The 144,179-nt window shown below is 39.9% G+C and overlaps 1 protein-coding gene across 1 annotated transcript; it reads right to left on the bottom strand.

Annotated features, from left to right (window-relative positions):
* Positions 1–32,380: 32,380 nt before the first annotated feature.
* Positions 32,381–85,683, bottom strand: HTR4 (5-hydroxytryptamine receptor 4). The gene is made up of 7 exons (XM_057718491.1): positions 85,637–85,683; positions 74,966–75,091; positions 73,498–73,698; positions 53,622–53,775; positions 52,650–52,691; positions 49,774–50,342; positions 32,381–32,471 (listed from the first exon to the last, which is right to left on the bottom strand). The coding sequence occupies exons 1-7, from the start codon at positions 85,681–85,683 to the stop codon at positions 32,381–32,383; spliced, it is 1,230 nt and encodes a 409-aa protein (XP_057574474.1).
* Between the last annotated feature and the right edge of the window lie 58,496 nt (positions 85,684–144,179).

Here is a 144,179-nt window from a genome sequence, read left to right as displayed (position 1 = left end):
TGCTGATCATGAGCTGGATGGGGAGTTTCAGGGCTTCCACCTGGACAGCCCTGTACACTGGAGAATCAAGGTGCAAAGCAGCACAGATGAACCCCCTTTGTCCCAGGCATGGGGCGGTCTAATTGCAGCATCCAGCACCCCAGTGGTTGTCAGAGCCAATCTGGCAGATTTGCTGGGGCCATGTGCTCTCCCTGGGAGCATCTCTTCATGACACTGCAGGCTTTCTGGAAGAGGATGGCCTCAGAGAAGGCAGCAAAATACCTCCTTCCTTAACAAGCTCCAAGTCTCCTCCTTCTGAGTCTTCCACACACATGCCACATTACCTAGATCCCTGGGAGCCAGAGATTTAAGTAATGCCAGGCTAGCAGCTGTCCAGATAGAGCAAGTCTGCTTCTGTTCTGTGAAGCTCCAATGTGAGCATCTGGTGCATCACCCATATCATCCCAGCTCTGCTCCCAAGAGATAGCAAAATTTGCTTGTGAGGCCTTCTCTGCAAACGGGACCTTCTTCTTGACAATGGCAAGCGCTCCTATTCCCGCAACTGCTGTCCTTTCCCTGACCCAGGGTGCACGTGACCTCTCAGACACCATTCATGGGCTGGCCCACGAAAACGTGACCAGAGAGTCCAGAAGTTATGGACCTGTGACATGGTAAGGTCTCATTTTCCTGTCTATGTTGTCATCTATAGATCCCTGTTGAGTTCAGGTTGCCATTTAATATGGGAGACTGCCGCTAAGAAATAATATTTTGCATAAGCAGATATGCATGCTAAGCTCCTGGGGAGAGAAACATTTCATAGGGAAGAAATCCTACTGTATTTATGGATGTGTGTATGCATGTATGTATTAAATAGTAGAAATTACTGACTTTGGGAGGTATTAAAGTTTACTAGCTTCCTCAAAGCACTAAATGTTTTCTTCCTCACTGTGAGCTGGTTCTATGACTGTCTTAGTCTCTCCCTAAGAAGTTCTTTGTCCTTCGAGAAGAATAGAGACCACATTCACAGAGCACATGGAAAACTCTGGACCCCAGTTCACTCATCCATGAAAAAGTGAAAAAAAAAAAGGAAATGCGACTCTGAGGAGGCTTCTTAACTCTTGGCACAGGGAGGGTCCCATCAATGAGGTGACCAACCAGCCTAGTTTGTCTCAGATTGAGAGGCTTCCTAGAATGTGAGACTTTCGGTGCTAAAAGCAGGGTGTTGGTCGCCCTAGTCCTACATGGAGTCGGACCATCCTTCTCACCGTATCTGGGGAGAGAGAAAATAGGGAGGGCTAATGGGTTCTTACCTCATGGATGAAATGGGTGATAAGGAGGCAACTGTGGCTTCTGAGATCACTTAGGAAGGAAGGCGGGGCCAGCACACCAAGCAGAAAGGCAAGGAGAGCTGGTGAGGTTAGAAACGGACAGCACATCTTTATCTTGTAGTTCATGGCACGCATGATCCCAGCCACCCCCACATTGCCTGTTTCCTAGGCTTCCCGGTGAAGACCAGCAATGAACACCGTCAGAGGGCTTTTATCAGTAGCCAAAAGAGAAGCAACTGACAGACTTCAGTGTCTCAACCTGAGGGGATAATTCACTCCAACACAAAGTCATTTTGTGGTAGCTTTGACATCAGGGAAGCATCTCCTAAGGAGCTTGGAGGAAATGAGATACGGCGAAAGGCGTAGAAAAATGGTAGCCCAGGAGCTTCACAGGCAGGAGGACAGTGAAATTTCCCAAGAAAGTAAGCCCCTAAAAGGTGTGTTACAGGAGCAACAGTTTCCCTCCCAAAATCTGAGAATTGTAGGACAATTCTCCATCAACATTCTCGGTAAAGGTGTAGGTCCTTTTCCCATTGTCATGGAAGGGGAGTGAATCAAGATTTACTTCAAATGACCTCACAGCCAGTATGCCAATGAGAAAATGTCATCTTTACACACACACACACACACACACACACACACACACACACACCAGACCTGCTGTAAAGATGCCTTTTGCTAATGGATCCAAACCAAACCCTAGGCAGAGTTTCCAAAGTCTATCCCCAAGAAAAGAAGAAAAATGTTTATGTCTATGAACCAAAAAACACTGATGCTTCACTTGTCATAATTCAGTGCTTCTGGGCAGACATCTTGGCACTGATATCAACCTAATTTCATTATAAGAGCCTTGATTAATTCACCCACCAATGCAAGTCCAGAGGAAGATGGCCAGAATGGAGAGGAAATTGGAGCTGTTGAGTTCGGAGAAAAGACTTAAAAGGGTGGGTACATGGCAGATCATTGTCTTCCAATATTAAAGGGCTTTCAGTGCAAGAAGGGGCCAACTGCTTGGTCCCAGATGCAAACTAGAACAGAGACAAATTTGTGTTCCACCAAAGGAAAGAGCTTCCTTATAACTAAAGCTTCTCCACAATAGAAGGAACTGCATTAGAAGGTAGTGAGCTCCTATCTCTGGAGGTGTACAAGCAGAGACTGACCAACTTCCAGGGACGCTATGGAGGTTGCTGCTTCTGTGTTGGCTGGGAGCCTCCATCTGATGGTGCCTGAAGTCCCTTCTCAACTCGGAGATCCTCCATGCTCTGGCCTTGGGCCCTGTCCAACCCTGTCGTCCATGTACCTGCCCTGGGCCCTTGGCCCCACTGCCCCGTGCCTCACTGGTGGTGATGAGGGTCAGGAGAGATGCCAGGGTGTCCTATTCATGCAGACATGAATGGGAATGAATGGCTTAGTCATGAGCCATGTTCTCAATCAGAAGCATGATTCCAGGGATTCTGGGTCATTGTGTATGGGCAGTTTCTCGAGTTCCTGGTGAGGTCCACTGTGCAGAACTGTGTACCTAGGGAGGAAAGAAAGCAAGCTTGAGAATTTGAGAGGCATCCTTCAAATGCACCAAAGAGAGCACTCCCACCACTCTTGACTTCCTTTCTACTGCATGCTTCTGAGAGCATGGAGAGGTGGGGCTGGGCATGAGATGGCACTTCATTGAGAAGGAAGCCCAGGAACTTCCCTGGTGGCGCAATGGTTAAGAACCAGCCTGCCAATGCAGGGGACACGGGTTCAATCCCTGGTGCAGGAAGATCCCATATGCCACGGAGCAACTAAGTCCATGCACCACAACTACTGAGCCTGCACTGTAGAGCCCGAGAGCCACAACTACTGAAGCCCGCAAACATAGAGCCTGTGCTCTGCAATAAGAGAAGCCACCGCAATGAGAAGCTCATGCACTGCAATGAAGAGTAGCCCCTGCTCGCCACAACTAGAGAAAGCCTGTGTGCAGCAACGAAGACCCAACACAGCCAAAAAATAAATAAATAAATTTTAAGAAAAAAGAAAAGAAAAAAAAGAAGAAGAAAGCCCAAAGAACAGCATTTGAACTGCTTATTTTAAAGGAGAGGAACTGAAGTCCTGGAGGAAAGGATAGGCCCAGGGGTACATGGAGAGTGAGAGGCAGAGCTGGGATTGGTACCCAGATTTATTTCCCCACAACAAAGCCTGGGGCTCTTGTCTTATTCATCAAAATGGACCCTAGGTACCACTTCAAGCAGTATCTAAATACGCTAAGTTCCCTAGCAGGGATGGTTCTGGGTTCAACAATACCCAAACTCTGACTGAGATTAGTAAACCACTCAGAGCCTGAGAGACAATGTAGCTCTATTTGTTAGCTGGATTCCTTTTGGTGACATTTAGGACAGTAAATCAATTAGACGAATCCAACAGCAGGTTGACGCTAAGCATCAGAGTGAAATTTACTACTTGACAAGTGTTTATTATTATTCTGCAGTATCACTCATTGTGTTAACTGCATTTAAATCAACCTCAGTTGCAGGTGGGTCTTGTTATCAGTAAACCAGTTTCCAGCATCTGGCAGTTATTCTTATGACATTTCTACAGTTTAGGAGCACTATTACCTCTCATTCCCAAGGCCAGAGTCAAGCCCATTCAGTAAAACAAATAAAAAAACACATACCAGTTACTTGGCATCATATGGTGACAACCAACTTGGTGGTGGTTTCTCAAGAATTATCTTGATGCTTTCCTTTGAATTAGAGTAACTTATTGCTGACTTGTCTTGGCTGGTTCATGTATACCAGGTACTGTACTAAACTTTCTCTAGGTATTACCTTATGTAATCTGCACAATAGCCCCATGAGATAGCATTATGTTTACTTTTCATTGAACCAAAATGACACTTAGCTTCAGTGACTTGCCCTAAGGAGTAGAGCTAATATGTGAAGATACAGTCAATCAAACCTGGTCTATCTGATGCCAATACCCACTTACTTAACTGGTTCACACACAAACCATGCACCAGGTATAAATTTAGAACAGTGAGTTCCCACAGGAACAATTTGGAGGCACTTTTGGTTGCCATGGCAGGGGCGATGCTACTGGCATCTAGTGGCTAGAGACCAAGGATGCTGTTAAACATTGCTCAATACACAGTACACAACAAAGAATTATCTGGCCCCAGATGTCCATAGTACCCTGATCTAGAATAAAAAGTCCTCCTAGCTAGATAGAAGCAGGTGTCAGCTGAGGAACAGGGCAGAGTCTGCTCTCACAGAACTGTCACTGCAGGTGCTGCTGAGACAGAGGTGAGCAGAGTGGATATGATCTGAAGAACCACAAGCACCTGCTAGGTGAGTGTTGAAGAGAAGAATGAAGTGGGGAGGGTTATAGAAAGGGTCAGATTGCACAGTCTTCATGAGGGCGGCCAGGGCGGGTCCCAGTGAGATACATGAGTAAAGGCTTTAGGGAGGTCAGTATTCCAGCTACTGAGTCATAATCTCTCAGCCTCCACACCACCCTTCTGAGCTTGGCTTTGTTGTTCTGTAAACCAAATGTCGGCTTGTAGCCTGGCTCCTATCAGGCTCCTCCAATAGGAGGACTGGAAGCCTGGAAGGAGGAGAAGGACCTTGCTCCTCCTGCGAGCTTCCTAGCTGCTCCTGCTTCTGCTGCGTATCACCCCAGCCATGCTCCCTCAGCCCAGCAGCAGCGATGCCTCGCGGTGGCAGCAGAAAGTCTCATTCACAGTATTTCCACCTCTTGCAAAACCAGCTTCCTGGCAGCCCCTCAGAGATAGTGCCTCCTCCTCAGAGGTCCCAGTTTCTGCTCTGTGGGATTCCCTCTAGAAGTTTTTTTGGTTATTCCCTTTGTTTCCTGGGCCCTAGAGAGAGCAGCTGCTTCCTGCAGTTGCTACCTCCATAGACGATAGTAAAATATTGTTTAAATAGCTGGTGTGGTTCCTGTCTTCTGCCAGAATGAGATATAATGAAGAATGGAGGCATGTGCCTATCTGGGAGAAGAACATTCTAGGCAGAGGGAACAGCAGGCGCAAGGGTCTTGAGGCTAGATCCTGTCTGGGTGTCTGAAGGAAAGCCAGGGTGCTGGGCACCAGGGCAGAGTGAGTGAGGGCAGGGGTGGGAGGAGTGGAGAGCTGAGGCCAGTGAGGTAGCCAGGGCCGGGCGGGGTGGAGGGGCCGTGGCTTGCAGAGCCCTGCGAGACCTTGGCTTTGACTGTATGTGAAAGGTTTGAGCAGCACCCTGGCATGATCTGAAGTGACTTCCTGGCAGGCTCTCTCTGGCTGCTCTGCTGAGAGTAGATGGAATGGAGGTGGGGTGAGCACAGGGAGACCAGTTAGAAGGTTACAGCAATCATGTGGCTGAGAAGGTAGTTTGCTATTATACTTAATTCTACCAGAAGGTTTAGCCTTTACAACCGGTTCTCAGACTCTGTCACGTGCGTCGGTGTTTCCCTTGCCTTGTCTCACCCACTAGAGGCCATGCTACGCAGCGTAGTGATAGAAACTATGACCTGAGCCAGACAGACCTAGTTCCCAAACCAGGCTCCACCACGTACCTGCTTTGTGATATTTGACAGGTTACTCAATCTCCCTATGCCTCATTTTCCTCCAGGGTAACTGAGTGATGATACCTACCTCACAAAACTGGTCTATGGACTAAATTACATCATGTATGAAAAGCGCTAGCGTAGGGTCTGGCACAGAGCAGAATCTCAAAATATTGAAACTGAAATTATTCTATTTACTTCTTTCCCTCAATACCTCATTTAGTTATGAGTACATAATAATGACAATAATCATATATGTACAGCAGTTCACTGTATAAAAATATTTTCTTCCTTTATTCCCTTTACAGGTAAAACTTAAAAGAACTCAAGATATAGAAGGCTCCCAGATCTTGTCTTTTTCCCTTATCAGAATCACAAGCTCTCTTTTGGCAAGCATGTGTACCAAAACAGCATGAATTGATTTTCCCACCCATGACTTTATTTATAAGTAGCTCTTCAGGCCAGGCAAAGTAGGCAATAAGACCAAAATTACACAGAGGAGGAAAGTGAGACTCCGTGCAGTTGAGTGAGTACTGGGCATCATGGCAAGTGAGTGGCAGAGCCTGCCAGGACCACAGTCAGATACTTGCCTGCTGCTTTTGCCCCAGAATGGCACTGATTAATGACTTCAACATGGGTCTTCAAAAAAGGGCTCAGAACCAAACACCCCTGTGAAATGGGGCTGTACTCCAGTATCTGAAAATCACACATAGCTCATTTTATGGAGGAATTAGGATGATGTATGCCAGGCATGATTTTTGGTAATTACATACATGACTTCATGTATGTCATTTATTTTTCTTAACCCTAAGTGGTAGTAACTATACTGGGACCTACCTTACAGGTGAGAAAACTAAGGCTCAGAGAAGTCAGAAACTTATGTGAGGCCACAGTGTCCATGATACCCACACTATTAACCTTAAAACACACTCCCGAACCTTTGCCCTGTTCATGGCCAATAAGCCACATTCACTGGCAATCAATCAAGTTCACATGAAGAGGGCATCCTGGTTGAGGTACATTTTGATATTTCTGATCATATAAGAAGATATACTGCCATGGAATCAGGCACACATCTACAGAAGCCTTTAACACATCTCTCCTGAGTATCTCTCTCTTTTGTTTTTTCAGGTCTTTATTAGAGTATAATTGCTTTACACTGTTGTGCCAGTTTCTGCTGTACAACAAAGTGAATCAGCTGTATTTACACACATATCCCCATGTCCCCTCCCTCTTGAGCCTCCTCCTACCCTCCCTATCCCATCCCTCTAGGTCATCACCAAGCATAGAGTTGATCTCCCTGTGCTATGCAGCAGCTTCCCACTAGCTATCTATTTTACATTTGGTAGTTTATATATGTCAATGCTACTCTGTCAATTCGTCCCACCCACCTCTTCCTTGTGTCCATAGGTCTGTTCTCTATGTGTGTGTCTCTATTCCTGCCCTGCAAATAGGTTCATCTGTACCATTTTTCTAAATTCCACACATAAGTGTTAATATACGATATTTGTTTCTCTTTCTGACTTACTTCACTCTGTATGACAAGATTGCAAGTAAGATCTTACACCAAACAGAACTGGGAGAATTTTGCCACTTGAAACAGATGACCATCTCTCTCTGAGGCTGTTTCTTTATCTGTAGGTCTAGGTTCATCCATGTCTCTACAAATGATCCAATTTTGTTCCTTTTTATGGCTGAGTAGTATTCCATTGTATATATGTACCACATCTTTTTTATCCATTCATCCGTTGATGGACATTTAGGTTGCTTCCATGTCCTGGCTATTGTAAATAGTGCTGCAATGAACATTAGAGAGCAAGGGCTGAACAAGTAGTGGGTGCAGAAATGTTCACTAGTAAGGAAACCAAGGTGTGAAAAATGTGACTTTTCCAGGGTCAGAGAAGTAGTTATGTATGGAACGGTTAAGAATACAGGCTCTTCACGGAGCAACTAAGCCTATGCACCACAACTGCTTGGCCTATGCTCTAGAGCCCATGAGCCACAACTACTGAGCCTATGCACCATAACTACTGAGGCCCACACGCCTAGAGCCCATGCTCCGAAACAAGAGAAGCCACCGCAATGAGAAGCCCATGCACTACAAAGAAGAGTAGCCCCCACTCTCCGCAACTACAGAAAGACTGTGCAGTGATGAAGACCCAGCACAGCCAATAAATAAATAAATAAATAAAATTTATATATATATATAAAAAAGAATACAGGCTCTTGATTCAGAATGCCAGGTTTAACCCTGCCTCTGGCACTGACTAGCTCTGGTCTGGGTTGTTGTGGGCATTCAGTGAAATAACACACATAAATGCTCATTAGGACTGTGCCAGCCAGCTAGTAAGCACTCCATAAATGTTGCTATTTGATGATAGAGGTAAGACTTGAACCCAGTACTTGATTGCTGATTCAGTGAAGAAATCCATTCTTTAATAATTAATCAAATGTTTGTTCACTTAGCCATTGATTATAGGGCTGAAAGAAACCTTTGAGATGACTTTACAGATAAAGAAACAACCCCAGAGAGAGACAGTCATCTGTTCCAGTGGCAAAGGTCTCCGGGCTCTGTTTGGTGTAAGATCTTACTTGCAATCTTGCAGCTGAGCTGTGGAAAGCAGACCCCAGACGTGTGGGTGTACCTGGGCAGTTCCAAGTCCAGATGAAAAAACCCAACTGCTGTTTCCCAAGCAACAGCAAGGCAGGAGGCAGCTCCCTTCAAGCTGGGTTGCTTTCCCTCTTTGCATTAATTTACTCAAACATGACTGAAGCCACATTAGGTTTGGTAATTACCTGAGTCTACAATTCATTCACTGAGCAATTAGCATCGCACTTAGAGCAGCCTGGATGTGGTAATTAGTCGTATAATAATAGCCCCCTCTGCCTGCCCAGCCTAGTATTATAAGGAAACGATTAGACTTTATTACACATCACCCCGGCCCTCCCCTGCATGGCAGTGCTCACATGGGGATGCTTGCAAGAAGATGTTTTAATTATTAAAATGCAAGGTGCATGAGTTTAAAGAGATTCAACCCTACGGCAGTTTCACAAAAGCTGGAGACCCATCACCTGGAAACAAAGATCTCATATTAGGTGTCTTTTGATGTTCAGGGAGAAATGAGACTTTCAAATCCTAGGCATTTATTCATTCAGCCACTTATTTGTTTAAAAATATATTTTGACTGCCTACCACTGTGTCTGCCCTGGAGGTAAAAGGGCGGTGAGGAAAATCTACAGTCCCTGTCCTTGAGGAGCTCACGATATAGTGCAGGACACCCACAGTGAGATGGAAAATTGTTGGCCTGAAAAGTGTTGGGGATGAGAGGTATTTGGCGGTGCTGTGAGAACATGTCATAGGGGATGTGGCTGAAGTTAGTGTGTCAGGGTAGCATGACTGAGGAAGGGAGAGAGATGAGGACTGAAAGATGAGTAGGGGTTAAACAAGTAAAGAGGAGGAATATGTCAGCAAAAGGGCCTGCAAGAGTAAAGGACCATGGTCCTGAGGGCAGGTGTGCCCTGCACGAGTAGAACAAAGCGAGCAGCCATCTAAAGGGAGGGTGAAGACTCAGAGACTTATCCTGCTAAGGGCTGGTATGCTCATCTTTTTTTTGTTTTAATTTATTTATTTACTGCATTGGGTCTTTGGTGCTGCACATGGGCTTTCTCTAGCTGCAGCGAACAGGAGCTATTTTTGTTGTGGTCTGCAGACTTCTTATTGTAGTGGCTTTTCTTGTTGAGGAGCACAGGCTCTAGGCGCACGGCCTTCAGTAGTTGCGGCACATGGGCTCAGTAGTTGTGGCTAACGGGCTCCAGGGCACAGGCTCAGTAGTTGTGGTGCATGGGCTTAGTTGCTCCACAGCATGTGGGACCTTCCCGGACCAGGACTCGAACCCATGTCACCTGCATTGGCAGGTGGATTCTTAACCACTGCGCCACCTAGGAAGTCCTCTCATGCTCATCTTAAGAGCAGTGGGAAGCTGGCCAAAGTAATGAGAGTAGGTTCAAGAAGACTTCATGTTTTGGAAGAACATTCTAGCTGTGGTGTGTAGAATGGGTAGAGGTGAGGTTGGAGTGGGAGCCCAGAGGCAAATCAGGAGCTACCTTAGCTTCCTATTGCTTCTATAAGAAATTACCACAAACTTATTAGCTTAAAAGAATGCAAATTTATTATCTTATAGTTTTGGAGGTCATAGGTTCAAAATGGTTCTCAATGTGCTAAAATCAAGGTGTTGGGCAGAGCTGTATCCTTTCTGCAAGTTCTAGGGGAGAAGGCCATCTTTTGCCTTTTCCGGCTTCTGGAGGCTGCCCACAATCCTTGGTTCCTGGCCTCACTGCTCTAACCTCCGCTTCCACCATCACATCTCCTCCTCTGACTCTGACCCTCCTGCCTCTCTATTATAAGGATGCTTGTGATTACAGTGGGCCCACCCAGATAATCCAGGAAAATTTCCCCATCTCAATACATGTAGCTTAATCACATCTACAAAGTCCCTCTGCCACCTAAGATAATACATTCATAGGTTTTGGGGATTAGGATGTGGATCTTTGGACATTATTTTGCCTGACACAGTTGACTTTCTGATTTTCTTTTTTTTTAAGATGGAATATGCTAATTTTAATTTAACATCGTTATGATGCTTAGAGTGATTTTTTTTTTTGGCAGTATGGACCGTCTCTCTTTATTTTTATTTTATTTTAAAAAATTTTTATTGCAGTATAGTTAATTTATAATGTTGTGTTAGTTTCAAGTGTACAGTAAAGTGAATCAGTTATACATACACATCACAGGTGATTTTCAAGGTGTCTGGAGATGTTAGTGACTCAGAGATGTGGGATGGTAGCTGTGGAGGTGTTGAGTAGTCAGATTCAGGATATATCTTGAAGATAGAGCTGGCAGGACCCAGGGTCACACTAGACATGGCGGCAATGAGGGCTTTCAAGGTACAGCATAGGCTAGGCAAGGTGCAGAAGCAGGAAAGAGTTTGGAGTGGCATGCTTTGTTTGCAGAATGGTGAATGTTCTAAGAGTATATTCTACATGGTGGGGATGGTGGTTCAAGAGATGGGGCTCAAAGGAGGTTGAGGCTGCATGACTGAGGGTCTTAAAAGCTAGGCTAAAGAGGTTGGGCTGAGTCTTTAGGTAATGGAGAGTGAAATGAACACTGGCTTCACTGTGGGGAACAACTGGGACGATTGGAACCCTGAGACCAGTGTGGAGGCTCATTCCTCCAGAAGAGAAAAGGCAGGTCTTAAGCACAAGTAGGAGCAGTGGGTAGGAGGAGAGAGAAGGACCTTGCAGAGAGTGATGGGCAGGACACCCTTGCTCATTCCACTGACTGAGAAGGCTGTCCGTCTGAGTTTAGCCTGCAGACCTAAGTGGACGCTGATGTCACTAATGATGGAGCCCTCAACCCCCCTGAGACTCTTCTTCTCTAGAAGAAACACCTCCAGTCCTTCAGAATTCCTCATACACCAGGGTTCCTTTTCTCCCTTGGCTCCCTGGTTGTTCTGCTCTGGACTAGCTTTTTTCTGTCATTAGAAAACAGATATTCTTGTTAAGAGTTAAAGGATCCTGGCATCATGTCCTCTTTTTGATTATCAGCAGAGCTAGAATCAAAATCCACACCTATGATTCAGCTGTTAGTTTTTTACACAGGCATTTACAACCATTCCAAAACAGGAACTGTTTCCTTTAACTGTGCTCCTCTCTTGGTCTCCCCATCCCAAATCATCATGGGCTCCTAACCTCTTATACGTGCTTCTTCACCATAGGACACAGCTGTGGCAGTGCTCTCCAGCCTTTGTCTTCCATAAGCTAAGGACTAGTCCCCATCCCTGCAGGAGGCTCTTCCTCCTGGCCATAGCAGAGTCCAAAGTTTCTCTACTTCTATCTCCAGGAAATATGTGACTAGGGACTTGGAGATATTATCAGGGCCTTAGTGCTTGAACTGAGAATGGGAAGGGCTGCCTGGGGAAGCCAGGTCTGACCCATGTGTTCATAGAAGCAGAGAAAGGTGATTCAGAAAGAGAAAAGAATGAAGTTGATGTGCAGTGAAAAATAGACAAGAGATTATGGTCTCAGAGAGATGGAAAAAGAAACACTAATCCTTAAAAGCACCCATATTCCTTATTTGTTACCATAAAGGCCAATAAATTTCCTGCTCTGGGGATCCATGAGATATCTCAGTATCTTTCCAATAAATCTCCCTTTGTTTTTCTTCAGGAAGCATGAATGGGCTTATGGCCTGTGGTAGACATTGTGAGTTATTTACTTTAAAGCATGTGCCCACACACTCTTATTTCTTTCTAACAGAGCCTGTCTCCTAGTACAGGCAAAAACACCAGATGCATTAGAGCTAAGGGATTGGCCTGTGATCTTCTGATCGATAAGACTTGAAGGTCTGCTAGGGGAATCTGACAGAAACTGTTTTCCTCCTGAATCAAAGACAAGTACAATAAAAGTCTGCTTTACCTTTTAGCATTTGGTTATGGTTATGTGAGGAGGATGCAATGTTTGGAGCTGTGGCAGCTAGTTTGTGACCATGAGAGTATCATCCTGTTAGTATTCATTCAGCCTGTTAGTTTTCATTCCGATAACTAACAGGCTGAATAGAGCAGAGGAAAAAGCATCTGGATCCTTCACAGTGTTGTTGAATTGCTGAATTAACCAATGTTAAAACTACCAAACTCTACCAAACTCTTTCTACCTTGTAAATGGATAAATAATCTCTTTAAAGTTAATTTTAGTTAGGCATTCTAGTGCTTATAGGCCAAAGTATTCTAATGACATAATGCCCACGATCCCTGTCTTCCATGTCTACAATGTCTTCCCACATTCCGCCACATCCAAATCCTGCCCACCCTTTAAGACCCATTCAATGCCACCTCCTTCCAGAAGCCTTCTACGTAATCCATGAGAATTTATTGTCCGTAGGAACACAAATTATCTGCTAATGTCAGGTGTCTGATTGGACATATGTCTGACCTCCTGACACTCTTGGAAGGCAGAGCCCATATCTTATTATATTATAAGAAGAAACAATTTTTCAGCCCTCTATACTACATCCTGCATTAAGTACTAAAATGTTATTGCATTTAATACTTACAATGAGTCTATGATGTCAGCACTATTATTTTAAATATCTCCATTTCACAGATGAGGAAACTGAAGCCCAGAGAGGTTAAGATTTGCCAGAGGTCATTCAGTTAGCAATAGCAAAGCCAGGATTCAAACCCAGGTATGCTAGAATCCCAAACCCTTTTTGCTATTAGTACCTCCCAGCTTTATTCTTTTTAATATTTACTACATGGCTCACAACACCTCACACATAGTGCAAAGTGTCATAGAGTCCATAGAAATATTTACTGAATGGATTACAGAATAAGACAATCCTCCCCCACACTGCCTGGGATTTATATTGATTACAAAGTATGTTGGCAACTATTCTCCCATTGATCTTCACAGCAGCCCTGTGTCTCACCACTCAGATTATCTCTGCATTTGTGATGTCGCCTTCCATTCTTCTATGTTCAATGACGTATCTTCTGGGGGATGGGATTGGGGGAGATGTAATCCGCTCCACACATCCCTCTTTTGGAAAAAGCCCTGCCATGAGTATTGCTGGTTCTCAGTCTTTCCATGAGAAGGAGACTGAGAAAGCCATCCTAGCACAAAACTTACATCATAGGTTGGGTCATTTCCATGGAAACCCCATGACAAAGAAACTAGGAATCTGGGGATAAAAAAGGGATATTTTCCAGCTGGCATAGGATGGGAAGGTGTTATAAACTGAATTTTTTCTCTCTCTCCAAATTCCTATGTTAAAGTTCTAAGCCCAAACACGATGGTGTTTGGAGATGGGGCCTTTGGGAGGTAATTAGGTTTAGATGAGGTCATGAGGGTGGGGCATTCATGATGGGATTAGTGCCCTTATAAGAACAGGAAGAAAGAACTGAGTCCTCTCTCTCCACCCCCTACCCCCATGCTCTCTCTGTCTCTGTCTCTGTCTCTGCCATGTGAGGACAGTGACAAGGCAACTGTCTGCAAGATAGGAAGAGGATTCCCACTGGGAACCAAATTTGCTTCCAAGTCAATCCTGGACTCTCCAGCCTCCAAACGTCTGAGAAATAAACATCTGATGTTTAAGCTACCTGGTCTATGGTATTTTGTTACAGCAGACTGAGCAGACTAATAGAGGAGGTCTCAAGGAATCAAAGAAAGAATGTGGATGGAGAGAGAAGGAAACAACAGTATAGGTTGTGGAAATGGGACTTTTTGCTGTTGGACATTAATTAAGGAAAACCTAAGGCATCAAGAGAAAATGAACTATCAGAGGGACATGTGTTTCTGTAAATCTTTTACTAGCAATACTTCATTTATCCAAAGGTCAGGGATCCAGTGACTTTTCTATCCAGAGACCTGCACCGAGGTGCTTTTGTTTGTTTGCCTGTTGTTCTTTTTAAAGGTCTCTGAGCAATCAAATTTGTTGTCCCAAAGGTGTGGACTTTCCTTGTTGTCTTCCTCATTTTTCACTCAGGAAATGAGTTAAATATTTAAACTTAGTTTGCATACAACTCTAGAAAGCTTGGTTCTTCCACACAGAGCAGAGCAGAGGCCAGAAACTAGGATGGGAAGGGAAATATGTAATATTAGTGGTAAACTGATTACAGGAAAAAAATGATAGTGGACGTGCAGAGAGAATAAAAACATAAGAACGTCAACAAAAATCAACATAGCAAAACCAACTGGGGCCATATAGGGCAGAGGACAATATTTCAAACATCCCTCAAGGGCATTACTGTAGTGTAAAATAGCTTAATGATGGGAATTCAGAATAACGACTTTGAATAAAGTTATTCAAAATCTGATTTGATACTAGGGGAATCCAAATAAAGTCTGTAGTTCACTTAATATAGTATTGGGTAAATGCTAATTTTCTAGTTTTTGATAAATGTTCCATGGCTGTGTAAAATGTTAGCATTAGGCGAAGCTGTGTGAAAGGTATATGGGTTTGCTATGCGCTCTCTCTGTACTAGTCTTCTATAGATACAAAAATGTTTCAAAATCAAAGGTTTTTAAAAAACTGGGAAAAAAATCGGTTTAGTCACAATCATTTGTTTGAGAAAGATGGATTTCACCACTTATAGCTAAGAAGATACAGGATGCATTGGGGCCTGGGATAACCCAGATGAGCCTCTGAGGACCACGATTACCCTGGCTGAATTCAGCTCAGTCAAGGGCTCATCTCCCAGAGGGCTTGGGAATACTGTGCTCCCAGAACAGGAAAGAAGCCCAAAACAAAATTTAGAATTAAGGCATAGAAAATAAAATAAAGCTCTCAAACTGTAAGAATCTTTGGCCTTCAGATCGATAGCAATCAAGGTCCAGAAGGAACTCTGGGCCTGGGGGGCCTCTGCCAACAAGCGTGATGTTGTCAGGATATGTGATGTGTCCACTGGACTCAACCTGGTCCAGGGAAGACAGAAGCATAAGCAGAAACCAAGACCATTTTGTGGGAAGAAGCGGATGGACAGATGCAGGCAGACTCACCACATAGACAGTGACAGACTTACAGAGCACGTTCAGAGCTACACAGGAACCGGTCTATTGCAGAAGAACAGGAGGAAGCTGGAGACAGAGGAACAGCCACTTTTAGTTGAAACAGAAAACAGCCACAGATGAGGAAGAGCCAAGCATAAGTTGGGAAAGAAAAAAAGAAAATGCAGAGGTTAGTGGACAGGTGATTTTAGCCCAAGCAACCATTCTACCAGGCTCAAAGTGCCTTGAGGGAGGATAAGGAGGGGAGCATAATTATTACACAACATGGTTATGCCACACTGTACCTCTAAAAAGCACTTTTATAGCTAGAATCTCATTTGAATCATGCAAACACCTGGGAGGTTTACAGTGCAGTTTACTACCTTAACTTACCAAGTCAGAAAACAGGCACAGAGAGGAAAGTTACCTGTCCAAGGGCACCCAGGAGTCAGCATCTAAGCCAGAACAAAAGCCAAGTGTTCTGAATTACCTTTCATGGTATTATGGCCAAAATATGTACAGAAAGCCACCCTCTTTCTTTCCCCTTCCTCTTCCTCATCACTAGCCAGGCCCCATCCTGTATTTCTTACATGAATCAATCCATATAATATTCCAATATACAGTATTTCCATATATAGTATTCCACATAACACTCAAGCCAACCTTGTGAGGTAGGTACTATCAACCCTCATTTCCTAATGTGGAACCTGAGGCTTAGATGCAGTGTGACCAAAATAATGGAATTAATAAGAAGGAAAACCGTGATTTGACCTCAAGGTCCTCTGACCCAGAAGCACACACCTTTAAATGGGGTGTCGTGACCTTGGAGCCTCCCTTCTACAGGCTAGAGCAACCTATTCCCCACCCCCATCCTCCCCAGACCCCAGTCAGATTCTGGACCAGGCAAGCAACGAAGCTCCTCTCGAGCTCTGAGTCCCATTCCAAGAAGGAAAAGCCATGCATTTAAATAGCATGTTTCCAGATAAATTACAGAGATACCCCAGCCCCTGTACTAGGAAATCCCACCCAAATATACCCTCCATACCTTCAGGGCCCCAAGTTCTAAAAGGCTGCCCAACTCTTCCCATTTCTTCCCTCATCAAAACATCTCATTCCACTTCAGATGAGGCAAGAGGCCAGACAGAAAACCAAGATCCTGGAGTTAGAATTGTTAAGGGCAATCTGATTGAAATAATTCACCATAAACATTAAAAAGCCCAGACCATACCCTCTTTGCCCTTCTTCCCTCTTCTTTAGCTAACCTCCTATGATACGTCCATGCTGAGGAATCTTTGAGAATGTAGTTGAGCATGGCCACTTCCTCCTTACAGCTATCTCTGGCCATCTCGATATGATATTCCCTTTCCCTCTTTTAAACATAGCACTTTCTGCTTCTATAATTTATTTGATGAGATCAACTGCCTTGTGACAGCCCTTACTGTGGCTTGTTAAATACAACTGTACATGCATTTAAATAGCATGTTTCCAGATAAATTACAAGCCTCTTGTGGGGAAGAACCATGACTTATTTATCTAGTGCAGTTATTATTTTATCGACCACTAGCCAAGCAGTGGCGGTTGAGAATTAAACGTCCAGAATTCTTATCTCAGCTCCATTACTTAGAAACCTCACAACCTTGGACCTCCACATGCCCCAATTTTCTCATCTGACATAGAGATAAAAACGTACCTCCCTCAGCCAGCTATGGTGAGGCATGATCACATGTGCTCATCGTGCCTGGCACGGTGCTCATGAAATATTAGCCAGTTCTGCGCTAGTCAAACATTGTTAACTACATGATTATATAGTGATGTTGTTACAGCGAAGAGATAAATGGACTCCATGTTACATCTGCTTGTTTTATGTTAACCTTCGTATTCTATTGCTTTTGCTACAAATTTAGAATGTTGCTTTATAGCTTGAAATATACAGGATAGCCCATTCTCAAACCTCTGACTTTTAAAGGTAGAACACTTTTCCATTCATCAAAATTGCCGAAAAAAAGGAAAACATTTGCCTTGTTGGAGGTTTACAGGAACATTGTGACCTGACCTATGGGACAGCTGCAAGAACAAAGGATTCTGGCACCAGGAAGTCTGCAATAATCAACAACACCCCCTTCCCTTTTTAGTATAAAAGAAGCTGAATTCTAACTCAGGCAAGGTGGTTTTTTGACAGACACTAGTTTGCCATCTTCTCCGTCTGCCGGCTTTCCGAATAAAGTCGTATTCCTTGCCTCAACACCTCGTCCCCGATTCATTGGCCTGTCGTGCGGCAAGCAGAGTGAGCTTGGACTTGGTAACAATATGGACCCACAAGTTTTTCTTCCTTCAGCTGGTTCTCTCTAGCCCTTCGTTAGCATGGTGACATGCCTTAATATCTTTCACGAACAAGGCTCTCTAAACACTCATCCAAACACTATGTCTATTCTATGAAAAGTTTCAATTTCAGTAACTCATGCTGGCGTGAAAATTTTAAAAAGAAACTCAGAAACTTTCAGTTGGCTATAAATAATCAGAAGATTTAAATATCTGAGTGTCTGTCTGCATGCTATGCTTTCCTGGAAATCAGACGATCGGTATCTGGCCACTCAAACACGAGGAGCCGTGATGTATTCTAGTGCAAGAGGAGCTGGGACCGCTGCTTGGCTCTGGGTCTTCCATAGTTCGGTGGTTTCCAGTATTTGTGTGGGGCTGGGATCACATGTAAGATAATACAAACTATTACAAATAACTAATACTTGGCACATATGTGTTAGACCTTAATAATAACTTAATTAAAAATCGAACTACTCACATATTTATATATTTCCTTTTAAATGCAAGTAACAACATTGTTTTTCTTGTATATAACCCTTAATGAGTCTAATGAGTGAAATTTTTAAAGTGCAGTGTGTAGGTAGGTTATAGACATGTCTGAAAATAGTGAGCAATTCTGGCAAAAAAAAACCTTATGAAAATCTCAGAAGAAGATATAATTCTCACAAACCCTTTTTTTGCACTTCATTACACTTAAACATGGGGGATGTGATTAAAGTTACACATTAAAGAAATGTTAAGATGAAATTTAAAATATTAGTATAAAATAAAAATTTAGAATTTCATAAATTTTATAATATGTATTAAAGACCTTACTGTCAGTCCCCTGTCCATGTCAACCCTGCAGAATAGTTTTCCTGTGACCTTTGGCTGTTCGAATTTTTACTGGCTGGAGCGATCATATACGACCTCACCCAGCTGAATCTATGTTTTTATATACAGAGATTGTTCCTTATATTTGTACTGCAGACCATGATTTTACAAAGCCTTTGACATCCATCATTTTATTTTTTACCCACCACAAACTCAGGAGGTTGGTATTGTGAAAGTTTGAACACAAAACAAATCACACAGCCCGTCCCCTGCCCAGACGATGTAGAAGACCATGCCAACTGATCAGTTTTACCTTTCTTAAGTTCAAACGTGTTCAGTCCAGGCAGAGCCTTGGCCTGGCAGCTTGGGACGGAGCTGGGGTAGGTCACAGACCCAGGAAACAGCACCATGAAGGCTGCCTTGGCTGTTGTTTGGATGGGGATGTGACAGGCTGGGGATTGGCTGGTGGTTAGCCAACTGCCTGGCAGCAGGTGCTAGGAAACTCAAAGCCAAAAAAAACAAGGCTTGGCGGCAGATAGAGGGAAGAGATCAGACAGAGAGCTGGGATCCCAGGTCACGGCTCAGAGTGCTTCAAACACCTGGACAGCTCCTGCCATCTGCTTTGACTAAGAACCCTGGCTTTCCTGATTAGCTCAACCCCTGTTACTCTTGGAGGAACTCTTTGCTACTAGAAAGGGTCTTATCCACAAATATTGAGTTAATACCTTAAAATCATTTGCCATATGCTCAGAAGAGAAGCCTACATCTGGCCCAAGGTAAGGACCCACAGTGGTGCCTTCCCCGGGTGGGGAGATCATATCAACCTCTTCCTCAGACTGAGGGCTCTATGTCTCCTGGACAACAGTTGAGGACCAAGTCTGAGAGCTGTGTCTAAGCAAAGCTTACTGCCCATAACCAAAGGCAGCTTCCCCTCGCGTGGAAAATCCCTATCTACAAAGTATACTTCCCTTTATTCTGCCCTATACAACAGGGGCAATGATGAAGCTTCTTAACGGTAATTTTCATCATTTTTGCAGCAATGATATCAGGAAACACAACGTTACATACTGCCCAACAACAGCGTCTATTTGAAACTACTGCCTTAAAAAATATCTATCCTAAAGTTGTTCTAAGCTAAAGTTGATTGGAAATGACTGGGACTACTTCCATGAGCTAACTTTGAAATATCACCTATTTTTACAGTCATTAACTCACTCTAAGGCTGTATGACTAACGATCTTAATAACTTGATTTAACATCGCTCTAAGGGCACACTTTGTTCAAATGTGCTTTAGCTTTTGGCCAAAACCAAGTAAAATACAGTTCTGGTCTGACCACATCAACTCTGCTGTCAAAAATGTCCTGGCTCCTCACCTCAAACTTCCCTACTCCAGGTGCCTCTGCTTGTCCCTAGTGGCAGGCTAAGGTCTGGCACGTTCTGAAGCCATCTCTGCCCTGGATAGGAACTACTAGAAGGGATCTGGATGCTGTTGATGAATTTCACTCTCTGCAGCATTAACAATGAGGTCCTGTGGGGGAGGAGGGGTGTTTGTTTGGTCAGGGCTTTTTCCATTAGGCTTGGTCATCAGCAGTTGGCTGGTTACATATGCAGTCCTAAGATCGAATGGCTGGAATCCAATTATTCCAGCTTCCTGTCTGCAAAGCCCTGCCAGGGAAGAACACAGTCGTGTTTGCCTGCCTTGTCAGGACTCAAAGTATATCATTTGGAGAAAACTAACAAACAACAGATCCTCAGATGTTTTCATGGAGAGGAAACATGGTGAGGAAAGAGGATGCACTGGTCCAGAACACAAAATCTAACACTATTCCATATTCTGCCTCTTTCTGGCTCAGTGTCTATCCCTTCACTTCTTTGAGCTTCTGTTTCTCGTTTGTTAGAGGGAGATCATAACACCAAGCACTGGGCTGTTGGGAGCTTCTTCGTGAGATGATGTATGTGAAAAAGCTTTGAAAATTATAATGATAATGGTGATGATGATAAGGTTAACTGACATTTACTGAGTGCCTATCATGAGAAGGGCACCCTAGTGGGTGTTTAATAGACATCATCTCATTTAAAACCCACAAACATCTTTTGAAAAATTGGCAATGCTGGTAATAATGATATTAATAACAACGGTTAACATTTCTTACATATTTACCATACACCAGCCTCCTGTGTCAGCATTTTATGCATGTTAACATAAGTAATCCTCACACCATGTTAAATACGTACTATCATCTCTAATTGACATACGAGAAAACCTGGATACAGCAAATGGATAATCTGCTCAAGATCAAGCTGGTGGTAAGAGGCCACAAGGATTCAAACACAGGCATTCTGATTCTAGAACAGGAGTTGGCAAACTTTTCCTATAAAAGGCTAGATGTAAGAATTTTAGGTTTGGGAGCCACATGCCATTTCTGTTCCATATTCTTCTTTTTTGTTTTTTGGGGTTTTTTTTGGGGGGAGGGGTCTGTTTATTTCTAGTTGTTGTTGATTTTTTTACATCCCTTTACAAATATAAAAACCATTCTTATCTCAAGGACTACACAGAAATAGGCTGATGGCTGAACGTGGCCTGCTGTAGTTTGATGACCCTTGCTCTAGAGATAATTTCAATTTTACAGAGACGGAAACTAATGCACAAGTATTTACTTACGTAACTGAAATCAGGATTCTAATCCGGTTTTGCCTGCTTCCAGAAAGTGTCAACCCACACTCTATTGCTTTCACGTATGCTGTTAAAATTTAAGATGTTACCACTGAGTTAGGAATGCTATACTCATCCCAGTCTATTTCCAAAGAGAATAGGCTCTTTCCTATTCGAACAGACTAGGAGACAAGATAACAGTCTGAGATTTAGCAGACCAAGGCCTAGTATACTGCCTGACACATAGTACGCATGCCAAAAATCTCTACTGAGTGAAAGAATTCTGATTTCTGATTAGATTCAGTGACTAACCAAGATCTCAGCCATTTGCTCAAACTCTCGACACCTTGTGTTTGAGTCTGTAAATGAAGGCAATGACATATTCCTTTATCTAGCTCATAGGGAATCTATAACAATTTATTAGATTAATTTCCATAGAACTATTTGGAGGAAAGATATTATGTAAAGAAATATGATCTTCACAATGAATTGTTCTATTGACAACAATGGCACTTGGAGACTCTATTTATGAGTTTGAAATAAATACATCACTAGCCAGAAACAGGACAATAGGGATGAGTCTGTGACTTCATCAACTTAATATTGTTGTATCCACCAATACAGTCTCATAATAAAGCAGGGATTTTTATTTTAACCTTGGGTTTTTCCTTCAGGGAATAAGTGAACTTCTTGGAAATGTATTCAAAATTCTGTCCAGATTCCTAGCGGAAAGTTCATAGATTTTAGCAGACTCTCAGTTTTATTATATCCTAAATGCTAGAACTACAATAAAATTGCTACAGAGTAGTCTGCACCTGATGAGGAAATGGGAAAGATAAAACTTGCCGGTATGGGTTTTCCAGATGCCCCTGTCAGTATGATGTTTTGTTATATTCTCAAGATACCCACTTAGGATCCTAAAGCAGCTCACCAATTTCCCACTGGCACAGGTGTCTGAGTCTGTAATCCAACCAGAAGACTGATCACCTGTCCGGGCTGGGTACAGTGACTAACACTCAGGGAAACCAGCAGGGTAAAAGCTGCTACAAAATGCAGCAACAGGGTCTCTTCTATTTTTATCTTTACCCCTCAAGATCAGGCCCACAAAGACTGTCATAACAAGGCTTATTTTTTTTTTTTTTTTTTATTACTAGCACCTAGCACAATGCCTGGCACATAGTGGGTGTTTAATAAAAATTTGTCCAAATGAAGATCAGGATAATGATGATATTGATAAAAATTATTCTTTACATTCCTGGGATGATTAATAGGATTGTGTCATTCTCTTATCTCTTGAGATACTATCTCAAATATACTGTCTATATGAACTCATTTGTCTTTGTCAATTAGAGGGTGTTTTTTACTTTGTACTGTTTATTGCTGGTGGTGATTTTATGCTGAGATAGCTAGTTTGGATGCTTCTCTTTTGTTTGTGAGCCTGAGAGCACCCTTCCTTGGAGATTATGGTTGTTGCCACAGGGAATTAGGTTCTGTGTGTCTAGACCAGGGTGGGCTGGATTAGGCTTCACAGACAAGGCAGTCCATGAACTAGGCCTTGGCTTTAAATGGCAAGTGGTGGGAGAGAAGCATAGTGGCTGCTGCTGCAGAGAAGGAGAAATCACACATGGACCTAACAACTGGAAAAAGAAGTGGTACTTGGCCCATTTTCACTCATTCCACTCTGAGCTTGGCATTGTGCAATGGGTGTGGACAATATGTGGGTGAGCAACTGGGATCCACTTTAAGTTTTTGAGTAGAGCTGTTGAATATGGAAAATTTTTGGCACATAGACCCTTTTAGGGGGGTGTTATTTAGTTTTTCTTTCCGCTAGTTATTTTGTGTATATATCTGATTTTACTAGCTTAACCTACACAGATGTAAAAAGAAAAGAATTAGAAGATAAAGGTAGTTATCTAATGTAAGGTGATGGGGAACAAGCTCTAAGAGGCAGCAATGAAACTGGGGAGATAAGACTAGATTTAAGTCTTTTCAAAGGAAGAGAATTTGGAGACTAAATTTAAGAGGCATAAAAGGTAAAGAAATCAGAGAGGACTTCCCACCTAGAGTACTGGAATAATAATAATAATAATAATAATAATAATAATAGTTTGTATTTATTGCCCAGTCCTTACATTTTAGAATACTGTGTCTTAATTAACCTCACTTTTTGCCTAGCTTTCTAGTTTTCGTGACTACATCTTTTCCTGACTACTAACGTGGAAGCCATCAAAGGCCAATGAAAAAAGTTTGATTTATTTCTCTCTCCTCTAGCAGTACAAAAACCTTTGCCAAGTGAGTAAGTAAAGATTGGTATCTGTGAAGTGGGCTAGGGCATTTGTTTCGTGAGAAATTTGAGACCCAGAAGGGAAGTGGCTTGCCAAAAGTCACCCAGCTGGTGAGGGACGCAAGGTGGAATCAGAACACATGCTTTATTTTCCATCATACAGGCTATCACAAGTGAAACTATCAGTTGCAAAGGAAGGTTTAAATAGCAAATAAATGCCAGGAAATTAGAAAATAAATAGAGACTGCTCTCCACTGAGAGGGCTACTATTAGATGAGACAGAATTCTGGAATGACCTTGGCTTTTACTTTTATAAGCTCAATGTTTCCAGAAGGCTCTGCATTGAGGAGAGGAGATGCAATAATAAGGGTAGCCCTGATAAGACCACTCTTTCCTGGTTCCTTCCATTGACTCATATCCTCTTGACCAACTGCCCACTCTCTGGCCGGCTAGTACAAGAGGTCCACCAGAAATGGTGCCTTGGTTCAGCCAGCCAGGGGCTTTTCACTAGAGATTATGAATCCCTGGCTTGACTTCCCTTTCACAAAGCCTTAGTAACGGATGACTCACAGTCTCCCCATGGAAAATTCCTGAGGATGATAAAGAGAGATTGCTATAAGGCTTTGGAGAAAGAATGTGGGGAAAGAACATGGGGTCTATGTTCTGGCCAAGAATTTCATCATTAAGCAGTGGCACATGGACTCCCATGTAGACCCTGTTGACAAGAAACCATACACTAATGATTACCACGCTAACTCAGGGCACCAAGGCTAGAGGGAAATGGCATAATTCCCCAATGGCACTCAATACTGAAAAAGACTCAACTGAAATTAAATTATCTGATCTCAACCAAGTTTTTTAAAAACACAGATAATGTCTGACCTTTCATCCAAGGCTCCAGACCAATTTAAAGGACTATCTATCCAGGCTACCAGGATACTCACAACATGTTATAAAATGTCTTCTAATTTTGGAGGGAGTGTCTCTTCAAAGTTTGATGACATTGTTTCTGTCTCCTACCTTCTATACAGGCAGAAAAATAAGAGTATGAACTCGCGAGATAGGCAAATCTAAGCTTGTACTTGGCTTTGCTCATTATTACTTGTTAAACCTGGGTTCAGAAACTGTCCCCTTGAGCCTCATTTTACTTATCCATAAAATGGGGGTTATTATATACAATAACAATGAAAATAATGATAAAATACCAATTATCTGCCTGGTGGTGTTGTAATAGCTATCATATGCCAAAAGTTTATTTAAATTATATAACCTCATAAGTGAGGTAGCATTAACACCTCTATTTTACTCATGAAGAAACAGAGGCTCAGAGAAGTTAATTAACTTGCCCAAGGAAACACAGCTGGCAACTGAGGAAGCTAGGATTCAATACAGTCAATTCTTTTTTTTTTTTTTTTTTTTTTGAGAATTAAATGTTATATGTCAAGTGTCAAAGTAATACTGACATATCAGGTGCTCAATGAAGTTGTGTCCCTTTACCATCTTAGAAGGTAAAATGAGACTACTGCTTAGGCAACTCATGAATTGGAGGAAATAAACAGGCATTTTAGGGTTCCACAGCAAGAAATTAATCAGCTAAACTCCATTTCGTGCCCACACTCATCATATAAATCTTCTCTAACTTTGTAACCAAATGCCTTATCATCTCCAGCATCTCCTGAATAGTGTTCATAGCCTGCCCTTTTCTGGATTAGACAACTGACGTAGAAACAACCACTGCCTGCCACCTTTACCACTGCCCCACCCCTGGTTTCTCAACACTCTTTCCATATGTCTCTAAGTGCAGCTTCAGTATTTCAAATGTCATGGAATCCAGAGTAATAATAGTAACAGCTACGCTTCAGTGAATGCGTACACCAGGGACTATGCTCCACGGTTTATGAGCTTTAACCCACTGAATCTTCATAGCAACACTCTACAGGATGGGCTATCATTATCCCTTGCTAAGAAGAAACTGAGGCTCAGATATTCACGAACTTTCCCAAAGTCACACAAAATTAGTAACTGGAAAAGCCTGAATCTAAACCCATGTCTATCTAATGATAAAGCCCAAGCTCTTAACCACAAAAAGCTTCTCAATTTATAGATGCAAAACTTAAGCCAGAGAGGGGCAGGGACATGTGCAGAGTCATACAGCAAATTAGGACGCTGGGGAGAAAGGACGCATTTCCTGACATCTCTTGAGCATGCTCTGTCAGACTCTAGCCTGAGCAACTCCCACTGTGTCCATTCCACATCCATGGCCTGGACTCCCATCATTCACTCCATGCTCTGTGCTATGTCAATAAATGCCATTATTGGTGAAATGGTAGTCAATGTTCTCTAGGATTGTACAATGTCAAGTAACTCCCACTTCACTACCACATTCTATAAATACAAAACTTGAAGCTTAAGTTCTTTTTCGATAGACAGTCATGAACCAAAAAAGGGGGAAAAAATCTTGCCATAAATTGCAGAAATAATGGTACTTTAAAACTTTAATCCTTTTCTCCTTGCAAGAAATATGATAAACATCTTGATTTTATTCAAAACTGTCACAGAAAGATTTTCTTCTTATCAAAAGGCTGCAGCTTTTGCAGTGTATAGAGTATTAAACAGCAGAGCAGCAGTGAGATTTGAGGGCTGAAAGAGCTAAGCAGGATAGTGCAGTGCAGATGTTATAAACAAAAACTCCAAATTCTTCCAAAGAAGTAAATTCAGTGAACTTATTGGATAGCTTCAGTGTATAAAAACCCGTGTTGGACACAAGAAAAAAGGAAGAAAAGATGACTGGTAACAACCGGCTCCTGTCCTCAAGGAGCTCACATTCCAGGAACCAGGAGGGAAGTTCAGATTAGGCATCGTTAATGAACCTCACTGAAAAGCACAGGAAAATGTCATAGGATGAGAACACAGTGCTTTGGGGATTGGAATAGATAAAAAACCTCATGCTGTCTTGGAAGCTGGAAAAGACTTCAAATAGAAGGTGGCATTTGAGATAGACTACGTAAGAGATGCTGGGAGACGTATGCCTGATGGAAAGAATAGAAGGACCAATAAAGTGAGGGTGAAAATGCAAAGAGGAAGCACGGAGCAGATTGCCTGCTTTGAAGGGATAAAGAGGAATAACCGGAGGCAAAATCTAAATGGTAGACTTAGAAAACTATGGCCAGCCCAGATTCGGTTGGCAATGAGGAGTCCTTTGGAGGTTTGGATCCGGGAAACGGCATGCTCAAAGTTGAATTTTAGAGCCTAACTCCCCAATCCAGATGAAGATACCATCAGCTGTAGCAGGATGATGTCAAGAAGGATAGAGATGAAAAAAAAAATGCACAAGAAAAATCTACTGATATGAATAATTTTATAGGAAATCACTTTCTGGCTAGTCAAGAATTGTTTTTTACTTCCAAGTAGGTGCTATTTGGAATTAGCATATGTAAAATCAATGAAGAACCACTGTATACATGCATCTTCATTTGTTTACAGACAGCCAACAATCCATGGAGTAAGAAGGGAGGCAAAAGGAAAGAGACAAGAAGAGAATTCATCTGCTTCAAGGATGGTTCTTGCTGCTAAAGGGAACAGGCCTCAGGTGGATCAAGTCCCCTCAGCAAGTGACACTGGGGTGAAAGGCTGGACTTGGCAGGGCCTGGGTTCCATTTCCCCATTTCTGGCTCCAAGTAATCTCTTTGTTCTTAGGGTAATTGCAGGTTAACTTCTATGTGATGGGAAAATGATACTTACATTGCAGCGTTTCATTTAAAATGCTTCCCATCAAGCTTGGCCTGTAGTAAGGAACTGATGAATGGTAACTAAAGCTACTGCATTATCGTTAGTTCTTATCTGCTTCTCTGATCCCACCTCCTACCACTTTCCCCACATTCACGGAGTGCCATGCACACACGCCAAGCTCATTTCTGCCTGAGATTCTTTGCATTTGCTGCTCCCTTTGCCTGACATAATATTCCTTCAGATTAACACAGGACTGACTCCTCTTCAACATTCTTGTCCCAGGTCACAGGGGGCTGACCTCCTTAAAGCTTTTTTTGACTACGCCAAATAACATCCACACCGCTGCCTCACCTCAGTTTTTTGTTGTTGTTCTTTATAGCACTTGTGCGTATCTCAGCTTGTCTAATTCATGCATGTATGGCTCTTTGTTTATTTTCTGGCTCCCAAAGAGGGAGCAGAGATCTTATCAGTATTATTTATTAATGGACCTCTGACAACAGACCCTGGCACATAGTGGGTGTTTTAAAAAATATCTTTCTCTGAACATGGACAGAATTAAATTCTGTAACACACAGAATTCACCTAGCACGTGGTGAGTACTAAATCAATGTTTGTTCCTCCCCCTTGCTAGGGTCCAGAGAATGACTGCTCCAAAGTGAAGAAAGACAATTTGGAAGGAAAACAAAAAATGGTATAGTTGTCCAAGGCTAGGCTAGTCACGTTTCTGAGGTCTAGTCCTCTGCCTTGACAACAGCGGATGCTTCACAGGAGCTGAAGGCTCAGGTTGTCGTTCTAGATAGATGTTCCCAGAGATGAGGCAGTTTCGGTATGCAGGAAGAGGTTCTATAAATAAGTGGATAGGTGTGATTCTGAGGAAAGTCATCAGGAGAAATAGCTCCCAGGAGCCTTATGAATGCTTTCGAAAAATTAAGGAGGGAAAGCCAAGCACCATCACAGACCTTCCGTGGAGAGTGCCTGGTCCAGCTGCCTAGGGTTTCTGGGTGGATTATAATGAGCAGAGATGAGAGACCCAGATCTAGCTGTTCCTACTTCTACTCTGACCTATTGCAGTGGAGTTCCAGGTAAATTTGTGTGTGAAGAAAGGGTTTTGATTTGAAAACCTAATTCTTACCTACCCTCTACACTGCATATGTGAGATGATGGTGGCCCCAAGGATTAAACAGAAGAACTGGGGTGAGTACCCTGCCCCTGACTACTGATGGGGGTCTTTCCATTGTTCCATACTCAGAATAGTTGGGACCTGGATTTCATTGACATGTACTCTAGGTCTAAAATCCCAGGAGCTCCAGGGCAAGGCAGCTGGACTCCAGAATCCTGGCTTGTTCATGACACCAAAAAAGGAGGTACGTACTTAATAACCTCAATTTAAGACCTCTGAATATACAACACAACGGTCATGCTGACGTGAATGGCTCCTACGGCATATGCTCTGGGAGTGGCTGGGCTGAATCCTTCCCCATCCCCGGCTCTTGGGATGACCCATGTAAGAGAGATCTGTCCTGGCACTTGAGGCTGACAGAGGTGGCAGAGAGACAGACAGACAGGTAGAATTACATTACCTAGGAGTCCTGGGCTTCTGTCTTTACCTCGAGGAGAACCTGATACTGGAGAGAGAAAATTCTCCAGCTTCAAATGCCCAAAGCTTCTGAGGGATGAGTTGGGTTATGGGGATTACAGAGAAGTTGCATAGAACTGAGGCATCGAATTGACTTTGGTATTTTATTGTGTACTCAAAATTCCCTTAATAGTTTTAAGACATTAGATTTCCCTCCATATATAATTTCTATAAACATGTACAGAATGCACAAATATAAACATGTGTAATTTATTAATGCTTATCAATAAATAGAGAGAATTTATCAATTAAAAAAAAACAAGTCTATGTAGGCTCCTGTTTTCCCTAGAGTACATTCATGGGAAATGCATCAAAAAGTGGATTATTATAAAGCCAAGGGTGCTTTCCATAGAAACAAATTAGAATCAGGGGTCCTAGTACTTCAAAGCTTTAGCTTCAAATAAATCAGAAACATTAACTAACAATTTCACAAAACCAAAAATACAACCATCATTAAAACTTGTAAGCCTTTAAAGTTATATAATTAAGTTCCATGTTCTGCATAATGGGCACACATATACTTTATATGTTGACTACACAAAGGGACTCAGTTTGCTAGAAACTGTAGGAGTGGCTCCACTTATTCTGCTTTATGAAAAATGTAAACAAAATGAAGGTGTTAGCTAAATAACACTAATGATAATTAACAATAATTTACAAAGACTATCAAATTAGGAAAAAACCTCAAAATTTTCTGGTTCAGTATCTTAGTAGACTCTTTATGTAACATTCTTGTCAACTGGTCATTCCTGATCCGATTCATGTTGGAGGGTTCTTTTCACAGGGGGTACTCTCTCCATATACATATATAGTGGGGATAATTTCGATGACCCAAGTCTTTTTTTCTCTAAATAAATGTTTTCATGGCAAAAAGGCATTTGAATTTATTCCATGACTTTGAAGTTACATGAAAAATTAGGCTCATTCTCACCCGAGTTAGTCTATAGTCCCCATCTCTCTCCACTCACCTCTTTATTTTGAGAACAACAAAATCCCCTCAGATGAGAGTGTTTGTGATATATGTTTGCAATCTTGGTGTGTTTTCAGTAACCAAGAATAACCAAACGCAGAGGGATGCATTTGGAAGAGTGGACCCCCAAAAAGATGATCCCTTGGTATTGTTTTTCAACATAGAAAGCTTGCTCTCTAAATTGGTCCACCTCTTGGTGAAGAAATTCTTAGTCCTCGAGTGCCTAGCAGCATCCAAAGTAATGCAAAGTAATAATAAACAGAATGGCATTTTATGATTTACAGAACATCTTCACAAAAATTATCTTATTTATCTCCACAACAACTTCATGAAGTAGGCAGGAGAGACTGTTTCTGAGGCCAGAGACGTCCAGTTATTAGTGCAGGGTCACACAGTAAGTCAGCAACTGATTTATGCCCGTGCTGCTTCTCTGCTGTACCCATCCTTACTGCATGATCAGAGAGGTTGTGAACAGTGTGTGCAGCAGCCAGACAGATAGTGTGGGTCTCAGTGCCAGGTTCAGGGCCTTGGGGCTCAAAATCCTGCTGCTCCTTCATGTTAGAGAAGGATCATCATCAAAAAGGTGGTTGCCTCCTAAGCCCCAATCTCATTAACGTCAGAGGAACAGTGACTTAAAAAAAGCACAGGGGATTGGTCCATCCAGAGTCAATGTGCAAATCAAGACTTAAATAAACTTTCTTCATATATGACGAGAATAGGTCCCCAGATAAATCTGCTCCACTGTTCCGTAAGAGCCCCAGCCTACACTCATTTCAGCGTGGTACAGTCTTTCTCAACAGCATTCAGGAGTTCCAAGTTACATTCCTCATTAGAGGCTTTTCCCCTTCCCCTTCCCTCAGGAATGACTTCCTCCACAATAAAACTGTAAGCCTTTGCAGGGCATAGAATTTTTTTTTTTTTTTTTGCATTAGGATGGTTTGGGGGCAATCTTCTCTTCCTCATTCCAAAGTCTCTTTCCAGTCTGGTGCAATTCCAGAACTAAAGTAAACATCAATGGAAATGATACCAAACTTCTTAAGGAGCAGGAACAAGGACAGTATGATAAAGTCCTGAGATGCTATCAAATCACAGCCAAGACCAAAGCTGAAACCTCACAGGGCTCTGGGATGTGGCGGCATTTACCTCTCTGGAAACTTCACTCTGGGACAGGTGGCAAGAGCTATGAACTTAGCTTTGAATGAAAGACATCCAGGTTTATCTAAAGGGCAAAGCTGGCAAGGTCAAGAGTCCAGGAGGCCCAAATTAGGTGGCTAGTTCCTTTGAAACAAAGTCAAAAGGCAGGCAGGCCACGCCTTTTCGAGGTAGCTGACGGCTATAGCAGCATCCTGTTGTCATAGAAACAGAAAGGAATCTTAAAGATCCCCGGGACCAAACTTCAGTTGACAGGTGCAGAAAGTGAGGTCCAGAGATGGAAGGGCAGGGGTCACGATCTCACACATGTCAGGAGTAGAGCCAGGGCTGGAACTTGGGTCCTCTGCCTTCGAGTCAAGCACTGTTTTTCCACCCCAAGCACTGCTTGGTCCTGCCTCCTCCACCTGGGGAAACTGCAGTGAGTGACAAGTCTTGGCAGTGTTAGCCTCCAAAAGTTCTCTCCTTTGGGTGTAGCAAGGCCAGATTCAAGGGCTACAAGTTGGTATGATGGGCTTTGCCACAAGCTCATGGGAAAGATTCCAAAGTCTTTCAATAAACGCTATGATGCCGCCAACCCTTCCCAAGGCTCTTCAGGAGAAGATTTGTTCTAGGAAAGGAGCATCTCAGAGCAGAAGGGCCTGAGACCACGGCACTGGCGAGGAGCTGTTTGTCTTCAGCTTCCCTCCAAGGTTGCTGCAGAGACTGTTTTCCCCTGAAGGATCTTTGCCCTGTTTCTTCCATGGTGAATAAATGGAGCATGTCCTGAAGAGAAGGACTGACACGAACATAAGGAAGAGCAAGTAGAAGTCCGTGACTGACACGGTGGGGCGGGCGGCTGGTGGCTGGCCAGGAAGTCGTACATTTGGACCCGGACTTCGGGAGGAAAATGTATTAGTGTCTGGCACAGAGCAGGACAGAGGTGAGCCAGTGAGTAGGATAAACATGGCTGTGACAGATGCGAACAAGCAAGAGATATGTGCTTTTGGAACACAACTCTGACCAAGGTAGGCACAGGGAGGATGTGTTTTGACAGTATACGTGAGCAGGCACAGCCAGGAAGGAATACTTGGAGACATCCGTGACTGAGATAGCACACAGTGACACAGCGTTTGGAACATGAGCGGGACAGACTGGGCGCGGTAAGGGGTATACTGGGGACAACGGAGACTATGAGGCAGGGGCGTCTGTGAAGCCAGGGAGAGGGAGCGCTGGGAAGTAAAAACGGGGCTCTCTGGAGGACAGCCCCCAGCGAACAGGGAGCCCTCCTGTCGCCCGCCACCCGCTGGAGTCCTGGTGGAAGAGCCCCATGGGCGTGGGGGGCCTGCACCAATGGATGCAATGCTGGGCGAAGAGAATACCAGGTGCAGTCCTGCACAAGCAGCAGCTTATGACCTGGTCCTCTCTCGGAGGGATGGCTGTCTTCCGGGTCACTGCCCCAGGGGCCTAAGAGTCACTGGGCTGAGCAGCCACCAAAGGAGAAGTTGCTGGGGGCTGGGACTGACTCTCCCATTGGCCACCACACTCCACTGCATCCCTAGAGAGGGAAGAAGATCACAGAACCTCAGAGTTGGAATGGACATACTCCGGTGAAAGAGCCCACCCACTGCAGAAAAGCCCCTTGTGCCATGCAGATGCGTGGATGTTTAGCCCCTGCTTAGGAATCTTCACTGACCGGCCAGGCCATATTAGTTTTGAGCAACTTCAGTTACTGGAAAGAGCTTATGGATGCTCTGCCAAAATCAGCCTTCCTACAGCTTCTACCCAGTGGAACTACTGTGCCCTCCAGGCCCACTAAAAATTCTTCCCTCTGCTAATTATATCCTGCAAGTTTTCTCTTCTCCAGGCTACACATTTCCATTTTCTTTAATAGTTCATTATATATTATGGTTTCCAGATTATTGCCCATAATGGGCACTGTCCTCTAAACAAAATCCTTATTATAATTATCTCTCTTGAAATATAGTGCCAGGAAAAAGCCCAAATCTACACAGTGAGCTTGATTTATGTCACATACTTTTCTTCATTAATTGAACTGACTTATATGAACGTGGTGAACACTAAGTAATGGTAATATGCTATTCGCTTCTATGTTAAGTTCACTGCCAACTTTTATCTTCTTGATACAAACAGCTGTCAATTCCTGTGGTACTTTATTACATTGGTGCAGTTTATTTAACTAATTAATTTATTTATTCACTCATTCATTTATTTAGCCAAAATATAGGACATTACATTTGTCTCAGTTTAATTTCATTTTATTGGTTTGGTATCATTTTAGCCAATTGAGATCATTCTGAATCATAACAATTTCAATATTCAAGATAGGTTTATTTAGCACTGACTCAAGCTAGACTTTAAGGATTCTACAAGCACAGAAGAAGATCAGATAATCTATTGCTACCTAGATCTTCCAGTTTAGTATCATTTGCCTTTTAGACCTTCAATTTTCAGTCAAGAGAAAAAACTATTGATCAAACAGGGCTAAACCAGAGAACTGTGGTACCCCACCACAGGCTGCCTTCCCAGCAAACAGGTAACTCAGTGTGCCTGAGAATGGACCCATCCATTGAAGGCTTTATGCAATGCCCTACTGAAACGTCTCTGTCAAGCAGTAAATCTGTTCCAATAGATAATGAAATTAGTTGGTGTGAATTATTTTTTTAATGAAACAACACTGACTCTTGCATACAAATCATTTGTGTAATAACTGTCTTCGAATTTGGTAAGGTCTATTTCAAGCTATGAGTCTATAGTTTCTGAAATCTAGCTTTAGTTTTTAAGAACTGGGGTAATATTTACTGGTCTCCAGGCTGCCATCACACCCTGAGTCCACAAAAGAGCACCAGTCAGAGGGCTTATCAACCAGTTTTTTTAATCCCCTGAGATATAATACCTCTTGGCTCAGAGACAGTTAAAAGTTTTCCGTCAATCCCAGGCAGCAACTTTCTCCCTGTGATGTTCTCCTCTTTCCAGTTCGAAGACTATTCTTGCTGAAGCAGAATATGCAAGATTTCTTCCCTATATAATAAGAGCTGACTATTTCTGGGTTTTCTACTTGCTCTGAACATAGCTTTTGATTCATCCACCGTTATGCATTCCTTCTTCCAGATTTTCCACATGCCATTTATATTAGTTCAGCCTCAGTTTATACTACTGTGCTAATCGAATTGCTCACAGTTAACGGTTTAATGTTATCTGCCTTTTAGGTCTTCATTCAAGTCATGGTGCAATATGCTGTACCCCAAGAGACCTCATTCCCATACAATGGATCACACTCATGGTACAGAGCTTTAACACTCAGTGAGCTCCTTTCACTTTCAACTGCAAGGCCACCCTACTAACTCAGCACTGTGAACAGCACACCAGAAGACAGGAACCCGGATTCTAATGCCTTTTTAGCCTCCATCCCTGCATGCCTCTGATGACTTACTCCCTTTCCTGTGCCTCATTTTCCCCATTTGTTACACAAGGAGGATTATCTATAAGAGCCTTTGTAACTTTGACATTCTGGTTCTATGAGCAGCAGAGATGGTGGGTGACAAATACAGACCTTCTGATTGGGCACCAGCTGTGTGTGGGACTGTTCTCCAAAGCTGTGGGTAATTGCTTCGAATTTGGCTTTTAATGTTCTATTGTTAGTATCTGATACTTCATAATCTGTGTGGAGGGAAGAGGTTTTGCTGGAAACATAGGGAGGACAATTTTTGGATTTGTATTAAAGAATCTGAAAGACCTCAATTTCTGAATCTGTGAAGTTATGCTGCAAAGCTGTTAAATGTATCTGGTTAGGATAGGATAGGGAGGGGCTGAGATGCCACAACTTAAAATGCAGTGAGATCACAACTGTCTTTCCTCAAACATATGCTTGATCAGAAACATTGGCAGAGCCGCTCAAAATCCCTGATGCAAAACATCATTAAAAAAGAATCTCTGATATTTTAACAGATGAACTTTTTTTTTTTTAATTTTTTTAAAAGTTTTTTTTTTAAATTTTTTATTTTTTATTTTTTTGGGGGTACACCAGGTTCAATCATCTGTTTTTATACACATATCCCCGTATTCCCTCCCTTCCTTGACTCCCCCCCCCTCGAGTCCCCCCCACCCTCCCTGCCCCAGTCCTCTAAGGCATCTTCCATCCTCGAGTTGGACTCCCTTTGTAAAGTGCAGTTTCTTATTCAGTAAAATCCTCTACAATTTATGAAGCATTTTTGTGTCATTTTCCACATTTAATCTTCAACACAAATCCGTAAGGACGGAGGGTAGGTACAATGTAGGGGCATGGATTGATTGATGGTTAACAGTGGATCTAGTGCTATAAATCAGGCGTTCTGCCTCCCAAATCAGGAATTCTGTCCATTTGGAAACATGGAAATCATCTGCTCTGTGGGAAGAGTTTTGTGATGACGTTTAATATTAATGGCTGATGAAACAGAGTTACAATTATCTTTGTTCCAGAAGATGAGGGAGGAAAAGGAGGAGGAAAAGGAAAAAGAGGAAAAGATCACTAATGAAGTCATCTTTCACAAAATTGTCCAGAGACTATGTGCCTCAGAGTTATCTTGGGTACCTATGACAAATACAGATTCCCAGGATCCACATCAGACCCCTGACAACACAGCAGGAGTGGGGAGAGGGCAGGGGTGGCATGGGGAGGGCATAAATCTGCATTTTAAAAAAGTGCTCTCACATGATTCTTAGGCACACAGGAGTATAAGATTCCCTGAGGAGGTGAATGTCCAGTTACTCTACTCACACCCGAGGCAGAGCCTAGCACTAGAGACAGGTGGCAGTAAGAGAAAGAACAAGTGGGTGGGAAGGGCCAAGCTAGCAGTATGAGGCATTCAGTGATTCTGCACAAGAGATCAGAAAGGAAGCATTGAAATGCATGCAAGTGTCAATTTTAGCAAAGTGGACAAGGGGTATTTGTTGGCTTTTATGACACTGATGATGAAACAGAAGAGACGTGGTGATGAATAATGAGGAGGAGATGGCAAAACACATAAAGAGATGCACAAAGCAATATTTTTTAAGGTGTTTCTCATGTGATGAAAAGAAGAAAAGAACGCTTAGGTACAATTAGCTGATAGAAACTAATGGAACTGTTTATAAACAGTGAGCACATAAACTTGTACTAAGTTATCAGTAAGTTCAATGACTCAAAAGGTGACGGCCTAAGCCAATTTCTTCATTTAGATCACTTCTTTAGATCATTATGAACCAGAACAGAATACTGACTCTGGAAGATCCAGTACTTCCCAAACATGGGATGTTTTCCACAGGTGATATACCAAACAGAGAGGCCCAGCATTAAACAATCTGAATCACAGTAAGGAGATTTAATCCTTCTTTCACTCATTCTGCTTATTTTAAAGAAAAATACTTAGTTTGGCCCCACTATGGCTTTAACAAGTCTCTAATACCTTATAAAGTGGAGAGCAGGCCTTTGACTTAGAGTCTTTGGCAAGCAATATTAGTAAATTTTAATAATAAAAATTTATGCAAATAATAATAATTTGTTTTGTATTCATTATATTTATCTTTAAAATCATCTCTATATGATTTTGCATTTAAGGTCATGACATACAGTTTCCTTTACAAGCAGATTTATTTAAATTAAATATGTATTTAAAGATAAATAGTAAATAAATAAGGGCATGGGCAGAATGCTGATATGGGTAAAAACTGTGAAAATAGCAGGCAGATGACAAAAAAACCCTATCAGACAGATAAGAAAACTTAATTGCAGGGAGCACAGTGTCTTGACAAAGACATAAAGCAATGCATCCTCAGGGCGGAAACTCTGGGATGTTAGGCCAGTGCTCTTTCTGTTATTTTGTGGTACTTGCAGAAAGGACCCCAGATAGCTGAATTTGCACAGTTTGGAATGCCTAACCTTGTAGCTTTGGACAAAACACATTCTCAGGGGCTCTTTAATTCCATCACCAGCCTCAGATATGTCCATGTTTCAACATGCCAAAGTACAAGATCAAGTCAGTATGCATGGCTTATTCTAGTCTGTATGTGCCTCTATTTCTTGATATGCACATATAATTAAGGTCAAACCAATTTCCTTGTGAGATTTTTTTCCTTTGTTTACCACAGTTCCTAAAGGACAAATAAAAGACTGGAACTTTGAGTCTTTGGGAGATCAGACTGTCTGTCCGCTTCTTCTGCTGAACTATTTTGATATAACAGAACCTAAAATATGTAAGAGAAAATGCCTTACAAGTATGGATCCATGATAAAATCAGCCAATATTGTTTGTTATGTGTCAGTGATTGTGCTAAGCTAATCATGGATTATCTCATATAATTTTCACAACAATCCTATCATATAAATTTTATTATTTACAGGCTTAGTTGTGTGGAATGAGGCCTAGTAACTTGCCCAAGTCAAACATCTAGACAGAGCTGGAGCCACCATCTGAACCAGGCAAATCCAACTCAGAGTCTTATTGTACCAGCATCACTGAATGCGCACCTTCACTGAACAGGCACCCTCGACTCTTAGACACTGCAGGTGGGAAATGTCCTGCTCTCGAGAAGCTGCCCAGGTGAGCAGAGGGTGTTTTAAGTGCATAAAAGCACTTAAGATCCCACAGGATGAGCTGAGCCTCCAAGAAGAAGAGAAGCAGGTAGTATGAGAGCCCAGAGGAGGAAGTGATTAGCTCACTTGAGGGGCTGGGGATCGGGAAAGTTTAGAGAGCTCATATTGCAACTGTGCCTCAAGGAATCAGTAGGCTTGTGCCAGGCAGGAAGGTGAGAAAGAGCATTTGAGGCAGCAGAAGTAATCCAGAGGCTGGAGAATTCACTATTTATCTAAGGAAAACTGATCAACCTTGCATGCTTACTGCACAGGAAGTTAGGTCAGGGGAGAGTTGAGGGAAATGAGTTGGAAAACCAGATTGGGTCAGGCAAGAAGGGCTTTGTATGTCCTTCACTATCTCCCCACTGCAAGTCACACTATATTGCTCAAGGTTATTCTATTACAGCTCAATCCAGCTGGCATTTACAGTTTAAAATCCCACATGCCTGAATGGCCTTAACATCCTCTTAAACAACACACATGAAATAGCTTCTCTCTCTATGGTTATATTATACACATAGTCCCAAAAGAAAACCATAGGCAAAAAATTCTAATTTGCAACCCTGTCAATGTCTCGCTTGGTATAATAATCATAAGTTACCCCTCACTGGAAGGAGAGACAGACAACTACCTACCAGATAAGCTGTAGAAGAGATCACTGCATTGGTTGGGATATTTGACCAGATCATTTCTGAAGCCCTTCCCATGTCTAGAAATCAAAAGTTCTGCATTATTTCAAGAGTTTTCAATTAACTAGCAAGGAGCATAGCTTAGTAGTTAACAGCAAGGGCTCTGAAATCAGATGACCATGTGTTAGAATCCTGGCCCGCCACTCACCAGCTGTAGGACACTAGCCAAGTTATTTAATCTCTCTGAGTCTCAATCTCCCCATCAGCAAAATGCGGATAATAATACCTGCTCCATGGATTATATTAAGGATTCCATGAGATGACATATGCAATGCGCTTAGCTCAATGCCTGGCATACAAAACCAGCACTCAGTAAAAGGTAGATGCTAAGGTAATGATAATAAAGATGGTGATGTCTGGACCAGGAAACCGAATTATTCATAGGCAATTAGCTTTTATACATGACAGTCATACACGCACACACGTGCACACACTCCTTTCCCCAAAGTCAGAAACTCAAAGCAGGCAATGAAAATTCACAAATAGAAGAAAAATTCCATTCTATCAGCCAGCAAAGGAAATGAAAGTCTGAAAAGAATAAAAGGGACATGAGTAGATCCCAAATATATTTGTTTGTCAGGTTTATCAAAATATAGATTCACCCATTTCTTAGAGAACAAAAAGCCCTCCAAGAACAATTCTAACTGTGAAATTTTTCAAAGAATCTTGTAAAAAAATGAGAATGAGAAAATCATTCAGAAATCACTCTGTGCAAAGCAGGTTCTTGGCTTTTTGGTTGAATATAACCCAGAGCACACTCAGATGTTTGTTTATATAACAAGAAGCCATCCACCAGGTTTTCTCACTCAAGGGTTGGAGATGATTTCACAGTATTTCTTGGAGGACAGAACCTAGAACTTTCTGCTCACTCCCTTCCCTGCAGTTCCCCTATCCTTGCAGTTGAAGTAATTTTCCTCCTCCTTCTGAATTTCTTGTTCAGGAACTATCTTGTACCTTATGAGGAGGATATTATGGTGACTTTTGACCCCAAAACATTTCCCCTCAGACCAAGTTCTGAAAATGAACCAGTGTTCCAGAAACAAGAGCCTTGTCTTCCCAATCTAGTATTCCTGCTTCTTGTCTACTAAGATGATGATTATGGTAAGAAGGACACGATATATCAATAACTTACTTATTCCAGGTTCTATGTGTATAGTATCTCACACCAGCCTTCTAACAGTGTTAGAAGGCAAGAACCATCTTTACTCCCACTTTTGCACAGGAAGAAACTGAGGCACCAAGAGGTCAAGTAACCTGCCCAGGATCATGCATGTTCAAAGTGGCAGGACCTGAATTCAGACTGAGGTCCGTCAAATGCCGAGTCCTATGCTTTTGGCCATAACACTAAACTGCTTCACCAGTACTCTGATTTCCTCTAGATTCAGACCAGAGAAGTCCTGGTCTTAACTGTCCTCATGTGAAAAAGGAAGAACATGAAAACCAGATTGAGGGGATATTTCTTTAATCTCAGTCCTTCTCCTTACAAATCTTTAGACAGCAATTCCTTTCATACCAAAGCCTCAAACGATAGAAATTTATCTTGATGGGTGGATATGACAATGTTTTTCCCAAACAGAACCTCAGGAATAAAATCAGCTGCTGAACCACTGAGCATATACAGAGCTCAGGAATGGATTCCTTCCTTAGATGTGTCTAAATCTCCTATTAGCCAGATTGCTGGAAGAAACATAAAAGAAAAGAGAATGGCCCCCGAAACTGACCATATCACCTCTGGCACATCTCTTCCCACTGGTAACCTTTCCAGAAGGTCTCCAGCTTCAACCAAACAAAACGCTATGCTGGCTAAAGTAGGTTTTTTTCTCTTGTATGTTTAACTGCACTGTGGGAGGGTTTGTGTGGTTCTGTAACTCACACAATCACAGAGGAAGGGTCTCAGAACATCTCCTTCCACCTCTCCCCCGCCGCCCCTTCCTCGGCCATGCTGACTAATGATCAGTCAATGCTTCCTGTGACCGAGGGTCCATCAACACTTCTCAGTGGCTGGTGATCATCCTGTCTTCTCCTTCTACTTTATTAGGAACATCTTAATAAGGGGCTTCGTTCCACTTTGTGCTAAAATATGTACTCCTAAAACGTCAATCCTTTGTACCTACCTCTTTCCCTTGAGACCATGTAGGACAAATTGGATCCCTCCTTCCCCCAAACAGCCCTAAGATGTATTAAAAACGATGCGTATGACCTGAGTCTTCTTTGAGCCCTAAGCTCATCATCCCCTATTTCTTACATTGTTCTTCACACGCCATGAATTCTGCAAAGAAAATCATGATGCTTATCCTCTCCTGGAGACACTGCAGTTTGTTGACACCCAGAGCAAGATGAAGCTTTACCACATCTATGGGCCAGGGTCAGGTACCATTGCAGTGTGCACTAAGCACACATTTACATAGGGGTATGGTTTTCTAGTGGGTCTCTTAGGGTGCTTTGGAGACTAATCCTTCCCGAACAGCTGCTCTGACTAAATCGGGAGGGCTGTATCTCTGCCAAGTACATGCTGTAAGGGAACAAGCTCACAGAGCCCGCCTCCTAGGAAGGGCTTATCTGCAAGGTTACTGCTGGCACTCTAACCACGGACATTCAGGGCCCTCTGTCTCAGAAACAATTGCCTTTTACAGGGTTTTTTTTTCCCCTTCGTCGTGTCTTGGGAGTGGATGTGGATTAAGAGGACCCAAAGGATGCATGGGCTGCACTGTAGTAGGCAGATAAAAGCACACACAACTCCTGGCATTGTTCAAAGATCTCTCCTGCTGTCCCCTGGCAGAGGTAAGGAGGTTCTTTGTTGAAAATCCCAGAGGATTAGTTTAAAGCAGGGTTTTTCAACCTCACATTTATTTTGAAATTTGGGACCAGACAATTCTTTGAGGGATAGTGTCCCATGCATTCTTAGATGTTTAGTAGCATCTCTGGCCTCTTTCTACTGGATGCCAGTAGCATCCACCCGTTGTGAAAACCAAAAGTGCCTTCAGACATTGCTAAATGTCCCCTGATAAACAAAACTGTCCCCAGTTGAGAACTACCAGTTTAAATCCAGACTATCTCAGTAGTTTAAGACATGGAGCTAGACCTAAACTTGAAGCATTATCTACTTCAACTTTTTCATTTTATTGGTGCTGAGAGAAACGATAGCAATCAGTAAGGGGTTAGAAGACAGGCCTACTGCTCTTTCCAGTACACTAATGGTTCTCAGTCCTGCTGTACATCCTGCTCCTAAAATATGTGCATTTCTGGTCCTCCACCAGACCAATTAAAATAGAATCTCTACATGTGGAACCCAGGAGCTCCCAGTTGACTCTACTGTGCAGCCAGGGTCAAGGGTCAGAGCCCCACATCACACTGCCTCCGTTCCTGACCTCTAATAAACCACCTTGAGTACCTCTGGAGCTGGGTGTGGTTTGGGGTTTGCCCTGAAGAGTGACATGCACAGTGGGCACCAATCTCAGGGGGCTGGTACACAGAACCCTAACATCCAAGCAACAAGAGCACCTGCAGAGCAAAAGGGGGAAAGCAAATACACATAGAGTATAGCCAACTTGTTCAACAAGTTAGCATATTTTATGTTGGGTCAAAGAAATGCCTACAGGTAATTTAAAAGCCATAAGGCATATTCAAAATAACAGTCCCAACTGTTCAGCACAGGGCAGGATGTACCCAGGAAACAAATCTAGTCTCATGTTGTTTAAACAATTATTTATAAACAGTGTGATTAATTTCACTTCATTCATTTCTGGCTTTTCTTCTAACAGACGGAAGGAACAGTGTTTAGAACATAGAGATTTCTATTGACTCATTTGTTAAGAAATGCTCATCAGGAGGCTGAGAAAATAACTGGAGAAGTTGTTTGTTTTAACCAAGATATGAACAATGTTATATCTACAATTATAGTAACAACAGTTATAGCGGCTTCTGTCATTGGAGCACTTTCTGTGTAACAGGAGCTGGGCTCAGCTCTGCACAGACATTATCATCTTTAACCTTAACAAAAGCCCTAGGAGATGGGTTCTAATATTATCTCCATTCTACAGGTGAGGAAACAGAGGCCTAGAGATGTCTGGTCACATGCTAAAGATTATATAGATAGTAAATGACAGATCTCAGACAGGACTGACTCCAGCCCCTACAGCCATTATGCTACATTGGATCTGATGCCCTTTTGGTTACAAACCAAAGTTCACCTTCCTCTGAGTCAGAGACGGTGAAGGGATAATGTTTAGGCCTCAGCACTTTAGCCCAGCAGTGGGCATCCTGGAGGGCAGCTTAAGCCACTTGATTACCAAACTTTTGCAGGTACACTCTGCAAACAGCACTAACTTTTCTAACCCTGAATATCTGATGAGGCAAGTGGAGCTCCTCTGATGTTATTCTCACTGTTTTCCTGGTGTGATCTCAACAAGAACAATGTTTTGTGAGAGCTCCTTCAGGCTGGGATTGCGGCAGGACTGAGGACAGGGCCAGCTTCATGGTTGTGTGACCAGAGCAGTCACACAGGAACCCAGAGCTTGGTGTAATGTTCTGCTTGTCCTCATCTTGAAATTCTCAGTAACTTTATCTTTGAACTTGCGAACTCTGAGGGACAATGAAGCGTGCACATGAGCAGAGATGACATGTGCAATATGTGTGTACACCGTAGTTCCTTGCTGCCTATCACAACAGCGATGCCCCGTGAGCACAGAATTCTCGTAGACCCACCATATGTAAAGAGTTTAGTAAGACTCAAAGCAAACACAGCATGAATACATAATGTTCATGAAGCATCTTCCTTTTGCCCATCGTCTTTCTGTCAGCAGCTTCTGTAACATGCTTACTTTGTATTTGCTGAGTCTTGCTGAATTCCCACAGATCATGGGTCCACTACAATTCTGCACTCATGTTTAATATCAACACATCTATGAGTGAGTAAGCAGATGGCTAGTGGCCCTGACAGCCCATGTTTTCCATATGAACCAGAACTTGCCAGATGCAGAAAGAAGGCAGTGATTAAGAAAAAGGAACCATCAAGGAACCCTACCATGTCTTTTCCACATGTGTTGCTTTCCTGTATCAGCCAAGCACTTATGTTGAAAATACTGACATAGAAAGGATATGATAGAGCAAATCATGGTTCTTTTCTCTTCAGTCCATCTTTATTCCTCAGTAAACTGAAGGGAGAATATTAGTAGAATGCGTGTGTATCAAGAAGTGAAATAAAAACAGCTGCATTAGTTTTGTGCGCAGTCTGGTAAAAATAAAATACGTAAGCATGTCTGAACTACAAAATACAATTGTGTAATCTGTATAATTTTGGTGATTCCACATACAAGTTAAATACTCTTATTTTTGCACTTAAAACTGTCATTGCACAATATAAAGATAGATGGTAAATTTTCTGCTAATAATTTAAAATTGCATTTTGTTTTTCTACTAGAGAAAAGGTAAATAGCAAATAAAAGACACATGACAAGTTGAAAGAAAGACTGAGGAGGAAAGAAAAAGGCTTCACATCTTAATACTTTTAATAGAAATTTGTTCCTGCCTTTTGAACCAGGGCCCCCACATTTTCATTTTGCATTGAGGCTGCAAAGCCTGTAGCCAATCCTGGAGGAGAATGAGGAAGAGAAGGCAAGGTCATCCTCACCCATCCTTAATTTACCCAGATTAAGTCTGCTTTGGCTCAAAACAATGAGGTAAATGTTGAATCCAATTGTAGCCTCCAAAGTTCAAGCTAAAGGCCAAAAAATGCCTTTTAAATGTCAAACAGCTTTCCAACATTAGCAGAAACCTCTAAGGATCCAAAGTAAATCAAAGCAAAATTATTTTCTCATCCACGGGTAATCTTCCAATCTACTATGTGAAAACCTTTATTTAAATGAGGAATTCTGATGGGGTGAAACTAAAAGTTGGCAAGTGGCTTCACACTGAGGAAAGAAAAAAACCAAACAACTATTCCAGCTAAGGAATTAACAAAAAAAATTTTTTCAGTGGTGAAAATTTGAGTATACACTTTCCAGGTGCACGATAGGGTCTAGACAGGGTCTGATAAGGGCATCCATCCATTCATTCAGCAAATGTATTAACTGAGCAATCTGCTACACCCTGGGGGAGCTTTCAGGAATAAAATAGACATTATTTGCCCTTAAGGACTGACAGTCCGACTGGGAGATAGGTTATAAAGAAGTAAACAAGACACAAATACAATTATAAATTCTGATAACAAGAGGCAATAATGACCTGATAGAATTTTTTTTCTTCTACTGTTTTTTCGGGGAACCTCATTCACTTTGCCTCTTTCTTACTTTCACTTTTCCCCTATCTTTATATTCTTCTTTATTGACTCCACATATAAATCTGGTCTTAAGCATGGAAATGTCAAAGACCTATACAGCCCATCCACTAGAATCAGTTTATTTATTATTAAGCTCTGGTAGATAACAAGAGTTAGTAAGTATGAGGGAAAACATATATTCCTTCCTTCCAGAGAGAAGGCTCAAATTGATTTAGAGCTGTTTTGTCCACTGGAACTTTTTACAATAAATGAGACATTCTACATTTGCACTGTCTAATCCGGTAGCCACTTACAACATATAACCCCCGAGCTCTTGGAATGTGGCTAGTGGTTACCCTATTGGACAGGGCAGGTCTAGAGAACTCCAGGTCAATGGAAAACCGTCCATCAGGGTGATTGAGGGAGGAAAACAGAGGATGACAGCCAAGAGCCAAGTTAGATAGGTAAGAAGTTCTTTGGGAAGTGCTTGCAGAAATGTTCAGCCTTCTTAGGAATCAGGTGAGTGACCTAAGTTTGAGTAAGATCTAAACTTAGAGAACCAGGGAAGATACTGAAGCTTGGCATGAGCAGAGAAACCCACCCCCAAAGCTAAACTTTGCATGCAAACTCTGCTTGTGTTACCTAACTTATAAATAGTCTGCTCCTATAACATAATTATCTCTCCCATGAGGACACAGCTTTGCAGTTAGCAAAGCAATTTCACATCCATTATCTTGTTTGATTTTCACAGTGAGGTAGTGAGATAGGCAGGATAGAAATTATTTACCCAAGAAGCCAAAACTGGAATCCTCAGTGGATTTCATGTAGAGAAAAATCTCTGTCTAAAGTTACTGTCAGCAGCCCAAGTCCCTACTCTGCCGTGGATCATATGAACTAATCAGCATAGAGGCAGCTAAATGGAAGAGAAGCCAGGCCAGGGGAGAAGGAACAGAAGCATTCCTTTATTCCCATGTGACATCTCACGATGTTCCAGGCACTTCACTAGGTTCAGAGGATACATCAGTGAACAAGATTGGCAAAATCCCTGGCATTTATCCAATGAACAGAGAACTCCAGACTCACATCCCTATATAACCCCAAATCAAATCAATAAGGCTTATTCCTATCACCTGTCACCCATGTGACTGTGTGTGGTCACAGTCTATTTTTTCACACTACGCCACCCAAGTGGGGAAAAGAATGACCGAGTTGAGGCAAGCTTCCAAAGGAATATTCTCCCATATTTTACTGGTTAACATCAGATACAATTATCATGTTTCTTCCTTCTGTCATTTGGATTTTGTATACACAATGTTGAACAGCAGAGGTGACAAGTGCATCTTTGTCTTATTCCTGACTTGAGTAGGAAAGCGGCCAAAGTTTTCTCGTTAGGTTATTTCTTCCTTTCTCTGACATTATGTTTGATGTGAGTTTCCAAGGGTGGCAAAAGTGACTTCTATAAGACTACGAGAGATATTGGCAGATGGGAAAAACATAGCTATGGAATCGGGTTAAAGATGTGACAAGGAGAGAGACGCTGGCTCCAAAGTCATGAAGAATCAGTTCACATACAGGATGGACCTGTGAGAATCCACTGCCCACATGCTGGCAGTATGTCTCTTTCTTATATATGTGTGCATGCAAATTAAAACTGCCCCAAGAAACATTTATATGACAATAATTCATGTTTGGAAACCATTTCTTTTAAAGACTATGTAACCTACATATCTGGACAAACTATTTCATCAGCCAACCAAATGACATCTTCATTTCTATTTTGATTGTGGGCTGCATGTTCCCAAAGAAGTGCTTGTTCAAATCCAGGCAAGGGTGCAAGATATAGAAGAATTCTGTTTTGGATGCATGAAATTTGATATTCCACAGACGCACTTAAATGGGGCTGTCAAGGAAGTAAATTGGACCTTGTGGTCTGGAGTTCTGAGGGCAGCTATGACCAGGAGATATTAATTAAAGAGAGGGCTGACAGCATGACAATTGTATTTAAAGCTATGGATGGTTAAATTACATAAAGTGAGAATGTAGTTTGAGGAGAGTAACAGGAATCAAGCCCTGAAGAACTCCAAAATTTAGAGGCCAAATAGAGAAGGAAGGACCTTTCTAAGAAAGAGTTGATAGTGAGTTCGGAGGAAGGCCAGCCAAGTATGGTGTTTAGGAAAATTAATGTGGAAAATTTTTCAAAAAGGAAGGTGAGCCAACTGCAAGATGTCAAATAAGAATAGCTTTTTTTCAAAATTTAAAACTTGCATAAGACAAAAGTTAACCAAATTTCAAAACCAAGCAGAAGATGGGAGGATATATTTATAAATTATATAACAAAGGATTAATCTCTGGAATATAATAAAGAACATCCAGAAACTAATCAGAAAAATAGAACAAAGTTGTCAAAGTACCAAACATATGAAGGTGCAGTCAATAACTAATTTAAAAGAGGTTCAATCTATCAAATCATCTGGGAAATGCAAATTAAATGAAAGAGCATATTTAAAATTAGTATATTAATAAAAGATGCATAGTAGTATCCAGTGTTGGTGAGGGGAAGGAGTATCAGATACTCTCACACCCTGCTGATGAAAATGCAAAGCACTATGGTGCTCTGGGAGGTCAATTTTATGGTAAGCATAATATTTATAAATGCACATACATGTCAATAGTGCTATTTCACTTTTGGCAGTTATCTGAAAGAAATAACGGCATATGCACAAAGAAATGTGTTCCAGGGCATTAAAAATAGTACAGTTTGTAATAACAAAAGACTGGTGACACCTACATATCCACTAATGGGAAATAATTAAATAAAATTTAATATGTATTTTTAGTATAGACGATTATGGAACAGTTAAAAAGAGTGAGTTAGATCTATATGTCTGAGGCGAGATGATCTCTAAAATGCATTGTTAAGGGATAAAAAGCAAGGTGCAGAAAAGTACACACAGAATGGCTCAGTTTATGTAAAATGAAGGGGAAAAAATTTATGGATTTGTATGTTTTTATGAATGTTTGTAAATGCACTGAAAAGATTACCAGACTGGTGGAAATTGTTGTCTCTGAGGCTAGGGGTAGGGTAAGCAGGGTAAAATCTGCTTTTACTTTTCATTGTTTTGGTTTTATATTTCATGAATTCATCTGAATTTGTTGATGTCCTGCTTGCCGGATTTTTAAGAAAAACACACAATTTTCTTAGATTGTGTAAATTAAAACAGTTGATCTGGAGAATTAATTTTATGGTTTGTTAATTTATCCATCAAGCAACATACTGGGTATTTGCTATGTAGCAGGAAATAAAACAGGTAGGATTCCTGTCCTCACAAGGCTTACACTCTAGTGGATTTAAGTTTCAAATCGTTTTCTCTGTATAGGCTATCCCCACTCATAGAAGATTCCTCACCCCCACAGAAAAATACCTCAGACGAACTTCCTGTACTTCTCATGACCTCAGGAAGAAATAAATATAAGGAATAAAGTGTGAAGAACATACACATAAGCCCTGTCTAAACTGCTATCTCTGCTTAACAATCATGCTGCAGATTTCCAAAAGCAGCAGGGATAAAATAACACAGTGTTAGTAAAACAGGTTTCTTGGGCTGCCCTAGAAACCCCAAGTTCTTTCTACGATTGTTGGACTGTTTCTGCGGGAAGAGGCAGCAGTTCTGAACAACTGATTGGAGCATACTCTATAAGTAGTTGGCAGGCTGTACTCAGGCAACTGCTAAGCTTAAATAGCTAAAAACTCTCTGGCATGCACACAGAAGTTCTTGTACACATGCTTTACTTTACTGTTGGATCCTTTCTATGACACTCATGAAGGCACAAAAATTAAGAAAGAATGCCAGCCTATAGCAGTATCCTTTGAGGCCTTTCCACCAGCTGGAATCTCAAAATCATACTAGGCTTTAGCTACAAGTCTGCTCACACTGGTAGCAGAAAATTGAATTCATGCTTCTGAGCAGTCTCTGAGGCAAAGTGTTGATATTTCAAAGCAATTCCTATTTTTTTCTTCTTTTTCTTACACATGCAAATGAAAAGTCCCCAATTTTCAGCTGCCAGAATAGCTAAGTACTGTCATCATCAGAAAAATTAAATGCTTGTCTCAAAAAAGGAACTGCTCTTTGGAAACTCCTGTGCATCTCAGGGCAAAGGAAAAAAATGTCATTGACAATTCGTCTTTGCTACAGGACGAATGTATTTATCACACATGGCTTTTCACAGCTGAGAAAAACTCTAAGGCAAGGTAGCAAGATAATTCTCAAGTTTGGAAAGAGGCATCGTGCCTAGACACTGAAATCCGACTCCGAAGTTACTCCCACCTCCATCAACCTACGTGACCTTGGGTAAACCACCTGACTTGTCCATACTCTTTCATGTTCTGTTTTCTTCCTCATGCTGTTCTCTCTGTCTGGAATGCCTTCCTTGTCGTTTCCTCCAAATCTGAAATTCTTATAAAATACTGTTCTGTGAAGTTTTTCCTGATTCCCTTAACCAAATCAGCTTCTTTCCTACTCACATCCCCACTCTACAAATGTCCATACTTCCATTATGTCATTTATCACACAGTATTACTATTGCATGTTTATCATTCTATTTATTTTAGTTTAGTTTATCATGTTATTTTATGGCCATCGTAGGGTAGCAGGTTATACGCTATTACTTCGACTAACATTCACAGCATTATTAGTAGTAGTATGAGCACTTACTCTGCATCAGGCCCTATATGAATACATTATCCATAATGGTCACAAAAGCCCTATAAGATGGATATCATTATTTTTACCATTTTTTACAGTTGAAGAAAATAAAAATCAAGAGAGATTATACAAATGATTACGAGTGGCACTGAGGGTCAAAATAAAGATTATTTTACCATGCTTGTAGTCACTACCCTAAAATACTACCTATAAGTAGGAATAGATAATATTTACTAAGTTCTTAGTAGGTGTCAGACTCTGTACTATGTGCTCTACATATATTAGCTAATCTGATCCTCAAAAAAGCCCTGTGATGTAGAAATTGTGATTATGATTTTCATTTTTTTAAATGAAATTAGGCTCAGAATAGTTAAATGACTTGCCTCAAATCAAAGAACTATGGAGGCTGGATTTGAATGTAGGCCATTCTCCTCCAGTGCCTGAGCCCTTACCCACTACTCTATTCCATTAACAGATGGTAAAATTTTTTTTAATCTTTGAAAATACTGGACACGTTTTCAAGAATTACCCACCTGGAAACAGAAGGTTTCCTCTTCTCAGTCATGCAAGTGACCAAAATCTAACAAGCCCCGAAGCACTCACCTTAGCACATGTGTGGATCCATTAATGGTTGTGGTTGAACAGGGGACAGTCTGGCCCAGAATGGAAGGTCTTCGGTAGCGTTCATCATCACAGCAGAGGATGATGAGGAAGGCACGTCTAAAAGACTTATTCAAGAAGGCGTAGAGAAAGGGGTTCAACCCAGAATTGATGTAGCCGAGCCAGAGGAAAGCGGTCCACACCTGCCCAGGGACAGTGTAGTCTATGAAGGGATCCACAATATTGGTGACAAAAAATGGAGCCCAGCAGAGGCAGAAGCAACCCATGATGATGCACAGGGTCTTGGCTGCTTTGGTCTCTGTCCTCATGCGATGAGTGCTGTGCTGGTCTGCTGGCTGGGGCCTGCCCTCTGAGGGGGCTCCTGCCCGTTGTAACATCTGGATCTGGTGGGCATGCTCCTTAGCTGTGACATAGATGCGATAATAGGCCAGCACCATGAGGAGAAACGGGATGTAGAAGGCCACCACAGAGCAGGTGATGGCGTAGGGCTTGTTGACCATGAAGATACAGTACGTAGAGTTAGAGTTCTGGTTGAACTTCCTTTTTTCTATCTGAGAGTCAGAGGGAGAGAGGAAATGAGGAAGGGAGGGAGAAAGGGAAGGAAAAAGTGAAGAGGAAGAAGTAGGAGGGAATGAGAATAATTGTAAGAAAAGAAAAAGGAGAAAAAAGAAAAAGAGAAAAGGCGGGTTTGGAAGGTAGAAAGAAGGGGAGAGGAATAGAGAAGGAAAGATAAGCATATACAAGAGGGTGAAGGGAAAGGAAATAAAAAAGGTTTATTAGCAAAACTTTTCTTTTTCTTCTATTAAGCCTACAGCACATAGAACCATAACTGCAGAAAAGGAATATGCTTTTGGCTGCTTTGGGTATTCTTATATCTCAGTATTTTCTATATAAAATTTAGAATCAGCTTATCAATTTCTGTAAAAATCTTCTAGAATTTTGATTGGAGTTAGAATAGAATGACTGAGGAAAAATGACTTTTTTTCAACATTAAGTCTTCCAGTTCACAAACATGATAATTATTTCCCTTTATGTAAGACTTTTCGAATTTATTTCAGTAAAATTTTGTTTTTGTGTAAATATCTTACACATCTTTTATCAGATTTATCCTAAGTATTTATGTTTTTATTCTATTACAAGTAGTACTACATTAAAATTCTTATTCCTACTTGTGTTGCTAACACACAGAACTCAGTGAAAATTTTTTGTATATTGGCTACGTATCCAGCATCCTTGTTTAATTAGTAACTAATATTTCCTCTTTAGATTCTTCTGGATTTTTCCATGAATACTCATGTGATCTGCAAATAATGACAATTTCATTTCTTCCTTTCCAGTCTTAATACCATTTTCCTTGCATATTGAATTTGATAAGACCTCGGTACAATATTGAGTAAAAGTGGTAATAGTGGGCACCATTGTTACAGTCCCAGTTTTAGGAGGGGAGCTTTCAATATTTTGGTATTAAGTATGACACTTGCTGTAAGTTTTTTGTCAATGACCTCTATTTGAGAAAGTTCCCTTCTATTCTTAGTTTAAAGAAAATTTTTAAAAATTATGATTCTATATTGAATTTTGTCAATGCATTTTTGGTAGTAATGAGATGATCGTGTGGGTTTTCCCTTCCTTCTTTCATTCATACAGTGAATTGCATTGATTGTGTTATGTTCCTGGCATAAACCTCACTTGCATTGGATACTGTGATATACTAGATCCCGCTTAAGAACTGAAAAATTTTTTTTCCTCCTATAAACTCTGCCTGCTGACAGCTCTTAGTTATCAGCCTTCTCTAGGAATAGTCCTTGGCTGAAGAGAGCTGTGTAACCCAATGACATTTCCCTCCCTGAAGTTAGCCTGCAACCAGTGTGAATATACACATGAACAGAGATATGAATAAAAATATATAGGATACATAATATACTATTTCATTCATTGTGTATACATTTAGTATATTGTAAGTTTATATTATCTTCTCCTATTGAATTGACATTTTTATCATTATAAAATCTCTTTTTTTATCTCAGTATTACTTGTCTTAAGTCACAGAAACCTAACCCTAGATTTCTCCTAGGAACAAAGATTCATGATTTGCTAATCCAGTATTTGTAGCAACTTTATAGGATCAACTGTACATGTATTGTGAACATCTGAGTTATGTTAGTTTCTCTCTAGGCAGATTCAGTGTACAAATGAGTGAAAAGATCTGAAATGCAATTACAATATCATGGACCAAATACTAGGTATGTTAACAGTAAGCAGATGTCCCATTCCCCAGTTGTATGAAGTAAACAGGGGATGCTTCTATCTCTCACAAGTGAACAAAATTCCCTAGGTTATTCCCCTTGGAAATTCTATGTCTATAGAATGTTGTGCCCTTGTTACAAGTTCTGATGCACAGAAGCTTACAGTTCCAAAGGTTTTCTCCATTAGGTATTAAGTTTAGCACAAACATAAGAACACAGACTCTGGTGTCCAGTAAGCCTGGGCTTAGATATAGTCACCACCACTCCCCACCAACATGGTTTAACCTTTCTGACTCTCAGTTTCCTAAGGACAATAACAGGATTGACTTCACACTACTGTTGGGAGGCCTGAGTGATTGATGATTAAATTAACATGGGGCTCAGCACACAGTAAGTGTTGAACATTTGTTGGCCATTATTATTATTATTCTAATGGTTATTGGAAATTTGAATTTCAGTTCCCCCAAGAATGATAAAACTGAAAGTTTGAAAGAAGAGTGATAGGATTTAAGAAAGCATCCATACAGTCTCCTTTGTACTGATCCCCTTTCACTTCTCCACTCCTCTGTCCCCAGCATTTCTTTCAGAAGCCCAAGGAACTCTCGTCTGACATACCACATGCAAATCCTGGCCCAGTCTTGGTTTGGATATCCTTTCCTGGACAAAGAATAAGGCAAGATTAGGGCTAGGAATGGAATGGAGAGAAGAAGGGGCAGCTCCTACTCTGACTGGTCCTCTTGGGCCAGAGCTCACTCTCAATCTCTCCTCCCCATTCCCCTCCCTACCATGACAGGGTCCTGGGATCCATTCTAAAGTGACTGCCTGACAACTTCCTTAGGGAATACGTATCCTTGCTAATGGATCCAGACCACAGCTTTTGATCTTCATTACAAGTATGATATTAAAAACATAGTATGTCAGAGCTGGAGACTCTTCAAGGGCTTCTAGACAGGGCTTGGCAGAGGCCTGACACCTGTGCCACATGCTGTTCTCCTGCACTGCTGGAAGACACTGTTCCCACTGAGAGCCCGTGGATCTTCTCATCACAGCCCTTCAGGAAGTGGGTCAGTGACAGAGCTGGGCTCAGGGTCCAGTTATCTTGACTCCTGGCCCATACATTCTCCGGAAGCCCCCACCCCCATGACAGGATTGCTATGGGTCACTATAAGCCTCATAGCGTCTCAGCATGCAATGAGATGAAGGTTGGGGCAAATCACATCCCTTAAGTTCTGCAGTCTATCTGCTAAACTTTGAATACCTGTTCTGCTATTCACTAGCTGTGTGACATTGGGCGTGTTACTTCACCTTTTCTGAGCCTGAGTTTTCGCATCTGTGAAATAGGGGAAAATTATTATAATTTTCCCAAAGGGATGCTGTCAGGATTATATGTATTTAGTGTACTTTCTGGCATACAGTAAGCTTTCAAAAATTTTCATCTGTACTTTTTGTTGTTATTGTTGTTACTCAGACCACTATCAGGATTTTTCTTAGAATATCCACCTAACCTGACATTGTTTGTTTATTTAGAATGCCAAGCAAACACAGTTAGTCAGACAGTAAACCTGTGGAGTCTGCATGAGTACTCACCAAATCAATTATGCCAATGTTATTCCAGCCTTGCATTATAGGGAGAAAAGAGATAAACATGGGGATGACCCAGCAGCCTCCCAGCATTAATGCGATGCGCAGAGGGGTCATCTTGTTCCTATAGACCAAAGGCTGGCAGCAGATGGCATAATACCTAGAGAGAACGGGGAGAGGATGGATGAGAGGAGGAAGGAGGGGGCATAATTGATGAGACAGAATAGGGGAGAAGTAAAGAGGAGAAGGGCAATAAGAAGAGGAAATATTGGGAAAGAGGAAAATTAGAGGGGGAAGTAGAGAATAAAAATAAGGAAGGAAGAGAAAATAATGGGGGAAATGCGGTGAGTGGGTAGTAGAGGAAGGGAAGGAGAAGGGAGAGAGAAGTGGGAAAAGAATAGAGGAAAGAAAAAAGCAATTGTACAATAAAATATTACATTGGCCAATGAGTTTCTGCTACTATAAATACAAACTTTAGATCACACATATGAGAACCATTACCAGGCTCTCATGTCCCTCTTCCTCTCCCAAAACCTGAGAGCTTGACATTAACCTGAGGGTCTTTGTCTCAGGCACAGATCCAACACTACCCCCATGCCTGAGCATTTTAAGAGCTTCTGTCCAGCTCTCTGAGGCTCTATGTCCAGACATACGCAGTCCTCTTTGATAACAACTTGAGGTGCCCCAGGGTTGGCCCGAAGAACAGTATTTGAGCCCTAAGAACAGTATCTAAGACTTTTCCCTTCCTCTTGATCACCTACCTATATACTAAGATGATGCTCTAAGTCAGTGTTCTTTAAATTATGGTCCAGGGATTCTGTCCTTCTCCCCCACATCAAACTCACCTAAGAAGACCCACTTAAAATGCAGATTTCAAGGATCTCCTGAATTAGAGCCTGTTAGGGAGGAACCTGGAGTTTGCATTTTGACAAGTGGAAGTCATTACTGCTGTTTGCTAGGTGTGTCCAGTTCCCCCTATGGGGCACATGCCCTTCTTGACCTCCTTGTGGTTGAATGGGGCCAAGTGACTGTTTTGGCCTATGAGTCATGAACAGAATTGACATCTGGGCTGAACCATTTCATTGTTTCTCTGACGCCACGAATGTAAAGTTCCAAATAGTTCCTGCTCCATCATTTCCTAGCTACTGGTAGAGACTATCTTATCCCCATTTCTCAGAGTCTCGTCTTTCTCACGGGACTCTCCGCGCATGCAGGGAAGTCATGGGACTTTCCTGAGCTCAGATTCTGCCTACAATACTAACTTTCTTCTTATCTCAGAGCGAGGTACAACCTGCCCCACTCAATGATCTGGTCTCTAACTCCCAGACTGCTCCTTGTATGTTGTTCCAGTCTTGGAGATCACTACTTCCATGCCCAGGCAGGTAACTGAATTTGGCAACAGCCAAAATATCACGGTAGGTCTATCAGCCATTTGTCTTTGGAAGAGTCAGAGACAAAAATGCAAAAAGACAGCCTGGAGGCTAAGTCTGTTTTTTAAGATTTTACACCATGTAATGATGAGCCACCCCCTTACAGCCCTCATTTTATGCAGTTCACTTTGTTAATTTTTACCGCCTCTTCCTTTCTCTTCTTAATTCAAAGCATAACCAATAGAACAATGGCTATATTCTCTGAAAAGGTGGTGGTAGGATGAGCTGGGAGAGAGGGTGCAATGAGAAGGAGAGCCCAGTGTCAAAGCGTAAGAAGAGAATGCCTCAAGAGCTGGGAGGGGAGAATTATATCCTTCCCTGCAAGGCATCAAAGAATAGCGGACCACACGGTACCAGGGAGCTGCCTGTGGCCAGCAAGACCGTGGGGGTATCCCAATCTGGACCACAGTACAAAGAACAACAGACCAAATAATGAGAGACGGAATTACTCAGGAACTCATTTTCTCTATTTTTAAAACTGACATGGCAGCCAAATCTAACTGAAGATACATCAGTAATGGAAAGAATCATGATTAGCTGGCATTCTCCCCATGCTCGTCACTTATTATATATAAGAAAGGCAAATTATATCACAGTGGCAAGTTTCTCTGAATGGCTGTGTTAATAATCACCAGAGGCTTACTAACATAGAGTTGATGAATTTGGAGTATATAAAGCCATATGGTTTTTTTTCAAATTTTGCTCCCTTCCTTATTCCCTGGTAGAGGGCCTAGATTAGATATTGCTTTTGTACACTTACCATCCTTCCTCCTTTTTCTTGGCAATAGCATCCCAAACCCTTTGGGAATTCTCTTCTCTGTTGCTGTGGTGTAGTTGGGAAAATAAATGATGGAACTCTCTGACTTTTCCAGCCAGGGAGTGACCCAATCAGACCTTTCCTGGGACTCTGAATGTCCTGCAGAGTTATGCACATGTGCGAAAGTCAGCGAAGCTTCCTCTGTTCCCACAGCAGTTCCTGGGGGGGCTGAGAGTGGCTCCCACTCCTTGGATCTTCGGGCAGTTATGCTTTTTTGCCCCTTTGGGTCCTCATTCTTCAGCTCTTCCTTCAATTAAATAAGCCACCCCATATCTTACCACAAAAATTCCCTTTTGGCTTAAGTTTATGTTATGGATTGAAGTGTGTCCCCCTCTCCCAAAAGATATGTTGAAATCCAAACCCTCAGTGCCTTGGAATACAGCCTTACTTGGAAATAAAATCTTTAAAGAGATAACAAAATTAAAATGAGGCCATTAGGGTGGGCTTTAATCTAACATGACTAAAATCCTTTTAAAAAGGGAAAGTTAGACACAGACAGATATGCTCAATGAGAAGACATCCATGTGAAGGCAGAGGATTGAAATGGTGCTTCTATTCAATACAAGCCAAAGAACACCAAAGATTGCCAGCAAAATACCTGAAGCTAGGAAGAGGCAAGGAAGAATCTTTTCCATACAGGTTCAGAGGGAGCAGGGCCCTGCTAACACCTAGATTTCAGACTTCTAGCCTCTAGAATTGTGAGACAATAAATATCCTGTTTTTCCAAGTCACCCAGTTTATGGTACTTTGTTATGAAAGCTCTAGCAAAAGCTAATAAAGCTGACTAAAGGCAGTCTCTATTAGATGCAACCAAAGTAACTTGAGCAAACTTGCTTCAATAAAAATGGTTTTGAATGCCAGATATATCCTTCATAGATGCTTTGTTCTAAGTAAGAATACCTTTGTTTTTATTCAATATACCTCCAGATCATAGCTCAAATTATAGCATCCCTTCATCTACCAACCCAAAGAAGGCAATCAAAGTATAAGTTAAAAATAGATGTCCCCCTATTTTGCTGTATAATTTATAGTTTTTTTGAAGTTTGGAGCAGGTGCCAAGATATTGGGTTTGGAGCAGGTGCCAAGACAAGATTTCAGGAATTTGGGTTAGATCTCCATTGTCATGCAAATCCAATAATTCAAAAAGACAAAGCCTTACGGGGATATGTGTATAAAAACAGATGATTGAACTTGGTGTACCCCCCAAAAAATAATAAATAAATAAAAAAAATTAAAATTAAAAAAAAAAAAAAGACAAAGCCAAATCTTGCAGGACAAAAGGTATGTTTGAGGAAGCAAGATGAAGATTCTTCTAATTTCCATAAATTGGTATGGATGTTGAGAGGATTATGTTGGGAAGACAATAGAATTTACAGAAGAGGACTTTGAATACTATATGGTTATACTGGTGCTCAGAACATTTTTTTAAATAATTTTTTTTATTGGTTGCATTGGGTCTTCATTGCTGCACATGGACTTTCCCTAGTTGCGGCGAGTGGGGGCTACTCTTCGTTATGGTGCATGGGCTCTTCATTGCAGGGGCTTCTCTTGTTGCAGAGAAGCGAGTGGTTCTAGGCTAGTGGTCTTCAGTAGTTGCGGCACACGGGCTCAATAGTTGTGGCTCACAGGCTCTAGAGCGCAACCTCAATAGTTGTGGTGCACAGGTTTAGTTGCTCCGCAGCATGTGGGATCTTCCTAGAGCAGGAATCGAACCCTTTTCCCCCCACGTTGGCAGGTGGATTCTTAACCACTGCACTACCAGGGAAGTTCCTCATAACATTTTCATGAAAGTCTTTCTTTCTAAGTCTAGCGTGGCCAGGGTGATTGTCTGATTCCCATGGCATGATGAATATCCTGTGGACAATAAAATCTCCCCAAGTTCTGCTGTCCAAATGTTCTACACTTTAATTTGCTTTACGCTAGGCTATTAGGAACTGCTGCTACAGAGAAATAAACAATGGTGACAGGTTTCCTTTTGAAATTCAACTTTAAGGGGGATCCTGTGGATGTAGTACACATTCTACCAATCCCTTATACATTTACATACACAGTCTGTGCCCTGGACAATGAGTGCTTGGAATACAGTTGCTTGAACAGCTCATTTCCGAGGGGGCTAAGGTGGGACACAGCCATGGTTTCTCGCACAGTCAGTTGTAGAAAGTTACTCTTGCATAATGTGAGGTGGATGGGCAAGTCTGGGAAAAATCCTTTATTGCGCACTTTAAAAATGAGCAGTAAGCAAAGGGAAAAAAGAATTTTGTTTTCTTCAAATTATCTTGATTGAATTGGGAATGATAGGTAAGGACGAATAAGAAAAATACCAACTTGTGTCTATGTATGTGTTTTACTTAAATCTTCTCCTCTACCTCTTCAATCTGGTGCTATGTCTTACAATAAAAATAATATGATTTTAAGTGGCACAGAGTAGAGAATATAAGGTTTTTATTTGGAGCTCAAATTAGAGCACTCACTTGACTTTATGGGCCCAAGATTCTCACCAAGGCCGTGGCACCCTTGAGACAGCTACCATAAATAAGCTACCTCATAGCCTTCTAATTTCTCTCCTCATGTCTTTCCAATCTTTGCTTTCTAGCAAAGGATCTAGAAAAATAAACATCCTCTTGAAGGCCGCATTTAAGAATGTAAATTAAGTATGTGAAAACAAATATCATTTAACAAAGTGATTAATAACAATTGAGTTCTACTACCATAGGATCCAGTCATCCCACTCCTGGGCATATACCCAAAGAAAACCATAATCCCAAAAGAAACTTGTACCATAATGTTTATTGCAGCACTATTTACAATAGCCAGGACATGGAAGCAACCGAAATGCCCATCAGCAAATGAATGGATACAGAAGATGTGGCATATATATACAATGGAATATTACTCAGCTATAAAAAGGGATGAGATGCAGCTATATGTAATGAGGTTGGTAGAACTACAATCTGTCATACATAGTGAAGTAAGTCAGAAAGAGGACAAATATTGTATGCTAACTCACATATACGGAATCTAAAAATGGTACTGATGAACTCAGTGACAAGAGCAAGGACGCAGATACAGAGAATGGACAGGAGAACTCGAGGTATGGGAGGGGGAGGGGGAGGGGGGTGAAGGGGAAACTGAGACGAAGCGAGAGAGTACCACAGACATATATATACTACCAACTGTAAAATAGATAGTCAGTGGGAAGTTGTTGTATAACAAAGGGAGTCCAACTCGAGGATGGAAGATGCCTTAGAGGACTGGGGCGGGGAGGGTGGGGGGGACTCGAGGCGGGGGGAGTCAAGGAAGGGAGGGAATATGGGGATATGTGTATAAAAACAGATGATTGAACCTGGTGTACCCCCAAAAAATAAAAAAAAAATAAAAATAACAATTGAGTTCTAGTGTGAACTCCCTCTAATGGAGGGAGCTTCCTTAAAATTCTAATTTTTTTCTATAGGTCAAGGACCAGATAGAAATCAGAAAACTTGACCTTTACCTATCATGGTTGTTTTTTAATACTTATATTTGGATTATACTACCAGTGTTAATAACAAATATATTTGTCCTGTTATGAACTGCCCCCCAAACACACGTACAACACTAACAAAAGTAGCTAGTTAAATTTGCAAGTTATTTGGAGTTTAGGCAAAGCACACTGGCTGAGTTAATAATAAGAGATACTCCTCAGTTACTTACCAAGAGGTCTACCTGTATTATCTCATTTGAAATAGGAACTATAAATGCACCCATTTCACAGATGAGGAAACAGAATCACGAAGTGTCAAGACTTCTCCAAGATCCCAGTGGTGGTAAGAACCAAGCTGGAATCTGGCCCAGGCAGCCTGACACAATGGCCAGGATGTTAACCTCATTACTATCAGTTCATTCTGCTACCTCCCCGAAATCCCTGTGGGATTATACTAAGTCTTTACAAGCAACTTTAGAAACAATCAAAACATAAAAAACATTGAATCTCAAAACTTGAATAATCCTCAAAACCCTGAATTCGCCAATTCCATTCCCCTCTAAAATGAGGTATATGCAAGCCTTCATGAATGCACTAAGGACTGGGAATTCACCAAATCCTACCACAGTACACTCTAAACTTAAGGCTATCCTGAAGTTAAAAAGGTTTCCTCCAAGACTGATTTTCTGTAATTTCCAGTTTTACCCTCTGTCTCAATTTAAAATTTCTATCTCTAATTCTTCTCCTGCACAGTAGTCCTACAGATATCTGAAGAGAGCTTTTACATTCCTCTTAAGTTTTATTTTCTGCAGGTAAAAATATTCCCAGTAGTATTCAACCAGGGTTGATTCTACATCCCAAATGATATTTGGCAATGCATGGAGACATATTTTGTTGCCATAACTGGAAAGGGTGATGCTACTGGCATCCAGAGGGTAGAGGTCAGGGAAGCTGCCAAATGTCTCATTATAATGCACAAGACAGCCCCCTACAACAAAGAATCATCTGGTCTACAAGGACAGTAGTGCTGCAGTTGAGAAACTTTGGTTTAGAGAAGGTGATTTTCACCAGTAGCAGGGGCTGTGTCCTCTGTCTGTGTTATAGTGTGCCATTCCATCTTAAGAGTGGGAGCCACAAGGAGAGAATACTCTGATGTATCCTATACAGACCAGAGAAGACTAGTACATCACTTTCCACCCTGCCCACCATAACTTAATACAACCTGTGGGACACCCAGCAGTACAGTACAAGATACCTGCACCTCCTCAGAGTATGCTCTAGGACAGGAGGTGAGAAAAGTCTACCCCTAAATGATTTATAAGTTCTGGAGGTGTTTGCCTGTTCACAATTGTATCCCCAATGCCTAGTGCAATGCTAGATATAGAGTTATACTCAGAAAAGGGCCGAATAAATAGTAAACCCTTGCAGAGCAACTAAGCCTGTGCACCACAACTATTGAGCCTGTGTTTTAGAGCCCGTGAGCCACAACTATTGAGCCCATGTCCTACAACTACTGAAGCCCACGCGCCTAGGGCCCGTGCTCTGCAACAAGAGATGCCACAGCAATGAGGAGCCCACGCACCACAATGAAGAGCAGCCCCCACTCACCGCAACTAAAAAAGAAAGCCCATGCACAGCAAAAAGGACCCAACACAGCCAATACAATAAATAAAATAAATAAATTAATTAATTAAAAAAAGTAAACCCTTAATCACTACCAATTAAATTACATTAAAATGTGGGACCAAGTTTTGGGGATGTGAAAGGCCATACCTACCAGAGGGATGGGGAAAGGTTTTCTCCAATAAGTGTCTTTTAAGTTGGATTTCAGAGACTGGGTAAGGACAGTGGAGGAGAAAGTATAATCCAGGTGCTATAAAGAACATGGATAAAAGCCGGAGACAAAGTTTTTGTATATAAATATATATTCATCCATCAATATACATCCATGTATCCCATATAAAAATAACAGAGTACAAATTAGCTGGATGATAGAATGTTTATATGGAAATGGAAGGAAGGAAGCCTAAAAAAGCTGGCTGAGGGGCAGATCTCAGAGCAATGGTTCTCCAATGGTAGTGTGCTTCAGAATCACCTGGAGAGCTTGTTGAAACACTGACTGCAGATAGATCTTGAATGGGGCCTAAGAATTTGCATTTCTTTTTTTAAAAAAATTATTTATTTAGTTTTGGCTGTGTTGGGTCTTTGTTGCTGCACACGGGCTTTCTCTAGTTGTGGCAAGTGTGGGCTACTCTTCCTTGTGGTGCGCAGGCTTCTCATTTTGGTGGCTTCTCTTGTTGCAGAGCACAGGCTCTAGGCACATGGGCTTCAGCAGTTGTGGCTCACGGGGTCTAGAGCACAGGCTCGGTAATTGTGGCACACGGGCTTAGTTGCTCCGCAGCATGTGGGATCTACCCGGACCATGGACCGAACCGGTGTCCCCTGCATTGGCAGGCGGATTCTTAACCACTGTGTCAGCAGGGAAGCCCAAGAATTTGCATTGCTGATACATTCCCAAGTGATGCTGCTGGTGTTTTGGGCACTATACTTTGAGAACTACTGTCTTAGAGGTTTTTGAATGCTCTGCTAGGAGGAGTCACCAAAAGTTTTTTTGGAACTGGAAAATATCCATCACAATCCACACTGTTCTACCAAAGGAGCTGAATTACAACAAATTCAAGAGAAAGAGTGGTTGGTTCACAGGCTAGGTGGATAGTATTCATCAGAAAAAGCAATTATGTCTCAACTCAGGACTAGATTAATCTACTAGGTCTGTTCTCTAGACTTCCATTGGACAGTTCGTATTCTTTTTTAACTAGAAAACTTTTACAAAGTGGTTAAATAAATGTTCAAATGACAAGTGAAGTTCCAGATGGCCAGGATTAACTAAAATGTAGCAGGAATATTTACAAAGTAATATCTTGTGCAAAACATTTCAAAGTATTGCTCACAAAACTCTATTAAAAATCCCCTTTGGTAGACCAGTCACCGGCTTCCCCAACCACAGCCATGTATAAATGTGTAATCAAATTGCTCTTCAGTGTCTCTGGGGACACATTACTTTGACAACTTATAGAAGACAGTAGTATATTTTAAGTTCCATGCTAATCTCTTCCCTGCTTCTCCTGTAATTAAGGAAAATTCTTCCTCCTCACTTCCTGCCCTCCCAACCACAGTGAAGGCAGAAGGAGCAAAGAAAACAACTTGGAACTCTAGACTCTCAGAATCAGAAGAGATTTTAGCAGTCATCTTACATCTTTGCATCTGGGTATCAACTCTGAGGTCTTAGGATCGGTTACTTAACCTCTCAAGATTCAGTTTCCTCATCTATAAAGTGAGGATCATTATTTCCAGCTCATTGACTGCCGGTGAGGATTGATGAGATCATATGTTTAAAATTTAGGAAGTTCCTGGCACATAAAGCTTAATAAATAGCAGTAACTATTTTTATTCCCAGCCCCTCTTATTTTATATCTATACATCTATTTATTTCATACATTTTATTGTAAACAAATTCAAATACATTTTGGAACCAGGGTCTCTAAATTATTTAACAAATAACGAAGAAGCCACTGGATTCGACGTCTCTCCCAGTAGTTGATTCTAAGAAACAAGAAGGGAAAAGAGTTGGTTCCTAAAGATGAGTGGAAACAATGAGACCACACTGGCTACAATCAATAGGGTTGATTAGATGTAGCACCCTCTCATGGACTTAATCCGTGCCCAGCTCTTCTACCTGAGATGGCTAAAGACGGCATGCTGCGTGATCACTGAGACCAAATCTCCAATCAAGGTCAGCTAAAGAAAGAAATGTCAACCACAGGAGAGAAGAGATGAAGTAGCAGCTGGCTGCTAAGACCTGAGTTTTGGAATGGAATCGGGAAAACAGAAACCTTTCACCACAGGTATTTTTCACAATTTCTAATCGATAAAGCACAAGGTAATCATCTTCAAGACTTAGGAGTAAGCGGATAAAGAGCTTCACTGAACCAGTAAACTTATGAGTTACAAGTGGCATTTTGCCTTTCGCAAGAATATCAGTAAATTCTAGTCCCAGCTCTTTCACGTATGTTCCTTCTGACTTTGGACAAATCACTTTAGTCACATGTATGTCTTTGTGTCTCTGTTTTCTTATGTATAAACAGGGCATTGATTACATCGGCGTTTTTGCAAGATATTGTGTTTGCAATGGAATAAAGATGGCCACTTCTCCCATCCAGATGTAGGCCATCTGCTGCCTTCCCACAGGGCTGCCCTGTGACTGGTTTGACCAATGGAGTACATTGGAAGTGTTGTATGACAGCCCAGGCCCAGTTTTTAAGAGGTTTCTTGGAGCCAGGAGCTGTCATGTAAAAAATCTAGCATGCATCAACATGAGATCATGAATAGGGAGCACATGGACAGGGAGAGTAGCCTGGCTGATCCCAGCCTCCCAGATGATCCCACCAAGATGCCATGTGTATGATTAAACTGCCTTGGACCCTCCAGGCCAGTCCAGTCTCCAGCTAAATACCATCAAGTGACTTCATCCCAGCCTGAGTTCCTGATGAACAGGACTGTGAGATCTAATAATAACACATTATTGTTTAAGCCACTAAGTTTTGGGATAGATGTTATGTGGCAACAGACAACCACAGAAGTAAACAGGTAACATACCATCTGGGGTAACTGTGGGGTTCACTGGCTGGGCAGTAGTCTTCCTTCCAGGAGGTGATCCATGTTTCGTGGCAGAATTCTAGAGAAAGAGATCTATCTTTCTGCTCTTGATTTTGTTATGTATTAGTTCCTCTGGTTCCCTTTTGAGGAGGTGGAGAAGAGAGAAAAGCAGCAGTAGCTTCAAGAAAAAACTAAAGGCCTTTCTCTCTGGGTCCCAAGCGCCATGGCAAGCTGCCAGTCACCTGGAGGATCAGTGAGGAAGACCCAGGTGGGGATATTCGCCAGGAGCCCGGGATAGGAAGGGGCTGAGAATGCAGCCAAGAGTGGAGATAAAACTGTGGGGTCCAGTAAGGAAAAACTGTAGGGAAAAGGACAGGGAGAGACTCCTTCCTATCAGAGATCCAGAGGACATCAGATCAAGCCTTTGCACATAATCCCACGTACAATGTGCAGAGTCAACGTTTTCTGTGTTCATCTCTGTTAAATATTCTTCTGTACCCTCACGATAAGAAAACTTGCAAGAAGGGGAATATCAGCTGTCAAGGAGGGTGTCTTCCTGAGTAACTACTGACGAAAGGAAAAAGGATAATCTGCTAAAAATGTCATCAGAAAACATCCTAGCAGGGTTTACTGCACACACACAAAGGTTTCCAAGGTGTACCTTCTGACATGTATGAATTGATCAGTCTGCCAGCAGACACTGGATGGCTATCCCACTGACCCTTCCAGACTTAGCCCAAGGGTCACATCCCCTGGAAAGTTCTTTCTGGCCCTGAAAAGCATAGGGGGGAGACTCCCTTCTGTCAGAGATATGGACTGATTCTCCATCACTGTCCTAGTTTTTTGCTTTTTTTTTTTTTTTTTTTTTTTTTGGCCACACCACACGACTTGTGGGATCTTAGTTCCTTGACCAGGGATTGAACCCAGGCCCTGGCAGTGAAAGCACCGAGACCTAACCACTGGACTGCCAGGGAACTCCCTCTGCCCTGGTGTTTTACAGTACCTTGTACATATCTGTGACATAGCATTTCTCTGTGTTATAATTGTCTACTTACTTCTCTGCTACAATTACTACTATTCCTACTATACACACCACCTATTTTTTAAGGACACACTCTGTGTCAGAAGTATATTCTACGTTATATCTAATGCCTACAGCAATTCTGCAAGGCAGCACTCAACATCCATATTTTAAATATAAGGAAACTGAGGCCCAGGGAATTTAGTCCACTTGCCCAATATCACACAACCAGGATATGGTAGAATTGGGACTTAAACCCACATTTGCCAAAGTCCGTGCCCTGGTAAATGCTAACAAAATGGCAAGGCTAGACAAAAGTAACCTAATCTAGGAATAGGAAGGAAAGTATGCAGTGCCCTATAAGCTTTCTGAGCTGAGGACACAAGAAAAAAGACATATTTAAAGATGAACCTGACAGATAAGATAATACACAGGAATAATAACTAAGAAGCTACTTCAATAATCCAGATATGGGATGAAAAAATTATAAAGAGGAGGAAAATGGATTTGAAAGACATTTATTAAAATATAGCTATGACTTGGCATCTGGCTGGTCACTGTAGATAAGTAAAAGATGCCCTCAAAGAATTATCTTTAAACAACTAAAAGCTGACTAATAAATGTACCTTTGATGTACAAAGTGGAAGAAGATATTTGTTTATGATGGAAATTTCCACTTTGAGCACACTGGGTTTGAGAAGACAGAAAGATGTTTAAGACAAGATGTTGAACAGGCATCTACCAGAGGACCCAGCATGGACAAGACTGCAGGAGAGACGAGGGAAGAGGTGGAGGTAAAGCTACAGGATGCGTGAGCGCTCCAAAAAAAGAGGAAGGAGATACCCAGGGCTGGAAGACTGAGGGTCTAATCTTGAAGGACACTCAGCTAGGCCACAGCAAGAAAAAGAGCTGTCAGCGTCTGGGAAGGCACCCACAATAGCCACCAGGGATTTGCATGGGGAAAGGGAAACAATAATGGGATAATAGTTGTGGCTAACATTTATTGAATGCTTACCAGTTGCCACACACTAGTTTACGTTCTTTGCTTATGCTCAGTAATTAAGTCTTCACAAACTCCAAATGGAATACGCTATTAATACAATTTTGCTAATGAGAAGATAAAACCCAGAGAAATTAAGCAATTTCCTTAAGATCAAGGCAACTGGTCAAGCTGGAACTGAATCCAGGAAACCTAGCACCCCAGGCCTCGTTTTTACATATCTATATATCAAGACTTCTAAAAGGGTAGAAAAACTGACACTAAAGTCATATCAAACCACAAGTCACATCTGAGTGTATTCTATGCTCAGCTAAACATGCCTGGAGCATCTACTGTGGCTCTGTAAGAAGAACACAAAAATAGATGAGATAAAGGCTGACCCTCAAGGAGCTGGTAGTCTAGGCTGAGACAAATAAATAAACCAGTTATGAAAATGAGGGATAACTGCTATGTTAGTATTTAACATTCTGTGGGAGCTCAGAGAAAGAAATAACAAATCTTCTTTGGGAATGAAGCTCAGCCAGTTAGTGGAGAAGGTGATATTGAAGAAGGGTGGATATCCACTAGGAAAAGAAAAGGAACTCAAGACACAGGTGCAATATGGAATTATGAGGAAACACACCATACTCAGGAAATAACAGGCCACTCATGGGCAGGAGCAGGCATAGGAAAGACACAGACTGAAGATAATTCTGGAAAAAGGACTGAAAGATAAGCTAAGAATTCAGCCTATATTTGATAATGTATAACTGAAAAACCCCTGGGGCTCTGCACATGCTGTTTCCTAGAGCTGTCGCTCCCCATCTTTCACCCTCTCCCCCTTCACCTACTAGCATCTACATCATCTATAGATCCCAGCCTCAGCATCACTTCTTCTGAAAGCTTTCCCTGCATCGGAGGTCACATGCTCCAACACTTCCTTGACTTCCCCTTATTCTATTTCAATGACCACAAATTTTACTATAATTACCTATTTACTACCTGTATTCTCCACTACACTAAAATCTCTGTGATTCAAAGCTTTTCTGATTGTTCACCACTGTACTTCCAGTGGTCTACTCAGCTTGTGGCAATTAGTAAGCACTCAATAAATATTTGATGAAATGAATATAAAAATAAGATTTTATATCCTCTAGCATGAAATTCAACTCAACAAATATTACTATTACATACAAAGCATGAACCTCAAAGAGTATGTGAGAAGGGAAAACTTATAATCCCCACTCCTTGCAGAAATGCATTTCAATCCTATTGGGAAAGCAAATGTAATTGTGTGACACAAGTTCACAGTGACAGGCACTTTTCATTTATACACTGCAAAATTGAGTTACGCTCCAGGGAGATCATTAAGAAATGCCAGCACACTTATCTCCAGCACAGGATGAAATATGCAATCTTTGAGTCAGAATTGTATGTTTTATAAGCAAAACTGTTTTAAAAGAAAATCTGTGACTGAGAAACTGTTGGAGGATTTTTGCAGATGAAACACATCAAATTCCTGGGCTGCCAAGACAAAGGGTGACAATTCAGATGGACATATCAAAGAGAAAATCTTGCAATGCTATAGATCACAATATGCTCAATGAAGTGAAAGCTTTTTAAAAGGGAACTACATTTGAGCAAATACAGGGCAAAATACAGCATGATCAGAGAAAGAGGATCAGAATGGCTAAAAGTCTGAGAAGTGTGGCATATGAAGCCAGCGGAGGACTCTAACAATCTGTGGCTTAATATAAAGACGACTTGGGGATGACACACTTCTGCCATGTTGTGGAGGCTCCATAAAGCTACCTGTGAGTCCTTTGGTCAGCTCAAGAGAATTGATATCTGCTATTCTCGTCTGCCCAACACCTCTCTTTCCAGAGGGAAATGCCATTTTCCTGAAACATACGCTTCTGATAAAGCTGGCAGTCACAGTGCCTCACCTCTGCCCAGAAATCAGATGTGTCATCCCCACACCACGATGATTAGTCAGGAGGAGAGTGTCTGACTCAGGCAAACCCAACCAAAGTTCTTCAATGAGAAATAGCATTTAGGTTTCTATTCTGTGGACTCATGAATTAAGGATGGTTCAAGACTCAGGTTTGCCTACAGCTATTTTTCTGAACACAGCGTGAGAATGAATCCAAGAAAACAGCATACGGACAAAGGGAGCGCTGTAAATATATGGGCAGACATAAAAAAACAGAGACAGAGAGGGAGACACACAGAGAAAGAGAAGGAAAGAAGGAGACAAAGAGGAGAGGAAGACAGAGAAATGGGAAGAGAGCTAGACTAGATGATAGTGTTCAAACCCTGCAGAGCTATGTCTGAAGCCTGACTTTTCAGCTACAAACCAGTCAACTTATTTTCTGTCACATGATGCTGAAAAAGACCTTACTAATATATCATCTGAGAAGCAAGCTGGTAAAAACACTACACTCAGGCAATTCATTAAGATATATACAGTGAAAGCCCTCTTCAAAGTCTTATTTAAAACATAAATCCACCTGAGTAAACTAAAAATGTGTTCCCATAACAAGCCTGCTTATTGCATGTGAAATGACTGGAATTTAGAGGGGCTCCTGTTTACAACTGCTAACTCCAGGGTGTGTAGCTGTGGAGGTGGAGAGGAATAAATGGGGACACTTTTACATTTTTACTTGTGAAATGACTTTTTTTTTTTTTTTTACAATGCTCAGGTATTATTGTTATGGTTTTTTAAAACTGTGATGATTATAAAAGATCGTGTTGAAATAGACCAAACACAAGGTTGTGAACTAGGGTGGGGTGAACGAAGATGAAGGTAAGGGTCCTCGTGAGGAAGAATCTGCCAACAGGAGATGGTGAGGGCTCCCCTGAGGGGAGATTCTAGGGCATTTTGTGAGAAGGCAGAGAACACACTGGTCAGAAAGATGGCCATGCTCCCCACCTTGTTCTGACCTCAGAGGGCACTTCTAATCCTAAAGTGAGAATGTTCTCAGCAATTTGAGGAATGTGCTGTCCCAGGAACACTTTCAGCTAAAAGGCTATTGTGGACATACTTACATTCAAGAAGTGTTAACTTCCAGCAAAGAGAAAACTGAATGCATATTTCAGAATTTAGTAAAAATGAAGGCTCCCAACCAAAATCCAAATGACCGTCCAGCCTAGCCAACACTACCTCCTACTGCCCCCATATAATCATTGTTAATAGTTTGGTACAACTTCATTCCTACTCTCTCCACACTCACTCACTCATGCACACCCAGATACAAACATCTGTAGATTTATTTTACAAAAATGGAATTACTCAAAACATTAAAGTCTGAAACTTGCCTTTTTTCCCCACATAATACACCAGTGATATCTTTCTAGGACAACACATGAGCTATTTCTCATGGTTTTTAATGGCTGCATTACATTCCACTTTAAAAACCAGTACTCTATTACAAATACTTGGCTGGTTTTAATTTTCACAGTAACCTTAGATTTAAAATAATCAACTGTATGTAAAGATTTAATGCAGTTTTTGACCTCCCATGACCCATACTATATAATGCATGTTTTTTCATCGTATTTTGGAAATTACTTCTAATGAGTCAATAAACTTTCCTTAATAAGTTTCAATTCTCAAAGCACAGTGGATAGAGAATGGTTGTTGGAGAAATGTATTTAATAATATATTAACAGAGTCTTGCATTGTGCTTTGATACAGAGGTCTGCCATCTGGATGGAATTAGGAATCAAGGTGAGCATTCTTGCTCGAGAGGCACTACCCTATATCAGTCACTCCCAAAGACTCAGGGCAGCTTTAGAGAGAACGACAAGACATCTTGCCAGGAGTCACTTGGCAAGTGGTAACACTGCACCTCTCTGAGACATTCACCATGTACTTTGGCCCAGCCCAGCCCAACTGTCATGCTGGAAGGAATACAGCCGCATAAAAGCTAGATGTAAATAAAATCATATTCTTTCAGGCTAAAATGTCCTGTAACATCCAGAGTGAACCTTCCACCTCAATAAGAATGCCACTCTTGGGACAGGAAATGATGGGAGATAAATGGCAAGTTTCCAAGACTCCCAGAAGAAAACAAACCATTTGACTCCATTTAACTTATGGTATAAGCATTTTGATGCCCACTATCAGAGAAGGAATTGGAATTATTTGCAGAACTGTTCAAAAAGAGAATGTATGCTAACTCATATACAGAATCTAAAAAAATGGTACTGATGAACCCAGTGACAGGGCAAGAATAAGGATGCAGATGCAGAGAATGGACTGGATGACCCGGGGTGGGGAGGGGTGAAGGGGAAGCTGGGATGAAGTGAGAGAGTAGCAAAGACATATTTACACTACCAAATGTAAAATAGATAGCTAGTGGGAAGTTGCTGTATAACAAAGGGAGATCAGCTCGATGATGGGTGATGCTTTGGAGAGCCAGGACAGGGAGGGTGGGAGGGAGTCACAGGAGGGAGGGGATATGGGGATATATGTATAAATACAGCTGATTCACTTTGGTGTACCTCAAAAGCTGGTATAAGAGTGTAAAGCAATTATATTCCAATAAGGAGCTTAAAAAATAAAGAGAATGTGCTGAACAGTCCTTTTATTCAATGGTATTTACAAAATACCTCAATCAGTATTTATATAATTACTGGTTAACTGTCAATCTCCCAGTTAAAAGTTAAGTTCTATGAGGGAAGGAACCTTATCCTTATTCATGTCCTTGTGCTTTTTCCCACTGGGGGAGATAGAGACATTTAATAAAAAATTAAAGAAAAACCCACTGTGGTTTCAATTACAATTGCACTAAGTTTTCAAAGGAGAAGGATGGGTTTGATTGGCTCAGAGAGGACTTCTGCAACGAAGAGAGGATTGTACTAAAATGTGAAAGACATGCGAGAGAGGAGGCAGCAAAGGAGCTTTCTGGACAGAGGGGTGAGCCAAGGCCCTGAAGTGGCTGAGCAGAGTACTAGAAAAAGAGAAAGAAGGTCAAAAGTGAAGCTGGTGAAGGGCATAAAGTGGGACTGGGAACATAGACAGGAAATATTGGGTTGGCCAAAAAGTTCATTTGGGTTTTTCCATAACATCTTACGGAAAACTCTGAGCAAATTTTTGGCCAACCCAATAGATGGTGCAAAATCAAGGTCAAGGAGTTTGGTCTCATCTTCAGTGCATTGAATAGCCATTGAAGGGTTTTAAGTAAAGGAACAATGGGATAAGAGCTGCAGTATTAAAAGATGGCTATGAGATCTTGTAAGCATTGAGTGGACTGGGGGGATAAAATAGATGTGGGGAAAACAATTAGGAGGTTGCTGCAGTGATACCCAAAAGACAATATTCATTTGGACTAAAATGACAGAGATGAGAAGAAACAGACTAGGATCTGTGCAGGAAGGAAAATCAATAGGACTTGTCATTATTTAAATGTAGGGGATAAGGAAAGACCACATTAAGAGTAACTACCTGGTTTCTAGATGTGGCAGCTGCTGGAAAAGCTATTCACTAAGAAGGAGGTCCCAGTTTGGTAAGAAAGATCATGAGTTGTATGGATAGCTACAAGAAACTGAAATTAACATCCACTAACCTCAAGGGCTGTGCCAAGCTGGGTCAAGGCTATGCCTTAAATGGATGATCTAACTTCATCCTAACTGCCATCCTATAAAATAGGTGCTATTGCCTACATTTTTAGAGAAAAGAAAACTAAGACTCAGAAAGGCTTAGTAGCTTATGGCCATTCTCAGAGCTAAAAATTGGCTGAGCTGGGATTTGAACCCAGATTTTCTGTTCTAAAGCAGATGGTTCTTAATTACCGGCCCATACTGCTTCATGACAACTGAGGTCTACTCAGGGAAAATTTCATGATTTCAAAAGGACATGAAAGTTAACCTGGAATTCTGAGGCCAAACCTTCCTAGGAAACCTTCAATTCTTCTCTCAAGGATGCCCAGAGAAAACTGTCCACATAAGGAAGATGATTCTACACTTTCCCCCATTCTTCACTCCCCGCTGGCTCAGGCTTTTGCCCAAACTTCAAGGTTACCTCCAGTTGCCCTGATCTCCTCAGCTTTGCCTTCTCCAAGTTCCTATAATACTTTCAGTCTCACTACTTATTCTGGCAACAATCACATGCAGGTTACCCTGCAGGATGTCCATATATTTTCTACTTCCTCACATTATATTTTTTCTAATGTTATATTTTTGACAGTATATACTGCCTGTCTTAAAAAGTCTTTCATGTACTGAAGTCAGATTGTTGTACATAAGCTAATACACACAAATTTCAAACTGGATCTGGCTGCCAACCAACAGTTCCGTTTTACCAATGTTATTATCTCTAGTTGCAGAGTGGAATCTCAATATACATTGCATTTAAGTTACACATATTCCTCTATATGTTCTTGGCAGAGGAGAGGGAGAGAACATGCACAATTTAAATAGAGTAGGCCATTACACCTGCCAGTCTAATCATTAAATAGGAGATTCTTAGGGACTGAAAACTTTTGCTGTTTTTCAGTTTTTACTTTCCCAGTGTGAGTAATTATCTGGGCAAACTCTGATTTTAGTGTATAAAGGTACATATTTTAGATATACCACAATCTCTAATTTTAAGTCAACTATTCTTCCTATTCCTCTATTAAAGAAACAGTGACCCATCTCAAGACTATGGGGAAAGCTGGGTCTTCTGGACTAATCAAGAGACAGTAAGATTGTCCCTGGCAATTCTGACAGCATGAGATTCTCACACCATACTTTCATTCGGGAACTACCCCTGAGATATGACTACAGTGATGACAGCATATGTGCGTGTAATCATCTGACTTTTCAACTGCATTCTGACTTTAGTATTGAATATAAATAAGCAGCAATTGGAAAATGAAAAGTGCTGATATAAATGGTAAAGGTGTACCTCTAACAAATGAGGCAAAGATGGAAATCATTAGGCCTCCTGAACTCAAATGTGAAGAAAAATAACACAATTACGCAACAGGAATGAAATGCTAGCTTAGGTCCAAAAAGCAAACAATCATTGGGGATTTTACAATCACCTTTGATTTTCTGGAAAAGAGCCTCCCCAGTCACAGGCACAAACCTAAATATGCACATAAAATTATGATACAGACACATTTTCAGAAGGTCATGTTCAAACAGAACACTAACATTCTGAACCGCCCTGCTGCCTATGGGCAGATAGATTGATTCTTGCTTCTCAGCATCCTCAGAATTTTCTTGATGCCATCAGTATACAATTTAAGGCTCTATCTGTGGGAAACGATTGCCGGTACCTGTCACTATTTAGACTCTAAGCTCCTTGCAGGCAGGTTCTAGGCCTTACTAATCTCTATGTCTGCAGTGCCTTAGAGAGCGCCTGACTAAAAAAGGTGCTGTACAAAAGCTGGAGAGTGAATGAATAGCCAGATGTACCTCTCTGAGATTCATTTCCTCTAATGAACTAGGGAAGAAAGACACAGCCCAATAGCTATCAGGTTGTTGTCTCCAGCACAGAGCTCCACTATGCACATGGCTCTGGCCTTACCTATCCAGAGAAATGCAGCACAGGTGAAAAATCGATGCTGTTGTGAGAAGAACATCTAGAGATGTCCGGATGAGGCAAAACATCTCCCCATAAACCCAGACGTCCTGAACCAGCTCAATGGCACCAAAGGGCATCACCAGCACTGACACCAGCAGATCCACAAAGGCAAGAGATACAATGAAATAATTGGTTTTTATTTTCCTGTAGGTGAAAAAGTATAAGGGAGGAGGTGGTGGGAAGGATGAAGGGAGGAGGTTAGGGGCAAGGGAACAGGAAAGAAAAGTGGGGGAAAGGGAAGCAAGGAAAGAAGGGAGGGAAGAAAAGAAAACAAAAGTCAGATGTGCAACATACTCTCTAAGATTCAGTTTCCCCTCTGTCATATGCTTGATCCAGTCACTTCGGACTTTTCCAGACCCCTTTGCACCAGAAGCCCTCTCTTGCCCTCTGCTGTGACCACACTGGCCTGACTTGAGCCCCCATGCACAGAGCCCCTTTCAAGGGCCTTTACAATGTGCTCTCTCTCCCCGCCGTTGGCCTAGCTACACCCCATCTACCCTTTAGGCCTTGGTTTAGTCATTCTCAGGAAACCCTCCCAAGGGGCCCTCTTAAAAAAAGTGTCAAATTCTACTGTTTTCCACTCTTAGACTGACTACCGCGTGCCTCACATTTGCCACACATTAGAATTTCGTTTTTACACTTTCTCGATTAGAGCATGTCTTGCTTAAAGAGAAAGGCAGCAGATGAGATAGGACTGCATCTGTTAACCTCTTTTACAGCCTGGTGGCTCTTAATCTAGGCTGCACACTAGAATCACCTAGTAAATTTTTCTAAGTATTGATGCCCAGGTCTCACCCCAGATCAATTAGTTCAGGGACTTTGTATGATTAACCCACTTACCCACCCCCAAGTTTGCCAGATAAAATATAGGGCACTCAGTTAAACTGAATTTCAGATAAACAATGAATAATTTTCTAATTAAGTAAATCCCAAATATTGCATGGGACATATTTATGCCACACATGAGTAATTTTAAAAGGGTCTTCAAGTGATTCTAATTGCAGCCTAGGATGAAGTGGAAAGAGCAGAAGACCCAGGTTTAAATCCTAGATCAGCCACTAGTTAGCTATCCTTTCTCTGAACCAATAAATAAAGTGGGGCAGTTAGATTAGATATGCTCTCAGCAATTATATATATTGTGATCACAACTATTACAGAAAAAACAACATAAGAAACATAGGAAAAAAGACAGGATAGAAATGCACTCACATGTTTACACTATTTATGTTAGAACTATGGGATTATACGTGATCTTTTTTTCCCTGCTCCATTTTCCAAACATCATTCCCACATATATTTTCCCTTCATAATTACAAATTATAATGGAAATTATAAATTCAGACCTCAGTTCACCAGGGAGAGCCCAGAACTCCACCTAGGTTTCCTCATGAGGTTAGATCACGTGACTCACCTGAGCTGCCTGTCCCTGCTCACGGCCACCATCACCAGCAGGTTCCCCAAGATGGCCATCAGGATAACCACCGAGAGAAACGTGAGCAGCACGACCTTCTCCACTGACCCGAAACCCTCCTTGGAACTGGAAGACACACAAACACAAACAAACACGAACACAAACACAAACACAAAGAGTTGAAGGAAACTCTGAGACACAGGAAAGAAAGTTAGTCTCTTCCTCATTCATCTTCAGGAAGGTAACTTCACTACCAAAGCTGCAACACACATTTACTGTGCACCTAATATGTGCCAGTGTATGCACTTGTCACTTGTTATCCTGGTTAACTCCTACATAATGAGAAGGAGGAGGCTCAGAGAGGTGGATTAACTACTCTGATATTGCACAGTGATTCTCCATCAGAGATTTTGAGGCTTTCCTTCAGAGTACTGACCTCAGCCTGTGCTCAGAAATGTTATTTGGGTGACTCTTGTTTGGCACACCTACTCAGCTAGCTTGTAAGCTCCATGAGGCAGGGACGTTGTCTGCTCTATCCACTGACAAATTCAATTTCAATGCATCATTCATATTTATCAAATGAAGGAAAGATGGCATTGAATGAATGAATGATGGTAACTTGAGCCAGTATCTGTGTGAATACAGGGGCCACCCTGTTTTCAGTACCCCATCCCAGCCCACACAGAAGCTGCTGTGTGCAGGTGGGCTATCCAAGGAATAGGTCATGTCTGAAGGCTGTTTTTATATAGCTGACCTAGACAAACTGATCTTGGTTTCAGCAAAGCCCACTGGAAAGACAGCAGACAATCAATAAACTCAGGGACTCCTTTCACTGCCCTGAACTACATTTCTTCTGGTGCCCAATATAACAGTTCAAATTAGTGTTTTTGTGAATTTCAGCAACTGATTTGATTCTATAAACCCTGCACTCCTACTGTCAACTCAGCATTTCGTCTTACAAATTTGGAAGTGAGTGTTCCCTATCAATAAAAGTATAATAAATGCAGGTTATTCAGAAGCTACAGGAAAAGTTTTGTTTTTTAATAAGGTAATAAAACGTTCTTTTTAAATGAAGTTTCAAAGGATCTTAAAACTCTTAGACCCAAACATACATTTCACTAAGGAGAAACTAAGGCCTAGAGAGGGGAATTGAGTTGTCAGAGCATGTTAGTGGCTAGTCTGGGAGAAACTGCTTGCTCTGTAGGCCACCACTGGGAACACAGGTCCCAAACCAAGAAAGATCTGTCTTTACTGAGCTCTTCTGACCGAAAACCAAGATAGGTGTTGGGCAACAGCCCACCAAGTCTGGGCTCTGGCTTTGTCCAAAACTTTTTCCATTAGGCCTGGCATGGAAAACAAGGTGACAACTGGAATAAGGAGTCAGAAAGTCCCACTCTACTCACAAGTAGTTTTATTGCTTCATTGAAGTCCTTTTGGCTAGGGTTCACATGAAAAGAAATTTGAGGTATGTCCATCTAAATCACCCTCTGCACCTAAAGTTCAACTATCGACAGTACAAATAATGGACAGATAAGATTTAACTCAATGAGGTAAAAGATTTCAGTAGGGTGTTCTGGCTACCCAAAACTATTTTGATTTTAGGCCATGTTAATTGAGGTAAAGTGCCCAATAAAGGAGGTGAATGCTTTTTTCCTTGTCCTTCTCGGAGGATCTGACTCAGGGCCCCTCTGAAACTTGTTCCCTCTCAAGGTCTCTACACTTGTGCCTTCTTCCTGGAATGTTTCTTCTCAATATTCAGGTCTCAGATGAAAGTTAACTCCCATTTAATGTGCCACAACTAACAAACACTTTTCATTTTCTTTATAACATTTACTGTTATCTGAAATGATTTCTGTTATTATTGTCTGTGCCCTAGTCCCACAGATTGACATTTAGTTATCTTTTCACCACAATTCCCAGCGCCTGGCACAGTGTCTAATCTATAGTATGTGTAGTGTAAAGGTAGGTGCAATATATAGGAAGTGCACAATCAGTCCCTGAGTGAAAGACATTGTATTCATAACGGTGAGGTTTATTCTTCAGTGTCTTTGAAGACAGGTTGCAGGTATAGACAAGATTCCATCTAGACAAAAGAAGACCCAGGGATGAGACATAAAGGCTATTTTTAACTATCTGAGGACTGTCCTTTGAAATAAGAGTAGATTTATGCATTCATTCATTCAACAATACTTTCTGAGCACCTACCCTATGTTAGGCATTGTTGAGGTCTTAGGGCAGCAGAAATAAGCAAAACAGAGAGCAATGAATAGATAAGCAAGAAAATATGTAAGGTGAGCTAGTAATATGAACTATAGCAAGAAGTCTAGGAGAGAAAGGAAGACGGAACTGTCAGTGGAGGGTGAAGGGCTGGTTGTTTAATGCGGGTTGTCAGTGAAGCTCAGTGATAGGGTTGTCACACTTGCAGGTTGTGTAACTATGTGGGACCAGTGAGCAGGCTGTAAGCAGTGGTTCTCAACTTTGTCTACATATGGAAATCACCTGAAGAGCCTCAGAAAATGCTGATGTAAGGCCCCCTCCTCAAAGATGTTGCAACCAAGGTTGAGAATCACTGCTAGGGGAGGCAAGATTTAGTAATGGATAAGGATGATCCACAATAGCTTCCCGGTGTTGTTTTGAGTGTCCTGGCTCAGGAAGTGTTTAAGAATACCTAGGTGTCAATTAGATACCACTTCACACCCATTACGATAGTTACTATAAAAACAAAACAAAACTGAAAAATAACAAGTGTTGGTGAGAATGTGGAGAAACTGAAACCTTTGTGCATCGCTGGTAGAAATGTAAAATGGTGCAACTGCTGTGGAAAACAGTTTGGCGGTTTTTCAAAAAGCTAAATATAGAACAACCATATGATCCAGCAGTACCAGTCCTAGGTACACATCCCAAAGAATCAAAAGCAGGGACACGAATAGATACACGCACCCCAGTGCTCATAGCAGCATTATTCACAATAGTCAAGAGGTGGAAACAACTCAAGTGTCCATCAACAGGTGAAAGGATAAAAAGAATGTAGTATACACATACCATGGAGTTTTATCCAGTCATAAAAAGAAATGAAGTTCTGATCCATGCTACAACATGCATAAACCCTGAAAACATTATGCTACGTGAAATAAACCAGACACAAAAAGACAAATATTGTATAATTCCACTTACATGAGGAGCCTAGAATAGGCAAATACATAGAAAACAAAGTAGAATAGTGGTTACCAGGGACTGGGGTGGGTGGAGGAGAGGGGAATAGGGAATTATTTATGAGTACAGAATTTCTATTTCGGGTGATGAGAAAGCTCTGGAAATGGATAATGGTGATGGTTGCTCACCATTGTGAATGAATTTATTGTCACTGAATTGTGCATGTAAACCGGTTACTTTATGTATCAATGGATGACCCCATATCAGGATGCTGTATAGGTTTCTTGTACTGGAGGCAGGTGGGACTGGCTGATTTTAGGTCCCTTTCTTATCTATGGACAGTGATCTGAACATACCCTCAGAATGTGGACTGTCCATCAACCACATCCTCACCATGAGAACCATCTCTCCTGTACTGCCTTTCCTCCCATAAGAGAGAAGAACAGATTCAGAGTCTGAGGTGAACACCTCTAGCTCCAGAGAATGTATATTTCAAATTAAGTGGGAATGTCAGGGTCAGAGAACCCCAAGTTCAATGTTATAGTTCACTTGTGGCATGCCAATTAGGAGCTAGAAATAGCTAAACTTTAAACTGTGAGTGAAAAGCAAAATGTAGCCATAGAAGAAGCATTTTTTTAATTAGGTAGAACTGTCCATTGAACTCAACGTAAGTGCAGTCATGATAGTTAAAATAAATTAGGAACCACTTCTACTGACTCCATGTTAGATCTCTGGATTACCTCTGACACCCTCTCAGACTACTGTCAACCACCACCAGACAATTCTTATCTGGCCAAAGAGCTATTCACTCCATTAAGTGGGTTCTTTGACAGTTATTCTTATGAGAAATTTTACTTTCTCTTCTTTTTTGCTTTTCTAGTGATCTCCTGATCCATGAATATAGAAATTCCACAAACTTGCTGGCTCTGTTTACTACTTTCTCTGTTCTTAATAAAAGAAAACCTATGACAGTAATTCTGGGTAAATTTTCACATAGGTTAGTATATGTGAAAATGGATTGTAAATGACAAAGTATAATATAAATAAGTAATCACTGCTATTACTATCAGAATCCCATATAGGAACAATAGCTAAGGAAGTTTTAGGTTATGCTTTGTTATATCATCCAAAATAATTGGTTTCAAGGTTATACACACACACACACACACACACACACACACACACACACACACACAGAGTACACTTTCTTATTAGTCAAGAATACTTTTCTTTCTCTCTTTCTCTCCCCCCACCCCGGCCCCCGCCCCCAACCACTGGCTTTGTTAACAACAGCTATGTAATTTCAAAAAAAAGTCACTTCCCTTTTCTGAACCTCTATTTCATCCCGGATCAATTGTTAGCGTAAATCTCTCATTTATCAGATATGTATTTATTGCCCACCATATGCCAAGATCTATGCTAAGAACTGGGATACAACCGTAAAGAAGGTGAACAATGTCCCTGCCTTCATGGAGTTCACACCACTGATAGAAACAGACAATAAGCACATATACAACTAACAAATACAGTTTGTGACCAGTGTTCCAAAGTTACACTCTTAAACCTTAATGTCCACATGTACCTACTGGGGGTATTATTAAAACACAGATTCTGATTATTTTGGTCTGCCCTGGGGTCTGGGGTTTTGCATTCCTCACAAGCCCATACAGAGGCTCATGAAGAACATCAGTGATGCCTTTGCCACTGGTTCATGAATCAAACTTGGGGCAGTAAGACTATCAAGGACTTTGGCATGATGATGATAGAGAACAACTGGGTTAGAGGGAAAATTTAAGCAATCAGAGAACACTGGATTCAGCTGTTTTGATACACATGCAGGAACCATGAGTTAGAGGAACCAGGAGAAGAGCAAATGCAAAGGCCCTGAGACAGGAAAGATGTCTTGTGTTTACTATCAGAGAGGAATGAACAAGGAATAAAGAATCTGAGATGAGCTCCAAAAAGTAGTCAAGAGTCAGATCCAGAGGCTTTGGATGCGTTGGTGAGAAGTTCATGTTTTATTGGACAATAAATGAGAATACAATAAAGTGATTTAAGGAGAAAAGTGACATTGGGGATGTAAATGTGAAAGTAGGTAAATTTGTCAGGGGCCCTTGCCAGAGTCCAGGTAAGGGAAGACAATGGCTCGGAGTAGGTGGTGGCCGTGGAGATGGAGAAAAGTGGATGGAATAAAGGTATATTTGAGAAGTAAAGGGTTAGGTAAGAACAACAGATTCCATGTGTGGATATAAAGAAGCAGAAATGAAAATTATAATTCTGATTTGCTTATCCGAGCAAACAATGGTACAATTTAATAAATGGGAAAACGTTAAGTGTGAGATATGTATAAAATACTCAAGTGCAGATGTCAAGTAGGCAACTGAATACTCATGTTGGAGCGCAGAAAGGATGACTGGGTTGGAGATACACACTGGGATTTCCAGCATTTTTATGGGATTTAGAGCCTCGGGGAAGGATGCAATGACTCAAGAAGAGGGCCAGAGTCTTCATGAACTCTGATATTGAGATATGCAGTAGAGAAGGAGGAACCAGCAGAGAAAACTAAGAAAGAAAGCAGAGGAGACATCACTGGGGTGTCTGAGGAACACCAGGTTAGTGTGTTGCTGTGGAAGGCAAGTGGGAATACCACAGGGCCACTTCTGGGAAGGAAGGAGGCAGTGTAACTACAGTAGTTCTTCCTTTTCTTTTTATGTATTGAACATTGCAATAAAATTATGTTTGACAACAAAGCTCCATCACTGGACCAATGATCTCTGCAGAAAGTATCTCCTCTGCCAACCACACTCTACTTGAAAACATACACAGCACATCCATTAAGGATTCCAAGCAGTTCAAAATACTCCCTATCCAAGTGCTTTCTTCACCCATCCTGCCCACCACTGCACAGTCCTCTGTGAAACAACTGCATGTAAATTAGAGCAAATAGTGTTCATTTTCTTACCAATAACAGTCAGCACAAAGAATGCAAAAGCATTCTGAATTAAAATTGGATGTTTTCTTCTTAGTGTGAATTTATTAACCTTAGTGTAAGGTCCCTGATGTTTCCTATAATGATAAAAGACTGGGTGTTGAACAAGAAGGCTTTAACTTTTCACTCAGCTTGACTAAACTTCAGATAGACTTCTTCCTGACTCTAGGCTCTGGTCTCCCTTTTCTTAGAGCATTTTACTTCAGAAAACTTATAATTGTAAATTCTTTCTCTGGCCCTTTGGGATGTAAATCTTTTAAAAAGCCTCTTGCCAGTTTTTCAAGCTAGTCTTCTGCAAGGGCCTAGTAGCCATCCATTTGAAATGTAATCATCAAAGAAGAGAAAGGCCCCATCTCCCAGTCTCTGTGGGAGGGTAGCAGTTCTTCCTGTCTTCAGTGGACGAATTGCTCCAAGTTGTAAAATTACCTCCTCTTTCCTTTGGGTAAGGTCAATTAGCAAACACAGATGTCCTAGGATACCTGCCGGCCACTCCATTTCTGAAAACCTCTCCTCACAGTCGTTTCAGCGAAATTGAGTTCAGACTATATTCTGGTCTCTCTCTCTATTACGGTAGCTTTCCTTATGGGTTAACTTTGTCCAGTGTAGTTTTTGCTTTGAGAGAATATGTTGTTTTTTACTGCTAATTATGTCATGTGTGTATTGTCTTCATCACCTCTGTTACTCCCTGTGAACAAAATCCGTGACAGTTGGAATACACATAGGAAAGTTAAACAGATAATATTCAGATTGACAATTTTTCTTAAGTAAATTAATGTTTAAAATGCCTTTTTAATTAAAACAGAAATAGTAGGGTCCATGAGTATGTTAATTGTTTTTTTCTATAATCAAAAAACTTGAGAAATAATATAACTGTAAACTTTTTAAAGCATACATCATTTCTTTAAATACTTGCCCCTTTTTTTTCTAGGTTTCTTCAAAGACTGACATACAAACAATAGCCAGACCCTATATAACGATAAAACTCTGACAACCTCTGTGGCAACCAGCCCAGAAAGGTCAGGACTTGTTCAATGGCTGCTAGCTTCCATATTTTCCCCCTCCTACCTGCTTCCCACTCAACACTAACCACAGAAAACCAAATATCCTCCCGAAAGCAACTACATTAGATGCCCCATTTCGTGTTAGTGCACTTCCTGCTTTCCTAGGTCAACAACCTCTCTTCAGAGCACAGCTGAAGCCCTGTTTTTATCCTATAAGCTTTTCTACTCCCCCTCCTGACTCTGAGTCTTTGCTAAATGCAAGTGATGATGGCTGACTACCTTGCCATAGCAAGCTCTGAATAAATAGCCTCTGTTCTCATTCGTGCGACATTTTCTTCCACATTCTAGATATGCTCTAGATGGACACTTATCTACAATCCTATATTTTCAAATTAGGTAGAAGTCTTTTCTGGGGGAGAAAGAATTTATTATTTGGCTTATGTTACTTTGGGTTTTTAATGATAACTTTTCAGGTGGCCCAGTTAACTTTTTTTTTTCAAGTATGCTTTTCTTCTTAAAAATGCTTTTTTTTAAACAGAGGACTAAATTAAATAATTCATATAAAACATTTTCATAACAAGAGCATCAAAGCAGTGGTGTTCCAGAATCACAAGGGAGAAGCATAATTACCTGGAAAGCTTGGTTAAAATACAGACTGCTGGACCCGCCAACAGAGTTTCTAATTCAGTACATCTGGAGTGAGGCCCCAAATCTGCACTTCTAACAAGTTTCTAGGTGATGCTGATGCAGCTGGTCTGAGACCACATTTTGAAGGCCAATTGACCTAAAGCACTATGATTATCATATGGTTTTTATCCTTCAGTTTGTTAGTATGATGTATCACATTGATTGATTTGTGTGTATCAAAGAATCCTTGCATTCCTGGGATAAACCCCACTTGATCATGGTGTATGATCCTTTTAATGTGCTGTTGGATTCTGTTTGCTAGTATTTTGTTGAGAATTTTTGCATCTATGTTCATCAGTGATATTGGCCCGTATTTTCTTTTTTTGTGACATCTTTGTCTGGTTTTGGTATTAGGGTAATGGTGGCTTTGTGGAATGAATTTGGCAGTGTTCCTCCCTCTGAAAGATACCCTTTACCCTAACCCTCATTTCTCCATTGCAAATTACTTTCTTTGCTCCTGGGTTTAGAACTTCCTGCTTGGAAGTGGGGAGATTGTGACATTGATTAAGCTCCTATTAAATGGCAAACAACATGCTAAGGACAATTTTAATGTTGGCTCATTTCATTCTCACAATTACCATGTAATCTACAGTATGATGTCCTTTTATTAGAGCAGACTGGTGCTCAGCATGGTTAGGAGACTTAAGATACTATGACTATCAAGTGGTAGACCTGCAATTTTAAACCTACACATTCTGATTGCAAGCCCAATGCTTTACCCACTAAATGTTAAATGTGCTCATTTTGAATTGAACAAGTTTCCTTTTAAGAAAAAAAAAAAAAAAGACATGCTAAAGTTTTACCTTGTATCTAGAAACTTAGTATCAAAAATGTTGATGATGACAGCTTAATATGCCTCGTAAAAATATGCTGGCTACAGAAAATAGCAGGGAAAAAATTCATACAGATGGAAATTATGCTTAATGGAGTTTCTATGCAATTCTAAAAGAACTCTTTTTGATTGTTTTTGAAGACCCTACAGAGGAAGGTGAGAGGGTGGGATGGGGGTAGGTGCATAAAGGATGTAGGCTAGGTATTTTTCAAATGAAAACATGTGGAGGAAAATTCTTGTGGCAAGCTCTTAATAGACTTTTCCAGAGCCTCAAAGATCACACATATTGGGAATGAGAAAAACTTCAAAGCCCAAAGAGGATCTGTCTGTACAGCGTATAATGGAGTTCAAAGCCGCAAGGAGCACAAAGGATATCAGGATCAAAGACATTGTTCTCTGAGGCCATGTCTGGATGTAAAGCCAAGCCAGAACTGATGCGACAAGATTCTCACTGCTGCACAGTGTGTTAACTACCAGAGCTTCCATTCTTCTAGGAAATAAAATGCTAGATGACAGTGCCAGTAAATTACACCTTAGAGGTGAGTCTCACTTTAAAAAAACCCATTCATCCAAAACTGGAACTGAGCAAACAGTTCCAGAGATAGATCTTTTTTTCTTTACCATCTATTTTTTCTTTATATGGGGTTCAACATAGGGTATCTTGTTTGTTTTGCAAATATCTCTTTGCTCATACTTGCTCAGGGAACAGAAATGCTCATCAGGTACAGAAAGGTCTTCCTTTGGAGTAAAACACATGGCATGTTTTCGGTATTTGGCCAATCGTTTCCTTGAAATTATTCTTGTGGTTATGAGAAATCCAGCCCAGGGAAAAATATAGACCACATGGGGCCTCTCTACCATGGTCAATCATTTACCAGAAAGATAAGGCCTCAAGGAAAAGTGGAATTTCCGATACTCATAACATCCTGCTCCCCATCCCTTTGCTCCAGCTGACCTCTGTCACTGGGCCCAATTGCTATTGGATCCAGCTCTGAATATTTTGCCATGGTTCTGGTTTGCTATATGCTAAGTATTATGATTTCCTGTCTCACCTCTGCTTCTGACAGTAAAAAAATCTTATGCTCAGATGAAAGAAGAAATTCATGTTACTCTACAGCAAAGGTAGCCAAACAATGGCCAATGGGCCAAATTCAGCCTGCTGTCAGTGTTTGTAAATAAACGTTCACTGGAACACAGGCACACTCAGCTGCTTGTGTATTTTCTGTGGCTGCTTTCCCTACAAAGACAGGGTTGAGGAATTACAGAAACAACTGTATGGCCTACAAAAGCTGAAACTACTTACTCTTTGACCCTTTATGAAACAAGTTTGATGACCCTTGCTCTTTTGGAACCAGAGATATGTTAGGTCTAAAGAAGAATATGGCCTAGGGACATTAAGACTCCCTATTTAACTGCCTATTTAGACTTCCTATTTAAAATAGTTCATTCCTCTGGATTTTCTCACTAAGTGGAAAACAGTATCATTCCAGTTGACCAAGTCAGGCATCTTTTCCCATGTCTTCTTCTCTTTTACCTAAGTCATTATCTACTTTAAGTATCTCTTTTCATGTGTTGGTTTTTTTGTCTGTTTTGTTTTGTTTGGCCACATAGCATGTGGGATCTTAGTTCCCTGAACAGCGATAGAATCTGCTACCCCTGCAGTGAGGACACAGAGTCTTAACCACTGGACTGCCAGGGAAGCCCCCTTGAGCATCTCTTAAATCTATTCACTTCTCTCCAGCCCACTGTCAATACTCTAACAGAGTATTGTTATCTTATCTAACGGAGCTTCTGTTATCTTCGCCTAGACTACTACAACCACTACTGCCTACTCTGCCCTCAGCTATCAGTCTATTAGACATATCCAGAATTGAACTCTTGATTTCCCTCACCTCAAACCTGCTTGCCATCTTAAATAGATTGTTGCTCGGGCCAAAAACCTTGGAGTCATTCTTAACAAGTCTCTCTTCTCATACCTCACACATGTCAACAAATCCTGCTGGCTCTACCTTAGAAGCGTTTTCTGATTCTGGCCCTCTCTCAGCTCTTGCGCCATTACCACTCTAGTTTAAACTACCTCATGCCTCACCTGGGTGATGGCAAAGGCCTCCCAACTGTGTTCCTACTTCCACTGTTTTCTACATACAATCCACTCTTCACCCAGTAGACAGACTGAGCTTTGAAATATGTTTAGGGTCATGTCACTACATGTCACTACCCTACTCACCACACTTGAGATGGCTTCTCATCCTACTCAGAGCAATACCCAGAACCCTTACCATGGTCTAAATGGCTTTACAAGACTGGCTCTTGGCTGCTTCTATGATCTCAGCTCTTACCCCTTTCTCCTTTTCCCATGATGCTCCTGCCACGAAGGCTTCCTCATCATTCCCCAAAGGAGCCAACCAGGCTCCCACCTTAGGATCTCTCATTTGATGCTGCCTCCATCTGGACCTCTTTATCCCAAGGGACTGGAACTGCTCACTCCCTTACTTCATTCAGGTCTATGCTCAGATTCACCCCTGAAGAGAGGGCTTTCCTAACCCCCATATTTAAAATAGGACCTCTCCCCTCACTCGCTATTCCTGTGTCTTGTAGTTTTGATTTTCACAGCTGTTACCTAGTATGCCCACCTGTACACTAGAATGGCTTGAATGAAATCTCATCAAAAGCAGGAACTTAGTCTGTTATGTCTACAGATGTATTTCTAGCACCTAAAACAGTTCCTGGCACATACAAGTACTCAAAAAGTATTTGTGGAATGAATGAATGAATGAACAAATGAATGGAGTCACCTTTCATTGGTCATCTGCCTTGACTTTTCCTCTTCCCAACCATTATCAGCAATGAAGTCAAAATGTTTTGTGGTTTGTTTTATTTTTTCTAGAAAGAATTAGCTCATCTCCCCTGGCCTGTCCAAAATCCTTAATGTGGTCCTAATGTAATTTTGGTAAAATACCAAATTTGATGTGGTTTAACCAGTCCCTACTTAGTTATCCAGCTTTATTTCTGACACTGCTCCGTAATCAACTCTACCAGAGAAAAGTACCCAAATGCCCACTCAGGGAGCTGTGACATACTTGTTAAGCCCCAACTCTCCTTCCCCTACTTTACCTGGCAGGCCCTTGCATGTCCTTTGGTGCTCAATTAAACTTCTTATTCTCTGGGAAGTCATACCTTCCCTGACTCCAAGAATGTCTTCCTACATGCTTTATTGCACTCTATAATTACATATTATAGCTTTTATCACATTATATTTTAATTATCATTTAAATATATGTCACCCCAACCACGCTATCCTATTCATTTTGCTATCACGTGCCTAGCACAACAAATATTTACCAAACAAGTAAAAAGATACATGTTATCCTTTACCTGAAGGAAACTTAAACTTTCGCAATCAACATAAAGGTGCTGTTCTTCCTTTCTTCAACTAAATAGTTCTATTTAATCCTACATCTAAACCACTCCCTGAGTCAGGAGTATTAGGGCCAACAATCATCTCTTTGAATTACAACTTATAATTGCTAACATCATATGCAGATTACCAAATAGTTAGCTAGCTTCTCCAGAGAATACTAGAAGCCTTTCCCACATTTTACTCTGAAGTCTAACAATACTTCTAAATCTATTTTCTAGACCAATACTTCTAAATCTATTTTCTAGTCACCTTGTGGGCGCTGAAGTTGTTGTCCAGATTAATTAAGAAAATACATGTAAAACACCTGAGATATTGCCTGGCATATACTACATGCTCAATAAATGCTAGTTATTAGTATTCCTCTTTTCTGTTCATTTCAAAAATGCACAAATGGAATTCACATTTGTCCTGGTCCTCCAGCTCATAGTACAGCAAGAAAGTGGTCGATACTAATCACTATGACAGCATATTGTAATTTGGCTGGGGGCTGTTGAAATAACAAGTAAAAATAGAGCCCAGAGATGAGAGATGGTGAGTAAGAATACACTGGCGTTCTTCCAGACATAACTAGTAGAAACACAAATATGATAGAGCAGAGAAGGAAAAAAAAAAATGTGCCGAAAGTTCACAGGAGTGAAGATGGATTTTGGAAGGGATAAGGAATAAGAATTTGGGAGCATATTGAGCTGCCACAAGCATAAGAGAAGTGGGGAATATCTAACAACTTGATAGGGCATGAGGGTTTTGAAGAGAAGGCTCTGCATTCAAGTTCACCATCGACACAAGCACACTCATTCACACCTCCATGCACACAATCCATAAGAGCAGGCTGGAAAGTGATGGGGATGGAGGAAGACAGGTAGAGAATAATTGTGGTGTCAACCAAGGCGAGACAGATCAAAGTTTAGAGTCTTCACCTGGATGCTACTAGACATCCCTAGAGCCTATAAAGCAAGTTCATCTAAAAGTGACTGCTGGGGCATTCCCACCTGCAAAGCCAAGAATTGTATTAAAATGCATAAATGCATGTCCAGACTATGCTTATGACAAACATAAAAAGAACCTTAAAAACATTCATCCTCCAATAATTCTACTTTTAAGAATTCATCCTAAAGAAATAAATTATTAGAGCTGCTCTTAAAGATTTATGTATATTATGACTCACAACCATATTGCTTATAAGTAGGAAAATTGGAGACAACCTAAATGTCTAAATTTGGGTATCAGTTATAGCAACAATTTCATATTTATTTAATATTTACACAGCCATTAAAATCCAGGTTTGAAAAGAATTTAACAACAGGGGAAAGTTCTCATAAATATTGTTCGTTGCTAAAAGCAGGTATGAGACAGGAAAGCACAAGTTCAATTTTCTATAAAAATGTGTATTTACATAAAGGTCCAGAAAAAAAACTGTTGAGAGATTAACCTGTGACTTTTTTCTTAAAACCACAAAAAAGACTACAAGGAATGAGTGGCTATCTTCCTCCTCTATCCCAAGAAGATAACTAAAATTTGTGTTTTGAGTTATCAGCAACATTGTTTATGGGTTTTTCAAGTTGCAGAGCTGAAGGCAGGAGTTTCTGGCACCAGAGCATAGTCACTTGATCTGAAGGCAGAAGTAGCCAACTAAGGAGGTTTGAAGAACTATAACAAGGAGAAAGCAGGGGTTTGCAGATTCCAAGAACAGCAAGAAGGAACACCATAATGCTTCTCAGCACCTATAGAGACCAACCACTATAATCAAAGGCCCCAGTGTCAATCTTTTTATGGAAGCAGCAAAACCTCCTTTCTTCCAGGGACCAGGCAAAAGTGAACAACTAGCCTGGTGTGGAATCAGGGTGGACTAAAAAGCAAAAGGTCCAGCTTGTCCCAGAAAGTAGAAGAAGTCCACAAAATGTCTGAGATTAAATTTCCCCTTGAAACCCATTTGAAGGGTACATTAAAAAGTTAATTAATTTAGAGATTAAAATAAATGTGGCATTTCTTATACCTGAATTTTGTAAAACTCCTTCCACTGCTTTATTTTTCTTCATGGCATTTATCTAACATATCGCATGTTTCTTTGCTTTTTAAAGTCTATTGAATGCATCTCCCCACCCCACACCCAGCCTCCAATAGATTGTAAGTATCATGAGAGCAGAGCCTTTGTTTTCTTGGCACACAGTAGGTACTCAACGAATATTTGTTTAGGGAATAAATGATGCCATTAGATTGTCTTGGAAATTATGGTTATATCACTTGCTACAATAATGCCTTAGTCCACTCAGGCTGCCATAACAGAATACCATAGGCTGGGTGACTTAAACAACAAACATTTATTCTCTCCTAGTTTTGGAGGCTGGAAAGTCCAAGATCCAGATGCTAGCAGATCAGTTCCTGGTGAAATCTCTCTTATTAACTTGCAAAAGGCTGCCTTCTCTCTGTGTCTTTACACAGCGGAGAGAGAGCAAGCTCTCTGGTACCTCTTCTAATAAGGGCACTAATCCCACCATGAGGGCCTCTTCTAATAAGGGCACTAATCCCACCATGAGGGCCTCTTCTAATAAGGGCACTAATCCCACCATGAGGGCCTCTTGTAAATCTAATTATCATTACTTCCCAAAGGTCTCATCTCCAAATACCACCACACTGGGGTTAGGGCTTCAACATATAAGTGGGAGGAGATACAATTCAATCCATAACAAATAACATGTAGTTATTTATTTTGACCAAGGCACTGCTTTCAGATACTTTAGCCATCTACTTACAAATTGAAGATGCCATCTTTTCCACAAGACTTTACATGTTTTATATCCAAATAAAATTATATTTGAAGGAAAATAAAAACAGGGAGAAAATAAAAATGGCTGAAGCTCCTCAAATGTTAAATAAATAAATAAATAAATAAATAAATAAATAAATAAATAAAACAGGGAGAGAAGGAGAGCTATGTATGCATCTATGCATATATATAATTAAATTCAGAGGTTATGGACATGAGAATGTACAACCAACTGTTAATCATAAATGTTTTGGGCAGAGGACTAGAAGCTAATGGGAGACTTTTTCATTTGGGATATTATTGGAGTTTGAAATGATAAGAATGGATTTATGTATTACTTGTTTAACTGAAGAATAAGGAAGTACTAATCCCTCTGCTGTGAATCGCATCTTATCTTGCACTTCTCAACCACAACCCTTCTCAATTCACACTAGAAGGTTAACATATTGTTCTTGCCAAATAAGTCATACCTGACATCATTAATTCCTCTAAGCAGTTGGGTGTGAGCTCTGTGTGACTAGAAAACAAACAAACTCACTGACTAAAGGGCTTAGCCCAAGAATGTCAGCTTAGCTATAGGCATATGTTTGCTCATTTTTTCATTCAACCATCCCTTTGTCTACTCAGTCATTTGTGTATGTGCTCAACAGAATATGTGAGGGGCTACACTATTTCAGTCACTTAGAAGAGACAGCAGGCATGGTTCCTTCCCTCAGAAAGCTACCAGAGCAGACAGATATGAACCCAACTATCCATATACTATGAGACGAGGTATATGTGGTGGTGCTAACCTTATTTCTAGATCACCACTTTTCTGAGGGTGTGATCATTGAGCTGCAATTTAAAGGAGGAACAAGAGTTGACTGAAAAAAAAAAAGGTAGGAAAACGTCAGGGGCCAGGGCTGGAAGTGCAGAGGAGAAAACAATGTGATTTATTCCAGCAGCTGAAAGAAGACCAACACAACCAGAGTGCCAGGAACCAGGAGAGCCACCAGCAGTTGGGGCCAACAAAGGTCAGATCTGGAGGGGACCACAGGCTGGACTAAGTATTTAGGTCTTCATTATGAGTTCAGTAGGGAGCCACAAATTGTTTAAAGAAGGTTGGCATTAAGGATGACATGATCAGATTTACATTTTGACGTGTCTGGAGGGTAGAGGGACAACTGTGGAGTTTTTTTGGATGGCTGTTCGCCTTAGTAATTTTAAAACCTTTTAATTATATGTGTTCCAGTCAACATATTTAGAACATGGTTCTCAGTAGAAGTGGTAACACCCCCAGAGGCTCTCTGAGATACTTGTGAGGTCTTGGGTTGTGGTTATGATTGGGGAATACTATAAGCATTTAGCGAGAGGACAGGTGACATTACAATATGAGGGACAATCTCTCATTTAAAAAATCGCATCCCAGACTTCCTAGGTGACACAGTGGTTAAGAATTCGCCTGCCAATGCAGGGGACACAGGTTTGATCCCTGCTCCAGGAAGATCCCACATGCCGCAGAGCAACTAAGCCCATGCGCCACAACTATTGAGCCTGTGCTCTAGAGCCCATGAGCCACAACTATTGAGCCCATGTGCCACAACTACTGAAGTTCACGTGCCAAGAGCCCATGCTCTGCAACAAGAGAAGCCACCAAATGAGAAGCCCAAGCACCACAACAAAAAGCAGCCCCCACTCGCTGCAGCTAGAGAAAGCCCGTGTGCAGCAACAAAGACCCAACGCAGCCAATAAATAAATAAAAATAAAAATTTTTAAAAAGGTCTAGATGATGTATGAAAAAAATCGCATCCCACATTCTCCATGATTTTAGAACGTCCTATCTGTGTAAGTGAAATTTTGTTTATAGGTACCCAATCTAGAACTTAACCCCTTTAACATTACACATAATTATTTACATGGTAATTTATATACATTAAATGAAGGGGGAAATTATGCTTTCATTTTGTTCAGAACAGGGGTTCTCTAAATGTCACCAACAGCGATGCCACTCATGGTATTAAGTTGACAACCCAACACACCTGTGCTGGACTTCACTAGTAGTTGTCGCTTTCACAGTGATTTAATGTACACGCACACATATCTGACTGCTTTACTATGTTTCCTACTGGTCTGAGCCTTTATATAATGAAACACACATTATTTTGTTATAAATAACTCTTGCGTTACTGCTTTTTTGTTTTGCAGTTAAGGAAGTATGTGCATAATTTAATTGTGAATAGATAGGTTATATTACTCATGGATTTCATTTCAGTATTGTCAAGGGGTATTACAAAATATTTCTTTAAAAAAGGGCAGGGTAGTGGCTAACCTGATATGGTCAAGAATCACTGGTCTAGCAAAGTGTAATGACTTTCAAGAGTTTGGCTATTTTCTTCTCTTGAACTTCAGATGTCTTGTCTAAAATGAGAGCACTGAAGTATTTCTGATTTATCAATCCTGGAAATATGCCGTTAAAGAAGATCAATGAAGGCACTTCCCTGGTGGTCCAATGGCTAAGACTCTGCGCTCCCAATGCAGGGAGCCCAGGTTCGATCCCTGGTCAGGGAACTAGATGCCACATGCCTTAACTAAGAGTTCGCATGCTACAACTAAAGATCCCACATGGATCAACTAAAGATCCTGCATGCAACTAAGAACCGACACAGCCAAATAAATAAATAAATATTTTTTAAACCCAATATTTAAAAAGAAGATCAGTGAATGTCAAAGGTTGGAAATAAAAGAGCAGGGGCAGAGGCAGCATATTACTTGTCTTTCAAGAAAATTAGAAGGATCTACTCTAGCTTCAAGCTTTTCTCATTCACAGCCCTCAAGGATTTTTAACAGCTATAATACACATCTTTTGCAAAGAGCTGTATTCCATTACCTTATGAATATTTAATTTCACAATATTTGCAAATCAAGTTTGTGGAATTCTGGTGTGTGTGTGTGTGTGTGTGTGTGTGTATTATTCACTCGATAATTTATGGGGTAGAAATGCTTCCATGTGCTAGAAACTGCTGAGATAGAAAAATTAATTTTTTGGCTAGCTTGAAAATAAATGCTAGACTGCAATATATAACGTAACATAATGTGATGTAATATAATTAGGATATTCCCTTAGGGCTGACTGTGGCAGCTTTCCAATCTTTCAGGCCTCTTTGGCCTCCCTGCTTTAATAATAATGGAATAAAGAATAGTTATCATTACCTGAGTGCCACCATGTGCCAGCAAAAATGCTGTTCTTCATGCATTAACTCATTCTATTGTCACAACAAGTCTATGGAGATGGCTATTACTACTCTATCCAATTTTCAGATGAAGAAGCCAAGGCGCAAAGATTCGGACTGATATGCCCAAAGTCATACAACCAGTAAATGGAAAATTCAAGATTTGAACCTAGGTCTCCCTGACTCCAGAACCTATGATGTACTAGGATAAATATTTCAACATGTTAAAGAAAATTTAATAAGTGGCATAATTTATGAAGATAATCTAAAAGTTAAAATACGTAAGCTGGAACACAGATGAATACAAATGCTACCTCTTAATGTTCGAATAACTCCTTTGAGCACTACAAGTTTCTGAACCTGTTCTCCTTCAATAAGCTGTGTTCCATACTTGCTCAGTTACTCACTCCAATGTTCAAACCTTGAACTTGTCATTACCAATAGCTTTATCTCCCAATAATCTCAATTTCAAACATCTCACTCTCCAATCATCGATTCCTATCTTTAGAACTTCTTCCTTCAGCAGTCTGACTCCAGCAATTCTGTGACTCGCACAGGATAGTCAATCCATTGATCCTAACACTTTTTCACTAGCCCTCACCCTTCTTGCCTTGGAACATGACACACCCCAGGCAGGTTATGGGATCCTAAAGATATGAATGCTAAAGTTGCTAGAAGTCTAAGGATATCCTGAGAATTGTCCTGGATAATGATTATTCAGAGACACAAAAATATCTGGACAAAGTTAACCAGAATTTTAAAAAGCCCTTCAAATTATTCCCTGCATCACAAGTAGGGCAGTTGAGGAAATGGGGATTTCAGCCTAAGGACCAAAAGACTCAGAGGTGCTGGGGTAGCTAACTCTAGTCTCAAAAACGCTGTCAACTAGCTCTAAAAAGTGTGACTGGGTCCAATGAGGGAAAATGCGGGAAGGTAGACTTCAACTCAACCAAAGAGAAAATGACAAATACTTTCTTTCTCATAGAAATGCTAGACGGTTACTGAGAATGGGCCTTCAATCATCATTGTGTCATTCTGAATGAGCTAGATTTTTCTCTGGTTATGAGCAACCCCCAATCTTCAGTAGTTTCAAAGAACAAAGGCTTATTTTTCACTCCATGTACATGTCCATGGTGGGTGGTCAAGGAGGCTCTGCTCACCACATTCACTCAGGGACCCAGATTGATAGAGTAGCCACCACCTTAAATGTTGCCAGTTGCCACGCTAGAGGGAAAGAGAACTCAGGCAGTGGGCAGATCACAAACCGGTAATGAAATGCTCCCACCCGGAAGTGGTTCACGTCATTTCCACTCAGCAACTGGCCAGAGCTGGACACATGACCCTGTACAGCCATAAGGAAGGTGGGACATTCAAACCTACAGTGTGCCCAGAAGGAGAGAACCGTGAGCAGCATGCTAAGCGCCGCAAGCAGCACAGGGAGAAGTGGTGTACCTCACAGGTCCACATGAGACATTCTGGCATGTGTCTGACACTTTTCATTCCTACCCTCATCACCAGAGCTGCCCTGCAAACCTTCCCAAGAGAGTGAGCCCCCAACACCAGAGGGTGCGAGAAAAGGTTAGAGGACTGTAAGTCAAGAACACCATGATGACCATCCTGTATCTAACAGACTAGAGGAACAATAAGGAAGCCCATGGTTCTAAGTTTCTATGTGAGTCCTTTACTACAAAGAAATAAAAAGAATTAGGCATCGTGGAACCTTGTACTAGACGCAGCCAGATCTTTAGAGAGAAATAACTAGTTCTCAAACCAACTAAATGGCCAAGCATTGGAGTGAATTTTACTCAACTAAAACACACCAAAACATGGGCTAACCATCACTGTTGCACCGTTGCTTCTCTTCCCCACAAGAGAGTCAATCACATTACCTCTCTCCCCAAGGAGAGATAATCAGAAAAATCAAACAGAAAACAAGGCAAAAGATTTCCACTGGGAGAAACCCCTATACCAAGATTTATAGTGCCATCGGGATTTCTTTATAAAAACCAGAACCTGACTAGCAGCCTCCCTCTTCAGCTACAGATAGGACAGTAAATGGTTAGGTGAGGAAATGATTTGCTGTTCACCAAGCCCATTAGCAGCCAGTCAGACTAAGCAGTGATGGATAAAACATGTGAGAAAGTTCGTTGAAAGCTGTCTCTCTCACACACACACAGGGATGATAGATTTTTCAAATTAACATCTGAACCCAGCCTTCAATTAGCAAAAGCTTCCCTGGCAATTATGAATGTATATAATTCAGAGAGGTTAGGTTTGTTATTATAATTGATAGTTTCAGACAAGGAAACTTAGGTTCAAAAAAATTAATTTCATTCACTCACTCTTATAAGTAAGTCTATATATCTGGTGCACAGGAAAGCCCCTGAACAGGTGTGTGCCAAAAACAGACTTCCTAATTTGTCAAAGTTGACATAATGGAGAAAGAACTACCTCATCACCCCACTGACATCTCCCCATTGCCAGAGTCGGTGATGGAGGGTTGGGCTTGAGGGACCATGAGTCCTGTAATACAGGGTATGTCTTATGTTCTCAAGGAAATTATTTATCTTTGACACTCTACATTAAGTCAAATTTCCACCCATCATGGAATTCATTTTACTTTTCATAAAACGCCAAGTGACATAAAATAATTTTCTCTGGTTTATAATGTTAAAATGTCCTCATAGTGGAGCTGATTATTATACCCCAAGAGGAAGCCAGCATCACAGGATACCTAATGATTTTTACTATGTCTGCATGAGAGTTAACCACCAAGCACCCTGAAAATGAGCCAAACCATCTGTAGATAAAAGGGCTGACTGGCTGATGGAGCTGTGCTTCACTGGTCCAGTCAAGAGAAGAGCTTCTGAGTGCATCTCCTCTCTGTCTATCTGCTTCCACCTGTCTCTTCTCACCAACTTGGGGCTGCTACAGGCTCCTCTCAACCTCCAATTCTGGGGCTAGTATAGCCGTTAATAAAAGGAGAGGTAAGCAGCCTTGGTCAATTACCTAGAGGTCTAAACCTCAACTCAGCCGGTCTGTGGCTCCAGTTTGGCCCTATCCAAACACCAAAGTTGCACTCTAGTTCAGCAACAAGATTCCTTTCTTTTCCTGTGCCTGATGCCTGATTTCTTTCTTCTCTCTCTCTCCCTTTCTCTCTGTCTCTCTCTAGCTCTCTGCATCTCTCTCTCCTCCCCCTTCCCTTTCTTTGTAATTACATGGGTAAAACATAAACACATTCTTCAGTTAACAAAATTGGATTAGCAATAATTAATATCTGACACGGCCACATGCTGACAGAGATCCTGAACAATGGAGCATCTTATGAACTGCTGGTAGGAGTACAACCACATTGGAGAGGATTTTGGCACTGCCTAGTAAAGTTGAGATGTATATACCCTACAAACCACACAGAACCTACAGAAATGCACATATATACCCAAGGTGACATGATAATTTATGGAATAATTTTCTGTAACTGCAAAACACTGGAAATTATCTAAATGTTCATCAACAGGAGAACCAAAAAATAAATTATAGCCTACTATGCAGGAGTGAAAAAAATTAAATTAAACTAGATAAACATGTCAATACCAATACATTTTGCACATATGATGCTGAGTTCAAAAGAGTAAGTTGTAGAATAATACATACAGTATATTATTTATATAAAGTTAAAAACATGAAACATGAATATTTTATTAACCATTAATAATTTTTTGGGGAATATATGCTTATATACTAAAAAGTATAAAGAAATGCAAGAGAACAACAGACTCCAAATTCTTGGGGGCAAGTGCCTCTGTTGGGGGAAGCAAGGAGACATAAACATGAGGGACTCGACTGTATTTGTGATGCCTTATTTCCTAAGCTGGACCATGGTATATGGGAATTTGTTCCATTATACTATATGCCACTTTGTTAGCCTGACCTATATCATAATAAATTGTAAATACTCTACAGAAAAACTTCAAACATTTCAAATAACCTTAAACCTCACTCTGACTAATACCCAAAGCCTCATTCTAGGCATACTCTAGGGATATCTACTGTTATTCATTAGTAGTTCTTTTCCACTCAATATATATAGCATGGTTTGAACATGTGTGTCCCCTTTTTATGTGATAATGTAATGTATATTTTCACTTAACATTATCTCAATCATATAAACACATTTTCCTCATTAACAAAAATACATTTTCCTAAAACTTCAGCATTTTTTCCAGGGAGATGGGTCCAGCAACTAAGAAAATAGACTTTGGAGATATGCCTGAGTTCCAGTTAATGCTTAGTATTTACCTAGGGCAGGTTATTCAAGTTTTTTGTGGTTTAGCCTTCTCATCTTTAAAACAGAGACAACCACAAGTACCAACTGCTTAGGATTGCTTAAGGATGAGATGAAGAAATTCATGTAATGCATTTAGAGAAATGTCTGGCACACAGGGAGCCCTAGTATCTCTGCCTTATGGGGAAGGGTTCTTATGATGGCATCCTTACCCCAAGCCCAATTCATGGCCACTCCATAGGAGAATTACATGTTCCTTTGCCCACCTCTGCTACTTGTGCTAGCCTTTGGAAATCAGCTGCCCTTCAAAACACTGTAGAACCCATGGCAGTGTCCAGTCTTTGGGTTTCTGCACACCAAGTTCTATGTGTCCAAATTCCAGGCATTCTTTTCTTACAGGAGAATTTCTTCAGCTCACCCATAGCTGTCAGATCCTGCCAGGTTAATTTGGCAACTAGATAAATACACTTAAGTATTTATATGTCACCATTCTTTCTTTAAATTAAGCCTGGTGGCATGGCCAACCTTCCTTTTTCACATTCATTTTAATAACATTTTAGGTTGAGTTACGCATGGAATATATAACTTTCAGGCAATTTATTTTCCTCATAGTTCTCAGTGTTTACTCCAAATCAACCACATCATTTACTTGCATTTTAAACTTACACTTAGCAATTTAAAATATCTAATATAAAATTTGGAATTTGCATCATCCCCAGTATAAGAGGGATTCAGAACAAACGCTTTAGTGTCAGCCAGGCCTGAATTCAAATCCTAGCTCTGTCATGGGCTAGTCATGTACCTCAAAGTAAGCATATCAGTTTTCTATCGCTAGATAACAGCCTAAAAAAACATTCATTCTTTAGCTCATAGTTTTACAGGTCAGAAGTCTGAGCACAGCATGACTGAGTTCTCTGCTCAGGATCCCACAGGCTGAAATCAAGATGTAGGCAGATCAGGGTCTCATGTGGAGCTCAGGGTCCTCTTTCGAGCTCAAATAGCTGCTGGCAGAATTCAGATCCTTGCAATTGAAGGACTGAGGCCCCCATTCCTTGCTGCTGTCAGCTGGGGCCAATCTCAGCTCCTAGGGACTGCCCACATTCCATGCCATGGGGCCTCCTCCATCTTCAAAGCCAACAGGGATTTTCTGTCACATCAACTCCCTCTCCACCTTCCCTGACTTTTACTTCTAGACCTAGATTTAAAGAGCTCGTATGATTGGCTCAGGCCTACCTGGATAATCTACCTATTTTAAGTTTAGCTGACTTGGGGCCTTAATTTCATCTGCAGAATCCCTTCACAGAAGTACCTAGATTAGTATTCCATTGAGCACATAGGAGAAGAAACAAGTACTCCAGGGAGCAGGAAATCTTGGGGGGCATCTCCAAGTTCTGACACTCACAGTGAACCACTTTGGGCCCATAAGCTTTGGGCATACAATGGGAACAGTGGTGCTCACTACACAGAAAAGGTCAGTTGGATACAAAGAAGCAATGACAAGTGCCTCCAGGTGCTGACTATACTCAGGATTGGTCTCTCCATTTTCATTACTTCATCTTCCGAGCAGACCTTTTGAAATGAGCCTAGTACAGAAGCCTTGGGTGACTGCTGCTGATTAGGTCCTTAAAATTATTTATTCTACAAAAGAATGAGGTGGAGACTAATACACCCGCATTTTATAGATGAATAAATTAAGGCTTAGAGATAATATCTGTAAAGTAGTTATCACAGGCTCTGGCACATACTATGAACACACATAAATTTATATTAGTTGCCACCACCACCACCATAACCATCACCATCATCATCAGTTTTACATTAGAAAGGAGAACCCCCAAAGCCTATAGTAGCACCGTCCATGCACCCACTCCTCACACAAGCCAGGAAAAGACTGTGGAGTTGGTGAGCACTTTGCAAGGCATTTCTAAGCAGCTGTTTTTCCCCGGGAAGATGCTTGGTCATTTTTTTGGCTGCTTCTTTAATACCTGAGAGAGAGCCACTGTTGAAACTCTAGTTCTAGAACCAACCACACCAGAATCCAGAAGCTTCTAGTCTCTTAACACCAATTTGATGGTAGAATTTCCATTGCCAAGTGCAAAATGCAGCCCTCTTGGCATTTACATTTGATCTTTGTTTCCTGGTTATACAACTTCCCTTATCTTCCTTTACCTTCCTTTCCACTTTTACCTGTTATTTATTTTAAAGATTTTCAGCCCCTGTTACCCAACTTTCAATGGAGACAAGTGGTATTCAGAAACTCTCTCACATCTTATAAAAGCATATGAAACATTTTGTCCCTATTAAACTAATGCCCTTCATTCTTTTCAAATGTCAATCCATAATCAACATAAATAAGGTCAGCAAAGAGTGGTACTCAAAGACATTTTAGATTTCATCTGGTTCAAACTCTTCATTTTACTGACGGAAAAACCAAGGAAAGGATTTTCTTAAAATCATGAGGTAGAGGCAGAACCAGGACTAGATGGGCAGCAGGAGTTCACTAGCCCAGGCCTATAACCTTTCCGATTACATGACCCCACCTGGCAACTGGTTTATACCCTCCAAAGCTCTGCTTAGTAATTAGCTTCTTTCATTCTGCATATGTGTTTACATATAAAAACCCAAATAAATGATTTTAAAGTGAAAATAGCTCACTAGAGCTTAAAAGCACTCATGAGCAAGCAGAGATTCTCTGTGATGATTGAGTGGCCAAGCTGTTCTACACATGTAATGAAAACACTGACAACTACCCTCCCAGTAGCCATCCTCTCCTTCTTCCTGGGTGGGGACACCATTATGCCCAACTCCATCAAGTTACTCTCTTTTCCAATCTCCCCTGCTGCCAGGGTGACAAGATACAATTTTAGCCAATGAGCAGAAGTTGGCTAAGGGGCTAAGGAAAGCTTTTACTTTCCTGAGCATCATCCCTTTCCCTCTCCTCCCCTTGAACTTGAATTTGATGCCTTATATAAGGGACAACAAGATGGAAAACTAGAAGGAACATGGATTCTTGATAACCCCAACCTCCTTAACCAGCCCTGAACTACTTGTATTTTTATTCAGGATGAGAAACAATAATTCAGAAAGCAATATGTTATAGTGGCTGAAGACACCACCCAAAACAGACCTGGGTTTGAGTCCTGGATAGCTGCCTGACATTAAGAAAGCTTACCTAACTTCTCTGAGTGTCAGATTTCCCAACTCACAGGATTCTTTTAAGATTAAATAAAATAATGAATATAAAGTGCTTGTAATGGTGCCTGGCACATTGCAAGCCTTCAGTATATGGTAGCCTGGTTAAATCCAGGAATCCCTCTCTGAAATTATTTTATTATTATCCAGTGTATAACAAGGGGATATATGCACAGTCGATCTAATTGCTCAACAAACAATATGTATTACCCTCCTAGATTGGCTGTGGAAGGCACAAATTACCAAAATAAGACTAATGAATATTCATCAAAGATTGCCTCAGAATCCTAGAATGCAAAGCTAGAAACATTGCTCGAGGTTTATCCAACATCTGTTTATTAAGTGCCAAACATAAGTGCAGCACTGTCCTAGTCACTATAGCTACATCAGTAAATAAGTGAAATAAAACCACTGTTCTCACAGTACTTATATTCTAGTGGGGACATTCCTCAAACTGTGGTTTGCTATGATCATCTCATTTTACAGATGAAGAAACTGCACCCCAGAGAGCTGAAGGGACTTGCAGACCTCCCTAGGTCACACAGCAGCCAGTGGCAGATGTTGGAGTAGAACTCCAGCCTGCTGATGCCTCTTGCATTGTTTTTTGTCTATATCTGAATACCTGAATTTAAATGCTTGTATACCATCACAAGGCATGCCTTGCTGTCTACCATGATGACTGAGAAACAATATCTGATCCCTGTGGTCCCTTCATTTTCTACCAACCTCTCTCATCTCTCTATGTACCATTAAGTGTGGTCTTGGCTGTATTTCCTCAAACTTGTCAAACTTGTTTCTGTTTTAGGACTTTCACACTGTCTGTCCCCTCCATCTGGTTGCTCTTCCTCCCTCATTTTATTTGGATGGCATTCTTCCATTCTTTAGGTCTCAACTTGAATGCCATGTTTTTGGACCACCCCCTGAAAGATATCATCCCTACTGAACCAGTTTCTTTTTAGCTCATGTAACCAGTTGAAATTATCTTACTATTCTTTCTCCTACATGTTTAAGATTAGCATAATCTGGTTGCTGGTCTGCATAAGATTAGAAATCTTGTCTACCTTGCTTACGGCTGCATTCCAGAGGCCAGAACAATGCCTGGAACCAAAATTGGTACTGAATAAATATTTGTCAAATGAACACTGAATTTCAGCTCTAGAATTCTAGGCTCCTGAGCCAATCTTCATCTGGTGAATAACTGTGAGCTACGCTTGACAGTTTATGTTGAATAAACGAATCCTGAAACCATTTCATATTTAGCTTTGTAGAATATAAGATACAGAAGAGATCTTGGAACAAAACTACTCCAATCCCTTGATATAAAACAGGAGGAAAATGAAGCCTAGGACTTGCCTCGAGATCCAACTGACTGAATTCAACTAATGTGTAATAGCGGGTAAGGTTGGGGGTAAAATCTATCACAGGCTGCCTGTCTAAAAAGTTAGATAAATGCTGAATAAGATAGCAAATGACAATCAACTATATGTGCTTACATCTCTCACTTCTTCACTCCCTGCTGCCCCCAGTCCTCTTAAACCTCCTATGATCAATGGGAGGATTTTACCAGAGGCTGTATACTCATGGCTCTTGGCTCAAACCCAGTTCCAGAAAATTTTTGTTTGTTCAGCACAGTGTTTGTGAAACATTTGCACGTGAATGCCTCTGGGTAAGCAGACAATCTCCAGTTCCCCAACACCCACACAGCCCCCTACGATGTCACAACTGCCTGCTTCAGAAATTTATATTACCTCCCTGGTCCCTGAAGACATCTGAGTCTGCCAATTTGGTATCAGGGCTAAAATGTAATTTCCCCAGCTCTTAGCAGTAGATAAAACGTGACCATGAGTAAAGGATCCAGGGCTAATTTTGTGGCATGGAGAGCAATATTTTAAAGGTATTTATAGTTGCATAGGATATCAGAGGTAGAAAAAATGTAGAAGTGGTCTGATTCCACTTTCTTCATTTGAGAATGAGGAAAGGGAAGCTTACAAAGGCAGATGACATGTTTAAATCACCGAGCAAGGTAGTGGCATATTTGGGATGGAACTCAAAACTTGCTTATATCACACCAAACTGGTCTGGTACAGGGTAGGGATGCTTTGAGGTCCTGGGGGTGGGAGGAAGCTGGGTGGTGGGGGGCGGGTTTTTCAGAAAATCGTCAAGATTCTGTCTGGGCCAAGACTACCTTTTTCAGGCTTTTCCTCCCAGCAGCATTCTGAAAGGTAGGATGCTTGCTCCTCCCACATAATGATACATTTGTGCCTTCATCCTCCTTCACTAATTTGTATCTGTATCTTTTCTGTCACTTTATATAACTAATTACTGTTTACTCTTTCCCAGCAGGTTGTGTGGGGATCCAAATTGTAGGAGAGAATGATGTTCTTTTAACCAAACCTCTGAAGAAACAAGACAATCCTGAACAGAGGGAAACTTGAGTTGGAGAATTCTCTTCTCTTTTCTTGCACATCCTCCCACTTGGGCTCCAGGGAAAGTCCTACCAAGAAGTGAGAATCAGTAAATCAGGCTCAACACCTCTCAGCAGATATCAAAGCTGTGCATGGAAGGCACCTCACTAGCTGTACTGGCAGCCCCCGCACACTAATACTGCCTCTGTTGGCCATGCCAGCCTCTGTAGGGGGGTAACTGCCCTGGGCTTTTCCTACCTCACCCCCTTTTTATCAGCCTCTTTCTGCTCCCTCCTAACTAGATTTAGAGATATCTGAAGTAATTTTAACCAAAAAGGAAAGCAGTGTGATCAGATGGAAGAAATTTTAAAAAACAAGACTCCTAAGACTCAAAGCTAGTTCTTTTTCTGCCACCAACCAGCTCTGGGTCTCCCATGCTAAGCCATTAATCAGCTCTGTGACTATAGGACCAGTAGACTTTTCTCAGCATCTGTCTGCTTTAATCGCTGCACCATTTGGCATTATTGATTAAGAGCCTCTTTAAAATTTTTAAAATAATTATAAATTATGCAACATTTCAAAAAGTAAAGAAAATAATATATCCAGTTGTGAAAACAAAGATGAAACAACTAGACACCCAGGCCCGAGCAATGTTTACTGGAGAAAAACTCTGAGGTCCAGGAGCAAAAGTGATGGCAGGATTCTATCACAGCTGACTACAAGTTAAACTCTAGGACAGTGTTGGACTTTGACGATGGGGAAAAACAAGGTATAGCTAAAGCCTCCTTTTCTTTACCCTCCCTCCCAGAAATTACCAGTATACGAAAAGTCAGTGTATATCATTCACTGGCATATTTTAGTACTTTTATTACATGTGCGTATAGACAGAAACTAAATATATTATTTTTATGTTTTTGTACTTCTATGCATTATTTTTATATTTAAAGTGTACAATTTGATATTTTTTTTCTTATTAGTAATGTATATGTGGCAATCCCAATCTCCCAATTCATTCCACACACACACACCCCTCCCCCCCCCCCCCCCGCTTTCCCCACTCGGAGTCCATATGTTTGTTACCTACATCTGTCGTCTTATGTATTTTTCATGTCTATATGAATAACGGTATCACACTGATTGTGTCCTTTTATTCGGCGTCATGCTTTCAAGACATATCTGTAGTATTCATATAAACTGAGTTAATTAGTCTTAATTGGTACTCCACCATATTAATATATCACAATTTATTTATCCATTCTCCTATGAGGAACAGAGGATTTATTTCCACCCTCTTGCTATCATAAGCAAGCTGCTATAAACATCCTGTGTAAAAGTTCACAGTTTCTCTAGGGAGGAAACCTAGAAGGGGAATTGCTAAGTTACTGGGTGTGGGCTCTTTCATTTTATTGCTCTCCAAAATAGTTATACCAAAACGTTGCAAAATACATGGATGAAAATTTTGCCAAATGGCTATTCAAAATAATTATACTTTTTAATCCTCCCATGAATAAAAGCTCCTACTTCTCTACATTCTGTCAACACTTCGTATCTTTGCCTTACTGACTTTCATCAATATGATAGGTATCCAATGGTATTTATCTCGTGTGTGATAGTAAGAATTTCCCTGCTTTCTTGTGAGATCATGTAGCTTTTTACTTATTTACTGGTCATTCAGTGTTCTTCTTCTTCAAAAAAAATGCCCTGTTTCCCATTTTCTGGTTGTTTGTTTTTTCTCTTGTTTTGTAGGGACTCTATATTCTGTGTACTAATTCTTTGTTGGTTATATGGTTTACAACTAAGTTCTCTAGTTTGGCTTGTTTTTTTAAATTTTGTTTTAGTATATTTGCCATGTAGAAGCTTTAATTTTAATGTAGTAAAACAGAGCAATCTTTTATTATTAGATTATTATTTTTCTGTCTCATTAAAGATGTTTTTCCTACTCTAATGCCATATTAGGTCTTTATAATACCCCTCCAATCTAAAATGCTATTTCCCCAGGATTTTAGTTCTACCTTGTTTTTATTTCACCAATCATTACAATTATTTTTATTTTATTTTATTTTTATAGAACAGCATAACAAATACTTGCTTAGAATTATCCATATGTTCACCAAATTCTTTGCTTAATATTGCTTTTTGCATTGTATTTCTACTTTCTGGTTCAGTTTCCTCTTCCTAAATTCCACCCTTGATACTTAAGTCAGGGACTGATACATAATTGCTCTCAGTCTTGTCTGAGATGTGTTTGTTTCAAAATTAATATTGAAATATTTTTGATTAGATATAGATGCCTAAATTAATAATTATTTCCTCTCAGCTCTTTGAAGGTAATAGTCCCTCGTCTTCTGGCCGCTATCGTTGCTGAAAGTTTGCTGCTGCTCTGCAGATAAACTTATTCTTCCCTCTGATAACTTTTAGTCTTCTATATGTCTTTAATGTTGTACAGATTTACTAAAATGTGTTTATAAATGGATCTACTCTTCATTTATTCTAGTTAAGACTCATTGTGATTCCTATACATTAATACTCATCTCCTTCATCAATTCTTGAAAAATTTCAGCCATAATTTCTTCTAATATTCCCTCTCGTGACTGTCTTATGGTTTTGATTCCTTCTTTTATAGCTTTATTCATTGTAAACAATTATTTTGTAGTTTCTATTAAATTGGTCTACTATCTCAAGTTATTTAAGTTAAAATCCTGTTGATTTGGGGGTCTGCTGACTCTCACTGAAAACAACCTTTTCTCTCACATACTTTGTAATTTTGGACTGAGTTCATCTTTGATGGGACTTTTTGAGAATTCTAGACAACTAGGTTCAGCATGTTTCTCTCCAGAAAATACCCAAATTTTCTTCAGGTAGGAGACCTTTCAGCTTCAGTTTTATGATATTTTCTGGGCTTGCCAAGTAGCAGAAATTTGAACCTCACATCTACCTTACAAAATAGGACTTTTCATCATTTGCTCCTAAATTACTCTTTCTTCTGATTTTATTCCATTAAACTGTCTAATAAAGTAACACAACACCATCCTTAATATGCCTTATACTTCTTCACTCCCCCATCAGAATATGAGTCATATAACTTTTGTTTACTTTTTCTGGACTGCATCTACTTTCCTCCACTTCTCATGCAACTAATTTAGTTTTTTCATCTCATATCTGAAATATGCCTCCTAGTTACTCCCTCTGCCACGAGACTTGACCTCCTCTAACTCATTATCTACACTGCAGCCAGACTGATCTTTCTAAAATTCAAATCTAATTATGTCAATCTTCTGCTTACAAACCTTTATGGGCCCTCTATTGCCTTCAAAATAAAACCCAAAATCTACGATGAAATTCAAGGCCATCGATAATCTGATCTCTCTTTTAAGTTTTTATCTCTTACCAATTTCCCCTCAATGCCTCCAAATGGCCAGTGCCTCATTCACACTAAATTTTCAACCTGCTTCAATTCCCCAGAATATATTTTGAATGTGCTAAAAAAAAAAAATCAGTGAGATGACCCCTAAAGTCCAGGTGCAAGCTTCTCAGCATGAATTGTTATCATATCTTTCCTGATGATGAAATTGTTATTCTTCATTTTGCTTAGTAGTGAAAGCATATTAAATTGTTGTAGTCAGAAACAATATTCTACTTTTTAGGTAATTCTAGTGGAATTACTTTCATTTGTTCATATTCCAGTCATGGCATAATATATATTCCTAATGATAATATATTTTATGCCCTATAAACATACTGTCAATGGCAAATATAATAACAGACTCCTCATAAACAGACAAATGCTTGTCTTAAGGCAAGTGAGCTCTTAAAGGGGAACTAGCTTCTTAGATATGATTAGAAATTAGAAGAGCAAAAAGTTGAAGTTCAACATTCTCTGCTTTTGCATTATGTTTGTGTGTGTGTGTGGGCATGTATGTAAAGCATGTGTGTGTCTGTGTGTATGTAGTATAATAAGGGCAATTCAGTGGGAAAGGAATAAAATCATAGAATATTAGGGCAAAAAGTGACCTCAGAGATAATTTAGGTCCATAGTTTCTCAAATCTATTACTAGCCAGGAAACTGGTTTGTTTTATTTTGTTTTGTTGTTTGTTTAAAAAAAAAACTTTGAAATGCAACATGTAAGACAGATACATGTCAGTCTCTTCTGGTTTAATTTAAAGTATAGGACACTGTAGCCCTAGGCACATGTCCTTCTCTCCTTTGCCAGAAACACAGAGGCTACACAGAGCCAAATTTAAAAATCATTCATCTACCCCAACCCAGTCACCGTGCAAATGAAAGAACATAAGCCCAAAGAGGTGATGAAGCACTCAAGGTCACACAATTAGTCAGAGGCAGAGCCGGCAACAAACCTGATCTCCTAAATCTTCTGCAGGGCAATAGCTATGACTCCTATATTTTTTTTTTTTACAATAATTTCAACCTAATCTCAGAAAATCGAAAGGATTTCTCATTTCTCATCTTCCATTAAGGGATTAATGCTATTAAGTAACAAGTTTTCCATGTATTTACCACCCCGAAGCTTTGACATAAGAAACAGTTTCTACTCACTGTAGACCATTTCAAAACTAAAGAAAAGCAAACACATAAAAGATTGAAATCTCTAGAAATACCACCTGGCAGAAATAACCACTGTGACTTTTTTTCTATGGAAACATAATCTCTTTTAACCAAATAGGATCACACAGGGGTTATTAGTCAGCATTTCTAGTTGCAAACAACAAAATATTCTTTAGCTAATTTAGATACAGAAGACATTTATTAAAAGATATTAGGAAGTTCCAGAATCTCTAGGAAGATGAAAGAGTTGGGGTTGGAGTCCACTCAATCAAAAACAACACAAACAACATTATGGGACTACTCCAGGGAAAATTTCAGCACTGATACCACCACTGGGTACAGAAGCCACAGCTCACATTCTGGACTTGGGTAGGCATCAGAACCAACACCACCTGTACCGATCTCCTGCCAAAGCCAGATCCTCTACTGCCTCCCAAAGCCAGAAAATGGATTTCCCACGGCATCTGCATCCTCACATTCTTGTCTTCCAAATACTTCACTGAAGTGGATTTGACTGACAGCATCCAGGACACAGGACATACTCTACCCACAAAGAACAAAAAATGTCCCAAACACAGGAGACCTGTTTAAAGATCTTACAATGCAGTGATATAACATTTATAGCAGGAAAATCTTCATATATTTTTGTTGCTTTAATTTATACTGACATCGTTATATAAATTATTAGCCTGCTGAGATCGACACATTGACATTCTATATAAATCACCTTGCTGAAAGCAATTAATATTGATTCCAAATGAAATAAATAACTTGATTTGTCCTTTCCTATTCCTTTATGCCAGATGTGATAGACAATTTCAAAATGCTCTGTGGATCCTACTCACTCCACCTTCCAGCATCCTCAAAAAATTGCTTTACAAATCTTTTTTCCAATTTAAATGACATAAATTCTAAAAATGATACTGCCCATTTACAAGGACAAAATCCATAAAACTGTGGGCTGCATGAGTTAGAGTAGCGACATACTTATTTATTGCCATGACTAATAATTATTGCAACATCATGTTTTTATCTTTCCAAGTTAGTTAAAAATATAGTGCAGAAGATCAGTTGCTTCAGACACCAATCTGCAGCCCACAGACTTCCGATCAAACACTGTGGCTGGAAATCAATTGCAGCATATGGCATTTGTGCTTCTATTACAACCTAGACCAGCAGATGAGGACATAGTAATAAAGCAAATGCTAATGAGCAGTCTCACAACCCCAAAATGTATAGATTGTAGCTCTCTGACACCCATTTTAAGTGACAAACAAAAAGTGTGTGAAAATGCGCCTTAGGGCATGATGATAATGCCCTACTACTAGTCTCTGAATGTGTCCTAGGAAACTCTTTTTTTTTTTTTTCCATTGAAATGGTAAAATTACCCCTAATTCATTAACAAATAATCCTAGCTTATCTTTCTGAAACAAACCTCAAATTCAGTCACTGCCTAATGTCAATCCTAGATTGGGTCCCACTGTGTACTGTTAAAGTCCAGTTCTTACCCAGGCATTCAAAGCTCTTGACTATATGTTGCTGGAGGCAGAGAAAGGTTCATTTGAGATTACTTAAGTATCCATCAAGCTTGAGTCCAGTGAACTCTGAGTGACGATTCTGAGATTAAGAGGAAACAGTAGAACCAGGGAAAGTGTAGGCAGAATAGAATAGTCAGAAGGAATAAGGAGAAAATGAGGGAAGGATAGATTTGGCGTGGGGTGGGAAGGGGGATGAAGAAATGGAATAGGAAGGTGATGCTCAGAAGGCCAGGAGTTGGGGTCAGAATAAGTGAAATAAGTGAAGATTAGTGGTCAGTGAGATCTTCAAGCCACATAATTTAGCATTTTAAAAAGTGTCTTGGCACATGGCAGGTACTAAATAAACATCTGCTTAATAGATTCTAACCAAATCTCCTTCTACTTAAAATAAACCTACTCTTTATCAGTGTGGCTAACGTCCTTGGGCTTGCCTCCCTAGCAGCTTTCCTTCTGGTAACAAAATTCATGTTGGAATGCTAGAATGAATCATTGGTAGAATCACTGATGGGTGATCCAGACCTTGAACTTTAGAAAAGCCACAGACTTTAAAATAACTGTAATTAATATGTCCAAGAAAATAGATGACAAGATGGACAGAATTTCACAATAAGAAACTTTAAATATTGTTTAAAAACTCAAATGGAAATTCTAGAATATTAAAATACAATTATTGAAATTAAGAATGTAATAGATGAGTTTAACAGCAGATTGGACATGGATGAAGAGAACACTAAAAAACAGGAAGATAAGTAAGTAGAAAAATGCTGACTGAATCTTGGAGATAAAAACCAAATGGAAAAAAATAGCATGGTAGATAGGACACATTGAAAAGGTCTAATGTAAATGCAATCAATATTCAAGGAAAGATGAAGAGAAGAAAGAGGCAAAGGCATTATTTGAAGACATTTTTAAAACCACTAAAATACATCAGACTCCAAATTCAGAAAATACTATAAACTCAACCAAGATAATTACAAAGTAAAATCACATGTAAGCATAAAATAAAAAATAAAAAACTGCCTTAAACTCAAATACAAATAGAAAAATTGTAAAGCAGCCAGAGGAGAAAACAGACATATTCCTTCAAAGAAGCAAAATTTACACCAGACTTTTCAACAGGAAGTATGGAAGTCAAAAGACAATAAAATGATATTTTTGCAGGGCTGAAAGAAAACAAAAGCATCAACCTAGAAATTCCATATCCAGTGAAAATATCCTTAAAAAGTGAAAACAAAATAAAAACACTTTTACACAAATAAAAGTAGGAGAATTTGTCATCATTAGTCCCATACTAAAGGCAATCTTAAAGAGGGTTCTCCTTGTGAAGGAAAATGACCTCAAAGAAAAACATGGGAATATGGATAGGAATGAAGAACAATGGGAAGGTTAAATATATGCATAAATATAAATTATTTTTAACTGTACAAACAATACATAATGTTGTGTTTGTACAAACAATACATAATGTTGTGTTTAAAATCTATGTAGACTTAACATGCAAAACATAAACTTAGTAGCAAAATAATTAGACGATTTCTAAAAATATTTGGAAATTAGGCAGTATGTCTCTAAATAAACCATGGGTCACAGAAGGAATCAAATGGGAACTGAAAGTATTCTGAACTGAATAAAAATTAAAATATGAAGTATTAATATTTGTGGGATGTAAATAAAGCAGTGCTTAGAGGTAAAGTTCTAACCTTAAATGCATATATTGTAAAAAAGCATCTATTGAGAACATAATAAAAAATAAAAACTTCTTAAATGATTTAAATATTCACCTAAGAAGTTAGAAAAATAAGAACAAGTTAAAGAAAGTAGAATCCCAAAGAAAGTAGAGAGCGGGAGACAAAAAGCTAAAGCAGAAATTAATTAAATTAAAACAAACAATGCAGAACTTATAAACCCAAACTAGACCAAAGGCAGATATTATTAAAAAAATTTTAAAAAGAGAGATAAGGCACAAGTTACTAATATCAGAAATAAAATATGGAACATATCAGAGATTCTACATACATTACAAAGGTAATAAAAGGATAATATGAACAACTTAATGTTAATAAATTTAAAATTTAGTGAAATGGACAAATTCCTAGAAAATCATAATTTACCAAATTGACTCAGTAAGAAATTTTAAAAATCTAAAGACCCCACATCTATTAAAGAAAATTGAATCTTTAACCAAAAACCTTTCCACAAAATCTCCAGGACCAGGTAACTTCACTGGTGAATTCTTCCAAAACATTTAAGAAATGAATAAAACTAATCTTACACAAAAATCTCTAGAAAATTAAGGCCAGAATGACCTTAGTACCAAAATCTGAAAGGACATTACAAGAAGGATAATTATAGGCCAGCTTATCTCCTAAATATAGATTTAAAAATTGTAGACAAAACATTAACAAATCAAATGTAACAATATCTAAAACAACAAATTTGAGTTATTATAGCAATGTAAGATTAGTTTAACATTCAATGCAATTTTCCCATTAAAAAAAATAAAGAATACTCATATCATCTCAGAAAAAGCATTTGAGAAAATTTGACAGCCATTTGTAATTTAAAAAGAAAAAAAAATCTCTTCCCTAGGGATAGAGGGAAATTTCCTTAATATAAAAGAATATCATATAAAGATATTGTGCACCAAATAGCATACTTAATAGAGAAATAGTGAAAGCTCTTCTATAAGATCAAGAAGAAGGCAAAAATGTTCACTTTCACCATGTCTATTCAACAGTATGCTGGAGGTCCTAGCCAGTGTAATAAGGCAAGAAAATAAAGTACAAAGATAGGAATGAAAGAAGCAAAACTGTCATTATTTACAAAGAAATATGGTTATATACATAGAAAATCCAAAATAATATGAAAAGAAACTGTTAGAATTAATCAAAGAATTTAGATAAGTTGCTGATACAAGGTCAATGTAAAAGTAAATTTTATTTCTACATAACAGCAACAAAATACTTAGCAAATGAAATTTTAAATGATGCTATTTATAGATACATAGTCATACATCAAATATCTTGAACTACAGTAATTAAGACAGTATGTTGTTGACATAAGAATAGACTAACAAACCAGAAGAGCAGAATAGAGTCCTGAAACAGATCTCCCTTTATCATCACTGACTTAGAATACTGAGTGCAATGGGGGAAAATGACTTTTTTAATGAATACTACTGAGTCAATTAAATATCTATATTGAAAAAATTCATTTTAATTTTTTGCCACATACTATATAAAAACTCAATCCCAGATGGATTATAAATCTGAGTGAGTGATAATGTAATAAAGTTTCTAGAAGAAATTTTCAGGGTATATCTTCTTGATCTTGAGGTAACCTGATTTCTTAAACAGGATATTAAAAAAGTACTAACCATAAAAAATGCTATTGATAAACTGGATTGCATTTTTAAGAACTTCTGTTCATTGAAAGTCACCTTTCAGAGAATGGCAGAAGATATTTACAATACATATATATGGAGAAAAAAGGAGTTAAATCCAGAATTGTAGAAAGACCCCTAACAATAAAGAAAAAGCAGTCAATTCAATAGTAAAATGGGCAAAGATTTGAACAAAAGTTTCATTAGAAATACCAGCATTGGCAAGAATATGGAGTAATTAGAACTCTCACATACTTTTGATAGGAAACTGACAGTTTCTTCTAAGGCTGAACACACTCATATTCTGTTGCCCAAGCAATCTCAATGCTAATTCATGCACAGTAGAAATGCATATATATATCCACTAAAAAAAATCTGTACAGCATTAATCATAATAGCCTAAAATTGTAAACAACTCAGAGACTCAACAGTAAAATGAATAAATAAATTGTGGTACACTCAATACAATGGAATACTTAGTCTTGAGAATGGACTAACAATTTCCACAAGCAACAAAATGAATAAGGATATAAAGACATCTCAAAAATATAATAATGAGTGAAAGAACACACAATGTATGATTCCATTTATATGAAATTCAAAACTAATTTATGATGTCAGATGGTGGGATAATGGTTACCTTTGATGGGGAGGGGTGGTGACAGGGCATTCTGGTGTAGGAAACATATTCCTTGATCTGGGTGTTGGTTACATACATCTTCTCATTTGAGAAAATTTACCAAGGTGTATCCTTATCTCAGCACATTTCTAGGTATATTTTCTACTTCAATAAAAATTTTACTTAAATATAATTAATTAACTACATTTTCTTTTCTTATCAGGCTCTTCCTCAATCTGTTTTCTCTTATGCAAGTCATTTCATAGTCTTCCTGATGTCTTCCTTTGACTTTATAATCCAAATTTCATTTAAAGGATTCCAGAAACATCTTAATCAAAACTGACATCTTAACAAGATAATAATGCCACTTACATAATATAGAAGGTTACAAATACAGAATACTTCATCCCTCATATAGCTGCAACTGTTGTAAGAACAGTAAAATCACAGGCACAGCTGTTCCAAGAATAACATTTTTTCTACCACTTCCCAGGGCCAACTGGGTAGAAAGATGGAGAAGATGGCTGTCTATCTACTGTATTAAATGAGATGATGGAAGGAAAGCATTTTGCAAACTGTAAATTGTTATGTAAAGTAAGATATCACTATACCCATTCTATTTCATAGCTCAGGCAACATAGAAACTCACTGAAACATCTCACATAACCACAATAAAGAGTGTTGGCTCAGCTGAGTTTTAGGACCAATTGAGCCCAGGGAATCTAATGTGGCCAGGACACATTCCTGCGTGTTCTCTTGGGGTCTCTGCTTTTCTCTACATGTTTGAGTCTTTCTCTGCTACTGCAAATTAGATTTCCCTACATGGGGAAAACAAGTATCTGACAGGTCCTGATCCTCATACTCCACAGTAACCACTATGAAGGAGAGTAACATATATACTCAAGCCTGATACATAATGATGGTCAAAAATCAGCTTTTGAGGTATTGCAAATTTTATTACAATTTGTGTATGTGATGCTATAGCTTAAGTCCATATAATATATTTAGTGATGGGGACCTATCTTTATGTGTGCGTGTATATGTGCATGCACGCGCGCGCGCGCGTGCACACACACACACACACACACACATATATAGACAACTGGGTCTATGGATTACCCTCATATAAAAAATAATAGCGTGTTATGTGCAATATTTGATTGAAGGATGTGGATGCTCTGTAGATCCACAAGCCTACCTGGTAATGTTTCTATGCCCCTCTCACTTGAGCAATGCTACAGTAAACCATTTCTGAAGAATAAATCTGATTCTGTCTCAGTTAAACCTCACTCATCATGGGAGAAGTAAAAGGTATTGTGGGGGAAAAGCACTGACTTTGGAATCAGTTTGATCTGGACTGGAGCCTAATTATTATTGCTTCAGAGAAGTTGCTTCATCTCTCAGGCATCCCATTCCTCATTTGTAAACTGAAATAAAATACCTCTGTTCTTAACACAGTGCCTAGGCAGATGATATTTACTTCTTCTTCATTTTCTGAGAACATGACATAAACACTGAAAAAAGCAGTGGGCACAGACTGGACCAGACAATCTTAGACACTTCCAACACTGACCTGGACAGTCCAATTCTCTACCATAGGCAGCAATAATGAATGTTGTACAAGGGCCATAACTGATTGAAGATAATTGATGGAAATAAAATTAGTCATTTTTGATGGGTCTTTGTTATTTTTATACCACTCTCTCCAGCATCCTTTCCCCATTTTACTCCTAGCAGGGCCTTAAATCATCTTTGACAAACCTCACCACTCCCACTCACAGTCCAAGTGGCCTGGGGGGAAAGGCATCACTTGCCTCCAGAGATGAAGCATGGAGAACCAAATTTCTCTGGCAAGAGCGACTGGTTCGTCCCCCCAACCAGGAAGCCTACACAAGCCACTGGACCAACCTCCCCACTGGGGACAGACAACAGAATTAAGAACTACGACCCTGCAGCCTGAAGAAAGAAGATGCCAAACACAGTAAGTTAAACAAAAATGAGAAAACAGAGAAAGATGCAGCAGATGAAGGAACAAGGTAAAAACCCACAAGACCAAACAAATGAAGAAGAGAGGCAGTCTATCCAAAAAAGAATTCAGAATAATGATAGCAAAGGTGATCCAAGATCTCAGAAATAGTATGCAGGCACAGATAGAGCAAATGAAACAAATGCTTAACAAGGATCTAGAAGAATTAAAGAGCAAATAAACAGTGATGAACAACACAATAACTGAAATTAAAAATACTCTAGAAGGAATGCAGAGCAGAATTACTGAGACAGAAGAATGGGTAAGTGACCTGGAAGGTAGAAGCGTGGAAATAACTGACACAGAGCCGAAGAGAGAAAAAAGAATGAGAAGAATTGAGGACAGTCTCAGGGACCACTGGGACAACATTAAATGCACCAACATTCAAATTATAGGGGTCCCAGAAGAAGAAGAGAAAAAGAAAGGGTCTGAGAAAATATTTGAAGAGATTATAGTTGAAAACTTCCCTAACATGGGAAGAGAAATAGTCAGTCAAGTCCAGGAAGCACAGAAAGTATCATATAGGATAAACCCAAGGAGAAACACACCGAGACACATATTAATCAAACTACCAAAAATTAAATACAAAGAAAAAACATTAAAAGCAGCAAGGGAAAAGCAACAACTAACATACAAGGGAATCCCCATAAGGCTAACAGCTGATCTTTCAGCAGAAACTCTGCAGGCCAGAAGGGAGTGGCAGGATATATTTAAAGTGATGAAAGGGAAAAACCTACAAGCAAGATTACTTTACCCAGCAAGGATCTCATTCAGATTTGAGGGAGAAACTAAAAGCTTTACAGACAAGCAAAAACTAAGAGAATACAGCACCAGCAGACCAGCTTTACAACAAATGCTAAAGGAACTTCTCTAGGTGGGAAACACAAAAGAAGGAAAATGCTTACAAAAACAAACCCAAAACAATTAAGAAAATGGTAATAGGAACATACATATCAATAATTACCTTAAATGTGAATGGATTAATTGCTCCAAACAAGAGACATAGACTGGCTGCTTTGCATACAAAAGCAAGACCCATATATATGCTGTCTACAAGTGACACACTTCAGAACTAGGGACACATACAGACTGAGAGTGAGGGGATGGAAAAAGATATTCCATGCAAATGGAAATAAAAAAAGCTGGGGTAGCAATACTTATATCAGACAAAATAGACTTTAAAATAAAGAATATTACAAGAGACAAGGAAGGACACTACATAATGATAAAGGGCTTAATCCAAGAAGAAGATATAACAATTGTAAATATCCACCCAACATAGGAGCACCCCAATACATAACACAAATGCTAACAGACATAAAAGGGGAAATCAATAGTAACACAATAATAGTAGTGGACTTTAACACCCCATTTACACCGATGGACAGATAATCCAAACAGAAATAAATAAACACAAGTTCTAAATGACACATTAGACCAGATATACTTACTTGATATTTATAGGAGTTTCCATCCAAAAACAACAGAATATACTTTCTTCTCAAATGCACATGGAACATTCTCCAGGACAGATCACATCTTGGGTCATAAATCAAGCCTCAATGAGTTTAAGAAAATTGAAATTGTATCAAGCATATTTTCTGACCACAACACTATGAGACTAGATATCAATTACAGGAAAAAAAAAACTGTAAAAAATACAAACACATGGAGGCTAAATAATACACTATTAAATAACCAAAGATCACTCAAGAAATCAAAGAGGAAATCAAAAAATACCTAGAAACAAATGACACTGAAAACATGATGACCAAAAACCTATGGGATGCAGCAAAAGCAGTTCTAAGAGGGAAGTTCATTGCAATACAATCCTACCTCAAGAAACAAGAAAAATCTAAAATAAACAACCTAACCCTACATCTAAAGCAATTAGAGATAGAAGAACAAAAAAATCCCAAAGTTAGCAGAAGGAAAGAAATTATAAAGATCAGAGCAGAAATAAATGAAAAAGAAATCAAGGAAACAATAGATCAATAAAGCTAAAAGCTGGTTCCTTGAGAACATAAATAAAATTGATAGACCATTAGACAGACTCATCAGGAAAAAACGAGAGAAGACTCAAATCAACAGAATTAGAAATGAAAAAGGAGAAGTAACAATTGACACTGCAGAAATACAAAGGATCATGAGAGACTACTACAAACAACTATACGCCAATAAAATGGACAACATGGAAGAAATGGACAGATTCTTAGAAAAATACAGACTTCCAAGACTGAACCAGGAAGAAATAGAAAATATGAACAGACCAATCACAAGCACTGAAATTGAAACTGTGATTAAAAATCTTCCAACAAACAAAAGCCCAGGGCCATATGGCTGCACAGGCGAATTCTACAAAACACTTAGAGAAGAGCTAACAACTATCCTTCTCAAACTCTTCCAAAATATAGCACAGGGAGGAACACTGCCAAACTCATTCTATGAGGCCACTATCACCATGATACCAAAGCAGACAAAGGTGTCACAGAAAAAGAAAATTACAGGCCAATATCACTGATGAATATAGATGCAAAAATTCCCAACAAAATACTAGCAAACAGAATTCAACAGCACATTAAAAGGATCAGACACCATGATCAAGTGGGGTTTATCCCAGGAATGCAAGGATTCTTCTATATATACAAATCAATCAATGTGATACACCATATTAACAAACTGAAGACTAAAAACCAGATGATCATCTCAATAGATGCAGAAAAAGCTTTTGACAAAATTCAACATCCATTTACAATAAAAACTCTCCAGAAAATTGGCATAGAGGGAAACTACCTCAACATAATAAAGGCCATATATGACAAACCCACAGCCAACATCATCCTCAGTGGTGAAAAACTGAAAGCATTTCCTCTAAGATCAAGAACAAGATAAGGGTGCCCACTCTCACCACTTTTATTCAACATAGTTTTGGAAGTTTTAGCACAGCAATCAGAGAAGAAAAAGAAATGAAAGGAATCCAAATTGGAAAAGAAGAAGTAAAACTGTCACTGTTTGCAGGTGACATGATACTACATATAGAAAACCCTAAAAATTTTACCAGAAAACTACTAGACTTAACCAAAGAATTTGGTATAGTTGCAGGATACAAAATTAATGCACAGAAATCTCTTGCATTTCTATACACCAACAATGAAAAATCAGAAAGGGAAATTAAGGAAACACTCCCACTTACCATTGCAACAAAAAGAATAAAATACCTAGGAATAAACCTATTTAAGGAGGCAAAAGACCTGTATGCAGAAAATTATAAGACACTGGTGAAAGCAATCAGATGACACAAACAGATGGAGAGATGTACCATGTTCTTGGATTGGAAGAATTAACATTGTGAAAATGACTATACTACCCACAACAATCTACAGATTCAATGCAATCCCTATCAAATTACCAATGGCATTTTTCACAGAACTAGAACAAAAAATTATACAACTTATATGGAAACACAAAAGGCCCCGCAGAGCCAAAGCAATCTTGAGAAGGAAAAATGAAAGCTGAAGGAATCAGACTCCCTGACTTCAGACTATATTACAAAGCTACAGTAATCAAGACAGTATGGTACTGGCACAAAAAACAGAAATATAGATCAGTGGAACAGGATAGAAAGCCCAGAGATAAGTCTGGGCTTTCTGACCATACATATGGTCACCTTATCTTTGACAAAGGAGGCAAGAATATACAATGGAGAAGACAGTCTCTTCAATAAGTGGTGCTGGGAAAACTGGACAGCTACTTGTAAAAGAATGAATTTAGAACATTCCCTAACACCATACACAGAAATAAACTCAAAATGGATCAAAGAGCTAAATGTAAGGCCAGGCACTGTAAAACTCTTAGAGGAAAACATAGGCAGAACACTCTATGACATAAGTGACATCAAGATCTTTTTTGACCCACCTCCTATAGTAAAGTAAATAAAAACAAAAATAAACAAATGGGATCTAATGAAACTTAAAAGTTTTTCACAGCAAAGGAAACTATAAATATGATGAAAAGACAACCCTAGGAGTGGGAGAAAATATTTGCCAATGAAGCAACTGACAAAGGATTAATCTCCAAAATATATAAGCAGCTCATGCAGCTCAATATTAAAAAAACAAACAACCCTATCCAAAAATGGGTGGGAGACCTAAATAGACATTTCTCCAAAGAAGACATACAGATGGCCAACAAGTACATGAAAAGATGTTCAACATCACTAATCATTAGAGAAATGCAAATCAAAACCATGAGATATAACCTCACACCAGTCAGATTGGCCATCATCAAAAAATCTAGGAACAATAAATGCTGGAGAGGCTGTGGAGAAAAGGGAACCCTCCTGCACCATTGGTGGGGATGTAAATTGGTATAGCCATTATGGAAAACAATATGAAGGTTCCTTAAAAAACTAAATATAGAACTACCCTATGACCCAGCAATCCTGCTACTGGGCATATACCCACAGAAAACCATAATTCAAAAAGGTACATGTACCACAATGTTCATTGCAGCATTATTTATAATAGCCAGGACATGGAAGCAACCTAAATGTCCATCAACAAATGAATGGATAAAGAAGATGTGGCACATATATACAATGGAATATTACTCAGCCATAAAAAATAATGAAATGGAGTTATTTGTAGTGAGGTGGATAGACCTAGAGTCTGTCATACAGAGTGAAGTAAGTCAGAAAGAGAAAAACAAATACTGTATGCTAACACATATATATGGAATCTAAAAAAATGGTACTGATGAACTCAGTGGCAGAGGAAGAATAAAGACACAGATGTAGAGAACAGACTTGAGGATCCGGGGATGGGGGAAAGGAGAAACTGGGACAAAGTGAAAGAGTAGCATTGACATTTATATGCTGCCAAATGTAAAATAGATGGCTAGTGGGAAGCAATTGCATAACACAGGGAGATCAACTCAATAACTGGTGATGACCTAGAAGGGTGGGATAGGGAGGGTGAGAGGGAAACTCAAGAGGGAGGGATATAGGGATACATGTATAAATACAGCTGATTCACTTTGCTGTACAGTGGAAACTGGCACAACAGCGTAAAACCATTATACTCTTATAAAGATTGAGAGAAAAAAAAAAAAAAAGAATGACTGGTTCATCACTGTGCATATGATCCAAGTTGGTCCATTCATAAGAATAAGGAGATGTGTGTAGGAACTACCAAGAGAAGATTCTCTATTATTTTTTTCCTACTATGTTTGAATACTTAGAATCTAAAACATAATTAACCTCCATGGCTTAAGCCTCACCTTACTCAGTGACTAATTTTTAGGTAAGTTAATGAAGAAATGAAAAAAACATAAAACATTTCTTTAAACTTTCGAAGTTAACTTGGCAAAGTTTTATGCTGCCAAGTTCCTGATCTCTCTCCAGAACGCTATAGAGTGATAGCTAAGATTAGGAATGGTCCAGAAGCCAAGACACTTACTCTGTACTAACTAAACACAACTGGAAACTTAGGTAGTCTGGACCACACCACAAGATCTAAAGTCCATCCAAAAATATAGTCCATGTAGTCTTGTCTGGATGAAGAGCTATCTCATCAAGAAGCAACTACGGCTATGTTGGGGCCCAAAATATAAACCTGGTTTACCTTTGCACTTACTCAACTAATATTTATTGAGCGTATACTGCACTAAGAATTTGGGTATGAAGTTTCTGCCTTCATATATCTCAAGACCTTGTAGAGGAAACAAACATACAAAATCATAAGTGCTATAATGAAATATTAGGGGGACAGCTTGGAAGGGTATCTAATCCAGGCTTGGGTGGTCCACAAAACTTCCTCATGAAGCAACATCTAAGCTGAGACCTGGAAAATGTGATATAACTAACCAGGTGAAGAAATGGGGAAGGATGTTCTTAGTAGTAAGAGAATGCAATATATGGGAAAATGGAAGTACTGCACTAGGACTGAATGCAAGCAGTAAAGGGGGGAGCGGTATGATGTGAGAGAGACAGACCAGGGGCCAAACTGCAGAAATTCTTAAAAATCATGTTAAGAAATTAGGATTTTAATCTGATAATAATAGGAAACTGCTAAAGGTTTTTAAGCAGGGAAGCAGCATAACAAGATTCACATTTTAGAAACGTCACTCCAGATGCAGCATACAGAATGGACTGAAGGGAGACAAGAAGAGAACATTTCCATCAGTGTGACGAAGGAAGCCAGAAGAGAGATGATAATGTTCTAAGAGATAGAAACAGTAGGACTTAATATTTTATCAGTTTTTGATCTTGCCCGATCTTCAACCATCAGTTCCTAGGTGGCTAATCAAGATGATATATTCTATTAGGGACGTTAATACAGAAGGATTCTTATGTCAGGTAGGGGATTGGTTCACATCACTCAGGATCCTTTTCAAGTCTGCAGTACTTTGATTCTGTGTTGGCAATAGGGATTAAGAGTGAATAGTTATTTATTCACTGATTTCTTGAATAATAGAAGTAGGGATCCTCTTTTTGCCTAAAAATTGCTAAGATATTGACATAAAAATAAAGCACACTATTAATAATGAAGTTGCACTGTACACCCATTTAACTTACTCTGAGAGAAAGGGAGGGACCAATTGAATACTACAGGCATTCTCCTCACGGCTCCACTGAATGACTACATGCCCCCAAATAAACATGAGAAGGGAACTGGTTATTCGCTGTTCATCAGTCAACTTGGTTTCCAATGTCCCTCACTGGCTACAATCCTTGTTACTCTGGTTGTAATTCTGGTAATCAAAGATATGCATTTTTGAATTTCCAAAAACACACTTCCCCAATATATGACAATTATTTCATATTGTTCTCAAGAGAAGAAAAATGGTGATGTGGATTTACTGAAAGAGGGAGTTTTGGTCTCCACTTCTGTATACTACACTTTAACACTTACAACTTAAGGAATTTTCAAGGATGATTTTTTACTATGTGAAAATACACCTTAGGCACTGACCTTAAGAACCTTGAGTGAAATTTGACTTCAAGGAAAAGTAAATAATGGAATTCACTATCCTAAAAGTTGTAGAACCTAAAAATCCCAATTTATACCAATTTTAGAAGTTCCAGGAGGGTTATGAAAGAAATTACAGCAGTTTTAGAACAACCCTAATATGATGTTATCCCTCTGAAAAAAACACTGCTCATCACAAATATCCAAGAAAAATAATGAGTGGGGTTTTTATCCAGCCCTCATGACCTTGCAGATGAATGTTCCTGAAAAAATGATTGAGTTCTGTGATTTCCTTTTTTGCCAACTGCTCAGGTAAAACGCTGACTCAGGACTTTCATTTGTCAATCAAACCCTCAGGTAAAACCAAAAATATTTTTGAAAAATGTTCCCCTGCCTAAATTTGCTCAGATTCTATGAATTAATTTGCAGCTGGAAGATACTGTCTGGGCATTTTCTTTTTCATTTTGTTTTCCATAGTCTCTCTTTCCCTCTCCCCTTTCTATTTTTTGATATAAAATAAAGGACAAGACTTTATAGTGATTAAGAAGCAAACACAGCAATTCCACTCACGTTGCTAGGCAACAAGGGCCACATATGAGCTCAATGAATGGATTCTGAGCATCTGCACGAAGGAGAAATAGAAGGAGGCTGCGAGTGAACTGTCTTGATAACCACAGGGGTTAATACTTTTTGACACACATGCTCCTGGATTTGCCTGAGAAGGGAGAAGGCACACTTATTTTAAACCTTTCCGGTGGTTTATTTTTCCAAGATGTGTTGAAAATCCTCCTCGATGGAAAGTTGGTACAGTAGGTTATAATGATTATCAGCTCAAATGGGGAAAGTAGGTAAAAATGGCCTCTATTTCTATGTGCCAAGTTCAAGCCTGCATTACCTATAACTTGGGCTATTTCAACAGCGTTCAGCCTGATCTCTGCTTGTTTTCTCCCCATCCACACCAGTTCATCTCATCTAACTAATTAATTATAAGGGCATTTCCTGTCTCCTCACTACTCCCATCCTCTGTGATCAGCATTTACCCTATTCAATTGTGGTGAAAAATATAACATTGTTGACTATGATTGTTTTATTTTGTTCTCATTACAAAGCAATGCATAATCATTAACAAAAAAGCAGAAAAATACAGAGACATAAATGAACATCAATATCCATTATCCTATTCATGAGAGACAAGCAATGTAAATATCTTGGTGCATATCACTCTAGATTATTTTGTGTGCATACAACCACAGATTTTTTTTCTTACAGAACTGCATCACCTGTATACATGAAGTCATAACATCTTATAAACTCAACAATAGCCCACATAGTATTTAATGCTTCTAAACGATGCCATAATTATTTAACCATATCCATAAAACCTGGAATAATTAACAGAATAAATGACCAGTTATAGATAATTTTACTAATCTTATTGCATCTTCCTGTTCATCTCCTGAACATAACCATAGCTAGCTTTATTAATTCCCCAGTCTCACACCATTATTTTCTTTCCATTTCTATTAGTACTAACCTAGTACACGTCTCTTACCTGGCTTCTTACAGGAATGAATTATTTAGGACTCTTCCTATCTTAAATGTCAGAAACCCCAACTCAAAGTGGCTGAAGCAAAAGTAAATGTATAGCTACAAGGTTGAAAGTTTCATTAGCAAGGGCTAGTGGAATGCATAGTGGGACCCATGGACTCAAATAAGGTCAGTGGGACAAGGCCTCACTCCCTCTACCTCCCAGCAATTCCCTCTTCTGTGATGGCTTAAGTCTCGGGAAGGCTTTCCCATAATAGTGACCAGATGGCTGGTCAACATTTCTAGGCTTCTATGTTCTCAGAAATTCCAGAGGAAAGAGGATTCCTCTGCTTTATTCCTAGGAGTGACTTTGATTGTACCCACCTAAGCCAAACACTGTGGCCAGAGGCCAGGAGCTCTGAGGGGGGCCAGGCCTAGAGGACATGCCCACTCTGGAGTCTGCGGACAAAGCCTACAGCACCCAATAAACACAAAAGCCCAAGAGTCAAGGAGGGGTCATTCCCTAAAGCAAAATCAGGGTGCTGTAACCAGGAAAAGAGGGAACAGATACTGGCAGTCAGGAATGATAGCTATTCACTACCATCATCCTCTGTGCTCCATTTGCTCCTTCAGATCCACTTGCCACCCTTCTCCACCTGGGCTCTGTGTAGGGATCATATCAATCAGCTCCCCTTCCTCTGGCTTCTGGTTGGGTTTAGTCAACAGGAGGCATCAACAGGAGAGTCAGGTCAGAGAATCTCTCCATCTCCCTCCTTGCTGGTCCACCAGTTGGCAGTAGCTGCATCCCTGTACTAAAGACCACAGCTCCTCTTGGATGAACTTCTACAACCAGCTACAGATCCTCTTTGGGTTCTGTTAATAATTCTCTCCCTTTGTGCCTCAGACACAGGGGTGGTAACAGCTCCCTGCTGTTACCACACCTTGTTCTTTTAACCCTGCACACACCTTTACCCCATTCATATTCTCTTTCCTGGGGACCTTGCCAGGTTCAGCCTCCTATCAGGTTGCTCAATTATCAGTGCTCCCTCAGATCGACCACAAACCTGGTTAACCATTAAAATCCTCGTTCAAGAAATAAATGTGAACACTGAAAGTTCAAGGCTAAGGGCTATAGTCAATTTAATACAAGTTACCTGTCACTGCCATCTAAGCTTTGGCAACCACAGAAATACACTGAAGATTGTAACACATACTAGTGATTCCAACTGTTTTCATATTTGTTTGATTTAGTAGGGTGTATCTGGAATATACCTTGTGAAGGTTATACTTCAATGCAGTTGATCTAGCTTCCCTAGTAAAAACTGCAGGCAGGCAGGCAGGAAGGGAGGGAGGGAGAGAGGGAGGGAATTCTAAGAAAAAAAAAGAACATAGGGATAAAGAGTTCTGATTTTAGAGTCAGTAAATCTGGAAACTCAGCCCAGCTTTGCCTGTAACTCATTGTAGGTGGACTTAGGACCACTGGGTCTTTCACTGGGTCTCATTGTCCTGATCTGTCAAACTCTGGGGTTTTAACAATATGTTAAATCCTAATGAACTATAATTAATGATGTCTGCAAAACAAGTGCACTTACAAATACTGCCAGTTCAAAGAAAATAAAGATATTTTACTAAGTTGAATAAAAATGTCTCTCTTGACCCAGAAAGTAAATTCTTTTTGAAAACTAGGCAATCATTTACGTTAATAATGGAATGGAAACCTAAGGCACTGACCTCAATTCAAAACAAAATTGTTTTTGTTTGGCTTCTTGACTCAGACCAAATCTTATGTAGAGACAACATGGGGCTATCAATAGGGATCTGTAGTGAAGCCCAAGAAAAGCACTAATGAAGCCAGCGGGAGCCCACACAGCCGGGTCATGGATGCAATGCAAGATTAGAAATACAGCTGAAAGTCTGAAGAGGAGGGAGCCCCTGCACTACTTTTTGTAGTTTGCCTGGTCCAGCCAAGACTGTGAAAGCTGTAGGAGGAAGATCAAAAAATGGCCAAAGCAGGAAATGAGCTGTAACTTGACAGAGTCACAAAAGAAAACAGAAAAACATGAAACATATCAGGTCCAAAGAAGGAGCTTAGAAAATGTAGCCTATTTATTCAGAAATGAGGCAGTTGATATTATTAAAAAGAATTTAAAAAAAACTTTTAACTCTGAGGTATTTCTTGCTAAAATATCCATTACAAAGAGCCAGGTACAAGAACAGGCAACAAACTGAATGTGGGAAACTAAACGTGGTCTGTTGGGGGAAAACAAAAGGAAAGACGTAGATGTTTACTTAGGACAAGGTCAGGCAAGGACAGGACACCTGTAGCAGAACCCACTGAGAAGAATATGGAGGAAAAAATCAGAGGTTGAGCTATCTGCATTGGCAAAATGGTTTTAAGTCATTTGCCTAGTAAGTGATTAGTTGGTAGTGACTGCCTCAAAAACTGTTTGGCAGGATGGTGAGGTCACAGAACCAGGACATGGAAACACAGAGTATTAGGCTGGTAGCATTTGCAGTTGGGATGAGGGGGCAGGGTAAGAATGGAGAGTGGTGGTTCATTCGAGTAATTTGCTGATCTTGGAACATGATTCTAGGACTGCACTGTCCATTATGGTAGCCACCAGCCACACATTGTTTAACATTTGAAATGTGGCTGGTCCCAATTCAGATGTGCTGTAAGCAGAAGATACACACCAGATTTTGAAGATTAAGAAAACAAAATGTGAACAATCTCAATACTTTTCTGTATTAGTTATATGCAGATATAATATTTTGGATATGTTGAGTTAAATAAAATAAATTATTAAAATTAATTTAATGTGTCTCATTTTACTTATTTTTAACACAGTTACTAGAAAATTTTATTTCATTTTATTATTTTTTTTTAGAAAATTTTAAATCACATATGTGGCACGCATTTGTGGTCAGCATTATATTTCAACTGGACAGCACTGTTGTGTAAAGTCTCTTCCTCTCTCTCCAGGTTTCTGTGATATTATAATATTGGAGAAGACTAACTTAGCCCTCACTGTCTTTCCTATCTCAAGCAGAGCCTCGCTTCAGACTAAGTAAAAGAAAACCACATTGAGACTCAACAGCTGCTATATCCATACAACTCACACCCACTCAGGAATATACACTTACTTAGAAGAACAGTCACCATCACCTCCTCATGTGTACACCCACTTACCATATATGTACACAACCATATTTGTATGTGTCAGAATAATATCCATAAATAGGGAAGGAATAATTGCAGCATCATTAATTACAGTGAGATTTACATTTCTACTGTCAACTGCAATCATTTGTTTGAATGAGGCAGAGTCATTAGTGCTTATTAATAGGAAGAGACGCTTTGAAATTCAAAAGAATGTTTGAACTTTGTGTCTTCCATTTCCTAACAAGAAACCAGTTCACTGAGAGGTATTTCTAGCATACATCTCTACCAATTATCAAGAGTTCCAGGGCTGCTCATATACAACTGAGCATGAGAACCAAGCTTATATCTTGGAATGGAAACCTCTAGGGTGATTTACCAACCAGCACAACTGAATCCAGCTCTCTTAGTTGTGTTCTCTGGACTTTTGCTCTCTCTGAATCCTAAGAGCCACCTGATCCTTATAGCCTTGTCAATTTCACTGGCACCTATCGCCTAGCACACCTATCTCTCAGTACCTGCCAACTACATCAAACTCCTGATCTAAACTCTGTTTGGTCCATCATAGGGATACAATAATTTTACATAATGATATAATTACACAAAAATTTGCAAAATGATACATTCTTACTTAAGGGAACAAAGGATTTCCTTCACAACTGAACCTCAAAGAACTCAGACTAGTGAGGTAGTTTCCTCTAAGTAAGGATTTTGGCCCCTGTATTGAATATCTGCACTTTTAAGTGGTCAAGCACTCATCCCCTCTTCATTTGGTAAATGAATTCCATTTTCCTTGGGAGAACCATCTTGATCCTACTCTAGTCCATGTGGTTTGGGTGGGACTGAGCCTATTCTCCTCCATCTCATCTCTAGGGACAGCACAGAATCTAGGCCTGGCCAGTTGCCATATTTAATTCCCCTAGAAATTTCAACAGAAATATAATGGAAAGCACAATGGTTTAGAGATGGTTATATGGATGTAAACTGATCCAGTGGACTTACTTGTGGGACTCTGTTAGGAAGGAGGACCTTTGCATTATCCATATCAGAAGCTGATAGGATGTAAGCCTGCAACTTCAAGGCAATGCTACATTGAAAGGCCCTGCTTTAAGAGGATGGTAGCGTAGAGAGAGAGACCAATTCCAAGGATCTTGTTTGAGCCCCTGGTCCAGCAAGGTTCACTCCTGAACTTTTCAGTTTAGTGAGCTAACGAATTCTCATTGTTGCTTAAGCTACTTTGAATTAGCCTGAAACTGGAAGAATTCTGACTAACAGCACTCTCCAAATCTTTAGCCACTACATGGATAATCTATATTTTTCCTATATTTCAAAGGCAACTTCTCATAAAGGTAAGCTCACCCTGAATTTTCCCTTTATTTTGTCCTTTTTAATAAATGCTCTGTAGGGCACATTTTCTTTATTAGAATCTGACTTGAAGATATGGTCCATCCGTAATCAAGAGGATTCAAAGGTCACCTCAACATTTCATGCTGAGTTACTGACAATCCTTGACATCAAGTCATCCTTACTGCTCCTTTGGATTATATCCCAGCTCTGGGCTCTTGGTTTCAGTATGGAACCTGAGACCCAGCTGCCAATTTGCATTCCAGCTTCAACTGGTATCCAAATACACCCCTATGTTTCTGACTGCCTCTTGTAATAACTGACCCAAACCCCAGTCACTTCAGCATCAGAGGTCTCCCTCACCATTCCTCTCACCGGTCCCTAGAACATCTTGCAAAACTTCCCTAAAGACAATGATCTATATGGTTTAAAGTGGTCAACTTCCAGATTCCCCACTGCTGGGTAGGAATATTACCATTTGCTGGATTTGCCTGATGCCAGTTACTTGTTATAACATCACCTTATGAACTAATCTTTCCATCGTGTACCTGTTATATTTCTCCATAAACAAACCTATCCTGATGGATAATTTGTCTTTAGGTCTCAGCCTCTTCTCACCAAATTTCAGTTAACCTTTCCACACATCCCAGTCTAGGACAAATACCTAGGTTTTACATCATGCTTCTCTACTTATATTTTAGCACCTTATAACATCACTGTTACCATGCTGATATGCTTATGATACTCTTCTGTGCACTTACTGCCCAATGTATAGTAAAAACAGCACTGGGCTAAGAATCAAAACATCAGGATTCCAGTCTTGGATCTGTCATATACCAGTAGTGTGACTTTAAGCACAAAAAAATCTCTTTCATAATCTGTCAAATTTTCATTTCCTTATTTCAGGGCAGTGAAACTACTCTGTGAGACACTATAATGGTGGATACATGTCAATATACATTTGTCCAAGCCCATAGAATGTGCATCACCAAGAATGAACCCTAATGTAAACTGTGGACTCTCAGTGATAATGATGTGTCAGTGTGGGTTCATCAATTGTAATAAATGCACCACTCTGTTGGGGGTGTTGGTAATAGGGGAGGCTATGCATAGGTTGAGGCAGGCGGTGTATGGGAAATCTCCGTATTTTCCACTCAATTTGGCTATGAATGTCAAATCACTCTAAAAAAAAAAATCTATTTAAAAAAATTTTCATTTCCTTTTTCTGTAAGTTAGGTTAATAATACTTGCCCTATTTTGCTGGATGTTGTGAGAATTAGATAACAATAGATGTGGATAGGACATGGAATATCCACCGACAGAGGAATGGATAAAAAAGATGTGGTACATATATACAATGGAATATTACTCAGCCATAAAAAGAATGAAATAATGCCATTTGCAGCAACATGGATGCACCTAGAGATTATCATACTAAGTGAAACAAGTCAGACAAAGACAAATATCATATGATATGTGGAATCTAAAAAAAAACTGGTACAAATGAACTTATTTACAAAATAGAAATAGAGTCACAGATGTAGAAAACAAACTTATGGTTACCAAGGGGAAGGGGGAGGGGGGAATAAATTGGGAAATTGGGATTAACATATACACACTACTATATATAAAATAGGTAGCTGGGGAACTCCCTAGTGGTCCAATGGTTAAGACTCTGCACTTCCACTGCAGGGAGCATGGGTTTGATCCCTGGTTGGGGAACTAAAGATCCTGCAAGCTACGTGGCGTGGCCAAAAAAAAATATATATATATATATAGGACCTACTGTGTAGCACAAGGAACTCTACTGTATGGGACTTATATGGGAATGACTAAATGAGAAAAGAATCTAAAAAAGAGTGGATATATGTAGTGATATACATATAACTGACTCACTTTGCTGTACAGCAGAAACTAACACAACATTGTAAATCAACTACATTCCAATAAAAATTTAAAAATAAATAAATAAATGCACATTGTAAACTCTAAAATACCATGTGAATAAACTATTAATATGAGGTCTTATCACTAGCCAAAACTGCCATTCCATACTTCTTTTTCAACCACAAACAGCCATACATAATGTAGATAGTTGGTGAGCACTTGTCAATTCACAAATATGTATGCAAATATTTCTAAAAGTCCATTTGTAAAACAAAAGGGCAATGTTGTAAAGTAAAATATAAAGGCTTTCTCAATTTTAGTTAAATTCCTCCGACGCTATAATATGCCAGACAGGGTGCTAAATACTGGCCACATGAAATCCATCAGAGGAGGGAGACATATTAAACAAATAACTACAACCAACTCTGACAATTACAAACAATTGATAACAGCAATTTGTATATAGAGCTCTGGGAACATAGTGGGGAAGTCAGGAAGTCTTGCAGGTCTGTAGAAGATAAGGCTGAATTTGAAGTGTGAACAAGAAGTTGACAAAAGACAGGAGATGGGCATGATCAAATATAAGCTATAGAAAGATGGCCAGTCATCTGACTGGGATATGAATTGGAGGTGGAACAGCCATAGTCAAGAAAGGAGTTTGGTGATGATTCCAATTGCTCAGAAAAGAAATGGTGAGGTCTAATGACAGAAATGATAGGAAGGGAAGGAGAGGGTTGCAGAGTCAAGGTTACATAATTCTAAATAAAACAGTGCTAAAATTAAGCTGGTGTAAAAAGGTTACTAGTTATTTTTTTTCACAGAGTAAAACCTCATCAGTTCGGCAAAATTGGATAGAAGCATGTCACAATTAATCAAATATGAATTACAAAATTTTTAAAAATATGACTAACTGCTTAGGATTTTTGACTAGATGAGATATTTTTAAAACCTTTAAACTTTCCTGTTTTTAATTGGCAGCATCGATGTTCCTGCAAATAAAGTGAGGTTCTTGGAAGCAAAGTTTTTTTCTGCAGTGGATTGAACCTTTCTCTCTTCTGCTTTTGTTCCCACAAATGCACTTCCCAGATTCCAAAGCTGATCTTTACCCACAGCCAATTCCTCTTTAACTAGTGTAAAAAGTCATAGCCCTGACCTCAGGTTGATTGCCCAGAGAACTCGTCTGAGAAGCCTATAAAATCTCTCAACAAGCTAGACTTGTTGGCTGGTTCTTCTTCCTGTCGATTAGGAGTGTCAAACTGGATAGCCCATCAATAACACAACCATAGAAAATAATGTGTTTGTAGTTACAAACAGAAATCTGCCACATTTTCCTGATTCTCAGGATTCTTTGGGGCAACTCAATTTATTTTCAAAAGTTCTGCCAGTGATGCAATGATAAAATTCAGCTCACTCCCAGGACAAGCCACCAACACTTTCCCTTTTAGGGAGAGAATTCCATCCTATCCTCTACTAAAGTACTACATTGATTGAAATCCTTAATTATCATAGTTTGTCTAAAACTCACACTAAATCAATGCACTATCTATTTTCTTACATCATAACCCTCATGAGTCATAAATAATTTACTTACCATGAAAATATTAGACTCAATTCCCACAGTCACACTGACTAGAAATGAAAGTACAAAAGAAATAATTTAGTACTTTCAGATGTACAGCGGGTGGCTTGCTCCCATAAGCTTTCTGAGTTGAGAAATTCAGTAGGGTCATAGTTATAACTTTTATACACATCCTAATTGTGCAAAACTTCCTTATTACTTGCAAGTTAGAGAATAATTCTCAAGAAGGAAGAAGTTTCATATACAGGCAGTCTCTTTGATATTAATATGTAGAGAGCTACATTCATTTTTCACTTGTCTAGATCATCAGAGTTTTGGGGGTCAATTTCTATTCCATTCAATCCATCATGCACCAGATGGGATCAGAATCTTTCCCTAAACATTTCCCCTCTGAGCTCCACACCAGTTTAGCCAACTTTCTATTAGATGTTTATGCCCAGAATGTCTCACAATTTCCTCCATCTCCACCAGTTTCAAACTATGCTCTATTTCTCCAGACACCCTCTCCTCCATGGTCACTCAAAATGTCTTCCTCTTCTTTCTCATTCAATTGGTCCCCTTCTACCATGAATTCTATTTCTAAACTTCCTCTAGAATCTGTGTCTTCTTCCTCTATCCCTGCTCCCTCAATCTTAGTTCTGGTCCTTACCCACCATCCCCCTGGACAAGTGTAACAGTCTCCTGAGTTCCCAAGCCCCTAACTCTTGTCATCCACTGTAATTCAGCCTGCATTCAGACAGAGTCATCCTCCCACAATACCTGACATGACTTTTCCCTCTTCTCTGCAGACTGATCATATTTCTGGACCTTCCATATCTAGTTTTCTTCATTTACCATTGCCAATATTTTTCAAATGCTGAGAAGTCGTCTTTTTTTCATATTTAAAAAGCAACTTCAGAGTTCTATACTATCTACACATATACTTTTTCTAGAATTCAACTTTTGAGGGTTTGGATTGCAATAATTATACATAATGAACAATGGTGACATTTGAGATAAGGTGAGGCTAAAAATGTCAGTTATACTGTTGATAGTGAGACCTTACAATAAATATGCATCTGTATCTGATATGCGAAAGGAATGATAGTATTGAACATTCAAGGATGAGTACTTTGTATAATACTTTTTGCAAGCACTGAAATTAATAAAGTCATTATAAGTTCAGGAGCAAGCGAGTGGGCAGAGGAGAACAGAAAAAAAAAAAAAGATCATTCTTACAGTTCTTTAGAAATGCAAATAAGAACACTGCCTGAACATCATTACTTGACTGATAAAATGGTAATCACTTAACAGATATTTATTTAGAAACCTATTCCAATTCCTTAATTGAAAAAAGTTCTTTAATTCAACACAACCCTATTTGCTAAATGATAATAAAACAAATTTCCAGGGAGAAAATAGCAGGTAGTAAATGTCATAATGTGATCTATAAAATTGGAAATGATTCTTACCACTGTTTTCAAAATTTAAGTGATAAAACAAAAAGCCTGCCAGGGTGTGGTTGGCAGATGGAACTCCCTGACCCACTGGATGCTGTAGCTACAGAAGGTAATGTAATGGCTCTTTGCAGACAACAGACTCATTGTTACTCTGGTAAATTGGAGAGTGATCAGCCTCCCCACAGACACTTAAGTCAATTTTTAAAAAACAAGACAGGAATTTCCCTGGTGGCGCAGTGGTTAGGAATCTGCCTGCCAATGCAGGGGACACAGGTTCGATCCCTGGTCAGGGAAGATCTCACGTGCCGGTGAGCAACTAAGCCCATGGGCCACAACTACTAAGCCTGTGCTCTAGAGTCCACAAGCCACAACTACTGAGCCTGCACACTGCAACTGCTGAAGCCAACACGCCTAGAACCCGTGCTCCACAGCAGGAGAGGCCACTGCACTGAGAAGCCCACGCACCACAATGAAGAGTAGCCCCCGCTCACCACAATTAGAGAAAGCCCAGGTGCAGCAACAAAGACCCAACACAGCCAAAATAAATAAATAACTAAAATGAATGGGGAAGGAGGAAGAATTAAAAAAAAAAAAAAAAAAAAAACTTTAAAAATCGAGACAGGCCAAACAAAGGTATGTGCTAGGCCTCTAGTTTGGGAACCCAAGTCTAAAAATGTATAGAACAGATACTCTACAACACAGAAACCCTCACACAAGCAAACTGTCAAACCTAGACACTGACATCAAAGAAACTTGGGTGAAAACAATGGCTTCACCTCTTACTAGAAATGTGACTCTGGATGATGGCACTCATCTCAATCAGAGAGGGTAGAAGCCTAAAAATTGCATTTTCAATACTTCCTTGCCAGCTGGCTTCCGGTCATGTTCTCCAAATAGGAGGTTCAGAATGGGAAATTGGACTTTGAGAGGGGAAAAGAACCATTTTTCTCCAATATCTGGAGGTTCCATCAACAGTGAGAGCAGCAACAAATGATTCTTTAAGCAACAAATGTGATGGCAGCAGGGCTTGCAGCAGACCCATGAAGCTTTGGGACCTCTGGTTAACATTCACTTCTTCCTACCCTTCCAGGGAGAAATGCCTCTTTTTGCTTGAAATTTATTAAACAGCCTCTATTTTCCCAAGTGGACACTGATAGATACAGAAGCAGAAAGAAACAAGTCACAGGTGTTTTCCTCTAAACAAAGATCATGAATCATGGGATGCATTGCATATAATGGAGACCTGGCTTTATTGAATAGAACACAAGACTAAGAGTCAAAAAGACACAGGATTGGGACTTCCCTGGTGGTACAGTGGTTTAGAATCCACCTGCCAATCCAGGGGACACAGGTTCAATTCCTGGTCCAGGAACATCCCACACGCTGAGGAACAACTAAGCCCATGCACCACAACTACTGAACCTGCACTCTAGAGCCCACAAGCCAAAACTACTGAAGTCTGTGCACCCTAGGGCCGTGTGCCACAACTACTGAGCCCATGAGCCTATAGCCCGTGCTCAGCAACAAGAGAAGCCACTGCACTGAGAAACCCATGCACCTTAACGAAGAGCAGCCCCCGCCCCACTACAACTAGAGAAAGCCCCCGCACAGCAACGAAGACCCAACACAGCCAAAATAAATTAAGTAATTCTTTACAAAAGACACAGGATTGAATCCTAGATCCTCCAATTCCCAAACAGGAATGGATCCATGTTCACAAAAGCTGCAGAGTAAAGAGAAAACAGTGCTGAATAGGGTAGAGAAGAGCAGTGGTCTCATCTCAATTATGCCACTTGTTAGACCCAACACTGAAGGTTTTCTATCACCTTTGGGAGCCTCAGTTTCCTCAACAAAGAATGGGCACAATCAGGGACAAATAGTTAAAAAAATTAACAACTGATTAATACGGTCAGCCAATTAAATGGACATCGAATTTAAACAGTCAAGAAACTTATACAGTAGTTAATTACCAGTCCTAGGGGTAATAAAAGCCAATATTTCACGATTATTGTGATCACTAAAGACAACATTTACCATCTGTTCAATGCATGTATGTGTGAGGCACTATGCTAAGAATATTACCTACATTATAATCCTTACAAAGAAATCATTTTCAGATGCCAAAACTAAAGGCTATGAGAATGAAATAATTAGTTCAAAGTCATATAGCTAGTAAGTGAGACTTGAACCCATATCATTTTGTTTCCCCAAACCCCACTCTTCCAGCTTCCTGTGATGCTACCAGTTGAAATCACTGTGGTATATGTACTTGGAAAGCTGTATAGTATGACACCATGTAGAGGATTACTAGCTTTGTCCCACAACCAGCAAATTTCACACACTGCAAGAGACCATTGTTTTAGGAACATAAATGTCACCCTCCTCCTTAAGGCCCCCTGTGACCCCATGAGGAACAGGGGTTTCCACCACAGGGTAAGTTCCAGTTTGTAGTCACTATGCTCCTGATCTAATCAGAAGACTAACTGAATAATCACCATTGTATCAGTCAAGCAATAAAGCTGAGTATGATTCTCATTTACATTTCTAAAGCAACATAAAAATAACCCCTTTTAAATGGTACCCACTCACTTTCTCCTTGTGTGCTAATGCATGTCACAGTTTCAAAGGCTGAAGAGAGATTTCCTGCAAAGCCATTTCACTGACTTAAAGTTGCACATGTTCACCATTGCAATTACCAGGTTACAAACATGAATTAACTCTGCTTCCAAATCAATTACATATTGATAAGTCTTTAGGGCTGACAACTTGTACACACTGATTTTAAACTCTAGGAGTTATTTCAAGGCTTTAGACTATTTAGCATTAAAAATTCCAACTTCATTTTGAGACTTTAGTGAAACGTAAGTATTGTCACCAGTACTAATAATCAAACCAGAATAATCAACTCCCTTATTTTAAAAATGTTCTTTTTCTCTTTGCTAAAAGTGATCATTTCAATTAATTCACGTAGTCACACTGATTTCCAATTGATTTTATTTCTTGATTTGAAGTAATGAATTGCAACTTAGTGCCATGACAGAATTAAAGCAACTGGGTAATTACAGTTGACCCTTGAACAACCCGGGAGTTATGGGCACAGACCCTCCGAGCAGTTGATAATCTATGTATAACTTATAGTTGGCCCTCAGTATCCATAGTTCCACATCCAGGAATTCAACCAACCTCAGACCATGTAGTACTGTACTATTTACTACTGAAAAATATCTGCGTATAAGTGAACCCAAGCAGTTCAAACCCATGTTGTTCAAGGGGCAAGGTGATACTCTTCTTTGTTATGGTTTTTAATTAGTGTTGTGATGTGTGTACAGTAGGTGGCTGTGTTAACATTGTGTATGTATCTTATATTTTAAAGTATTCATCTTTGGCATTTATTCAGATTTTTTGTGCTTTATACAAAAGCTTGCTGTTTTGATCTTCTGTTCAATGATGTTTAGTGGCTCCCCAGCACATGGCATCAAACCCTACCAAAGAAGGAAGAAAAAGATTCTTCATTGGAAAAAAGTTTTCTTCTTGGATTCTTTGCTACCTCTCTTTCTTCCTTCTTTCCTTCATTCCTTAAAGTGGCTTACAAAACTAAACAATATAAGAGGTAGTTAAGAAAGCAAAAGAAACAAGATGAAGTGACTAAAAGGGTTGGAAAAATAAAATAAAGGCATGTTAGAGCCATAGTTAGTGCCTGGAGATCTTCTATAGTCACCAGTGGTAGTTACAAATTTGGTTCTGACTTTGCTAGGAACTGTAGCAAAAGGAGGGAAATGTTATCATTTGTATGATTCATCATTCCTATATGATGCTTTTTTTGGTTGCTAATGAGAAACATTAATGAGAAAGCACAACAGTTATTCTGTAGAGGAGAAAGAGTCTTAAACCAAGGAATTCTTACTAAAGAGAGGCAGTGCAGCAGGAAAGTATACTGGGGCAGGGAGTCAAGGCTAGGAGGATGTCACAGCTAAAAAGAATCAAGATTAAAAAACAAACTTTTTCTCCACTGAAAGTCTGAGGTCTTTATCTTGAGAAGTCTTCAAAGAGCAACTTTGTGTATATTTGGACTTTTCCTCATCTTATCTCCTTCCTGAACCCTGTACTTTCTGGAACTAGAAATTGATAGAAAAAAAATTCTTAGAAAGCAGAAACAGCAGGAAGAAAAGGATGGAGACCTGGGCCGCCTTTAGGGATCACACTTGAGCTGAAGAAAACCACATGTCAGTGGGAAGCATCTGGTAGTTAAAACAAACAAAACAAAAAGCATGGGTTATCTCTGAAGTCAGGCAGTAAGTGTTTCAGGGCCGTATTAAGCAGCCTCTGGGGCTTAGGGATACCACGAGGGTAAGGCACTGCCAGGCTCACTGCCTAAATACAGGCCAAAGACATCCTCAAAAAGTATCAGCTACAAAATCACCAAAGCTACTGTTTCCATTTTTCTTTCTTCAACCTTTCAAAAAGAATGCAGCTGTCTCCTCTAAACAGACCAAAACTGGACATCATGTGGGTGTCAAATTGCCTGGAAAGGGGTGACTGCTAAGTTTGTGAGACACTACAGTATTTACCAAAGGATAGGGCTCATCAGGGACTTGCCTCTCCAACCAGGGCCTGATTCACTGCTGGCTTTTCATCCTGAGTCAATCCATCCTACATCAACTGCTCTCTGCAGTGAAAGCTCTTAAGGGGAAAATGCTTATAATGCTTCTCCTATTTCTAAAATCCAAACCTAGTATTTCTTCTTTTTTTTTTTTTTAGTCCTACCTTATAGTTAGTTCACAGAGAATATAGCTCATTGTATAGCTCATTATTTGGGTTCTTTTGTCATTGTATTAAATTCTATTTGTGTGACTGTCTTCTAGCTCGTGATCCTTAAGAACAGGCACTTATGTTACCTCTTCCTGGCACATCATTTACGAGCTTAACTAATTATACCAACCTAATGAAGGAACCCTCACATATTTTTATTTACCCATGGAGAAACATTATTTAAATACCATAGATAAATCCAACTGCTACAAAACATATGGAGTTGGACATTAACATACTTTGGCTACTAAGCCTCAATTCCCCCTTCCTGAAAAGCACCAATTACTTTGGAGGATTTAACTTTCCTCCATTGCATGTCATCTTCCTGAGTGATACCTGCATCCCATTAATAAATGGACAACAAGTGGTCACATGACTTAGCTTGGTCAATCAGATGTCTGATTCTGACTCTTAGTAACATATAGAAAGAGGAAATGGTTGGACATTACCCATGATGCTGAAATGTACTGACTACTTCTTTCCGTGGTTGGCCATTGTTCCACTTCCTAGCTCTACTAGAATTCTCAAAGTTCTTGTTTATTTGCAAGCCTGGTCCCCCATAATTTTCACCTTAATTCTTTGAACCTATACATTGTAGTTTCCCAAAAATTACCTTCGAATATATTAGCAACCTAGTTTCTGATGCTTATAATCAATAACACTGGCAGAAATACAATAGCAAGGATCAAGGTGAAATACAAACAATTAAATGAAACCAAGCAAACCAAAAATTAAGTAACCAGTATGGCCTGACAAAATACTTAAATGCTAGACATTTTATTTAGCCCTAAGTGTCAACTAGGGCCTCTCTGTTCCTTGATATCTGTGAAAAATTGGCTGGAGCCTCTCCATTCTATAGCCCGTAGAAATCTTTCTCTCAGATTTCTGAAATTTCCCCAGGCATTTATACTCTCCTGCCATCCTGTGCCTTTGGGGTGTTCATTCTCACACATGCCTTCTCTCTTCCAAACTACATTTACCCAGACAGGAATGTCAGCCATCTTACCAATTTACACACGCACGCGTGCACGCGCACACACACACACACATTCATATAAAATATCTGTAGTGTAGTAGGAGGCAGTGTGGTTTTATGACCTTGAGCAGGTTACTTAACCTCTTTGCACATTAGTTACCACACATTGTAAAGTGGGGATAATAATGACGTGCCTCAGAGGATTGTTTTACAAATTAAATGGGATAATACACATTAAGTTTACAGCTCATGATGACCTCACACATGGTAAACATTCAATACTCATTTCCTAGCCAAGCTAGAGAATTTTGCTGAAGAACCCGGTGCTGGAGAGGTCAGCACACACACCATGCATTTTTAAACAAACAAAAATACGCAACCTAACTCCTCTCAACATCTCACAACCACCACGCCACTGGATGTTTCGCCTTCTGCTGAGGAGGATCCAGACTCCCCTTCTCTCTGCATCTTCTCTTTTCCTACCTTCTCCCTCCTCTGGTCACTCATTTTCCTGTCTTCAGAGCAAGTTAAAAAATCCCTCTCCTATACCAGGGACGCAGGCCCTTTGGCTTTCACTCTATATGAGCACTTTACCAAGTGAAGACATTTCCTTACCAAAAAAAGAATTAATGGTTCCTACTCTTCAAGTGATAAAATTTACTCTATCTAGTTACACCTAGAACATGGGTTTCTGGACCCTAGTCATCCACATAGTAAGTATCCTTGTGATTTTTTTCCCATTCATTTATTAACGAATATTTTAAATGTACATATTTTTCTTTTTTCCAGTTTCACTGAGATATAATTGACTTATAGCAAGTTTAATAAGTTTAATAAGTACAGCATAATGAGCTGACTTACATATATCATGAAATGAGTACCACAATGTTTAGTGAACATCCACCATTTCATACAGATATATAAAGAAATAGAAAAAAAATACTTTTCCTTGCAATGTGAGCTCATAGGATTTACTCTCTTAACGAGGATGAAGGCAGTTAAAAGATGCAAACTCCTAAGTACAACATGATAAATATAATTAACACTGCTGTATAATATTTTTCTTTAAATAAAACTTACTTTTAAATTTTAAGTAAATGTATTTTAAAAGAAAACTCTGTTTCACTACTTTCAGTGGCAAAATAGTATTACTTGCCACCATGAGTTTAAAATAAATATTTATTTTAAAATAAAACAGACGTTCATGTACCACCTAAAATCATCACATATTACTAGTGATCCATGCATCACAATTTGGTAAATAAATGTCCTGTAATATGTACACCCAGAGAGTGGGTTGAGAAGGAAATGGGTGGAAAGTCTGTGGCATTTGTATGTTACTAATATTGTGGGTAGAGAGGGGGAGTGGGTGAGGATAAGCTTACGTTGATGGGATCAGGTTAGAAATCAGACAGAGAGGATGGTCCGGAGACAAGATTCTGAGGAGTGATAGCATCTTGTATCCTGCATTACAGTTCTACAGCACCCAGGAGAATGGCTAATGTTCATTTAATTGAATTGTATTCTGCTATTAGAATCCAATGCCGCTATAAATAAATGTTGAAAACCTAGAAATGTTAGGGATCATACTGTCTGAATTATCCAAAAAGAAGTACATTTTAACCAACTGATCCAGTTTAATACAGTGTCTGAAACTTAAAACAATTTCATAAACTTATCACCATTGATATTGCTCACTTTGGCCTTTTAATTAATAAAAATAAAATGGAGACTCTCTAGATTCCACTATGCTCTGTGCAAATAATACCACAAACTTTTACAGGAAAATTAAACATGTGGTACTAGCCTAAAAACCTCTTTTAAAGTCCTAAGACTCTGCCCCAAGTCAGTGTGTTAAGTAAATAACAAAGTCCACAATGCTTCTACTGCGAGCATAAGATACTTTACTGCTGAATATAGAGTTTCTGTGCATACCTAAGTGTAAAAGAATATCACCCTGTTCAAAATATATGTAGCACAATGACTGGCTGGTTAATAACTCTTTATTAAATACTCACCATGTGCCAGGGGTTATTCATGAGATATATTCTACCCTTAAGAAACCCCTGGTGATAGAATATCTTTGCAACTCCAGTCACATTACACTAGAGCTTCTGTCAAGATATTTGACAGCCCCATTTTGTCACAGCATTCTCCTACATCAAACACAGAGGCATAGTGCCCCAATCTATACCTGAAATGTGCTTTCCTACAGATCTCAAATGAAAGAAAAACGGCTCCTGTGATTGCACGAAGAATGTATTTTTTGAGGATGTCTTCCAGCTATTGATATCGATGATATCCTCAGCCTCAAATGCCAACTCATAACATTTAAGCCTTACTGAATACAATTTTCTTCACACTATTTGGTTGTACAGAATAAAATGCAGCAAGCCTTTAAAGAAAAAAAAAATCCCTAGGAGCCATCCAATTATTTGATCTCCAGAGGTTGCAGGAAATTAAAGGAAAACAAAACAAAAATCATTTAGCTTTATGTAACTATACCATGCAACCATCAGGTCACATAATCTAACGATCCGGTTGATAAAAGAACTGGCAAACTAGCACTTGTCACAAAAAGCTATTTAAATGTATATCTAAAGTTTAGATATACAGATAAATATTCTTAAGCTATTTTTACCCCCATTTAAACACATCTTCTTTCTTCCTGTTACAGAGATGAATATCTATTGTCATGTAACAGCATCTCCTGTAATGCAGACTTTCAGTATAGGCATCTGGAATCATTTACAGCCACATTATATTTATCACTTAAGCAGAAATGAAAAAACATTAATAATCAAACAGTACCACACTCATGATTATATATGAAATGTTGAAGAAAATCCACATCTATTAGCTTTGTAACTCTACTACAACAGACTTTTCAGAGGCCTAAGAGTTCAAATGACCACAATTTACAGCACAATATATACAGAAATGTAACATACCTCACATTAGCATCAAATTCGTCCATTACAGGAAATAGGCATGGGTGAGTTGGACTTCAGTGCCCACAGGGTACTATAATGGGGAAATAAAAAAGAGGTTAGACAAGAAAGTAATGTAAGAAAATAAAAGTCGTGAAGGGAAAAAATGCCAAATAATCATTGATTCCTAATTTTAGGACTTTTGAAGCATATAGGAACGGTATTTAATAAACAATACTACAGCAAAAAGCTATTGGCATACTGAGGTATGGCATAGCTAAGTGTTACAAAAAGTTTCTTTACACTTGACTAATCTCCTAGAGATTAAAACATAAAGGTATTTCTTTTAACTCTGTGTTTAATCTGTTTGTTACTTTTTGCTCTTCCCAAATACACAGCTTATTTATATGATCTGTGTTAGGACACTAGCTGGTGAAAACAGGTAGCTATATTGTTATGATTGAAATAGTACATTGCTTAAACTGGTCAGCCATCTTGTTTCCTATGAGGACTTTTCTGGTTGTTTTTTTTAAAAACCCTTTTTGAGAGTGGATCATCATATATCTCTTTGAGAATCTAGTAAACTCTTAAGAACCCTCTTCCTAGAAAAAAAAAAAAAAAAAAAAGATGTGCATGCACATATATACACACTTTCTGGGGAGCCCACAATTCCTTGAGGCCCCTCCATGGACCCCAGGCTAAGAACTCACAACTGAAGAGGAGTCAACTTTCAAACTACAGAAAGTTCCTCTAGCATAGACCTTCAGAAGACCTTACACCCTTTAATGGATGGACACTCATTGATCTTCACCAAGTCAGCTCTCTGAACTGGCTGTAGTTTCAGTTTGCAGATGAATTCCTATATTTTTCACAACATTTGTTCCAAAACATGGTGAATCAGAGAACACAGGGGCAGAGCTCAGTCTCTTTCTTTTGGGGTCACCCTAAGCAAGACTCTTTCTCCTTCAAACTTCATCCTCTACTTCTCAATAAACAGAAGAGATTGGAAGAGATGATCTCTGGGTTTACTTCTAGCTCTGATATTCTATAATTCCATCTGCTGATTTTCTAATAAAATTTTATGGGAAAGAAACTGGAAATCTGTTTATCTACATAACAGAACCAGGGCCCTTGGATTCTTTGGTCAGGGTGAACCAAATGTTTATGCCTGGCAGCCAGGAAAAGAATGGCAGGCCACCAGAGCTGGAAAGGACATAGATCTCTCTGTGTTTTTCAAAGTTGATTTTTTAAAGCCTCTAAGATTAACATGGGCTCCACAGACATTTGTGGGTCTGTGGCAGGTGTGAGGAAGGCTCGGCCTACGGGACTCAATCCCCTACTCTGACCTCAAGCAAAGTACCTCTGTCTACTTCTCTCTCCTTTACATTTTAAATCTGGAATAATCTTTTATTTGAAGTACATAAGTACAAAACCCTAATCACCAAAGCAGCAGGGTTCCCTCCTTTGTTCTAGTCTATCTGAAATCATTCCTGAAGTGAGATGATGCGTGTGCACATCTGTTTTTCTTTCCCCAGGCAGATAATGAGCAAGAGTTTACTAGATTCTCAAACGGATATAATTACCCATGCTCAAAAAGGGTTAAGGACTTCCCTGGTGGCACAGTGGTTAAGAATCCACCTGCCAATGCAGAGGACACGGGTTTGATTCCTGGTCCAGGAAGATCCCACATGCTGCAGAGCAACTAAGCCCATGCGCCATAACTACTAAGCCTGTGCTCTAGAGCCCATGAGCCACAATCACTGAGCCCACATGTGATAACTACTGAAGCCTGCGTTTCTAGAGGCCGTGCTTCACAATGAGAAGCCTGAGCACTGCAACGAAGAGTAGCCCCTGCTCGCCACAACTAGAGAAAGCCCACACACAGAAACGAAGACCCAATGCAGCCAAAAAAATAAAGAACAATTTTTTAAAAAGACAAGTTTTAAAAAAGGGTTAAAAAAAACTGAAAATGCTCATAGTATTTTAATCATAACAATACAGCTATCTAATTTCACTAGCTAGTGAGCTAATGCAGATCATATAAATAACCTATGTTTCTGGAAAGAGCAAAAAATAACAGATTAACATCCATTCCCATGGCTTAAAATACAGTCTATTCACTAAAGATTCCCAAAGTTATAGCTTCAGCCTCATATCACCTACCTGACATCTCAAGTTGGATGATTAAAAAAGCATTTCAAACTAAACTCTTCATTTCCCACTCTGCTCAAAAAACCTGTTCCTCCCCTAGTATTTTCCAGCTCAGTAAATGGTTCCACCATTTATCCGGTTACACAGAGAAAACGCCACATTTTTTCACACTCTACAATCAAACTATCAGCAAATTCACTCCCTCTACTTTGAAAATGATTCCTCAAACTGACTTTTTCATTACCTCCAAAACCAGCACCTGATCCAAGCCACCATCTTCTTTCCCAGCTGGTGTCCTAACTACTCTCCTAACTTTCCTAACTGGTCTCCTGCTAGATCCACAATCATCTCTTCCCCCCACAGTAGCCAGAATATTT

Source organism: Hippopotamus amphibius, chromosome 1 (genome assembly GCF_030028045.1).
Source record: "Hippopotamus amphibius kiboko isolate mHipAmp2 chromosome 1, mHipAmp2.hap2, whole genome shotgun sequence".
NCBI classification, from domain to species: domain Eukaryota; kingdom Metazoa; phylum Chordata; class Mammalia; order Artiodactyla; family Hippopotamidae; genus Hippopotamus; species Hippopotamus amphibius.
This window is presented reverse-complemented; position numbering and strand designations above follow the sequence as displayed.

Excerpts from the sequence above, each read along its gene's own strand:
- HTR4 (XM_057718491.1), bottom strand. The coding sequence starts at position 85,683 with ATGGCGCAAGAGCTGAGAGAGGGCCAGAATCAGAAAACGCTTCTAAG. Across the intron at positions 75,092-85,636 it reads AATCAGAAAACGCTTCTAAG|TTCCAAGGAGGGTTTCGGGT; the intron begins GTAGAGCCAGCA and ends TGTGTCTTCCAG. Across the intron at positions 53,776-73,497 it reads TGCTGCATTTCTCTGGATAG|GTATTATGCCATCTGCTGCC; the intron begins GTAAGGCCAGAG and ends CGTTCTCTCTAG.